This window comes from Megascapheus bottae, chromosome 11 (genome assembly GCF_031878675.1).
Source record: "Megascapheus bottae isolate mThoBot1 chromosome 11, mThoBot2.hap1, whole genome shotgun sequence".
Classification (NCBI taxonomy): domain Eukaryota; kingdom Metazoa; phylum Chordata; class Mammalia; order Rodentia; family Geomyidae; genus Megascapheus; species Megascapheus bottae.
In genome coordinates, this window is record NC_143519.1 from 58,450,194 (window position 1) to 58,594,372 (window position 144,179).

The following is a 144,179-nucleotide window of genomic DNA, read 5'->3' on the forward strand; positions in this document are numbered from 1 at the left end:
AGAAAGAATGGCATTGCCCCATTTGCAAGGAAATGGAAAGATTTGGAAAAAAATCATTCAGTGAAGTAAGCCAGACCCAAAGAAACATAGGCTCCATGGTTTCCCTCATTTGCATAAGTAAGGAGAACAAATCCAGGATTCTCCTTGCAAAGGACCACAATAGATCAATAGCTATGTCGATATGGCCATAGGATGAGAATAAGCAAAATGAACTCCAGGATATGGAAACAATAGTTTTGATTTTTGTGTTTGTTTCTCTCAGTCTACTGTGTGAGGTTATTTCTTTCTCTCTCTCTCCCCCCTTCTTTCTTTTTTACTTTTGTTTCTCTCCTTATGGTTTATCTCATGTTGTCACTGTATCTGACTTTGATGCCTGGTATATTATATATCAGTTTGTTTATTTGAAATAGGGAAGGGAAAGGAAAAGCAAGATAATTGGGAGGAGGAGGGTTAGGGTAACTGTACATTACTTCTTCTGATGTTTTTCTCCCAATGTACCCACTACATGAATATAACTATAACCCCTTTTTACACCACCCTAACAATAAAATATAATTGAACAAAAAAGGAAAATATTACAATGAACATTTGAAATATAATTAAATCAGTGTTTGGAAATTTTTATTTGTATTTTATAAAGGGGAAATAAAAAATGACTAACTTTACAAATAATTAGCACTGTTTAGAAAATTAGTCCTCTGTTTCCTCAAATTTAAATCAAGGTCATAGTGCCCTTCAGGACTGACAGAATATGAATTTCCCATGGAAACAGCATGACTGAGAAGCAGGCTTTCAGTCAGTGTTCCTTTAGACTTCATTTTCTTAATTTAAACTTGAAGTAAAGAAAGATGATTTACAAATTATGTTGGTTTCTCTTTTTCATATGCCATTTGGAAAATTCTAAATGGCACTGACATAGTCAACAAAAGTGTAGATAAATAGTGTGGTATTTTCTACATCTGAATAACCTATTTATTTAAAACTGTAAAACAAAATGAGCTTAGGACAGGAAATGGCTCTACAGACCCACATAAAAATAATCTCCTGATAAAATATGCTTTAGCCATTGCACAAGTGAGATTTTAAAATAATCATAGATGCTTATGTGTGGAGATTGCATTATATTATGCAATCAATAAATAGTACTTTAGAAACTTTAAATACAAAAAGAATGAGTGATCAACTTAAGTCCTTTCAAAAAGCTTCCTCCTAGTATTTGCTCTCTGAAATCTCAGTTAACAAATATAACAAAAGGGAGGTCATGTGTTTTTGTTTTTGTTGCCTTATGTTGTTTTTGTGGTACTGGTTCTGGGGCTTAAATTCAGGGACTGGGTACTGTCCCTTAGCTTTTTTGCTCAAGGCTGACATTGTACCACTTGAGCCATATAGTTCCAATGCAAATTTTTGCTGGTTAATGTGATAAGATCTCCTAGACTTTTCTAGCCCAAGCTGCTTTCAAACATCAGCCCTGAGATCTCAGCCTCCTGAATAGTTAGGATTATAGATGTAGGCCACTGGCACCAAGTCATATGTTGTAATTTTTAAGGAGACACCTAAGTTTAGTAAGCAAAGTAGAAAGTAGACTTCAGCTATCTTATTTCTTTTTTCCCCCCAAAGCCAACATAACATTTAAATACCCATTATTAAATGAGGAGTAATTTCTGTGTTTTAAAGGCTAATGAGAACCCAGACTGGTTTTAAGAAAAAAATTCGGTTAACACCATGATCCTCAAGTTGTTTGCATTTTTTTTCTTAATTGAGAATGGTTTCTACATTTGAGGAATTTAAGTTGAACAGCATGTAATGGAAAAAACAGCATGTAATTGAAAAAGTATTGGCACTGATAACTCTAAGTGAAATCAGTTCAAAGCAGGGGCTACTATGAGTAGATAACAAATCTTTTAGAAAAATGTGACCTAATATGCATGTTAAACAATTACTGTATGATCAACAGTCCCTGGTTCTGGGAGAACTTAAGATGCAAACAAAATGTAACTTAATTTCATGGGTATGTTGTTTAAAATAACATTTGACATCCAAATAGAAAGCTGCTCACTTGGGGCCTAGTGGTAGAGTGCTTGCCTAGCATGCATAAAGACACAGGTTTGATTTCTTGGTGCCACATAGAAAAAGCCAGAAGTGGCTCAAGTTATAGAGCTCTAGCTTGAGAAAGCCCAAGGATAATTTGCAGGCCCTGAGTTCAAGCCCCAGAACTGGCAAAAAAAAAAAAAAAAAAAAAAAAAAAAAGCTGCTCATTCATTTACTATGAATATGAACTATTATAAGGTCTTCTTTAGTTGCTAGAATTCTGTTAAAGGAATGCTACCCTACTGGAGTTGCTCTTCTAGTGGGGAAAATGTCCAGGTGTGCTTGTTACTACTACATGTTGCATGGGAAATCAGACATGGGGAAAGAGAATGTCCTTACATGAACACAAGAAATCATGGGCTATCACACTGACGGGAATTTCAGTGTGCTGCTGCTAAATGTTCAGTAGGTTACATGCATTCAAAGTATTTTCCACTTAATGATGGGCTTATCCTGATATAATCCTGTGTTGGTGTGGGGACTCCTAGGTAGTGCTGTAGGAGCCTGGCTGCTTGCCACCTGTGCTTCAGCATGTACACTCTCAGTGACTATCCGGAGCCAGAGGGCGCCTGGCCCCTCCTGCCTGGAGCAGGAGTTCCTGGATATTCCCAGTGAGTGGGGCGTGTCTCAGGACACCATTGGTTGACAGTGGCATTCAGGGAGGTCCTTATTTGCTGACGTGGTGGCCACCGCTCCATCTGTATTCAGCTAGCGTGTTTTCTAGAATAAAGTTAGATCTGCTCCAGAGAGTCTGGTCTCCGGAGACTGTGTTCCTGGGATTATTCGTGGGCTCCATCGCCATCTTAATCCCTTCTTAGACATCTGAGAAGGACCCGGACATGTTAGTACACATTTTTTTCCCCCCTTTGGCTCAAGGTCAGCATTCTACCACCTAAGCTATTGCTCCACTTTTGGTTTTACATAGTTTATTGGACATAAGTCTCCAAACCCAGTCCAGGCTGGCTTTAAACTATGATAATCAGATCTCAGCTTCCAGAATAAGTAGAATTATATCATGAACCACTGGTGCCTGACTTTGATCTTCCTCAGGCTATCCCAGCTGTATTTGGAGAAAAGATCCAAACCTGGAATTCCAAATTCAGTTTCTAATGAATGCTATGGCTTTCACATAATCATAAACTCAAATACTACAAGCCAGGTCCAAGTTTGTATTTTAAAGGAAGAGCAGCATATATGTGCATCTGAGGTACATGCAGAATGGATAAAAGATGATTATGTCAAGGTGCTGTGTGGCCTGGCCCTCTGGCAGGATGGGTGCTCAGAGATATCATAGCCTAGGGGAGGGTGGAATGGGCAGTGTGTACTGAGTATATAATGAGTCAGATATGATAAGGCAAGTCAGGATTGCAAATCTAGGAATCTCTAGCCTATCAAAATTATAAGCCTAGATGAGATCACCTAGGGAATAAATGTAGATAGAGGTGAGGAAGGTCTGAGAACTAGACCCATGCTCTCGGGAACTTCCATTCTCAGGGGAAGAAATAGAAGGCTGACAAAAGATGTCACTGGTTAGCTGTCAAGTGCTGTGCAGAACAAAATAAAGCTACAGAACAGGGTAAAGAATGCTGGTGGGCATAAACAAATAGGTATCATTTGTCACAGATGCAATTAAGAGGAAACTTGGAGCTCAAGGAGAAATAGGTTGCATTTATGGAAGTCTGATGACATAGATGGCAATGGTAATCATCAAGAAATCTCAGGGAGTGAGCGGTGGATAGTAAAGACATTTAGTTTCTATATCCTGTCCTTCATGTACTGTTACCTCTCATCTCTTTTGCTATCCCTTGGTTATCTCATATTGTTACACTATTTCACCTGCTTATCTGATAGATTGTATATATGCGTATTTGGTTATTTGAAGTGGGATAGGGAAGGGAGGAAAACAAGATGAGGGGCGAGTGTGGGAGGAGGGAAACGGGGACTAAGACATGAGAAAGGGTATCAATGTATGTGAAGTAATGCACCTTCTATCTGGTGAATATAATGTAACCCTTCTTTAATCACAATAAAAATATATGAAAAAAAAGACATTTAGTGAGGAAGGTACCATATATGGATTTTGGTTTGAGAAATTGAAGTTGGAAGAGAAGATGGACTGTCAGTATATTTATTGAAGTGCACAAGGAGACCAGCTTGGAGGTAAGTAGTCTTAAGGACTGTCTTTCTTACATACATTCTTCAGACTCATGCTTCAGAATCAACTGAGGGAGTTTTTTTTGTAAACAACCACCCCAGTCCCCCTAATCCCTGCCCCCAAAAGCCCCAAACCCCACCTCATTTCTATTCAATGAACTTTTAGGGCTAGATCCTATATGGGGAAAATATACCAGATGAAACTCATATTCACTGTGCTTGAAAAGCATTGCAGGAAGGCAGTGAGACCACGATAAACCAATTAATACAAGGGATATAAGAAGGCAAAAAGTAAGACTGAGAGGCCAATCTGTAGTTTTTATCCTATTTTGTGGTTATTTATTGAAAGCATCTGAAAGTTAAGTTGGGACACTCCATCATCAGATCTATGCAGTAAGTGAGTGAATTGGGATGGAAAGACATCAAATAAGAGCATATATTCAACACCTAACAATGATTTTTAATTTTTACATTTGGGCCTATCAGTATAGAGATTCTTCAGTTCTTCAAATGTTTTAAAATGCTTTTAGATGAATAAGATTCTGAGAAAACTGTTAGTTTAAAAAATTGTATTTTATACTAAAGGAAGAGAAAATTACTGGGACAAAAGCCAAATCTTCCCCAGAACTGGTTAGGTATTATTCCACACAGTGAATTTGAGGTTCCTGCCCTTTATATCTTCTATCACAGTCGGCATGAATAGAAAAGAATCCATATCAAAGACTCAGTAATTACTCCATTATACAGGCACAACATAATGATCAATGGAAGAGATTTATTCAGGCCAGTTTTTAAAACAAAAAATTCCTTGGTACATACAAAATACAGCTGACTCCATATTTTGATTTATGAAAAATAAATTTATTACATAACACCTTGTTTTTAACAATGTTCAATTATTTTTTATTCAGAATACTTGTGTCATTCATGTAAAATAGTTTGATACAGTACATTGTATGTTATAGGGTTTTTTTTTTCCTCAAAAATTCTAAGGCTCGCCTATTCCTCCTCCTTTGCTGAAGTAAGGGCATCCTACACAACGTGCGAACAAGTTTTTAAAAAGAAAATTAACTGAACAAAATTTTAATAGCACTACACCAACCGGCTTTAAAATCAGGACGAAGTATCTGAACTGGATGCCGCACCTTTTTTAAGGAAGTCATCATTCATGCTTTTCTCATTTTAAAGCATGCTCACAAATCAGCAACACCAACAGGAAAAATAAAACACTGTCTATGACAATCATTTTAGTTTGTTTGCTGAACCAAACAGATTTATATCAATGACAACATTTTTAATTACTATCAAATAGCAGCTTTAATACCAGTCAAGTCATAGATTGAAAATAAAAACAAACTTAAAAGTTGGAAATTAATCTTTGGAAATTTTGAAACATTTCTGGAAAACCTATGTGGCTTTCTGTACTTTCAAAAAAATCCAAGCAAGATTCTTGTCAATAAACACTGATTAAAAGTAGAAAATGAATCAACCCACTGATAAGACACTAATAAGAAAGGTGTACCAAAATAATCTTATTTTGAGTCTTGGTTATTTTGTTGAGTTAACATAAATTGTGTTTCAAGTACCAGTTAAACTTTGTGTCTGTGTACTATTGGTCAGATAATGTTACACTGAAAGAAGTCACCACATACAACAACAAATGCTTGCCCCTAGCACATTTCACAGCTTCAACTGCTACAGACTGTCACTGAAAAAAATGCATTGGTCAGTCTGAACCATGTCAAGTAAACTATGGAAGTAGCAAATCCACAACACAAACTGTGCTAGCACTTTCTGTTCAAGTCTAACTCCATTATAGGTACAACTTGGAAGCCACTACCCCAATCTGTGAAAAATGGTGGAACTTGGCTACTGGACATTTTGAAGATGTGGTTGTACAGTACATTCTCATGGCCCATACCAGGTTCCCTCGGAGAGCTGCACAGTCAGCCCTGCAGCATTAGCAACAGTGCATTGACAAGGTTCTGACGCAGCTCAGTACCGATGTGTCTGATGTGAGTACTGTGGAGGCTGCTGGGAGGTAGCTGAGTATCCCATGCTGCTCTGGGGCTGTGATGTGCTTGGTCCAGGGTTAGGATAGGCAGCATGTGGATTGGAACGCTGGAAAAGAGATGGGGTAAAATGTGACTCAGATACTTCAAGGAGCAGCCTGGTCCCAAGACAACCATGTTGAAGTAGGAGGGAATTTCCTATTTCAAGGAAGTAAGATTTAATAGTTTACATTAGATACTACCTTTATAATTAAAATGACAAGAAAAACAAAGTCTAACAACAGCTTGTTTTCTTTTCTTTTTTCTTTTTTTTGCCAATTCTGGGGCTTGAACTCAGTGCCTGAGCACTTTCCTTGGGCTTTCTCAAGGGTGGTTGGTGCTCTATCACTTGAGCCACAATATCACTTTCAGCTTTTTCTGTTTATGTAGTACCAAGGAATTGAACCCAGGGCTTCATGCTTGCTAGGCAGGCACTCTACCACTGGGTCACACTCCTGGTCTCCAAACAGCTTTTCTTTAAAGAGGTCAGAAGTACTTCATTCTCAAGTATATAAAGAAAAGAGTTTCTGCCTCCCACAAAAGAAATATTTCATTAAAAAGCTAAGGTATTAGACTGGTAGAGTGTTCACCTAGCATGCATGAAGACTGGGTTTGATTTCTTGGTACCACTACATAGAAAAAGCCAGAAGAGGTGCTGTGACTCAAGTGGTAGAGCTCTAACCTTGAAAAAGCCCAAGGACAGTGCCTAGGCACTGAGTTCAAGCTGTAGGACTGACAACAAAAAGCTAAGATATTATTACTGTGCTACACAAATAATTTTATTCTATAGCAGTAGCCACCCTTTTATGCCTATTTATTAAATAATTTGGATGTTTATACAATGTAGTCATTAAGAAAGTTTATTTAGAGATTCATTTAATAGAACCTTACCAGAACTCATATATGAATAAAGAATGAAAACAAATTTGATGTAAGAAGAGCTACCACAGCATCAATTTCTTTTTCATTTGTAAGAGTGTGTGTGCATGCATGTTTGTGTATGTTTGTATGTGCACCAGTCCTAGGGCTGGACCTCAGGGCCTGGGTACTTTCCTTGAGCTTTTTATTGCTCAAGACTAGTTTTTTGGTTTGGGTTTTGTTTGGTTTTGTTTCTTTTTGCTCAAGGCAAGCACTCTTACCACTTGAGCTACAGCCCCATTTCCAGCTTTTCAGTGGTTGACTGAAGGTTAAGAGTTTCATGGACTTTCTCGCCCAGACTGTCTCCTAAATAGGTAAATATCAAGGTGTGAGCCACTGGCCTTTGGCTTCAATTTCTTTTATATTAAAATATTTATAGGAACCAAAGGCATGGCTCAAATGATAGAATTCTGGTCTTGGGTAAAAAAATGGCAAGCAACAGTTAAGATCCAGAATTAAAGCCTCAGTATCAACACACAAAATTAATAGCCTGTAAGCTACTAATTATTATTTTATTCTTCAATGTTACATACAAAAGGAAAAATATCATCACTGAAATATAAGATGAATGATATTTTCAATTCTAAACCAGGCAAAAGGGAAATAGTGATATGGTATGCTTTAATTTTGATGGTATATGCTTTTTTTGATCCTCAAAGGCTACTAATACCAAAGCAAATACTCTAACAGATTAATCATAATTTATTGCTTCTCTTTTGATGCAAATTCATTAGATCATATAATTCTGCAAGTGTTTCTAAAATAATGTAGTAGGAAGAGTAGACTTGAGTCAGAAATCGCCACACTAAATCAACAACAGCCGTAACACCTATAAAGCAGCACTGCTTTCTAGGTCACAGAAGCACACGGGAGTGTGTTTAGTCTGTAAGTACACCCTTCAGCTAAGAGGGAAGGTTATCTCCCTCTGAAAAGAATGGGGAAAGGATGCTGAAACATCCCTTAAAGATGTCACTTTGCTTACATAATAAAGAATGAGCAGCAACTCAAGCAGACAAGGATGTCCATGTTCAAGAGGTTGGGTCTTTTATCCCAAGCATTCATAGGTAATGAACCTCACCAGTTTCATAAGATCTATATCTCTTTTTTGGTTGGTAAATAATTCCTAACTAGTCATACTTTCAGTATCTTTATTGCAGTGAAATAATTTCATTAGGAAATTAAGAATAAGCAGAGAAAGAGAAATAGTACCCAATTTTCCAAGCAAGTCTTTTGACAAAGGAACTGAATATGTCACTCAACAGGATCCATACACACTCCTGGAAGAGGCTTGTTTGATCAGATCTAAGCCCATAATTTCTATCTCACCAGTGATGGTAAAGAACTTATTAAACTCTGTAAGCCTCAATTCCATGAAATGGCAATAATATACTGACTTACATAACATGTGCACTTCATACTTAGTATAAGTGGCCAGCTGTTATTTTTACAGCATCACCAGCAACAGCACCAGTACCACCTAGATGCCTACAGTATACTATGAATACTGATAAGAACTTTAATGATGATAATGGTAATAAAAAAAATCATTGTTATCATCTATTAAGTGATATGTCAGGCTAGCCATTATATTGCAGCATTCATCATTCCATTTAATCCTCAGTCCAACTTATCTTTCTACAATGAGGACACAAAGAAGATCTGGATCAGTTATTCAGGCCTACACAGAAGTAAGGGACAAAGCTGGGATGTGAAAGCCTAAACTCTAAAGCACCAGTCTCATTTTTACAGATGAAAAGAAACTAAATGTTAGGAGATGATCTTTTACTTATTACAGATCACAGAGTTAATAAATGGCGTAAGTGGAATTTATCATTCCAATTCTGTTTTGGTTCAGAAGTCTTAGTCCCTTCCTACAATAAAACTGCCAAGAGCTCTTTGTTGTCAGTAACATTTTGTGTATTTTCCCCAAGTTCATTCACTGAGGTCAGTGTGTCTCAATTACATCCCATTTCCCAAAGGTCACAAGGCTTTCTGCAAACACCAACACAGCAGGTCAATTGGAAGCAAACCTGAGATACCTGATAGTCTGAGGTCATGATTAGTCCACCTGAGGTAGTGGTCGGAGGAACAACTCTCACTTTTTTCAACGGGGGTCCCTGTGTGTGGCTGCTGTCTTGGTTCCCTGGGTGGCCAGTTCCATTAGTGTGGTTATTGCCCTGCTGCTGCTGCTGGTTCTTCTCAATTTGTTAAAGAGAAAAACAAAGCTCAACTCAGAAGCAGAACAAAATGCAGCCACAACAGAAATGTCATTTGGTCAGTCTGGAAGAAGACTCTTCCAAATGTACTTTAATACTTACTTTGTCTCCTTTGTCATCAGGTTCTTCTTCTGTTAAAAATTCTCTTTTTGGGTAAGGGATTTGACAACCGGCAAAAACACTGATGCCAAGAAAAAAAAAAGGAAAGGTTACTTCTGGAATATTGATACTTCAATTATTTGTGTAGCCTAGTTTCAATATTTGCAAATATAAGTACCTTTAAGTGTTCTTTTTAGGCATTGACATTGTAGCAAACAACCTGAAGCCTTTTTTTTGTAGGAAGATAATTAATATTCATCTATTGTGACTCAAAACTTTTAGCATTTTTTCTTTTATTACCACTAAAATAGAGTCCAAGTGAAATGTGTGTCACCATTTAAAGATTATTTTTGTTTACCCTCAGTTTTATGTTTAAAACAAAAGCAGGTAAAAGAAACACATTTATTTGGGAATAGAATTTTAGAATATAAAACTGCAATTGCAGGTAGCAGGCAATCTCTGATTCTGAAGGAGCTACAGCATTCATAATCAACCTGGCACTGACTAACTGGATTACTGCTGAAATGAATGCAATCAAAAGCAAGAGATGAAAAGAATGTCTCGTAATTGTAAAGCCCCAAATGACACTTCAATCAGAGATCTTAATTTTTCTTGCCATAAAAATATCTATGGGTTACCATGTAAGAAGAGTGACAACTAAGAAAAGAACATTCCCAAATGCATCATGATGGTATATTTAAAAACCGATCTCTTACTCTGATGTAGGAAGTGGGTCTTCTAAGAAGTAGGGATCCTGCATAGCCTGTTCTGAGGTAATTCGCTTTATTGGGTCCATAGTAAGCAATTTCTGAAGCTGAAACCATAAATCAACAGCAATTCATATTATAGTAATTCCAGTATTATAACACTTCATTCTTATACAAATAGTAACTAGTAATATTTATATTTTCTAACTTTAAATTATCGTTCTCCCTTCATAAGTTTAAATAATAGGGTGGTACACCGTTTAAGTGTTCTTAAATTATTGAGTAGCTAGATTAAATACAGAATACCACCACACTAACCTGAAAATTGTGTGTTTTTAGTTGAAATAGCAACTAATTGAAGGCTCCATAAGCTAAAATGTTTGATTCTAATATGTGATGTTAACTGTGCTGCCCTGGTTTATATCCTTTGATTTAATGCAACATTTTCGAACTTCAGTGTCTAGCAAAATCACCTGGAAGACTTGTCCAACCCCCTAGGCCTAATCCCAGAGTTTGTGACAGTTCTAGTAAGGTGCTCAAAAACCTGCACTGGCAGCAAGTTCCTAGGTGACACCCATGCTGTTGAACCATACTTTGAAAACCAATGAACTAAGACTCAATGGGACGTGAAACATTGTAGAGAACAAAGAAACATAAAATGTTTAGATAAAATGCTGTGATGGTAAGATTCACATTTCATTTTATGAGACTGAAGAGCTACCTACGGCGCTAATGAGGCACCTTCACATTTCATTTCAATGATCTAATATTTCAGTAGGGGCATACTCTGTTCAGAGTTGAGAACAAAATCTTTGATTTTCTGCTTAAAATACTCAAGTTTTAATGGCGTTAACATAATAACTTTTAGGACTACTTGAGGTCACCAACAATTAAGAAAGGACATCCCAGTAAAAGAAAGTAGGTCTGGCTCAATGGTAGATTGATTGTATACACGCCCACGGTCCCAAGTGTACCAAAACAGAAACAGAACTACCAAAGAAAAGTGAAGGAAATCCAAACTAAACCAAATCAGATAAGCTAAAAGGAATGCATATCTCTCGAAGTTTCTAGAAGATGGTAAGTACAGCCATCTCAGATTATGAGTGGCAGGAAATTAGCAGAAATGAGTAATCCCCCTTAAATCATTACTTTTTGTAGTTTATCATTATTTTAAGAGAATAACTCTTTTTTCTGAAGACTTAATATAACTTTCCAATTTGAGTTTTGTTACATTAGAATAAATTGACAATTTGAACACTGGGTGGTAACATGATGGATTAAGCACTGCTTTTAACTGCTGACAAATTAGTAAATTTATAATACTAAGAGGGCAGAAGCAATAGAATAAAAAAAGAAAAAATTTTGCCAAATGATCTGGTTGTAATAAATGTAAGTTTAACCATTTTAAAGTTAAATATTAACTGAAAGTAAGGAATATAAGAATTTTAAGTGAAACAAAACATGTTTCCCAAACCCATTTTATGTCATAAATCTTTCTTAATATAAAGCTAAAAACTATCTTAAATTATTACATGTAGGAATAGGAATCATAAACAAATTGAATATAATCTCATTATTACCTTATTATTCGATCAATTCCTTCAGATTCAAATGCCTTGTATTCTAAGTTATTTCTCCATTACCTGTTTTTAAATATTCTGAAATAGTCTTCCAGAAAAAAGGAAACGTCTACCATCAATAAAGGACTTCTAATCAAGTTTAGAGTACTGTCCTGGGAGTAAAAGAACTTCTACCATAAACAGTTCTTTAAAAGTTGAAATTTAAGGGGGCCAGGAGCCTAGCCTAGTGGTGGAGTTCTTGCCTAGCATGCACAAAGACCCGGGTTTGATTCCTCAGTACCACATACACAGAAAAGGCCAAAAGTGGTACTGTGGCTCAAGTGGCAGAGTGCTAGTCTTAAGAGAGTCCAAGGACAGTGCCTAGGCCCTGAGTATAAGCTCCAGGACTGGCAAAAAAAAAAAGTTGAAATTCAGGGCTTAGGATATTAGTCAGTGTTGGTTATGCTTGTTTCGTATGCACAAAGTCCTGGGACCATCACCGACTAAAATGTAAAATAATCGGAATTATTTCTGATTTGTGGGACTGTTTGCTCTCGGTATTTTTCTGAATATTTTGAATTTTTTAAATGGCTTGTAAAAAAACGAATGAATGTAGTTAAAAGAATGTTTTTGACATTTGTTATGATTAGGACATTTAACAATCAAATGAATGAACAGTCTACTAAGCTATGATGTAAATCTGGAAAAACACATACCTTTATGCCTTTTTTAGTATGCAAAAGATCTCTATATCTTTAAAGTACTCTGAGAATGCTAAGAACATAAATGGACCAAAAAAGCCTTAAACTCATGGATTAGGGGAAATTCATATATTTTAGTATGCTTACCAAGTGGAATGCTTTACTATCTGGTTTAACTTTATGTTTTTCCATATACTTGATAAGGCTGCAGTTGGTATACCTGAAAGAGACATGAAATATCTATTATTAGATTTGATTTAATGTGTTACCAAAATAATTATTTTGATCATAACTGATACCACACATTCACAAATTGTATCAGCATAGAGTAGTATTAACTCTGTTTTATATTTCATCCAATATCCATATTAGTCTCTTTTGAACAGACATCAATGTTTACATAGAAAACAACTTCATGAATAGCCCATTTTTCCCTACATGAATTATATTTTAACAATGAAATGATATCTGGGTCTAGAATTTACCAGCCTTATTCTATGAGCTGGAAACTTTATTTATGACAGGTCAACTGGACTCTCCTAACTCTGGCCTTGCATTGTCAATAAGTGAAATATTTCTCTTATTAAAATTTGTTTAAAATCATCATATGACCTAGGTGGGTAGGCAAGTGGCTATTAGCAAAGTATGTTTAGTTTATTTCTTCACCTGGTATTTTTCATCATTGTCTAGCTTCAGAAATGAGTAAATATGGAAAGAAAAGAATTTTGATTTATTTTCCTCATTCAAAGCAGCTACTAGAATTAGTCACCTTCTTTCTCTATATCATCAATCAAGCAGCTTAAGGAATGACTGACATCATGGAAACTTTAATAAGTAAAAGTACTCTTATTACACAGAAGGTTCAATTCTATACTGAGTATTCTGGAAAATTTAAAATCAACTTAAAATTAATGAAGGTCCATTTTCTTTCCAACTTACGTATTTCTTCTGAAATCTTTCATTAATGTTGAATGTTCAGGCATCTTTTTTATATCTTCCCAATCTTTATCTGTGAAATACATTGATAAATTTTTATGTTGCCTAAGTTCCTGTTCTCAAGAATTTTAACAAAAGTTATTACCTTCATTTCATTATATTTCCTTCTTTCACATATTTATAAAAGCCCAGATTTCAAATAAATGCTCATCTACAAATTAAGAACTGTAAATATGATTCAATTGTCACTTTATATTTCTATTTGTCTTTAAATTTAAAATTGCTTACTTTTTTTTAGTAAAAGCTGCCTCAATTTTATCACTGAAAGGGAATAAATTATAAACATTTCTATCATTAAACAGTCCGATTTCCATAGTAAACTACCTATTTTCCCTTTTCAAGAAAATTTCTTGGCTAAATCAGCAACCAATATTTTCAGTAAGAAATGGAAAGCCTTTCCTGTTAGTGGCTTTAAGATACTTTTGCAGTACCACAATGTAAAATATAAGCAATTTGTTAATCACAAATTGAAATAAGAAATAAACTAATAACTGTTTCAGTCTGTTTCATTTGCATTAAAGTTGCTCCAATAGTACATGTTAGCTAATTCATTTTTTCCATCATCACTGTCATTGAGCTGTTACCAAGAATCTACTAGGTGCACAGCCTTAAACTAGCAACTTAACAGCAACTTTGGCTTTGCAATGACCTTAGAAGTCTGCTTGACTTTGAACTTACTAGTAAAGACATTTTCTGTAAGTCCTCCACAGATATCAAATAGTATAAACTTAGGCTCCCAACTAGAATTATTTTTCTGGAACTACATTTCTTTGCTTCAGCTTATCTACTTTGCCAATTTCACAAAGTAGAAATTGCAATCTGTCTTCCTTCAATTACACACTTCCCATAAAAAACTATATCTGTTCTGTATTCTCCATCATATTGGTACTTTATGGCTCACTAATATATTGAGCAGCTGTTTTTCTGGCTTCAGTTAGGTCTCATTAATTAATTTTTACATACCACAATGTCACAGTAATCTTTCTAAAGCAGAATATAAATCATTTCCTTTGTACTCAAGAATTTACTGTAGATTTACTTTCTGGGGCTTGCTGAAGTTTCTTGTAAAGTCAGCTTACCCAAACTGTTGAACCCACATTAAAAATCATTCAGCCCTCATCATTCCCAAGCTCTTTCTGTGTCATTTTCTCTGTGGGATTCAGAAATAGTAGACCCATTCAGAAGCAGGGGGAGAAAGGCTATTCCTCTAGCTACTCAAATAGCATATCTTTTTCAGATTCTACTTATTGTGTAAACTCTTAAGCAGGCAAGAATCATATCTATGTCATGTCAATACATTTTACTCAAGATGGGGTCTGTCTGGCACATGGTAGTTTCTCAGTAAACACAAATAAAATTTTTCTTTTTTCTTGTGGCTTGAACTCTAGGTCTGGACACTGTCTCTGAGTTCTTCAGTTAAAGGTCACCACTCTACCACTTGAGCCATAGGGCCACTTCTGGTTTTCTGGTGGTTAATTGGAGATGAGTCTCATGGACTTTCGTGCCTGGCTGGCTTTGAACAGCCATCCTCAGATCTCAGCCTCCTGAGTAGCTAGATTACAGGCTGTGCCACTGGCCCTGCTAAATGAAATTCTTGACACAACAAACTTTTTTCTTTCCCAAATTATTAACCAATTTTGGAGAAAGGTTAATATCTAGGTATTTATTTCCATTTACTGATAAAACTCAAAAGAATACAGAATCAGAACTCCAAGATATGAGACACCGGTGGCTCACATTTGTAATCCTAGGTACTCTGGAGACTGAGATCTGAGGATCACAGGTCAAAGCCAGCTTGAGCAGGAAAGTCTATGAGACTCTTATCTCTTTATGTAAAAACTAAAAAGCAGGAAGTGGAGCTGTAGCTCAAGTGGTAGAGTGCTAACTTTGAGCACAAAAGCTCAGGGACAGCACTCAGACCCAGAGTTCAAGCCCCAGGGCTGGCAAAAAATAAACCCAAAACTACCAAAAAAAAACCCCCAAACCCCAAAGATATTTCTGTATTAGTCCTGTACTATGATGGCTGAGAAATAATCCTAATAAGACACAATTACCACTGACTAGTTGGAATCAGTGTTTTACTAAAATTCATGATTGTGTGACAGTTTTCAGTGATCAATGAACTATCATTCTGAGGTAATAACTAGGGTTTATACATGGTTGGAGGGATGTAATACTAAATATTCAGTTTTAAAATAGGAAGCTAACTCCTCACTGGGCACTTTGACTTTCACCAGCACTCTGCTTGTTCTGCTAGAACACTTTGAAAATGTTCTTATTGACAGAGGTTATAGAGAAGAAGCTCTATTATTCAATATAATGAGATTCTGTACAGTGACTTACATAGACATAATGTTCAGAATTTGTATTCAAATGCCAAGTAATGGCAGAATGAAATATACTGACAGAAAAAAATTCTACTAATTTTAAAGTTTATACTATCAAGAGTTAAAGATACCTTTTTAAATTACAGATATTGCAAATATTTTACTTCAAATATCAAACAAGAAAACAACAACAACAAAAACAAACCAAAATGAAATAAAAGAACACTTCTTAAGTTCAGGAAACCAATAAATATTTTCATGTTAACATGTGACTCCTACAAATTTTTCTATGTCTACAAATCTTTGATAAATGCAAGTTATAAAAATCAAGAATTGTATAAAAGTACCTTTTATTGGCCAAAAGGATACACCTTTCCAATAAAAATATCTAAGTTCAAACAACAGTGATTTAAAAACAAAAACAAAACATAGTAATGTGTACCTGCAGGAAATCCCATTACATTGAATATTCTGTCCAGCTGGTCATGGTGATAAGGATTACTAGTTTTGATGTCCTCTTGTCGACAGTGAAATATTGGTTCTGACGTTAGTAGTTCTGCAAATATACACCCTATAGCCCAAATATCTTTAAAATAAAAAGAAAAAAAAAAGAAAAAAGGAAAGAAAAAATAAAATAAAAAAAGGAAAGGAAAAAAGAAAGGAGGAAAATAAAGTGGTTCTTTCCAAAAGAAAATGCATTTTTATTTTGATGGGGAGTGTTTTTTCTTTCTTTTCTTCCCTAATAAGTCATATTAATTCCTAAGCAAGTATAATCAATAATATCATGGAACATTGTTTTTTAACATATACTTCGACCTACTCACCCAAATTTTTCATTCCTTTCATATCTCAGTCCTACCCATTGGCTTTATTTTAAACCTGATCAAATTCATTAGCTGGACTTCTGGTGAGATTTAAAGAATATACATAAGACTGTACATGGAGCTTGGGAACCACAAATAAATAAAACTAAATAAAAAATAAACAGAAAACTCGAACAACTGCTGAAACTAGGCACCTGCCAGAAACAACCAGCACAATTCTTACTGCAAAACAATTTTTCTTCCCCTTTATATTTACTTGCTAATTTGTAAAATCTAGCAATTATCCTCTCATGGTGGCATTAAATAGTAAGGTGCCAATTCCAGCAAGAAAAACAATGCTTGACCTGAAATAACATTCTTTCTTCCACAGTTTTTGTCTAAGTGTTTTCTTATGGCTATTGAAGTATCTACTTTGCAGCTTTAAAGTATTTAATGATAGAATAAGAAAGGAAAAATACTACCTTTTTAAAATGGTATAAAGGCTTACAATAAATAGGTATTTCTCTGTCTATAATAAATTCCCTTTATTCACAAGATACAGATTTACTTTTATCTGTATCAAATTTGTATTAAAATAATTATTAACTGTGCCAATTGAGAACTTAAACACTAAAAACATTTCAACTTCTACTCTTAACAAATCCACAATGTCCCCTATACTCAATACAGTAATATGCACATAGCAGATACTCAATAAGCAATTTCTTACTGGTCTAAGTAATACCTGTGATAAAAAATAACCATGGAAACAAACTTTTATGTATTACTGTTATACTTAATATGACAGTAAGAAATGAGGGAAAAATGTCATTTTAAAATGAATTTTTAATGAAATGAAGTCTACACTAGAATATATATATTTCATTTAAAGCAAAATTATATGCACACTTTGAGTAACAAGTTAATTACATATTTACATAAAAGATTCACACTGAATCATTTTCCCACAGATAATCAATATCCAACATGAAAAAAGTCTATCAAGAAATGAAAAGGATGGACTAATTTTTAAAAATTATTCTTTGTCCTTGTCTACCTTATATAACTCTGACCCTTGGCAATCTTAATGGCCAGATAGGTGAGCTGAGCAAAATTTTACTAACATATTATAAACTGTTTTACATGTTTACAACTACTTATAGCACACCCAAGAAAGACTGCAATAATTCATCTGGTTGATTAAGAATTCCAAAGAAGAAAATGTACTATGTAAAGAAAATTGAAAGGGAAATAGTTTAATTATTATTATTAATAAACTCTGGTAAATACGAAAAGTTAGTTTATTGAATCTTGTTCAAGTCTACCTCACTAACCCTTTCCTTTTTATTTTCTATTAGGTTTTACATTTGTTAATTTTACCTCCCTTCTCCTTTTCAAATTTCTTTTTTGTTGTTGTTGATGTTGATTGTGGGGCTTGAACACTGGGCCTGGGAGTTGTCCCTGTGCATTTCAGCTCAAGGCTAGAGCTCTGCCACTTGAGCCATAACACTACTTCTTCAAATTTCTTATCCAGATATAAATAATGACTTTTATTAGCTGATCAAGCTGGTAAACCCCTAATTTTTAATAATCAGTTTCTCCTTCTTACATTGCTTATACTTTTCAAATTGTGCAAAATTCATGGAAAAGTCTTACCTACTTGTCTAAACTCCCTCTAGGTGTTAAAGCTAAACAACATACCCACACTGACAAGAGATTTGTTAAAATATTTTAATAAATAGGTATTATAATAGGAAGTTTTTATCTTGATAAGAGGGAATTCTCATTTTTACTATTTTACTGTGTAGTTTTTATTTAGCAGAGTCACTCATTCAGTGAGCATTTGACCTAATCTTAAAATTCCATACTTTAGGAAAACTTGAGACTACTTTGGGGACAATTCCAGACTAATTACATAGTTCTTCACACTTCTCAAAGTCAACTAAGCAAAAACAAATGATAAAACACTCAGAATTAAAATATAGCTATACCATTTATACTGCCTATTGTTTCCTTTCTGGTGTAATGATTCAGTTTCTACAACTGAATGCATGGCCTAAGCAATACAATCTGCAGTAGAGGGTAAAAACACCTTCAACTGATGTATCTAGACAGCTTTTTCTTTGTTTCAAACTACCAATTTAAGTAACAGATCAAACTCTTCTTAATAATGTTATCAGAAGTAATGCTTAGATGCACTTAACAAATTATACGTATGTGTATAAAAGTTCTATTAGCTGCTTATATCACATCAGAGAAGGAAAAAAATGCTAGAAAAATCTTTGCAGGAGGCTTTAACGGTAGTGTGGGAAATTTGCTAAATGCATTATTAAATAACTCTTTATATGACCCCGCGTAAGTACTGGGGGGAACAGGCTTGTGTGGTAGACATTGGAGGTAAGGAAGTTTAATTTTACACTACCTATTCTTACTTTTAAAACTTATATTAAAATGGTATGTTTATGATTTTTCTTAGAAATGTTCTGCAAAAGTGATCTTGGCCAAATCAGATGTACACAGTAAGCAGAGGTGAGCAGAGCAAGGATAGGGATCTTCATTGGTAAAGAAATAGCATTGATCTTGATTTCAATTTTTTGTAACCAAGTCAGTTTACTCTGCAAATTCCTTTGTGCAAAAGGCATATCTAAAACCATAGATTCTCAGTTAAAGAAGATCTAAGAGCTAACTGGCTAAATTCTCATTTTCCAAAAACAAAGCTAAAGAACTCTGAACACACTCTGCAGAGCAACAGAGCTGAGACAAACTCATACTAGGGCATTTGCTATGTCCATTTTTCAAAGACAAGTCATTTCATGCATAAATTCATACTACCATCTCAGGTGACATCTTACAGGTAAGATCTGTAAGTCTTTCCTGAAGATGGGTCTCAGAGCAAAGACTCTTGCTTTGAAGCATTTGAAATTTCCCCTGGAATGGTGGTTCCCTGTTGAAGAATTCTAAGGTATAGTCACCAATCTACATAACCTTTTTTTTTTTTTTTTTGCCAGTCCTGGGTTGGGGCTTGGGGCCTGGGCACTGTCCTTGGGCTTTCTCAAGGCTAGAGCTCTACCACTTGAGTTACAGCAACACTTCAGGCTTTTCTATATATGTGGTACTGAGGAATCGAACCCAGGTCTTTGTGCATGCTAGGCAAGCACTCTACCACTAGGTCAAACTCCCAGCCGTGCCCCACCCCCACTTCTTTTAAGGGAAAGTGTGAAGGAGAGGAAGTTATCTGATTCTTAAGTACAGAGACAGAGTCAACAGATAGTTAAAGAACATTTGCTACACTGAAAATGTGATCAAGGCATACAAATGAAATGAGAGTCTACAAAGAAAACATGTGCAATTATTCTTATACAGTGTAAATTATAAACAAGCATTGTTATCACTGTCCTCGCAGATATTTGAGATTTTTTCTTTCCATGAAACAAGATGCCATGAAATAGCAATAATCAAATAAGAAGGAGTTCCTAGAAAAGAGACAGAAAAATATGAGAAGAAAAACATGGTATAAGAACCAATCCAAGACTTCCAACATCTGACTATACTAAATTTAAGAAAAGAAGATCGAAAACATTGAGGAGGAAATCAAAGAAATACATGAGAGAAATTTCCAAAGACACAGAATATAAACTTTAGATTGAATATGTCCAACCAGTGATGGGCAAATCACTTGTGGAGATGGAAAATCCTACTTTTTTTTCAGAATGAAAATAAAAAAATCCATGTGAGCCATCAATGATTGAGAAGAAGACTGTCAGGAAACTTCATTATCAATACTGATGCTAGAAGACAGAAGAATTTCATTAAATTTCTGAGGAAATGTGACTTTATACCCACAGTTTATGAACTATTATGTACAATAAAGGCCATTTTTAGAAATGAAAGAATTAGAAAATTACCTCTAAGATACTCTTTCATAGAAAGTTACAGGAGAATAAATAATAGCAAAATAAGAGATGAAATCATGGGATCAGAAAGCAAGAGATCCAACCCAAATGAATAAAACGGAGAAATGTCGGAATGAGATGGTAGGCCTGTGGAACCAATCAGAACAGAAGACCCCATGATAGAATTAGACACTAAAGGGTAAGAGAGAGGCAAAGCCCTTCTAGGGAAGGGAGGGAAAAAAAAAACTAGTTAAAAATAAAGTTCAATCAAATCAAGTGAAGTACAATATAGATATCAATAGGGAAGCAGTAATAAAAAAAAAAGACTGTGGTAGTTATGTATTTCAATGAATTACTACTCACCTACCACAAGGATAGACAAGTATAAATTACTGAGAATAATGATTAGCAAACAGTAAAACAAAGTAAACATTAACAAAGTGATGATGATGACTGTAAATGGTATTACTAATATATCTTATAAACTGAGTGAATATGGTAGGGAGAAGCATAACAATATTAATTTCCTAATTCTTTGTAATAGGGAGATAATCAATACCAATGAAAATAGGAAATCATATTAAAATGTCCTGAACTCCTAAAAATTTTTCATCTTTCTCATGTAAATAGTTATAATGTCTTAGAAGTGAATACTTCTTTGGATGAAATAAACATTTGTTCAAGAATATGAAATCTTTGTTGTTTTATTCTCTTTTCAAGTAAAATTAAGTATAAACCTTTTTCTTAAAACAAAATGTATAGCATGATACTATATGTTACAAATATTTTTGGATTTTTTTTTGTAGGGATGTGTGAAATGTTTCTAATGCTAATGACAGGATTCATTTCTAGGTAGGGGAGTTTGGGGCTCACTTTTAATCTTTTATAATTTGTTAAATGACTTAAAAGCCCATGGAAATTAATTAGCTCTACTACTCACCAATTGCTTTGGTATAATGTCTTGCTCCAAGAAGCAGTTCTGGGGCTCGGTACCAGAATGTTACAACCACTGGATCCAAGTCTGCTAAAGGCTTCAAAGGTGAATTAAATAATCGAGCAAAGCCCATATCAGCTGTAAAATAGTAATAATTTTTTTAAAAGCTAAGTAAATAAACTTTTATAAATCAAAGTCTAATGTTACCACTGTTATTTAGTAAGATATGAAGAATGTGATAAAATTTTAAGGGTAAGTTCATCTTACCCTTTTTAGAACTCTAAATATACAACAGGCTTGAGATCTTCATTCCCTTTGAACTACAGTCATCTAGTTCAACTGGGCTGTAGATAAGATCTGCTACCAGAGTCAAGGATGACCCTATTTCTCTTGGTTTCTTTTCATGTGCTTGTATCACCATTGAGAAGAGGGTGGTAATGAGTTGCATTTCTATTCTGTATACTGGCCTCACACACTGTTTAGAGTAAGGCTTCACATTATTTGCATCAGGTACCTATTCACTGATATAATCACATGTTGACTAGACAGTACTTAAATACTATTTTTCCCATTTATTTGAATTGAATTTTACTAACTTAATTTTAAGAATCATAGTACTTTTAAAAAAAAGCTGGAAAAGACTTTAATGATTATTAAAACTGTAACCTTTTAACATGAGGAAATAGAGGTTCAATAAGTTAAGAACTTCAAACCTCAGAGGTTAGCTGAACATGTATGGTAGCTATTTACACATAGATTACTATTTTTTTTTTTTTTTTACCAGTCTTGGGGCCTGAACTCAGGGCCTTAGCACTGTCCTTGAGCTTTTTCAAGGCTAGCACTCTACCACTTGAGTCACAGCACCACTTCTGGCTTTTTCTGTATATGTGGTACCAAGGAATTGAACTCAGGGCTTTGTGCATGCTAAACAAGCACTCTACTACTAGGTCACACTCCCAGCCCCTTTGAACATTGATTTTTATTTGGCTAAACCAAAATCTCTTAAGGACAAAAATACAACAACAAAGATATATTTTTCAAGCTTGTGCCTAATACATGTTAATTACTCTTCACACTATCTATTTAGAAATGTCAAGATTCATTCATTGTTGGGTAAACTTAGCTTTATATTTTGAGTATTTTAATGAAGTAGACTCTACTGTAACCAACTTAATTACAAAGGGAAGAAAGTCCAAAGTTTAGCAGAAAATTAAACCATAGGTCAGATGAATAAATAATGGTTTATAGAAAAACTGGTATTTCTTCTTAAATGTGAACAGATGAAGACAATGAAACCTGCCAACAATATATGGCCTAACATAGAAGTATAATTCCAAGCTAAATTATTTTAAACATATAAACAAAATTTCCCCGAAGCATGTAGTAAGCAAATACTCTTGGACTTGGTCTTTCCTATTTTGTACGTCTTGAGCTTGTAACTGAATTATGCCACCTAAAAATAATGTTCAGATTCCTTTAAAAGCTCATCTATGGACTTAAGCATGCAATGTCAAAGATGAGTACTAACAAAAAAGTTGAATCGTGCCAGGCAAGGTGGTTCATGCCTGTAATCCTAGCTACTCAGGAGGCTGAGATCTGAGGATCACAGTTCACAGCCAGCCCAGGCATAAAAAGCCATGAGACGCTTATCTCCAATTAACCTCCAGAAAACGAGAAGTGGGGCTTGGTTCAAGGGTAGAGCAGTAGCCTTAAGCTGAAGAGCTTAAGGACAATGCCCAGGCCCAGAGGTAGGGGTGTAGCCTTGAGCAGAAGAGCTAAGGGAAAGCGCCCAAACCTAGTTCAAGCTCCACGACCCACCAAAAAAAAAACCAAATAAATAATAATAATAATAGTTCAATGGCATAAAGGCATAGAGTACCTTGAAGTACACCAAATGTTCTTATAACTAGAAACTTGCCAAGTTTATATCATTAGAGAGCATTTCAAAGCCTAATTAGAACTGAAAAGTGAGACTTTGGGGGGATTTATAAAGGATAGGGAGAAAAGGGTTAAGAACATCTAGGTTTTTCTGTGGTGTTGAAATAGTACGAATCGATTGGTATCAACCAGAAATTACTCTAAACTTTGTATATGCACACAATTCTGTTTTTAATTAACAGAATTAATTACATTTCTTCAACCCATACACAAAATTAAATATGTGACAACTATAAAAAATGGCAATAAAGCCAGGCACGGTGGCTCACGCCTGTAATCCTAGCTATTCAGGAGGCTGAGATCTGAGGATCAAGGCTCAAAGCCAACCCAGGCACAAATTAACCTCTAGAAAATGGGAAGTGGGGTTTGGCTCAAGGGTAGGGCAGTAGCCTTGAGCTGAAGAGCACGAGAACAGTGCCCAGGCCCAGGGGTAGGGCAGTAGCCTTGAACTGAAGTGCTCAGGGACAATGCCCAGGCCGAGTTCAAGCCCCATGACCCACCAAAAGAAAGAAAAAAAATGGCAATAAAATAAATTATTACTTAGGATAAATTTAGTGCTATCCTTATAGATTATCTGACCAGAAGTCATCAAAGAAAATGCTGCTTTGATATACAAGAAAAATGAACTATCTGAAAACATATCAAAGTACAAAACACCTATTAATATGTGAAAAGACTTTTACAAGATAGTCAGTCCTATAACTATAAATCTTGTTTCATGGTTTCCCCTAGAGTTTGTAACTTCTAATCTAGACAAGATTAAAGAGATATGTTCTCATCTGATCTAGATGAAGTGAACTGGACTGCTGGTAGAATAATCAGCATGCTATGTGGCCTTGTAACTCAAGGTGAGGCCGGCCCTTAACAAGGATAGAAGCCATTCAACTCCACAGACATTATTTAATAAAGGCAGAGGTCTGTAAGAAACTTGTACAGCTGTTAAAGAATTAGAACATTTTAGTCTCCAAGAAATGTCTGACACCTCTCAAGCGAGTGAAACATTTTTTACTTTTACCTATAGACTTTAAAATGGTTTGGATCATATGAAACTAAATGAATATATGCATATTATAAAACTAGAAGTGATATGGCTGCTGCAAAAATTTTAATAGTGCTACACTGTGACTTATCAAAGATATAACATACCAATTTTTACTCTTCCTCGCTCAGGACCTTCACCCATAACTAAAATATTAGCAGGTTTCTGTGGAAACAAAATAGTGTTTTTTTTCAGTAGACAGTAGTGGTTTCTTTTAAATAGACAATATGCCAATATAACATAAATCCATCTTTTAAAAAACCTCAAAAAATTAAAACCAAACACAAAAAGTCACCAAAAAGCTGTGCGTGTATTTGAAAAACAGTATGTAAATTTGATGAAGGCCTACATATGGTGGCACTTTTTTTCCCCAGAGTTAAAGCTTTCCTTGGCCCTCTCATCAGTCTGTTTTCTCAACTGTGAAAACACCTGATACAAGAGGTTCCGTTTACTTTTTCAACTTAGATGGTTCTGAGATTTTTAGTAAAAGTAAATCTGTGAACACCATTTAATACAAAGTACCAAATTACTAAAGCAAGGAGTCATCTCATAATCCTCTTTTGGAAACCATGAAGTATGCATATATTTAAATAAATACTAAGAAATTTAATACAATCTTTTTCTAAATAAGTTGGCAAGGTATAATAGGAGATTTTCCTGACAGGAAGCTCTAAGGCTTTTACTTTTAAGAAAGCTAAAATTTAATAAGAGATATTTACTGAAGTAGTATTTTAGTTTCAAAGGTTCTAAAAAAAAAAATACCAGATTAACTGTCACTCACAATCTGCTAAGAGCAGTACCTACAAGTAGAGCAGTACCTACAAGTATAGCATGTAACAATTGTCCTCTTCAAGGAGGAAAAAAGGGGAGGAGAGCAAGATCAAGGGGTACAGGAAAAAAAGGATAGGGAGAGAATCTGGCTTCCTCCTCAAACCTTATCCTATTATCCTGCTATTGATTTTAATTCTACCAGTCTCTTAAACAGATGAAACTACATTAGAATGCTTCTTCAAATATTGATCAAAACAACTTTGAAATCAAATTAAATGATTTTGATAAAGGTGCTTATGGTTGTAACTACTCCATAGGCTTCCCCACCAATATTTAGGTATGGCTCCTATATATTACTGTAGTCTACTAGTGTGCTAACTACCAAAGATCCAAATTATTATAACCAGATGAAACAAAGAGATATAGTTGGAAGGTGGGATATAGATTTTAGAGATTTAAAATTCTTACAACATTTAAGGTGAGAAAACTTAGCACCGGAGAGTTTAAATGACTTTCAGTAGGTATACTCATTAAGACTGGGGAAGTGGAACAATCTACCCTATCTCTGAATAGCTTAGTGCTCCCTTCCTAATATGGTTTTCTGAAAATAATTATATGTAGCAAGTTTTTGAGTTAATGTGCATTGCTACAATAAATGTTTTATTTAAAGAATAAATTCTAGAATCTCTGTCATTAATACACTAACCAATGGAATAGTTGGCTAAGGGTCAGAGAACAAACAGTATTCTCAGTGAACTATATGCAGGTTCTGCCTAGGACAGACTGAAATGCTTTTGCACACTGTGTTAATCAATCATCACAGGTTAGCCTCTGTTCTCTCTTAGGGTCCCGACTACTCCCAATCAAAGCTAGATATCTGAGATACCCTAATAATTTATAGATGGAAAAGGCCTTTCCAAGAAGAGTTAGGCAGCATTTCTATTTAGCTAAAGGAAAAGGCTTGCTTTCAACACATCATGCAAGTTCAAGAAGGGTCATTCATATTCATGCAAGAACCGTCTTTTCTTGGTACTTCAGACCAGACTCCCTTCTTACATGCTGTCTGCTTCTGTGTTGTTGCTTAGTACTGAAGAACGCTTCCAAAGATTTGATGAATAATCATTTAAGAACTTATTTAGACAATATTCTCTTAAAAAAAAAAACTTGCTCTCTTGGTACAGATTTCTTTCCTCTACAGTGGCAGAATTTATAAGACAAAATTTCCAAGTACTATATGAAACACCTATTTGTAACCATAACTTCTAGTAAATAATCCCTGATCTTCTACATGCTATCAACTCAAACGAACTTGGCTGGTGACCTTAAGAGGAGACATATACTCCGTTTAATTGTTATTTGTTGCTATGGAGAATCAGAAGTCTCATAGGACCCAAAAGTATTCTAACTCCATGGCAGGATCTTCAAATACAGTTATGTATACACAGAAGTGGTTACAGAACATGCATTACTTACTGCCTGCTGGACAACAGTATGAATCCATAATATATGAATGTTTGAAGCAATTGGTGTCTTCCTTTTATTGCTCACAAAGGGATACATAACTGACAGCAACAATAAGAATGAAAAGATCATGGTCTTTTCATTACTGTTTCCTTCTACTCCCTCCCCATAAAAAAAGTCCAAATAAACCCCAACAATAAAAAAGTCCAAATAAAACCATACTAAAACCTTCACTGATATTTTCTAAAGGCAATGTTTGTATTTTTTTGTATAAATTTTCTGTTCTCCAGGTTTGTCATGCTGGAAGACTTTATTGATTATCCTAGCATCTTTTTAGGAGACAGCTCTCATGCAAATATGACTGTAGAGGGAGCTGAGTGATTGAAGACTGAGATCAAGCTGATCATTAGCTTAGCTATCTAACATTGGTGCAGAAATAGAAACATGCCTGCCAAGTTAACTGGAAGAACTTTATTCTAGGGTGAAATGGGATCGATCTTCACATGTTTACTAATAGTGTAAAAACATTCAACAGAAAAGCTTGATTCGCTATAGATCTATGCAAAAAAAGAGGGATCCATAAAACCCTACTACCAGCACATTTCTTCAAGACTGTTTAGAATAGAATGAATTCTTAAACACTGTAAATAATACAATTCAATAGTGATCTTTCTAGATACTCAAAGATGAGATCATTTTGCCCAAGTTGGCTATCCTTTATCCTACTGCTTAGAATCATATTTGATTTTGAATTTCTACTTGTTATTGGAATGTGTGCATGACACATGTAAACAGGTATTCCGAGGGTGGGATTTGATTTTAACAGGAAATAGCATGCAAGTAATTTTATACAATATTTGTAAGAACTCTAAGTACAAAACAAGGTTTCATAATGTGAGCTTTTCCACTAGTGGTCATATGTGGGCACTCAAAAAGTTTTATAGTTAGTTGAGTTAGGCACTGGTGGCTCACACTTGTAGGCCTCAACTACTTGGAAATTAGAGATCAGAAGGATCAAATGAGATGGCAAGGTTAGAAGTCACCTCTGCGATGGACTGCTCTTCTAGGCCATGGTGGGTAATAAAATAGTTGGTGAGAGCTCATGGCAATAGAAAATGCTGGGGTGTGGTGGCATATACCTGTTATCCTAGATATGGTGGGAAGTATAAATAGGATGATTTTTATCCATGCTAGTCAAGGCAAAAAATGAGACCCTATCTCAAAAATGATCAGAGTAAAAAGGGCTGGAGGAATGGCTCAAGCTGTAAAGTGCTTGCCTAACAAGCCAAAGTTCTTAGTTCAAACTCTAGTATGGCAACACACATACACAAAAATGTTTGAGGATTTTGTGTATTTCATTTTTCAGATCTTTAGAGTAATAAGACTTCATCAGGAATAAAATACATACTGAAAACTAATTATGACATATATTTTATGTATCAAAAGTTCTACGAACTTCAACAGGAACCTTTAAATAAACTACTTCGGTAATTAATAAAAATTGTTTTAATGAAATCTTTTTAAAGAGTTAGAAAACCAGAGAATGTGAACAGGATACACTTTTTTAACAGGCTGGGGTTTTTTTTGTTTTGTTTTGTCTTCTTTTCTTTTTCTCCAAGGCTGTCAAATTCTACTTATTGTACTAAACACTTTATTGGTATAGCTGGAGACCTTTAAGCCAAAACAGAAATTATTAGCCTCCAATTGTTTCTTATCTCTCTTTCATTTCAATCTGAAAATAACTACTAGAAAATTCTGTCTGCTTTTAGCCAAACCGTATTAGCCAATTCTGTCTTCTTCATGGTAACAGGAAATGTGACTGATAATTCAATAGTTTCCATAAATTATTTGCTTAAAATTGAAATTTTAGGGCCAGGAGTTTGGCCTAGTGGTAGAGTACTTGCCTAGCATGCACGAAGACCCGGTACTACATACAAAGAAAAAAAAAAGCCAGAAGAGGTGCTGAGGCTCAAGTGGTAGAGCTCTAGCCTTGAGAAAGTCCAAGGACAGTGAGTTCAGGCTCTGAGATGAAGCTCAAGACTGGCAATAAACAAACAAACAAACAAACAAATAAATAAATAAATGAAATTGAAATTTGAAAAAATTCAAAACTGTCTTATTTCAGGCAACTGAAGTATGGCACATTTGTATCAGCGCTAAGAGACTGGTATGAAATTCACTTCTTATTGTCTCTGATGCAAAAATCATTAATTTACTTTTGTAGAGATAAGCACCGTCATTAACCAGTGAACATGAATACGTACAACAGAAGTTGCACAATAGTTATAAAATACTTTTAAAATGTTTAGGCAAAGACATACTAATTTGTTCCTAATAATGTGAAGACAAAATCTTTTTTTCAAAACAAATTCAGTCTTTTATAAAGCTATAAAATTTTAGAATACAAAAATCTACTAAATCTACTAAAGAGTTTAGTTAGAAATAAGCAATACACTGGGAATGTGAAAATTAAGAAGACCCACATATATCTTTGCCTACATTTTAGGCTGTAAGGATATTCTTCTAGTATATTTAGCTATATCCTATTTATTGTACCTTTAGTGATAGTTACCAATTCTTTCTTTTTTTTTTTTGCCAGTCTTGGGATTGGGCTTCGGGCTCAGGGCCTGAGCACTGTCCTTGGACTTTCTCAAGGCTCTACCACTTGAGCCTCAGCACCACTTCCAGCTTTTTTTCTATGTATATGGTACCGAGAATCGAACCCGGGTATTCGTGCATGCTAGGCAAGCACTCTACCACTAGGCCAAACTCCCAGCCCCAATATAGTTACCAATTCTTAAACTAGAACTAGCTGCAGTAAAATGCTAACTTTTTTTTTTTTTTTTTTTGCCAGTCCTGGGCTTGGGCTCAGGGCTTGAGGACTGTCCTTCGATTTGCTCAAGGCTAGCACTCTACCACTTGAGCCTCAGCTCACCTTCCGGCTTTTTGCTATCTATGTGTTACCGAGGAATCAAACCAGGGTCTTCATGCATGCTAGGCAAGCACTCTACCACTAGGCCAAACTCCCGGCCCCAAACCCTAACTTTCTTGTATACCTTTTATATATTGTGACTCATGCAAGACTTAGTATAATTTAAGATGTAAATAACTGAAATCTCAGCTACTAGAAAACAGAGATTAGGAGGAGTTAGCAAGAAGTTTATAATACCCCACATATCTCAACCAATAGCTAGGTGTAGTCGATGGGCCTGTCATCCCAGCTCAAGGTTAATGTACTATCACCTGAGCCACAGTGCCACTTCATGTTTTCTGTTAGATAACTGGAGATAAGAGTCTCATGGCTTTTTGTGCTTGGGCTGGCTGTGAACTGTGAACCTCAGATCTCAGCCTCCTGAGTAGCTAGGATTACAGATCTCAGTCACTGGCATCCAGCTCTGTTTTTCATGTTTGTAATGAGCCTTTCAACAAATGAGTAGTGATCTATTTTATATTGCATTTGTCCTGTTTTGTTGCTATAAGTATACTAGTCTTAAAAAGTAATTTTTATACTATAGGAATTGTTTGTTCCTTGAAGATTGGTAAAAGACATTTGTGCCACTTAACATGGTGCATATATGCAATGCTAGCTCTTAAGAAATTCTGGATCTTCACATGGAGGCCAGCCTGGAACACAGTGAATTCTAGTGGGTTCCAGGTTAGCCTGGCTAATACCAAGACTCCATCTCAAAAAAATAAAACACATACACACATATACAAAAAAAAAAAAAAAAAAACTGGAAGAATCTTACCTTTGATATACCGAAGCAAGAATTGATAATGATTTGATTTCCTAAGTATTTGTTACCTTGGATTAAATAAGCATTTTAAAAATGAATACAATTATCCTAACTGGCTTTAGGAGATAGAAAAACTAAATGGGATCAGTAACTGTTGGAGAAATGAACATATTTGTCATAAAAATGAAACAAGTTCAAATGGTTTGGGTTCAAACAGATAATCTTACATTACTGAAGCTTCTAGAAGTTTAAAAGAAAATTCCCTTCATAACTTTTCAAGAAGAAAGAGTAACATATAAATCCTAATAATGATAATGTGTTCAACAACCAGTCCAAGAAGTTTATCTACATAAAATACAAGGTCATGTATTCTTAGTTAGATAAATGAGCAGCATAAAGAAATGAACAAGGTGAGTGTGCATTAATTGAAATGTTAATTCCTGACCATTGGAGAAACTAAAAAAAAAAAAAAAAAAAATTTCTGGCCACCAAGAATTTTGGAATCTCCCTGCTAATTGGCACTGTTATTTATGAACAAGACCTATGGAAACAGGATTAGGTCAATTCCAAAATCCTTCCAAAGCCTGTTCTCTCTAAAAATAATTATTATAGTTTATCACCAATGGCAAGTCTTTTCCATTTAAATATGAGATACAGAAAGGTTTAACTGTACCTAAGATATTTAAAGGTAGTATTTACAAGAATCCATTTACTGATACCATGAGCTTTGTATATTTTTTTTTTTGATGGCACTGGATTTTAAACGCTGGACCTTGAGATTGTTCAGTGAGGACTCCTCACCTAAACCAACCTTTTCCTGTTTTTACTTTTTCCAAGAGGATCAAGTTTTTGCCCAGTCTGGCCTTGGACCTTGATTCTTCTACCTCATGGCCTCTAGAGTAGCTGTCATTACAGTTATAAGAAACTGATCTGGCTTATTTTGTTGAGAGAAGGGTCTTGCTAACATGTTCTCGGCTGGCTTTGAACCATAATCCTCCTAATCTCTGTAGAATTACAGGTGTGAACCACTTATTCCAAAATGTATTTATATTGGACCCAATATGCAATATGTGATATTCTAAATAGTGATGATAAAGTAGAAAATAAAATGGATAAAGTTTCTGCCCTTGTGGTACTTATATCCCTAAGGGTAATATGATAGAGAAAAAGTGAAATGTACTTATTGAACATTATGTGTTATGAAAATGAATCATAAATTACAATATATAGGCCAGATTCATTTTATAGATGTATAAGATTATACAGAAGTTAAACCCCTCAGGTGTATAGTTCAGTGGCAGACTACTTGCCTAGAATGTCTAAGGCCCTGGGTTTAATCATTAGCAAATCAACTACGACTACCACTACCACCCCCTCCCTACTATACTACAAGGGTTATGGTTAGTGATAAGAGTGCCTGTCAATACACAATCAGCAACACACACACACTCGGAAATTCTTGAAAGGTTAACCAAAGGTCACATAATAAAGTGGTGAAGTTGCCCAAAAGAGTTCAGGCCACCTATAAGTTCTCTATTGCTCCCTACCATATGCAATCTTTTCTTCTCCTTCAAATTTGTTATTTAGTACATCTCCCTAGTTTTCACTTACATTTCCTTATATTTAGATTACTCCTGTCTTTAAAATGAAAACTCACCTGATAACTGATTTTACCAGCCAGCATTAATCAGATGAGAAAATATGAAAGGGGAGATCAATAAAAAAAAGGTTCAAATGATGAGTGTTACAGATTACAAAATTTAACTCTATCTTCTAAAAAACTACAGCTGTGTAACAGTATGTCTGCTCTCACAAGTTAGAAGACTAGCAGTAGCGGAAATATTTAGTCTTACTTGATGGTAGTTCTTAGACTGTCTTCAGCAAATAATGCCTAGATTGGTCACATCTAATTAAGATGCCTTTAAGTTCTATTAGTATAGGAAATCAAGGGACATAAAACTAGCCTTCACTGCAAATAATGTAAGATGTTTATATAATGATAAAGATTTTTAGGTTGGATTAAGGCAAATTAAGCCTTTTCTTCTGCCTTCTATATTTCTACTTATTTGGCATCTTAAACTGTACTTGAAATACATGTGCATTTGTGTTCCAAGAAGACTTATCAATTAAAAATTACAATACTCTTAAGATATTTGAGATGGGTACTAGTAGCTCCAACCTGTAATCCTAATTACTCATGAGGCTTACATATGAGACTTATGGTTCAAAGTCAGTCTTGGCAAAGATCAGGGACAGTACTCAGGTTCAGAGTTCAAGCCCTAGTACTAGGACGTGTGTGTGTGTGTGTGTGTGCATAAAGAAATATATTTATATTAGGACATTAGGAGTACTTGGATTATATATATGCCTATTTTTTTTTTACACTATAAAAATACAGAGGCTAGCTGGTGCCGTGGCTCAAGCTTGTAGTCCTAGCTACTCAGGAGGCTGAGATCTGAGGATCAAGGTTCAAAGCCAGCCCGGGCACAAAAGGACCTGAAACTCTTATATCCAATTAACCTCTAGAAAATGGGAAGTGGGGCTTGGCTCAAGGGAAGGGCAGTAGGTAGCCTCGAGCTGAAGAACTCAGGGACAGTACCCAGTCCTAGTTCAAGCCCCATGACTGACGAAAAAGAACAAACACAACACATAGAGGCTAGCTAGAAATAAATTAAATAAAAAATGGACCCAGGTTATTGTAACAAAGTGATCACTGTATAAAAAGGAAAATAAAAGTAGGAAACTTTAATAATCATTTTGGGCAATAGTTAATTTACTGTCGTGAATTTTACATTTATATTTGAGGAGCTTTTAGTTTTATTAAATATAAAAATTATATATCTTAATTCAAATATTTATAAAAATTTTCAATTTCTTTAATTTTTGGATCAAAGTGACTTTGTAGATAACTGTTTGTACATATTTCTATGCCTAAGGAAGAATACTTTTGCCCTCTAGTTAATCATTTCTCATTTGCTGTATCCAGTAGAGACAACATTGTCAAAGTGAAAAAAAAGAGTTAATAGAATATTTACATAGCCCTATACTTATATAGTCAAAAATGACTTAAAATAAGGTTAGATAGCAATTTTTGGGGGGGAAGGGTAGTTCTGGGGCTTCAACTCAGGGCCTGAGCACTGTCCTTGGGCTTTCTTAAGTCTAGAGTTCTACCACTTGAGCCATACCACTTACGGCTTTTTTTTTTTTTAAATGTATATGGTACCAAGGAATAAAACCCAGGTCTTCCTGCATGCTAGGCAAGCACTCTACCACTAGGCCAAACTCCCAACCCCTAGATAATAATTTTAACTGAGATAAGAGAAAGGTTTCCTAAAAATATTCTATGTTTTGAAGATTACATAACTTTTGCAAATCTCAGAAATCTGGATAATACAAAGATTTGCCTCTATTATTAGAAATTAGGCAGTATTATTAATGTTCTAATGTCTTTCTATCAGTCTTTAAATATCTCAGAATATGGAAGGTATCATGAATTTGTGTGTTATCCTTGCATAGGGGCCAAATTAATCTATATACTATTATAATTGTAGTGTATGTGCTGCCAAAGCAAGAACTTCCAATGCTTTTTCACAGTATAATTTGAAGAATTTTAAAACTCTCTTTAGAGAAATCATTTCATGATATTCAGACTACAATGTATTTTTCTTCCACTAAGAAAAAGTTGGGGCATGTACTTTTACATTATAATGACTAAAATATAGTTGGTATCAAATGGAGACTGAAAGCCAATGAATTCTTGACACTAATAATATGACTTAATTATCTGTTAAACCTTCTCAAATGCCTCTTCATTTTGGAAATACTACTGTGGATAATAAATCTTATTTATAAGCACAAACCAATTATATATATTATATAATATCACATAGTAAAAATGGAGAATAGCTGAGTACCAGTGGCTCATGCTTGCCTTGTAACTTTAAGCTACTCAAGCAAGAAGCTCAGATTTGGAGACTGGTTCAAAGGCAGCCAGGGAGAATCCATGAGAATTCTATCTCTAATTAACCACCAAAAAACAAAACAAAACTAAAACAAATGGGAGTGGAAATGTGGCTCAAGTGATAAGAATACTAGCCTTGAGCAAAAAAGCTCTGGGACAGAGCACAGGTCCCATGACTGGTGCACTCACACATAAACACTCACAGCGGCATGTACACACACACATCAAAAATATCTTAAATTCTCGTTGAAGAAAACCTTAATGGAGTATTTAGAACAAGCCATTTTTAATTAGAAACAAGTTTGATTAGATTCAAACTGTGCTGACAAAAAAAGCTCATTAAGAATTAAAATAGTTAATGAATATGAAAACAAAAGTGAGTTTTTATTCTCAATTTTTAGTCAGCTCATATAAACATATACATGTACAACATATATGTACACCATTGGTACTGTAACATTTAGTAAAATGAACAGGTCCATATATTTGTGATTTATAAATAATGAAAGGCAGTCTTTCGTATATGTTCGGTATCAGAGTTAAGGAAATATATAAAAATCATTTATCAAGAAACCCAAAGACTTCTTTAAAATCAAGTTTATATTTATATGGAAAAAAATCTGCCAATGAGTCATTTAAACACATATACTTTAGCACAAATAATACCCATATTTAAAATTAATGCAAGCATTGGTTTGTTTTAATTAGTTATTACTAAGACCATGATTTATCCTCAAGCCTGAATTTCATGGACACAATCTTATGGTTTACATGATACCCAATTAAACATATTAGAAAATCAGAGTAAATCCTTGGAGTTTCCAATATAAGAAGCAAGCCTCAAGTAATAATCAATGATTAAAACTGACAATTACAAAGCATCTTTCTTCCAAAAAGCTGTTTTAAAAAGCATGTTTAACACACTCCTGACCATCACTTTCAGGAGGAGCCACAAGATAGAAGAGATCTAACATACTTCTTCCAGGACATGGATAATCTTAAGGATCCTTTCTTTTGTCAAAGGGTTTACATGCTCTCCTTTTAGACCAAAAATGTAATTACTTGATTTTGTTTTAAGTAGTAATATTTTTTTGTTGTTGTTCCTCTTGATGGTACATGAATTTCAATTCTAGACCTCATGATTGCTGGACTACCACTCTACCACTTGATCCATGGCTCTAGCCCTGTTTTTTGTTAGTTATTCTGAAAATGGAATCTAGAGAACTTTTCTGCCTGGGCTGTTTTCAAACCTTTATCCTCCAGATCTCAGTAGTTAGGATGACAGGTGTGAGCCACTAATGTCTAGCAAAACAATTTTTCTTTTCCAACCTAATGTACACTAAACTACACTGAATATTTTATGTGCAAAGGTTAACAAACTACATGAACATTTTCCTCAGTTTTCTGGTCTAGATGGAAAGAATTTTTCCCCTAATTGCAACAATAAAGATGCATATCAAGTATAAAACTATTCATAAAATACCATCCATATTTAATATACCCTGTTTAGAAAAAAAGTACTCTCTAAAAACTTGTTAGCATTCTAACTGACTTTACTGCTAAAGTCAAAGCAATTGCATAAGTGGTTGGGAGCTTGGCCTAGTAGTAGAGTGCTTGCCTAGCATGCATGAAGACCCAGGTTCGATTCCTCAGTACCATATACATAGAAAAAGCTAGAAGTGATGATGTGGCCCAAGTGATAGAGTGCTAACCTTGAGAAAGCCCAAGAACAGTGCCCAGGCCCTGAGTTCAAGCCCCATGACTGGCAAATAATAATAATAATTGCATAAGTTGTTAAAGTACTAATATTTCAAATATTAGTATTTTCAGAGATTTGACTGTTTTCTCATTGATTTTCCTTTTTTCTAATTCTCAAATATCTGCTAGACATTATTCTCTAGTACAGAGGCTTTCAAATCCTTTTAAACCTATAGGAAAACATTTTATCACATGACAATATATACAATTAAGACAAAATTTCATGAAACAATAACTGATACTGCACTGAACCATGATACCAGCTTTCCTGTTTCTCTAGGATTCAAGTGTTATATGGTGGCACTTCTCAGCCTCCATAATTGTATTAATCCCTTACAACTCCATCCATCCATCCATCCATCCATCCATCCATCCATCCATCCATCCATCCACCCACCCATCTTTTGGCTCTATTACGCTGGAGAATCTTGGCTAATACTGATAGCAAAATTTAGTAACTAATGAGCTAATCATGTAACCACTATTATAAATAACTTCCTTAGAAAACAAATCAAAATCCCACAGCTCTAATATTTAGACTTAAAAAAATACCCTGGGAAATTAGCAACTCTGAGCTAAAAATTAAAGTATATTATGACCAGTAATGAACTTGGTCAGAAATATATACTATAAGAATTAAATAACGGAGCTGAAAATTCAGAGCAGCTCCTATGCTTGTTTGCTTTAAAAAAAAAAAAAACCACTACAATTAAAGAACAATTTACACAAAAAGGACCTTAAGGTTCTTTTGTTTCAAGTAAAGGATGTATGTTAACCATGATGGCAATGTTCCAATTCTTAAGATTAAATTTTTTAAAATGGGAAAAATAAAGGACATGAAGAGAATAACAATACAAATGGAAAAAGGCAACGCAAATAAGTTTTACCTGGTGGAACAATAATACTAGGTAGAGTGACAAAAGAGATAAGTAGATGGATATTATAAACATCCATCTGAATTATTTTAGGTAGTAAGAACATATTTACTGATTTAAAGGATTTAAATGCAGTATAAGTGGAAAAGAAAAGAAGTGACTTTTTACACCAAATCACTATGGTAAGTCATATCTAAGATAAAAGGGTTATAAAAAGAAATGCAATTATACACACGTGCACACACACACACACACACACACACACACGTACATACGTATGTCTGCAGATACAAAACAAGACTAGAAGATACAAAAAAAAACTTTGAAAGTCACATTCTCTTCTGTTACAAATGATCTACTTCATTTACTCAGCAACAACCAAAATTGAATGTTCAGACTGGGCATTAATGCAAGGTACTGGAGTGGATTCAAATATATAGTAAACCACTGTCCTTCCCTCCTAGAACTTATAATGAAGTACAGAACAAATTATCAAAGGAAGTTAAATTTCCTAAGGGGAGCTCAAAGTGTTTTGTCAGATTTTGGCTGAAAACATTCTTACTTCCAGTAAGTGTAACTAAGGGAGGGTTTACTTGAAAGATGAAGACCTGAGTGCTTGTGGCTCATGTCTATAATCCTAGCTACTCAAGAGGTTGAGATCGAAGGATCATGATTCAAAACCAAAAAGATAAAATATGGAGGTGAAGGGAAGAGGAGGCAAGGCAAACTCAATAGGTAGTTGAAAAGTAAGTTTAAAGAATGACAAAGGGCAAAAAAAAGAAATCTAAAGCAGACTACAGAAAGTTTTCACTGGAATTCATAACTATTGTCATACTTGACAGAATGTTTCAAAATTTTAACTTACCATAGAATTTTTACTTTAAAAATTATCTGGTTTTAAAACACACACTTACATGAGAAAATCACTCCCAAATTTAAAAAGATTTTAATAAGTCATTTCCATTAAAGAGGCCCAATCAGTCAGTTGCTGAGACTGAAATGAACTGGTCTGGTTGCTCGCAAAATCCATCAATATTAATGAAAATCCTTTCATGCCCTTGCCATGTTTCAACTCTACCTAAGAAAACCATGTTTTCTAGGTAACAAGAGATCACTGCTAAATTAAACCTGGACTGCTTCACAGAAAGCATAATATACAACTTCAGTCCTGTCTTTTTTGGTAATCCAGGGGCTTAGGCACTGTCTGAGCTTTCTTTGCACAAGGTCAATATGCTCTATTGAGTGAGCCAAAGCTCCACTTCTAGCTTTTAGGTGATTTATTTCAGATAAATATCTCAGGGATGTTCCTGCCCAACCTGGCTTCAAAGAAGATCCTCAGATCTCAGCCTCCTAAATGGCTACAATTACAGGTATAAGCCAAGCCACTGGTGCCTACTAGGGCCTGTCTTTTTATTTAATTATGCTCAGAAAAACCATCACAGGCTAACAGACTTCAAATCTTACTTTGTATCGCTTAAAACATATTTTGCCCCAAAATAATGAGAAAAAAATATGCATGATATAAATTTACTGTCTTAGCTATTTTATTTTATTTTGTTTGCTAGTTCTGAGGCTTGAACTCAGGGCCCAAGCACTGTTCTTGGGCTTTTCCTAAAGGCTAGAGCTCTACCACTTGAGCCACAATACTACTTCTAGCTTTTTCTGAGGAATTGAACCCAGGTCTTTGTGGATGCAAAAGAGATGAGAAATAACATAGTACATTAAGAACTACAGTCACACCTTATATGGTTCCTGTTTATATATCTTGGAGGTCCTTTCATTTAACCTCATCCTATATGGCCTTATGTATCTAGGTTTTGCCCTATTCCAAGGTTTATACTAATTATGACAAATGAGGGAAACCACTGAGCCTATGTTCTTTTGAGTCTGGCTTACTTCACTTAATATCATTATTTTCCAAGTCTTTCCATTTCCTTACAAATAAGGCGATGTCATTCTTTCTGATGGCAGCATAGATACCTCATCTTCTTGATCCAGTCATCTACTGAGGTTGGTTCCATATCTTTGCTGTGGTAAATACTACTGCAATGAACATCGTTGTGCTAATGGACTTAGTATGTCCTTGTTTTTGGATGATTGACTAAATGCCAAGTAGTAGAATTGCTGGGTCATAGGGGAGCTCTATGTTTAGTCTTTTGAGGAACCACCATACTGTTTTCCATAGTGGACAACCAATCTTTCTGTCTCCATGATGACTATTTCAAGTATCTCATCCAATTAAATCAATCAATATTTGTCTTCTCATTATATAGACTTATTATTTCAGTTAGCTTAATGTTTCCAAGGTTCACTGATACTGTAGGTACATCAGTATTTTCTTCCTTTAAGGTTAATATACACAAAACATTTTATTCATTCACCAGTCAATGGACATTATAATTGCTTTTACCTCTTTGCTGAATCATGATTCCATTAATTAGAAATCCTGCCTTGAATTCTTTCATATGTATTCTTTTGTGCTGTATCTTAGTCATTCTATTTAATTTTCTGAGGAAATGTAATAATCTTTCTAGAAAATCTGTACCATTTTACATCCCATTAAAAGTACAAAGGGAGAAACAATATTTTTAGTTGGTATTTTCACAAATGATGTCGACTGAATTTCTCTTTATAATAAAGACTACTGGGTTAAAGCATACTAAGAACTTTTACCTAACTATTGCTATTAATAAGCAGGTAACCAGGAGGGGAGAGACACTGAAATAATTTACTTAGCTATTTCAATTTATGCCTCATAAGCATTAGAAATCTATGAAAATCAGTTAAGGTCTCTCATCTTTGTCACAATTTATACTTAAACCTGCAGATAACATAATGAAGTATTAATTTGTGTCTGATTAGGTAACTTTCATCTCAAATAATATTTGAGAAGATAAATATCTTATTTCCACAAGCATTAGTATTATATATAGGTTTTTTTTTCCCCCAGTCTTGGGCTTGAGCTCAGGGCTTGGGCACGATCCTTGGCCTTTCTCAAGGCTAGAGTTCTACCACTTGAGCCTCAGCACCAATTCCGGCTTTTTTCTATGTATGTGGTACCAAGGAATCGAACCCGGGCCTTCGTGCACGCTAGGCAAGCACTCTACCAACGAGGCCAAACTCCCGGCCCTATATATAGTTTTTAGAAACTATGTAACAGCCAGGTGTCATTGGCTCATGCCCTTAATCCTAGCTACTCAGGAGGCTAAGACTTGAGGATCAAGGTTCAAAGCCAATCCGGGCACAAGAAGTCCATGAGACTTATCTCCAATTAACCACCAGAAAACCATAAGAGGCTCTGTGGCTCAAGTGGGAGAGCACTAGCCTTGAGCTGAAGAGCTCAGGGACAACGCCCAGACCCAGAGTTCAAGCCCCACAACCCACAAAGGGAGGGGGGGAAAAAAAAGCTATGTAATATAAAAATCCAAAGTGCAAATTTAGCTGGCAGAAAGACATTCACATTTACAAAAAAAAAAATCGAGTCTTTCCTTTAGTGACAAACTCCTGACATTTGTAGCTTACACCGTAATTCTAGCTACTCAGAAGACTGAGATCTAAAAATCACAGTTTAAAGCTAGCCCAGGCAGGAAACTGAGAACTTTTATCTCTATGTAACTATCAAAAAGCAGAATTGTAGCTTTGACTCAAGTGGTAAAACACCAGCCCTGAACAATAAATCTAAAGGATAGTGGCCGAGACTCTTTTTGAGTTCAGGTTCCAAAACTCGCATCAAAAAAAAAAAAAAAAAAAAAAAAAAAAAAAAAAAAACCAAGCCAGGTTAAGGTGGCTGGTTCATGGCTGTAATCCTAGCTACGCAGGAGACTGAGATTTATCCAATCCTAGGCAGGAAAGTCCATGAGATTCTTATCACATATAACTATCAAAAAGCAGGAAGTGTAACTGTGGCTCAAATCACTGAATGCCTTGAGTAAAAAAAGCTCAAGATCAGCTGAGTACCTGAGTTCAAGTCATGGGACCAGCACTAAAATCAAACCCAACAAAAAGAAACAGGATTTGAGAGGAGGGCAACCAAAATCAGCAACAATATTATAAGCAGAGTCTATCATTCTAATGAAATAATGACTGAGAAACAGAAAGGTTAGATGCTCAGAAATAGCACTAAGAAAGCATACATAAAAATATAGGACAACTGATGTCAACTAGGTAAATCAAAAGGATAGACACTACATTACTATTTAGAAAATGTTTCAAGTAGAAAATTAGCCAGATTGCATGTCACATGAAGAGAAACAGTAGCATGGTCTTTCACTAAAGACACATCTTCTAGAATGGCTAACATACAGTAATGACTAAAAGTAGTAAATTTTAGTATCCTTTATTATTTTTCAAAATCATCCAAAGACAATGGATTTTGTTGCCTATACTTAAGGTGCACTATGGTCCAGGAGGACCATAAAATTATGTAATGATCTATTCTCCATTTTTATCCCAATGTCAAAGAAAATATGAGCTGTACCAACATAAAGGGCTTCATCTAAAGAGAAAATATACCTGTTTTTACTGAGTTTTTATGATCTTTTAAATAAAAAGGAATTATATAAAAAGAAAATGCAGAATTATCTTAGTACAACTGAATGTATGGGGGCGTGGGGAAGATGTCTTATATTAGCTACAAAGCTTTAATTCATTTTTTCCAATGCTGAATTTTTTATTTTTATTTTTCACTTACTTTTCCCTTTGTTATTGTAGAGTAGTTATACAGAGGGGTTATAGTTACATGAATCAAGTAATAAGTAATGAGTATAATTCATTTTGAACCATGTCTTCCCTTCCATTGCTGTCTTCCAGTTTTTCCCTGCCATCCCCACCCACAACATATCCAGTTCATTTTTCAAATGGTATCCAGTGTTTGTCTGTTTGGTTGTTTTTAAGCTGTATTTTTTTTATCTTTTCTTTTTTTGGTACCTGAGGGTCAAACCCAGGATATTGTGCTTCCTAGACAAGAGCTTTGCCACTGAGCTACATCCTAGTCCTTTTAATTCTTGATCATGATGATGATGATAATAATAATAATAATAATAATAATAATAAGATGATGATGATGATGATGATGATGATGTAGTTCTAACAAAGGGGTTATAATTCCATAAGGACAATGCTTCTTTGTTGAATGTCACCCCTTCCTTATCCTCAATTTTCTATCCTTTGGTTTTTATTCTTTTAGAAATCATTAAAAAAAAAAAAAAGCTGCTAGCTCAAAAGGAAAAATGCTTTACTTAACATGACTCAAAAATATTTATATTTCTGTTTTGTAAATCTACTGTTTGTAGGGGAAAATATTCATCAAATGTATGCTGTTACATTAGTCCTAACTTATATGATTTATAGTATGAAAACTAGATATAAAATAAATACTATTTCATTTCAAAAAGACTCACTGAAACTAGAGTACAGGTAGAAGAACCTGTATAACTGAAACAACTTATGTGAAAGTTAGATACTAAACATTAAATATAAAGCAACTTAGAAAGAATATGATGTGTGATAGCTCAGATCAGTTTCCCCCTCCAGTCTATGGGATTTTTCTATGAGCATATGTGGTTAAAGACATATGTGGTTATAGGCAAGACTGTTGTTATTCCTAGCATAATGTATCTAATTTTTTAAAGCACAAATGATGTTATAAACTCCACTGCACTTACTAGACCTTTGTAAAGCAGACTATAAAAGCACAGCATAATTATGAAACAAGAAAGCTTGTCTTACTATTTGGTAATTTAAAAATAAACACAATTTCTCAAGTCTCTAAATTTTCAAAAATTGATATACCTGAACATGGCAAAATTCCTAATAGAACATTAGTAAAGGTTTAATTGGCTAACAGGGCATAACTAATACAACTGAGTTTAGAAAATAAGCAGATTAAATTAATATTTTCCGTTTCTACCTTGTTAGTATGCAGTAGGCACCAAATTATTTTCAATGGTTATAAACATTAATTCCTAGTGTTCTTCTACCACATAACAGCCAATTTTAAATAAGACAATGTTTCTTTTATGAATTAGAAAGAAAAACAAAGTTTAGGAAAACAAATGTGTCATCTTTCACCTTGTAGAAGAGAAACAGGGTACCTTATATAAACGGCATAATGACATACCATGTTTAGGATTATAGAATTCAAAACTCCCTGTGTAGGGTCTAGACCTACTTATGGCACTGTTGCCTACAGACAAGGAAATGTACAAAAATACATTTTTTCTCATTTGAACAAAAGTAAAGGTCAACTTACCAAATCCCTGTGCAACACCCAGTTAGCATGCAGGTAGTGAATCCCATCCAGGATCTGATACAATAGTGACTTCACCATTCCCCGAGGTAACTGAACTGGCTTTTTGTTTGCTTTAGAGGCTCTGTGAAACTTGATGATATGCTGAAAGGGAAAATATTACCAGAATCTTAACAAAGAAAAGAAAGATAATCTGAATATTCTCCTGACAGGACATAGGCATGCTCATGCACACGCAAACACACACACACAAGCCAAATTCCCCAAAGGTAGCATGTTATTTCATTATTCTGAATAACCTAATTTTAAAATTGTATAATAACTGAAGCTATAGATCTCAGAAAATAAAAGGTGAAAATAAAGATGCAAGGAAATAAAGATACAGGAAATAGGGTTTTTATTTTAAGTTTAATTACTTTCAGAAATACTAGACCTGTTTTTTAGATAAGAATTTTCAGAAATCATATTAAGTGAAGTAAGCCAGACTCAAAGGAACATAGGCTCAATGGTTTCCCTTATTTGTCATAATCAGTAGAAACCTTGTTCTCTCCTAGCAGAGATTTACAATAGAACAAAACCTAGATACATAAGGCCATAAAGTATGGCTAAATGTAAGGACCTCCAGGATATGGAAACAAAAGCCATATAATGAGTGACTGTTGTCCTTAATGTACTATGCTATCTCTCATCTCTTTTGCTGTCCCTTGATTATCTCATATTGTTACAGTAATTCACCTTGTTATCTAATATATTGTATATATGCATATTTGGTTATTTGAAATTGGATAGGGAAGGGGGAAAACAAGATGAGGGGTGGGGGGTGAGGGAGGGAAATGGAGACCAAGATATGAGAAAGGGTATCAATATTTGTGAAGTAATGTACCTTCTATCTGGTGAATATAATGTGACCCTTCTATTAATTACAATAAAATATATGGAAAAAAATTTTTAAGAATTTTCAGGAACAGTCATTTTTTATTCTCTAATGGTTGAATGGAAAGCCGTGGGGGCAGGGGGAACAAAGTTAAAGAGATACTTCTGACTGGATGACAGACAGCATAGTTGTGGTACATACAATGGTACAAGAAATATTTCCATAAAATACAAATACACACAAAAAACACAAACACAAAAAGAAATGATAACAACTAAAATGACCAGTTCACAAATAGAACTCAGGCCCTGAGTTCAAGCCCCAGTACAAGCAACAACAACAACAACAAAATACAAATAAATGTATATAAAAATGTTGAAAGTTTCAAACCCTGACAGGCATCTGCATTTTATTTATTTTTAGTCATTCATTTATTTATTTATTATATGTTATGGGGTTTAAACTTGACCTGGGTGCTGTCCCTGAGCTCTTCAGCTCTAGGCTACCCCCCTACCTGAGCTCACGCCCAGGACTGGCAAAAAAAAAAAAAATAAATAAGTTATACTGGTATCTGCACTAATTTATTTTAAGACTGTCATATTTGTACTTTCAACTACAGCTAAACAACAAATATTGTCTTGAAAACTTTTGAAAAATTAATAATGCCGTTATGATCACTTGTAATTTTTCTCTTTGAACTAATAAAAGTTTATCTGTGCTAATATATATAAGCTGTAGATCAGTGTGTAAAACGCTGAAATAAGATGGTTTACATGAGCAAAATAATTACAGATTTAATGCATAGTAGATTTGTATTTCAGCTATTTGGACAAGATAAATTATAATCTTTGCCAGGCATCAGAAGCACACCCCTATAATCCTAGCTACTCAGGAGGCTAAAATCTGAGAATCACAGTTCAAAGCCAGCCTGGATACTAAAGTCTGTGAGACTCTTATCTCCAATTAACCACCAGAAAATGGGAAGTGGTCCTGTGGCTAAGTGGTCGGTCGAGTGCTAGTCTTAAACTGAAGAGCTGAAGGACAGCACCCAGATCCAGAGTTCAAGCCCCACAACAACTCCCCCTCCAAAAGAAACATCTTTTACACTAATAATTTGTAATCATTGTGTTAGCTAAACGAAATAGTTGCTAGCATTTGATTTTGAGAAATCTTTAGTATGTAGATTTGAATTCCTAAAAATATTCTTATCATAGGCCAGACCAAAAACTAACTAAAAACCACAGGAAACATTAGAATCTATTTGCACATTAATTTCATTTGTGGAAGGGCATTTATCCATAAAAAAATGTTTTCTTTGCAAGAGTAAACCAAAACAAATAATGAAACATACAATTACTGTTGCTGATACATTAGGAATTGAAAAGTACATTAGAACATGAAATATCACTTGTGAGTGATACTTAGATTAGAAACTATCTTACATTTGCATTATATCATTTGTCTACAAAACTTTTCAACTACAAAATTATTACTCAGAAAAGTTCTACATAGGGCCAGGAGAGTGTAGCCTAGTGGTAGGTAGTATGCTTGCCTAGCATGCACAAAGCCCTAGGTTTGATTCCTCGGTACCACATGCACAGGAAAAGTTGGAAGTGGCACAGTGGTTCAAGTGGCAGAGCACTACCCTTGCAAAAAAACATGTCCACAGACAGTGCCCAGGCCCTGAGTTCAAAGCCCCAGGTCCTATTTAAAAAGACAAAGTACTATTCTTTACAAATGGAAAGCCCAAAGTTTCATCATCATTAAGAGACTTGTCTGACATCAGGACAAGAGATAAAATTATTACATCACAGTCTACTTTTGTAACACATTCATCTTCCTATATAAGTATACTGCCTTCTCATTTCAAATCCCATTATATTACAAAATAAAAACAAATGTTACATATGGTTACTTTCCTTAATTACAAAAAAAAAATCTCTATGAATGCAGGGTGCGGTGGCTCACACCTGTAATCCTAGCTACTCAGGAGGCTGAGATCTGAGAATCAAGGATCAAAGCCAGCCTGGGTACAAAAGGACCTGAGACTTTAACCTCTAGAAAATGGGAAGTGAGGCTTGACTCAAGGGTAGGGTAGTAGCCTAGAGCTGAAGAGCTCAGGGACAATGCCCCAGCTGAGTTCAAGCCCTATGACCCACCAAAAAAAACCCAAAAAACAAAAAACTCTATGCAACTGGATTTTATAGTTGACATTCTCCAGAGTCTTGTTTCTTTTATATAAAAGATCAAACTGTCAGGATCAAAAAGTAATACTAGGAAGGAACAAGATGGCAGGTTTAAAAGCAGCTACTACCATTTTTACTTTGTAAATGTGAAAAATGCACTGACACACAAGTGACCAAATTCAGAAGAGGAAGAGAGGAGGAAAAGATAAACGACAAAGTGTTCAAGGAAACCGACAAATTTATAGAAAGCAAACACAACAGAAGCAACAAGGGGTCCTAGACCAGTATCCAGATCTCGTGGCTGGGTAGAGGAATCTTTGCAATAACAGTTAAAAAAATATGTTCCTGTATCTGACTTTATTACCTGGTATATTGTATATACATTTATTTGTTTATTTGAAATAGGAAAGGGAAGGGGGGAAAACAGATGATTGGGAGGGAGTGGGGGAAAGGAAATGGGGACAAAAACATGAGAAGGGGTATCAATGTGTGAGAAGTAATGCACCTATTACCTGAAGAATGTAACTGTAACACCTCTATACATTACTGGACAATTACAAAAAAAAACAACAACAGATGTTCCCACTAAGGGATTACCATATTCAGCTAAAGAAAAAGTAAATACAACCTGAAATACTTACTGGCAGCTCAGGGAGTTAAAAGTTGGGACTAATCTGATGTAAGAAACTAGACTGTGGGGAAACTAAGAAATTCTGTATTTCCTTCTTATTCCTGACTGACACAATTATCCTTTACTTTGAGGAAGTTTCTCTGGAAGTCCAAGGTCAAGAAAAAAATCACAGCTTAACAAAATCACAGGACACAATGAATAATTAAAATTTGGATATAAAGCAGTCATAAGAGATGTCAAGGAAGGTCAGAATGGGAGGCAGGAAATAGCAACAAACAAACAACAAACCAATTAAGCTGCAGGAGGGGAAGGCACATTGGAGTCCTGAAACCTGAGTATGTAGAAGCCAGTGGGCTGCTGTACTGAGAAATAGAAGACTGGAAATTCCCACTGAACCCCTGAGCAGAGGGACCTAGGAGAACTGTTAGGTACCAAACTGTAAAAAGCTTAAGTTTCTCAAAAATATGGCACACACATGGACCACATCACTAGGCTACAGAAGCTCGAAATGTCTGGCACAGCCCACTATTAAATAAAGCTTGGCACTCTAAGTAGCTTAGCAGCCTTGGGACTCTCCGCTGTGTCATAGCAATCAGCTTCAAGTCCAAAGATCCATTTCACACCTGAGATTTGGGAGAAGCAAATCCCTTAAACCCAAACCCAAAGTAGACTTTTACATTCTTAGGTAAATCTACATAAAATATACATGTACAGCCAAAGAATAATTTAAAAATCTATTATCTGTTGTATATAAGACTATCTTCTGATTTTGGTTCAACTGTTTTGAGGGTTGTAATCTATTTAACAATTTTATCTGTTCTGTGTATAAGATCAAGCCAATTTAACTTTTAACTTTTCTAGCATCACCTTCCCAACTAAACTCACATCTTGTTTTGGAATTTCATTACTTGTCTTTTTATATTCATTCCTTTTTAAAGTACAGCTTCATCTCCATTCATATCCCTTTCCACATTTATACCTCCTCTACATTTTACTCATATTCTTTCCTATTTCTGTTCCCTGAATTCTTTCTAATTACCCAACTCATGCCTAGCAACTAAATTACCTGCAAGTCATTTGTTTATTTCATCTGTTTGCTTTTCTTTCTTTTTTTATTCTCTTTTCTCCTTCTTAAGCACTGGTGTTGTCTAGTTTGTTTAGAAATTATGTGAACTTATCTGATTTTCTCATGTAAAAGAAAAATACCTTTCATTTCTATAAATAGGTTCTATGTTACATGGAGAGCCAGACATAATTTAGGAACAAGGGAAGCCATAGAATAACCATTACCTCCACATGGATAGCCACTTGGAAAACACAACTTTGTAGCTTTTTTTTTTTTGCCAGTCCTGGGCTTGGGCTCAGGGCCTGAGCACTGTCCTTGGACTTTCTCAGGGCTAGAGCTCTACCACTTGAGCCTCAGCACCACTTCTGGTTTTTTTTTCTATGTATGTGATTCCGAGGAATCCAACCCAGGTCTTCGTGCATGCTAGGCAAGCACTCTACCTCTAGGCCAAACTCCCGGCCCCAACTTTGTAGCTTTTAAAGATGATACTTTTTTTGTGTGTGGGGGGAATAATGTATAGAGGGGTTACAGTTACATTTGCCAGATAGTAGGTACATTACTTCTCACACATTGATACACCTTCTCATGTTTTTGTCCCCATTTCCCTTCCCTCACCCCCTTCCAATCATCTTTCATCCCCTTCCCTTTCCTATTTCAAATAAACAAATAAATGTATATACAATATACCAGGTAACAAAGTCAGACACAGTAACAATAGGAGATTAACCAAAGGGCAACAAAGGAGAAGAGAAACATAGTACATTAAGAACAACAATCATACAAGATAAAGCTCTGGTTTCCATATTCTTTAAAATCCTTTCATTTAGTCTCATCCTATATGACTTTACCTGTACCTAGGTTTTGAGCTATTGTAATCTTACTCTGCTAGGAGTATCCTAGATGTGTACTAATTATGACAAATGAGGGAAACCATTGAGCCTATGTTCCTTTGGGTCTGGCTTACTTCACTTAATATGTTTTTTCCCAAGTCTTTTCATTTCCTTACAAATGGGGTGAAGTCATTCTTTCTAATGGCAGCATAGAATTCCATTGTGTAGAAGTACCACATCTTCTTGTTATTAATAAAGCTCAGCCTGAATTATCAATTTGAGTAAGATTTGTTTATGATTGTAGTTATTTTTAAATACTGGCCAGTGGTCACCAGTGGCTTACAACTGTGATTCTAGCTACTCAGGAAGGATGAGATCTAAGGATCTTGGCTCAAACAGTCCAGGAAGAAGTAGAGCACTATCCTCTAAGCACGAAATCTCAGGCACCCTGGGTCTAAGTTCAAACTCCAGGACCCAAATACCCAAATACATACATACACACATGAGGGGAGGGGAAAATAGATAGAAGAGGGAGATAAAAACATCTCTGGGGAGTAATGAAGATAAAAATACTTCCCTCTAGAACCTCTGGGAAACATCAAAGACCATACTGAGAGGAAAATTCACAGCCCTGAGTTCCTATGGGGCTCGGAGTTTGGCCTAGTGATAAAGTGCTTGCCTAGCATGCATAGAGAAGAGGTTCAATTCCTCAGTACCACATACATAGAAAAAAGCTGGAAGTGGTGTTGTGGCTCAAGTGGTAGTGTACTAGCCTTGAGGAAGCCCAAGAACAGTGCCCAGGCCCTGAGTTCAAGCCCCAGGGTAGCAAAAAAAAAAAAAAAAAAAAATTCACAGCCCTGAGTGCCTATATCTAAAACTTAGAAAGCATTCAAACAAATGGCCTTGTGATACAACAAACTTCTAGAAAATCAGGAACAAACCAAACTCCAAACTACTAAAAAAAAAAAATGGTAAAGACAAGGGCAGATAATAATAATTGGAAAACAAAAAACATATAAAAAATAAAACAAAGTTGATTCTTTTAAGAATAAGACTGACATGTAACTAGGTAATTTTACCAAAAGAGGGGAAGAAGAGATTCAAATGAATAAAATTAGAGATGAAAAAGGGAATATCACAACAATACCAAAGAAATCCAAAGACCTTGAGTGAATGCTTCTAAAATCTCCACTAAATAAGCTGGAAAATCCAGAAGAAATGGATAAATTTTTAGTTACAGATGACTCATCAAAACTAAATGAAGAAGGCCGGGAGTTTGGCTTAGTGGTTAAAGTGCTTGCCTAGCATGCACGAAGACCCAAGTTCAATTCCTTAGTACCACATACATAGAAAAAAAAAAAAAAAAAAAAGCCGGAAGTGGTGCTGAGGCTCAGGCGGTAGAGCCCAAGCCTTGAGAAATTCCAAGGACAGTGCTCAGGCCCTGAGCTCAAGCACAGGACTGGCAAAAAAAAAAAAAAAAAAGGCAATTTATGAAACTGAGGCCCAAGGCAAAATAGATTCATGGCAGCATTTCAACAGACCTTCAAAGAATTAACACCAACAGTCCCTATAAGTTCTTTCATGAAACAGAAGAAGGAATGTTACTGAAATCATTCTATGAAACAAATATTATACTCATTTAAAACTAGCCAGAGATGTTGCAATAAAAAAGAGAAGTTAGTCGAAAGTGTGGCCTAGTGGTAGAGTGCTTGCCTAGCATGCATGAAGTCCTGGTTTGATTTCTCAGTACCACATATACAGAAAAAGTCGGAAATGGTCCTGTGTCTCAAGTGGTAGAGCACTAGCCTTGAGAAAGCCCAAGGCCAGTACCCAGGCCCTGAATTCAAGCCCCAGGACTGGGGGGAGAGGGGTGAATTATAGAGCAAAAATTCTCAAATACAATTAGTAAAAACATAATCCAACATTAAAAAGAGAATACACCATGATCAAGTTGCTTTCATCCAAAATATGCAAGCATGGCTCAACATATATAAATCAACAAATATATCACATAAACAGGACTACAAAATCCACATGATCTCAAGAAAAAAAAACTGAGAAAATTAAACATACTTTTATCACAAAATCTCTGAAGAAACTGAACACAGAATATACCTATATTTCATAAAAGATATATAAGACAAACCTATAGCTAACATTATATTAAATGGGGAAAAACTAAAATCATTTCCCTTAAAGTCAGAAACAAATAAAAGATATCTACTCCTCCCACTTTTATTTAATGTAGTACACGAATTACTGAACAGAGTAACAAGGTGTCTAGAACTGAAAACTAAAATGATAGTGGAATACAAAAAAAAAATTCCATACTCAAAAGCCAATACCGGTTCTGTATTAAAACAATGAACAAGATGGGAATGAAATCAAAAAAACAATTATACTCATAATAGTCCCCATTCAACCAACCAAATAAACCTACGTTATTTGTATTTCTAAGAACATATAAGACCAGTGATAACCAATATTAAACACAAAGCACATACCCACTTGAGATAGTTATCTCCATGCTTCAGTAACAAATGAAAAAGATACGATGAGAGAAAGATGAATAATCAAGTAAATCTATCAGTTTGTGGTTATTTTGCTGACTGCTTTAAAAAAAAGTGTAGTAACATAAAAATTCCATTCAACAATTTTTTTTGAGGGGGGAGGTTGTTGTTCATGGGGCTTGAAAGGGCCTGGATATTGTCCTTGGATCTTTTTTTGCTCAATGCCATTATTCTACTATGTAAACCACAGCTTCATTTCTGGTTTATTGGTGGTTAATTGGAGATAAGAGTCTATCTGCCTGGTCTGGCTTTGAATTACAATTCTCAAATCTCAGCCTCCCAAGCAGCCAGGATTACAGTATGAGCCACCAACGCCCAATATCATTTTAATGATTTTTAAGTAAACAAATTCATTTGATGCCATTCAGCCATCACAACCATTTTTAAAAAACAAAACCATATCGCTTTTAGGAAAATGGATGCAATTCAAGGACAAGTCAAGCTAAAAACTTCCCCAAAATATATGAGTTTTCACTCATAAGAAGCTAAAACTATAATATATATACATTCATATGCATGTATATACATACACACATACAGTTACATAAGTATGTGGATAACAGAACAGGAATCTAAGGTACTACTACTTCAGAGGAGATAGAAAAAGGGGAAATGAAAAAGGCAATAATTTTAAAATGTACTTTGAAAAAATATAAATATGATTGAAATGGATTGTTTGCAACTATAAAAATAGAAAAAGGAAACCTGCTGAAATTACTTTGGAAAGGGACTTAGGGACAGTCACAGAGGAAGTGAGATTGATTAGAATATAATGTAAATATGTCGAACTATAACAATAATATACCCTCCTCTGTATAACTAATGTAAGTTAATAAAAAACAAAAACGAGACTATTAAAAACATGGAATTTAAACTTTTGGGGCTAACATCATGTCACAACTGGCAAATTCCCCAACATAAATCTTTGTTTTATATATAAAATTATTTCATATGTCACACAGAATTAACTTTGAGTTGTGTGGTTGAGATATATATGAAATGTAAGCAAATCAATTTCCTATTTAAATTTGAGTCTAGGTCCCATCTTCAGGATTCAGGGAGTTGTATTTTCATTATAAAATGAAATACCTTTATGTTTGTTTGTTGTATGGCAGGTTACTTTGCTTTTTATTGTCAATATATATGGATATACACATTATACCACAGTTGTTAAATTGTTTTAATAATTTTATACAAACAAGTTATTGGCATTAAACTAATTGTGTGTTGCATTTCAATCACTTTTATCCACTTTAGGTCATATTCATCAAACGAAACATCTCCAAATATATTTCACCAACCTAAGTATCTCCAAACCTCTCCAAATATATTTCACCAACCTAAGTATCTCCAAACCTAACAAAAATACAAAATTGGAAACTCTCTGGTCCCAATCAATGTGGCTAAAGGATACTCAACCTGCCACAGCAAGGAAAATATTCTAGCACCAGTAATTCATCAACCACAGTCAATGAGGTGACTTTCATAAATGTAAATCTCATAGGATAAACTCTGTATTGTTTTTAGTAATTCTTGTATCTACCTAACTGTAACCAATGTCTAGAAGCAATTCACCTTACCCAGAGATCATGTTCAGCATAATCAAATAGAAGCCATACTTTCCGGTCAGCATGAGACAGAAATACTTTCTGAAGAGAGATGACGTTTGGATGCTTAAGCTCTCGAAGTAACTACAAAATAAAGGAGATTCATTGAATATTTTTTTTATCACAAGTAAAACAAACAAACAAAAACTATCCAGGTAAGCATGCTACTCAGCTACTAAGGAGGCTGAGGCAGAAAGACTACTTCAAGCTAGGAGTTTGAGGGCACCATGGGCAATAAAAGACAGATTTCATTTCAGCCACCCTAGGCAATAAAGACAGATTTCATTTCAGCCAGTTTTTATTCTAAAAATGGACAAAATCAGTGATAACCAATATTAAACACTTACTAAATATGCATATTATTGAAATACCTATTCTTGTGCTACAGTGGCAAGTGAAAAAGATGTAGGACTGAAAATGAATGGCCAAGTAAATCTATCTGGTTGTATGGCTGGCTGCTTTGCTTTACTTTCTTTTTGAGATAATTGTGGTAATATAACAAAAAATTATATTTTAATCATTTTTGAATGAACAAGTTCATGATTTTAAACATATTCAGCTTTGAGCAACCATCACTACTATTTAAATATTTTTCCACCAACCCAAACAGAAATTCTGCACCCATTAAACCACAATCTGGTTACTCTCTTACTCTGGCCCTTAGCTAGCTCTATTGTACTTCCTACCTCTAAGAATTCTTCTATTCTAAAAAAAATAATACTGTTCTTGATGTCCATTTACCTGAATGTACACACAGAATAATTATTATAACCTTTTGATTATTGTGAATAATGCTTCTAAAAATAATGTTGCTTGAGGCTCTGCTGGATCATGATTGTTCCATGTTTAACTTTGAGGGAAATCACCAAACTGGGTTTTTAGCAGCTGTATTATTTAACTTTCCCATCTCTATCATATTTCTGGTTTATCCACATCCCTGCCAATATTTATTTGCCCTTTTTTCTTGTGGCTGTTTTTGAGACAATCTCATAGCACAGTGTAGCCTCCTAAACCCCCCAAATGCTAAAATTACAGGCATGTATCACCAGGCCCAACTCTTCATGATTCCTGTCTTTTTAAAAAGTCACTCTAAAGCTGAGCACTAAAGGTTCATTCCTATAATCCTAGATACTCAGGAGGCTGATATCTGAGGATCAGTAAACTGAAGCCAGCCAGGGCAGGAAAGTCTGTGAGATTCTAATCTCTAATTAGCCACTAAAAAAAATAACTGGAAGTGGAGCTTTATCCATTTTTAAATCACATTTTGTTTTGTCGTTGACTGGAAGGCTTTTATGATCTAGATATTATTAGATATCTAGAAATATTTTTTCATATTCTGAGTAATTATTTTGAGACCACAAAACAAATATAAGACAAATGTGAGCTTACAGTCATTTAAAAATTATTAAAGGGCTAATTAACTGCAATCACTATATTATCTGAAATGAAGTAAGGTTTTAACTCAGACATATTACTAAATTTCAGGCATTTAAATTACATGACAAAGTTGAATAAATTTTTGTAACCTAATAGATAAAAAAAACTTATATAGATAAAAATATCTAAATAGAATATTCTGGTGGGCTACACAATTCATCTCCTAAAAGGACATTCTTTTCTCTAAAATCTTTTATCTCCTAATGATAACCAGCTTAGCCATAAAATAAACCATCTCATTAAAAAACACCTTACTACTGTTGAAAAGAACCAAAAATAGTAACTGTTAAGGAAAGGCTTATAAGGAAGAATAATAGTATGTACTGATCAGTCTAAAACAGACAGGCTGTCTTCCAATTGTGCTACAAATTCAGGGCAGCCATGTGTGGAAAGCCAAGAACTTAAAATTTTTAGAATTTAAAATTTCAGTATCACTTGTAAGAATTCCACCATCAAAACAAGAATTTATATAATTGTAATGTGGACATTATATTGGGGGCTTTGAAATAGACTTGAATAACTATAGACTAAACATTAAATGATCCAATATTATATAAATTATTACATGCTGGAGAGAGTGATTATTATTATCTCCAAGAACATAACTAAATTCAGGTTATATATTTCTACTTTAAATAAACATATGAAACTTTGGAACTTAAATGCCTATCCTCAAGAACCTAAAGTCCAATATTTAAAACTGATCATTTATTATTTAATAAACCAGGAAAATAATCCTGAGTGACCCTAAGTTCAGAATTTGGGATCACTCACAATCTTCTAGATGACTGGGAAAGAGAAAACAAACGTTAAGGTGGTCTTAATTATAGCTCAGTGTTTCTACCACATCAAAATTGAAACATATTCCAAAGTTAGACAGCTATGTCAAATCCTTTCTGGAAAATGTCAGGGTATAAATTATAACACACACAAAAACTTTAATGAAGGATGCAATTTTAGAAACCTACACATTTTACTTTAAGATATCTCTCAAATTTCAGATCCAATAAGAAATTTTGTTTCTATATTTATGATAAAGATCAGCATGGCTAGAAGTACCAAGCTATGCATTTTACTTTAAGATGTTTCCTGAATTGCAGATCCAATATGAAGTCTTGTTTCCATATTTAAAATAAATATCAGCAGGACAGGGGGTACAGCTTAAGTAGTAGAGGGCTTGCCAAGCAAGCACGAGGCCTTGATTCCAATTCCTAGTACTGCCAAGTAAAGTACTAAACATATACCAAGTATTATCTCATTTAATCATGAATTATCTTCATGAAATATTTATATAACCCATTTTTAAAATGAAGGCCCAATGATTTTAGAGGGTATAATTTGCTCAAATTACATTCCTAAGAAGATTACTTCCACCACCACCATCACCCTTTTGGTACAAGTACTGGTGCTGGAAACTCAGGGTCTGGGCACTGTCCTTGAGTTTTTTCACTCAAGGCTGACATTCTACCAGCTCTACTTCCAGTGTTTTCCTAGTTAACTGGAGATAAAAGCCTCATAGACTTTACTGCTTAGGTTGGTGTTGACTTTGATTCATTCTCCTATGTATCTAGGATTACATGTGTGAGTCATCTTCTTTAAAAAACAGTCGCCTTGCAATTTGTTCTAAGTATTACTAAAGAACCAAATGGGTTATGATCATGAGAATGAAAGAGGTAAGTGGTAGACATGTGAAAGGGTATCAATGTATGTGAATTAATGCACCTGCTATCTGGCAAATATCATGTAACCCTTTTATTAAGTACAATTAAAAAAATAAAAAAAATACACACACAAGAAAGATGTAAGTGGTGGGGGACATAGGCTTCTCTAAGGAAGACTTAATATAAATAAAAAGCATGACGTCTAATAAAATTTGCTAGAAATGGGAATTACTCTAGCTTTTTGCAATACAAAATCCCCAGAAGTACCATTATTTACTCAAATTTATTTATCTATATTAATACCTACTCCTCCCCTTCTGAATTTGTTTAAAGTAAATAACTGTATAACTTTATTAATACTGTATCATTCTATCACTATTTCAGAGTATTTCCTAAAATATAGTCTCTTTTCTCTTATCATAATAAAAATACATTAATACTAAATAGTAACTTACCTAAAGAAGCCTCGGGTATTTAAAATTTTAGCAATACATCTGTAAATAATGGATTAAGAGAAAATGGAACACTTCGTACTAAATGATAATTGGAAATACAATGTAAGGTCTGTAGAATGTAGGTGAAACACAGAGTAAAGGGAAATTTACAGATGCATATATTGGGGGGAAAAAATCTAAAATCAAATGCACTAAGATTCTACTCTGTGTGTGTGTGTGTGCGCGCGTGCGTGCGTGCGTGCATCCTGGAACTTGAACTCAGGGCCTGGGCACTGTTCTTGAGCTCTTTTTAATTCAAGACTAGCACTCTATCTCTTGAGTCACAGGTTCAATTCCAGATTTTTGTGGTTTATTGGTGGTTAAGAGTCCCATAGACTTTCCTGACCCTTTGTACCACATTCATCAGACTTCAGCTTCCAAAGTAACTAGGATTACAGATGTGAACCACTGATGTCCAACTAATTTTCCACTTTATAAAGACAAATAAGCCCAACGTAAGAAAAAAAGAACAGAATGAAAATTAATGAAATAAACACAAATTACCAAAATTAGCAAGCAAAGAAAAATATCAGTACAGAATGTACACATAAGATAGTAAAGGAATATTACAAACAACTTTGTGTTAAAAAATTAAGTTAACAAAGTGAGATACTGTAACAATATGAGATAACCAAGGGACAGCAAAAGAGATGAGAGATAACATAGTACCTTAAGAACAACAATCATTCATTATATGGCTTATGTTTCTATATCCTAGAGATCCTTTCATTTAGCGTCCTACTATATGGCCTTTTGTATCAAGGTTTTGCTCTATTGCAAATCTCTGCTAGGAGAGCCCAAGGTTTCTACTGATAATGACAAATGAGGGAAACCATTGAGCCTAAGTTCCTTTGAGTCTGGCTTACTTCACTTAATATGATCTTTTTTTCCTGATATATCGGATATATTTGTATTTGGTTATTTGAACTTGGATAGGGAACAGGGGAAAACAAGATGAGGGGTGGGGGGGAGGGAAATGGGGACCAAGGCATGTGAAAGGGTATCAATGTATGGGAATTAATGCACCATCTATCTGGCAAATATCATGTAACCCTTCTATTAATTACAATAAAAAATATATGAAAAAACAAACAAACAAAAAATCTACATATGCAAGGCACTTTAAAAAAATTAAGTTAAAAGATATGGGCAAACCACATGAATTTAACTTGGGGAGGGTACTAGTGTCTAAACTCAGGGCCTTGCTCTTACTAGACAGATACTCTATCATAATCTAAAGCACTCCCTTATCTATTTTTGCTTTATTTTTCAAGTATGGTCTCATTTCTATGCGTAGGCTGGCATAACCTTTGATCCTCCTATTTATTCTTCCTGTCTACCTGGGATGCCGGGTGCACAGCTACCATGCCTAGCTTTTATTAGTTGAAATAAAACTTTCTTAAAATTTTTACCCAGGTTAGCCTTTTAAAAAAATATTTATTTTTTATTGTAATGTATAGAGGGGTTATAGTTACATTCGCCAGATGGTAGGTGCTTTATTTCTCACACATTGATACCCCTTTCCAGGCTAACCTTTAAATACAATCCTCTTCATCTCTGTTTCCCTAGTGGCTACAGGAGATTCACCTCAAACAACTCCAAATATGGAATCTTTTAGGGATGCAAAATTTAATAAACATTAAAAATGAATACAATTTACTGATTTAAGGAAATTATATAGAAAAATATATGATGCAATATATATAGAAAAGTGAAAAATCAACAAAATAAGAAATATAAAATACTGTTGAGAAAACTGTATCTTCTAATGAACAAGTAAAAATGAAATCAAATAATAGGACCTCTTTTTTTTTTTTTTTTGGTCAGTCTTGGGGCTCTGGGTCTGGGCACTCTCCCTGAGCTCAAGGCTCATGCTCTCCCACTTTGAGCCACAGCAAGACTTCCGGTTTTCTGGTGGTTAACTGAAGACAAGTCTCACAGACTTTTGTGCCCAGGCAGGCTTTGAACAGTGATCCTCACATCTCAGTCTCCTGAGTAGCTAGGATTACAGGCGTGAGCCACCAATGCCTGGCTTAGGACCTCAATCCCATTCTATTGAAAAGTAAATATTCATTTTATCTAACCATTTTTACATTAAAAACTGGAAACATAACTATTAGTGACATTTATTGGAAATTATACATATATATTCATATAAACAACTAAAATTAATTTTGCCAAAATAAATGAATTTATACTTTGATAGAATTGTCACCTTGCTTCTAAATATATTTTCTATAAATATCTGAAATTATTCATCAATATGAATTAATATGGTAAACTAACATTCATAAGGCAGTTGGTAATAATTATAATATAAAGTGTTTTACTTACTGCTATCTCTCTACATGCCGACATAGAGATCCCAGTTCCTTCTATTTGTTTCAAAGCATAATCTTTATCATCCTTCCTGTAAAATAAGTAATAGCCATATAAATCTATGTTTATGTTCACTTTAATAGAAAAATAAAATAAATCATGTTTTGGGGCTGGGAGTTTGGCCTAGTAGTAGAGTGCTTGCCTAGCATGCACAAAGACCCAAGTTCGATTCCTTGGTACCACATACATAGAAAAAAGCTGGAAGTGGTGCTGAGGCTCAAGTGGTAGAGCATTAACCTTGAGAAAGTCCAAGGACAGTGCTCAGGCCCTGACCTCAAGCCTAGGACTGGCAAAAAAAAAGAAAAAAAAAAGTTTTTAAAAAGTCACCAAATCATATTTTCTAACTTTTTCATATAATCACAAAATGTCATAGATATGTTTCTTTCAGATACTCTAAATCAGTGCTATTATTTGATGAAAGAAGCTAGTCTCAAAAGAGACTAGCTCAGAGACAGAAGAGTCTCAAAAGATTTATCTAATATTCCACATTACCGATAGAGCTCAACTTCTGTAATCTTTCTAAGAGCAATACAGGAGAAAAATTTAATCAAAATATAATGCATGGATGTATGGAAATACTACAATGAAACTTCTTTGTACAATTATACAAAAAAGAAATTGCACACACCTAGTATTTACAGGGACATGGAAATAATATGCTATGATCAGAGAACATCAAAGTGGCCACAAATGGTTTAACATCATTGAAACAAGGACAAAAGAAATGGCTACTGGAGAAAAGACTAGGAACAAATGAATTTAGGAATAGCAGATTATAAAATGTCTTTTTAACTGCTTATCTCCAAAGAGGAGTGAATTATGTGAATGTGAGTGTGTATATGTATGTGTGTGTGTGTTCATGTGCTTGTGCATGTCTGTGTCTATGTCTACTTCAAAGTCTGTTTAAAACAAACAAGTATGACAAATAATATGATGCTACAATTTGGAGCTTAAGTATGGGTCATGAGTCTTGGTCCTCAGCATGTAGAGCTATTGGGATGGGATGTAGTGGAACCTTTAAGAAGTAAGGTCAAGGCCGGGGGTTTGGCCTAGTGGTAGAGTGCTTGCCTAGCATGCACCAAGGCCTGGGTTCAATTCCTCAGTACCACATACATAGAAAAAAGCCAGAAATGCTCAAGTGGTAGAACTCTAGCCTTGAGAAAACCCAAGAACAGTGGTCAGGCCCTGAGCCCAAGCCCAGGACTGACAAAAAAAAAAGAAAGAAAAAGTAAGGTCAAATGAAAGATTTCCAGTCAATGAAGATCATGTGCCCTGGTAACATTAACCTCTTCTTACCACTTTTCTTTTGTTTAGGGTGAGTGTGATCCCACAATAACATGAAGCCACAGACTCAAAGCACTGTTGCCAATCAGTCATTGACCATAACTTCAAAAACTGTGAATCAAAGTAAGTCTTTTCTAAGTTGACTTAACTCAGCTATCTATTTCAGAAACAGAAAGCTGCCTAACACATCACATTTAAAAAAAATAGTATATACAATTTGAAGGCAAGTGTGTTTGATTAGAAAACCAAAAAGGAATGGGTGAATGATATCTTCCCTTTAACAGACTATAGTAACAATGTAAAAATATAAAATAGCTATCTGAAAGTAGCTAAAATTTTGAATAAAACAGTACTGAACACTCCACATTCCTTTGAAACCTCAGTCTTCAAAAATTCTATTAAAATTATGGTAGAACAAACTTTTGAGAGACTTAAATGGTTTTATAAGTTCATTATATTCAAACACTATATTAATGAATATGTTTAGCAATTGAAAAAGTAGACTCAGTTCTTACAAAAAAAAATGGTACAAAAATGTTTTACATTAATTTGTTTGCAGGTTTGCAGGTTTCAAATTCCAGGTCAAGCAAGGACAATCAGCACAGGACAGAAAAGCCAAGGCTGTTCTTGTTTACTGTTCAAACTGTATTCCAACTTGCTGGATAATCAGTGACTGAATTTTCATAAATCAATTGTGTATTATTATAGGTCAACAGAGGATCCATTCTTTTCCATTTTAATAATTCTAATTAACATTCATTTTTCCAGAATTCAAGACAGCACAGATGGAAGAAGCAATCTCTTGCTAGTTACTTAAACATATGTTCTGAAGAGAAGAGACTAGCTATTATAAAGCATCATTAGAAAGACTGAATTTGAACTATGTAGAATTAACTTTTCCATATGCTGTTTTAAGCTATACAACAGTAAACCTCCTCAGAAGGCAATGGCTCCTAATTATACCAGTACAGCACACTGTCAAATATCCTGGAAGACCATCCCAGTCTGAAACCTCAAGCCAATTCTTATGAATCTTTCAGATAATCTTAGAGAAAGATACTTCTTAACGCAAAGGTCTTAGGTACAAACAGTATCAGAGACAGTTTCCACCTACAACCCATGGAACAAGCTCTAAATAGCAGAGTCAAAGATTATGTTTTGATTTGCATGTTATTATTTTTTTTAATTCTAAGCTATTTTCTTTATTTTTTCCTATTTTAAATTTAGGAAATGTTGAGACATTTGCTACCTTTCATGATATTTTAATACAATACTCATAATTGTTTTATGGTTCTCTAATCATTCCCTGTATAAATTTAACATATCTAGATACAGTTTGCTCACTGGATGGTTGAGATTGTAGGCACTTTCATTTGACTTGAATTCATTGTTCTCTAAGTTCCTTAACTACTAAGTAATTTTTTTATATATTTTTATTGTAATTAATAAAAGGATTACATGATATTTGCCAGATAGAAGGTGCATTAATTCACATACATTGATACCCTTTCACATGTCTTGGTACCCATTACCTCCCCCGACCCACCACCCACTCCCCGTATTGGTTTTCCCCCCTTCCCTATCAAGTTGCAGATAACCAAATACAAATAAATTCAATATATCAGATAACAAAGTGAGATACTGTAACAATATGAGATACCCAAGGGACAGCAAAGGAGATGAGGGATAACATAGTACATTAAGGACAACAATCATTCGTTTTATGGCTTTTAAATAGTAATATACAAGTAATAAAGAGGGCAGATAGCCCCATAATGTCATATCTGGAAAAGTTTCTGTATCTGATACCAAAACCAATCAAAGTACTATTTCTTGGCTTAGAAGCAGACTATAAACTCGGTTAGCTGCCTCTTAGCATTTGCCAGTGCTATGATGTTCAAATTAATCTCATCTTAGATATGCAATCATTTTTACCTCATTAGTTAACCCTATAATGGTCCTATGAATAACCTCCTGACCAATGAATTCTAAGGAAAAGATTGCAATTTTAAAAGACAGTGATCTAAACGGCTGAATATGACCCCCAAAAAGGACTGAGAAAGTGAATATGAGCCCAACTAATAACCAGAGTATGATATCTCTAACAGACTGATAGAAAGGCCAGTAGGCAGGAACAATAGAAAATAAAGCTTTACCGAAGGCTATATCAGAAAACCAAAGTGTCAGGTCTGCTTTGAATCTCCTGCTCCTGAAATGAATATTGAGGATCTTCAGTTTTATCAAACCGAACTCACTTCTTGTTAGCATCCAATCCAGAGATGCTCTAATTCCCTTAGTCCCTCTATAATTATTCAAAGCCCATACCTTCCCAAGTACTTGCTCTTCTCCAAGTGGGATACCTCACAGTAATCTGAATATGAACTCTCCCTAATAAAATTCTAGAGAATGTATTGTAGTGAAAGGATAATTAATGCCAAAGCTGAGTAAAAGGTATCCAACTTTCAATTTAAGAACAAGGATGTTTAATAGTATAAGACACAATTAAGACTCCAGCTTCAGACTATTTAGGAAGCTATTGTCAATAGCTAGTCAAGTAATAAAATTCACTATAAATGACCCTACTTTCAAAATAAAAATAAAGAAGGACTAACTCACATGGGCTGACTACTAATAGCTCCAGATACAGAAGGAGAATTTCATGTGAGTGAAAAACTATCAAGAAAGAAGGATTACCTGCTGTTTCCTTCCACTTATTACACTCCATCAATAGAGTTTGAGTAAGGTCTTTAGAAAAACTTATAATATTGTAATCAAAACTGATGTGGCCTCACAGAATAGGAAATGATGCGTATAATTTCCAGCAGTGGTTAGTAGCTTAATCAGAGCCGCTGCCAACAACTTTTCAGAAGACAGGATCATGTCAGATTAAAGCAGTTATGCTAGTAATATTAGCTTTTATATTTGAGAATTTCATATCATTCTGTAAAATATAGACTTGTGTAAGACAATTCAATGTTATCGCTCCAAGTCAGAATACCAAAAGGCCCATTTGTCTGTAAAGTGAATATTCAATTGCTGGGGTATCTTAGCAGAAAATAAGAAGTGAATTTCCAGATGTTAATAACATTTACTGAGAATGTTCATTTGATGACTGCTGTGACTATGTGAAGTCAGGAAACATTTTACATTAATTTCAGGATAAGCTTTTCTATTTCTGAAAAAAAAGCATGCTGTTTGAATATTGATATTGCATTGAGTTTGTAAGTTACTTTGGAAAGTATAAAATTTTAACAATATCAAAACTCCAACAAATGGACACAGAATGTGTTCCTATCAACTTACATTTTCTACAGTTTCTTTAAATACTGTTTTGTAGTTTGTAGTGAACAATCTTTTGCCTCCAGTTAATACTTCAATATTTTATTCCTTTTGCAAATGGTACTATTTTCACAAGAATGCAACTAATTTTTGAGAATTGATCCTGATGAACTGATTAGTTTGAACCAATTTTCAAATGTGTGTAGAATCTTTAGTTTTCTACATGTAAGACCAAAACACAGACAATTTCTTCTTTCTCTTGCTAAACGGCTTTGGATATGACTTTTAAAATTAAAACAAACTGAAGTTTTGAGAGGAGGCATCTTTATTTTGTTTCTGCTACTAGCTTTTAGTGTTCATTTTTTTTTGGGGGGGGGGCCAGTCCTGGGGCTTAAACTTAGGGCCTGGGCACTGTCCTTGGACACTTTTTTGCGCAAGGCTAGAGCTCCACCACTTGAGCCACAGCACCATTTCCAGCTTTTTCTATGAATGTGGTACGGAGGAATCGAACCCAGGGCTTTGTGCATGTGAGGTGAGTACTCTACCACTAGGCTATGCTTCTAGCCTGGGTGTTCATCTTTGAGTATATTTAACATGCATTTTTTTGAACAGCCTGTATAATACTGAGATTTTTTTTATTCCAATTTGTAGCGAGTTGAAGATTTTTGTCAAACAGTGATCAATTTTGTCAAAGAAATTTTTCTGCTTCCATTGAGCTCGGTTATTTTATGCATTCAGTTAATGTAGTGCTGACCCATTTTCATACATTGAATCATCCTAATAATCTATGACTAAATGGTAAGAAACTTGCTAAAATAGTGATTTAATAATGAAATACTGTATTATCCTGCTAATATGATGCTGAATTTTATTATTATTTTGGGAAAGATTTTCAAACAATGATCATGACAGATATTGGTTTATATTTTCTTATACTATTACTATATATCTGACTTTGGTATCAGGTAATGTGGGATTCATAAAATGCCTTAAAAGTTTTAAAAGGTTTTTTAAGACCCACTGCAAGATGGGGCCAAAACAATAGGGACCCAGCTTAGCTCTCTCCCACAAAAACAGAGAATCAGGGAATCCCACAAGACAACTATCTTAAGAAATCCACAACTACAAATTCAAGAAGCAATGGAGAAGTATACAAATCAGAAAAGAAACCCTGATAAAGCTTAAACACTCTCAAAGAATCCAAAGTGAAGACCCCTCCCCCACCTCTCCCGCAAAAGTGGCAGCAGTGGGAACCAGGGCCCTGGTTCAGGGAAGCCCGGAACTCCAGCAAGCAGCAGAATCCAGACACAGGAACCCCACACAGACCAGACCCAAAAATAGTGACCGGCGCTGGGGCCAGGAAGCCCAGAACTCCAGCAAGCAGCGGAATCCAGACACAGGAATCCCACACAGACCCGGCGGGGACAACACAGACAGCTGTGGAGAACGAATGACTCTCCAACACCTCGGAGTAGCTCACAGCCAAACCCAAACCAAAAGTAGTCCAGCGGGTTCCCCAAAACCCATCAGGAAGGCAGAGCTGGTGGCAAGCTACAGAACTTAACCTGGACCCCTCCCACCCCGCCCAAGAAAGACTGGCAAGTGGGGGGGGGGAAGGAATTCAGAATCCTGTCCCTTCCCCCCCTCCCCCAGACCATTGATTGGAGACTGACAGGCAGCTGGGCGCTAAGACCCAGCACCCCAACAAAGGGTTGTAGAGGTGTTCCTCCTCCCAACAGCTTCCCAACAGCTTCCTCTCCCAGGCTACTAAAACTGTAGACTGAGGGGCGCTAAGACCCTGCCTTCCAACAGCAGGAGGGGGTGAGTCTGTGTGCCAGCAGCTGACTGCACCAAAACTAAGTGGGGCGCCCCTGACGGAAGCCTCTGGGAAGCAAGCACCAGGAAGGCCCCCAGGAGTCACAGAAAGACTCTCAGCCAAAGTGGCCCAGTACTCCCTTGAAACACATCAAGGAACTGAAGGGCTGAGCTCAACCTATGAGAGCCAGAAATGCACAGCTCCCTTGGAGCCCACTTCCTCTGCTGGGCCCCCCCCCTGGGAAAAGGGCCGCAAGCTAGCCAACTCCTGGAAGCTCTCAAACCTCTCAAACCACAGTCCCTCAGCTACAGGGCAGACATACTAGCCGCTGGGCGAAGCTCCCAAACTGCAGGCCTTCTTCAGTTGGGCCACTGGTTGGGCTAGCTGAGAGCTAGCTATGAAGTAGCACACAGCCTTTGGGAACGGGCTGACACACCTGTAAAAGCTATAATCTCCAACCCAGTCAGCAGGGGAACTAATTTGGATGAGAACCACATATACACAGTGAAGGGACCCCTTTCTAAACTTCCCCCAAAATCCATCCCTTATCGGCATTGCCCATCTTCATGACAAAGGAGTACTTGACTCAAGGCAGGGGCTGTAAAATTCCTGATAACAGCTCAGATTACAAGAGTAGTTAAACCAGGTGGAGTTACCAGAATTCCTCCCCCACCCAACTCCTTTGGCCTGCCAGAAAACTCCCTCCATTTCCTTTGTTAGCAGAGCAGTGCACCAGAAGCCCACCAAGATGATAGGTCAGTTCAAACATCAAAGGTGTAGGTGGTTGCCCCAGCCATCACTCAAGTATGTTGAGATTCCATTGGCCACCTGTGTATGGCCAAGCCCAACCACATGGCTGGTGGCCTATAAAAGTAGCCTGTAAGATTAGGCGGGGTCACTCTCTCACTCACATCTTAGAGACAGTCCTGACCAGTCAGTATGATTCTCGATGCCAGGCGCAGAATAAAACTCTATTTAACTTCCACTTCTGGGTCAGACTCGTTCCTTTGATCACGGATCCTAATGTTGGGGGACTGGGCGCTAACACACAGATTCCCAGAACCACCAGCCCCAAACCAAGTAAAGACTGCCACCTACCAACCACAGAGTGAACCTACAACAGTCTCCATTGCATTGGAAATCGCAACGACAAATCACAAAATATATAAATAATCAAAGTCCCACATAAAGCCCAAAAGGAAACAAGAGAGAAGGGATGAGAGAGATATCAACATCCAAAGAAATGATACCTGAAAAGACAGGAAACATGACCCTGTTCAAGGAGATGATTGCGGACATGACTAAAGAGATCAAAGCAGAATTCCAAAAATAATTTCAGGAATATAAGCAGGAAATCAACAAGGAGCTCTTCGATCTCCAAAGAAAAATAGAGAAAAATTAGAATAACTGCAGACCTCTCCATGCAAACCCTAAATGCAACAAAATTGACAGACCCCTGGCAAGATTAATCAAAAAAAGGAAAGGGGAGACTCAAACAAGATTAGAGACCCTATGGGAACAATCACGACCTATATCCAAGAAATTAAATCCATTATGAATAAGTACTACCAGGGCTTATATTCAAAGAAACAAGAAAATCCTGGAGAAATGGATGACTTCTTAAATAAATGTAGACTACCCACATTGAACCATGAAGAGGTAAACAAATTGAACCAACCAATTTCATACAATGAAATAGTGGAAACAAAAAGGGAAATGCCAATGAAAAAGAGCCCAAGAAGTAGTGGTACCTATACTCTTGAAACTCTTCTGAGAAACAAAAGCAGAAGGAGCAATACTAACCTCATTTGATGAAGCTAATATTACACTCATCTCCAAACCAGAGAAAGACCCAACAAAAAAAGAGAACTACAGACCTATCTCTCTAATGAACACAGAAGCAAAACTCCTCAATAAAATACTAGCCAACAGAATCCAGAAACAAATTTAAAAAATTATACACAAGTAGGCTTCATCCCACAGATACAAGGCTATTTTAACATTTGCAAATCAATGTAATACATATCAATAGAGCTAAGGATAAGAATCATATGACAATTTCTCTGGATACGGAGAAGGCATTCGACAAAATACAATATCCATTCATGTTGAAAGCACTAGAAAAAATAGGAACAAGAGGTACATTCCTTAAAACCTACAGCCTATATTATACTAAATGGAGAAAGACTGGAACCATTTACCTTAAAAATCAGAAACTAGACAAGGATGCCCACTCTCTCCACTTCTCTTCAATATAGTGCTGGAACCCTTAGCCAGAGCAAAAAGGCAAGAGAAGGACATCAAAGGGATCCACATAGGGAAAGAAGAAATTAAACTATCCATATTCACAGATGACATGATCTTCTAACTGACTGACCCAATAAGCTCCACTACCAAATTCCAAGAATTAATAAACCACTTTAGCAAAGTGCAGGATACAAAATTAACCTGCAAAAATCAGTACCCTTCTTGTACTTCAACACTACACAAATAGAAGGCCAAATCAAGAAAATGATCCCATTCACAATTGCCCTGAAAGAATAAAATACTTAGGAATTAACTTAACCAAAGATGTAAAGGAATTATTTAATGAAAACTATAAAAGCCTAACGAAAGAAATTAAAGAGTATACCAGGAAATGTAAAGACATCCCATGCTCATGGGTAGGGAGATCTAATATAGTGAAAATGGCCATACTGCCATAATTGATATATAAATTCAATGCAATCCCCATCAAAATCCCAAGGACATTCTTTACTGAAATAGAAGATACAATCCAAAGGTTCATATGGAACAAGAAAAGATCTAGAATAGCCAAAACAATTCTAGGCAAAAAGAGCAATGCAGGTGGTATTACAATCCCAGGCTTCAAACTCTACTATAGAGCCATAATAAATAACAAAAACAGAATGGTATTGGTACAAAAATATACCAGAAGATCAATGGAATAGAATAGAAGATCCCGAAATAGAACAACATACTTATAGTCAACTTGTATTTGACAAAGGAGCCAAAGATATACAGTGGAACAAACACAGCCTATTCAATTATTGGTGCTGGCAAAACTGGGCAGCCACATACAGAAAAATAAAAATTGACCCTCCCCTTTCACCATGCACAAGCATTAACTCAAAATGGATCAAAGACCTCAATTTCAGACCGGAAACCTTGAAACTGCTACATGACAGAGGTGGAGAGAAACTGGAACTCATAGGCACAGGCAAAAGATTCCTGAACAGAATCCTAGGGTCACAACAGATTAGAGACTCGATAAATGGGACTACCTAAAAATAAAAAGTTTCTGCACAGAAAAAGCATAGCCATTAAAGTAGAAAGACAGCCAACCAACTGGGAAATGATATTTACCAATAATACATGAGACAAATGCTTAATATCCAGTATCTACAGGAAACTCAAACTAATCCCCCCCAAACCCAACAACCAATCAGTAAATGGGCAAGGGAACTAAAGAGAGACTTATTAAAAGAAGAGGTTAAAATGGCAGAAAAGCATGTGAGAAAATGCTCATCATCCATGATCATAAAGGAAATGCAAATAAAAACAACCTTAAGATACCACCTTACCCCAACAAGAATGGCCAAGATTTTGAACTCAGACAATGACAGATGCTGGCAGGGTTGTGGAGAAAAAGGAATCCTACTGTCCTACTGGTGGGATTGTAATCAAGTTCGGCCACTCTGGAAAGCAGTGTGGAGGTTTCTTAAAAGAACTCAAAATTGACCTTCCCTATGATCCTGCCATACCGCTTCTGGGCATCTACCCTGAACATCATAATCCAGGATATGATAAGGACATCTGCTTAGCTATGTTCACCTCTGCACTATTCACAATAGCCAGGCAATGGAAACAACCCAGATGTCCTGCTGCAGATGAATGAATACAAAAAATGTGGTGTATATATATACAATGGAATTCTACATAGCCAACAGACAAGATAAAATAATGGCATTCACAGGGAAGTGGATGAATCTAGAGTGAATCATGTTGAATGAGACAAGTCAAGGCCAAAGGAACAAAAGGCACATGGTGGGCCGGGAGTTTGGCCTAGTGGTTAAAGTGCTTGCCTAGCATGCATGGAGACCCGGGTTCGATTCCTCGGTACCACATACATAGAAAAAAAAAACCCAGAAGTGGTGCTGAGGCTCAAGTGGTAGAGCTCTAGCCTTGAGAAAATCCAAGGACAGTGCTCAGACCCTGAGCTCAAGCCCAGGACTGGCAAAAAAAAAAAAAAAAAAAAAAAAAAAAAAGCCCAAGGAGAGTACCCAGGTCCTGAGTTCAAGCCCCAGGAATGGCAAAAAAAAAAAAAAAGGCACATGGTATCCTTAATATGTGGCTATTAGATCCAAACAGTACAAGAGCGAGGACTCAATATTTGAGTACCCAATGCTATGGACATAAAAGTCCATGACTCTATACACATAATGTTTTATTACACAGATTAATATGTCTATGACATACAAACCCTCAGCCTAATTTTAATTATGTTCTAAAATCTAAGTGCCAGTGATTGTATATAGAGATTCACTTTTTGAATACTTGTTTGTTAAACATATCATTTGAAATGATGTAAAAATCAATATTAATAAATTCTTTAATAAAAAATACTGAAAGCACAACAGACAAGCAGGTACACGATATGCTACAATTTATTGCTTTAAAAAGGTTGTAGAAAAATGTGCAAAATTCAAAAATATACATATGTGCACACAAAAAAGAAATACAATATACATGCAGACATAAAGTATATTTGCATAAAATCAAAAAGAAATAAGGAAAATACCTGCACACTAATGTTTATAGCAACATTATTTACAATAGCAAACATAGACCAGTTGAGATGCCCAACAACCAATGACTAGATAAAGACAATGGAGGACACATACATGATGGAGTACTATCCAGCCATAAAGAGTGAAATTACAGCCAGTTGCCCGTGGGTCATCCTGTAATTCTAGCTACCAAGGAGATTAGTATGATAATGATGGCTGGTAGCCAAGTGAGGCCGAAAAGTTTATGATACTCTATCTCCAATTAACCAGCATAATAATGCTGGTTAGAGGTGTGGTTCAAGTGATAAAATGCCAGCTGCGAACAAAACAAGCCACAAACTCAGAGAGTCTGAGGCCCTGTGTTTAAACCATATCACTAGCACCAAAAAAATAAGGGAAAGAAATGCCAATTTTATGTATGATTTTGGGTATGTTTATACACAGAAAAACATATGTTAAAGAACTAAATGTACAACGGAAAGAACGCAAATTTAGGTGTTTATTTATGGTAGTGATTTGTTCAGGGCCAATAATAGACCCTCTACCTCTGCTGCCTAAAACACCAAACACAAGCATTTTATCTTCCCTGCCTCTGGTGCTATTAGTAAATGTATGTCTTTCTTCAGTGTTTGTTTGGCTCAAAATAGTCAATATTTAATTCCCTTTGGGAAATTCAACAATTCATCAAGACACATGCCCCAGGAGTTTACTGAAGCACATTCCAAGTTTTCTACTTCAAGAACCTAATTCCCTTTAATTCTACTCAAATGTAGTATGAATGACCTTTGGCTATGTTTGAAAGAGGGGTAATAAGTAAGCTTTATGGCTGATTCAATTTTGTTTTATTTTAACTCAGAAATAAACTTCCAAAGTAACATTAAAAAACGTGGAAAGTACACTGCCCAGAAACTCATGATTAATTCTAAATATTTTTTACTCTGAACAGACTAATAAATAATTAAGGGATTTAACCATATCCTCAATAACCAAGCCTTTAACTCAAGCATCTAAAAAGAAATAGACCTTTCTATAATTTTAAATGAGCACTTCAGCAACTTTCTTTACTGAGCTCATCTAATTATCAGTTTTATTTATTTATTTATTTTGGTGCCAGTCCTAGGGCTTGAACTCAGGGCCCGATCACTGTCCTAGAGCTGTCACAAGGCCAGTGCTCTACCACTTGGGCCATAGCACCACTTCCAGCTTTTTCTGTGTATGTGGTACCAAGGAACCAAATCCAGGGTTTCATACATGGTAGGCTAGCACTCTACCACTATGCCACACTCCAGCCCCTCTCATAAACTTTTATACCTCTTTATCCATAAGAGAATTGAGCAAGCCCGAAGTGTTCTGGCTTAACTTCATGGGAATTGGGCATCAAACACTTACTATAGCATTCTTGACTCAGTGACAAAAGATTACCTAACGTTTCCTAAGAGAATCACAATAGCCAAACTAATGAAGACTTGTTTCAATTGGTTTGGTCAAATGGTCTTCTTTAATCTCCAAATTCATTCAAGCTGTACAATCATTGTTGATCAATGAAAAAAAAATGATCAGCAAAGATCAGGTTTACTTCATCCCTAACATTTCTTCTTACTGGTAGAATACTTCATATATCAGCTAAATTCAACCCATGGAACTGCCCAAAAGTTAAGAATTTTTAAAATATTTTTAAAGATTGTTTTTAAAGAAAGATATTACTCAAAAAAAAGAAAGATATTACTACATGGACAACTTTATTTATATAAAGTATACAAAAAGATACATACTACAAGTGGTTTACCTGTCCCAAAACATTTAGTATACAGCCCTTTACAGGTAACTTTGCTCACCTCTGATACACCTCTATTATCTGAAAAGGTAGAAACCCATGAAGTATGCCCTTAAGACTCCTCTTGAAAATTCAGATTTTCTTGGTTAACTGACCATATTTTTTAAATGAAACCAGAAAATATGATCCTGGATATGCTCAAATAGGTCTCAACTCATACATAAAATGAGACCCCCTGCAAGAGCTAATGGTGATATACTCAACTAAGATGAAGTCGGTTTGTTCACCAGAACTAGCCAGTTAACTAGTTAGCTAAAGATGAGAAGGTTAAGTATTTGGCACTTAGAAATAAACAAGAAATATGGATGTAAACAACCATTGTTAACCTCTACTATCTCTATAGTCTCTTTGTGGCATCAGTGGCCCTGAAATAAAATCTAAAACAGCTGCATGAAATTATAATATTCTGGTAAGGACAAATAGGTTGGTAATGTATATAAACATTAATATATCAGAAAAAAAACAACTAAAATTCCTTAGGTGTGATGGTCTATTTCTCATTGCAAGAATAATCCTTTTCTGAGACAGTAAAAATTGGAGCACCAACCAGAATCTTAAACCCCAAGATCTCTTTGAAGACCACTTAATGGTTTTCATTCAATTGCTCACCTGCATTGTGTTTCAAACACATCCTGGATGCTGTGTGCTAATTCTCAAGTCAGACTTAAGGTTTTCCTTGTTGGAAATAAATATCCTAAACAGTAAAAACCTTACTCACTAGGAGTGGCACTGAATGCTTGTAATCCCAACACTTGGAGCTGAGGCAGGAGGATCATAAGGCCAGTCACAGCAACATAGCAAGACACTTTCAAAGGGAAAAGAAAACAAAAATAAGTACTCAATTTATGTTTACCAACCTCTTTCCAAGGAGCACTCATTTTGCTCAATTATTAAGAGCTATGCAAACCCTTAGTGCTTACTCACAAACTTAAGTCCTTATCACTCCCAATAATTAAGAAAATTAAGAGTGAAGAGAATTCTGAATCCTATTATTAAAAGTATTCAAAGTATTTTGAACTTCTGTGATCTAAGATAAGCTCAGTCATTTCACACTTATGAGCTAGTAGGCCAGGCCATATACCTAGTAATATTGTTTTATAGATTTGACAAAATGTGAGAAGACATGGCCAATATTGTCTTCAAGGATGTATGCTATTAAACTGAATGTGTGTATACCCTATTTCATTGAGTCTGTTCTGTGTTCAGGTAACTTTTGTAAAGAAGAGAACTTTATTTAGCACACAGTTCTGGAAATTCAAGTTTATTTAGTCCAAAGTTCTAGAGGTTCAAGGATGTATATGTGGTAATCTACTGGTGCGGCCAGTCTCAAAGCAGTGCAGGAAATCAAAGCAAAAGACAACTGTGTGTCTTCTAGTCTCTCTTTCTCTTCTTATAAAACCATTAGTATTCAGTCATAATGGTTCTACCCCTTAAATTTTTTGGAATTCTAACCACCTCCCAAAGTCCCAACTCTAAATATCATAGCTAGCTAAATTTCCACCTTTGAAAAGCCTCACAATGGGGAATGAATTTAAACATAAGGAGCTTTGATGAACATATTCAAATCATATATAAATCACAGAATTATTGTAGTTATAATGCCCAATGTGATATGTTGTGGAGACTTAGGACAATCATGAATGAAATTAGTACCCTAGAGTAAAAAGACTCCCCCTACCATATGCTCTTTTGCCTTTTCTACCATGGGAAGATACAGAATGCAGGAGGAGTCTGCAACCCCAAGAAGGAATTCACTAGAATTCAACCAGGTTGGCACCCTGATCTCAGAATTACAGCATTCAAAACTGTCAGAAAGAAGGTTATATTGTTTATAAGCCACCCTGTCGAGAGCAATCCAAACAAAGAAAATATACAACATAAAAAGCAGGTAAAAGTAGTCTTCATGAACATCCTAACAGATCCTTTGAGCCTAACAGCTGGAGACGTGTTCTTTTGGAAAACACCAAGACAGTCTTTGAACCTGATAAGAAATTTTCCTACCCATGGTCTTGGAGATAGAAACATAACTACATATACATAAGAATCTATGATGGGCTATATATTCTCTATGTTTTGTTACATAGATTAATGCTTAATTTTAATTGTTCTAAAACCTAAGTGCCAGTGATTGTATACAGAGATTCCCTTCTTCAATATTTGTTTGTTAAACAGGACATTTGAAATATGATGTAAAAATCAATGTTGCTAAATTCTTTAATAAAAAAAGGAAAAAAAGAATATTATCACAGACACTGTTAAAAAAAAATTTACCTACCACTGTTAACAAAGAATATTGCAGTGAAATTCTTTGGAGTTACATCTCTCAACTTAAAAGGTCTTGAAACAGAAAGAACAGAAAGATTGTCCCAACCAGAGATCTCAGCTGAGGATTCTATGGAATATTTTAGAAGCATGATTTTGGAAAGAGAGAGCTTCTACTACAGAACTTAGACCAAAGTTAGTGATGATCATGCTTTAATCTCTTTAATATTTTTTTTCTTAGTTCTTTTTTTCCTTTGTTTCTATGGTCATCTTTTCAACTATGTTACTTCAAAAGCTTCTTAATGCAGACTTTTTTCACTTTTGGCCACTCTGTGGTATGAGCCTAATACCTGATTAAAATTCACTTATGAGCTGACTAAAGCATACAGTCAGTCTGACCTGACAGCTTCATTTACATTTTCCTTTGGGAGTTCTCAAGCTTCTCTTGGTTCTTCTGGTTCCTTGCTATTAGTTAATGTTTCCTTAGTCACTGGACCCAATTGTTAAGTATCTTTTTAATTGACAAATCTGTCTTTCATAGTAAAGATGGGTCTTATCTTCACCAAAACAATACATGTGGCTCTTTCATGGGAACTAGCTTTTGTAACCTAAGTGCCATAAAAATAGACCTCAAGAGCCAGGAGTGTGGCCTAGTGGTAAGAGTGCTTATATAGCATGCATGAAGCTCTGGGTGCTAGTACTCAGTACTAAATATACAGAAAAAGTCAGAAGTGGCACTATAGCTCCAGTGGTAGAGCTCTAGCCTCAAGAAAGCCCAAGAACAGTGCTCAGGCCCCACGTTCATGATTCAGGAATGGCCAAAAAAATAAAAACAAAAAACCTCAAAAGAGGAATAGAGTAAGAGTTATATATTTGCAAGCTGTCTTGGACCTCAAACAGCAAAAACAAACCACTTGAATTCAAACCTATGCACTTCAGATTTAATGACACCTAATGACTAATACTAAAATTTCATTACGTGGTACCAGATGACTCTTAGTAAGTGACAGCATCATGTTACAATACGCTTGGACAAACCTAATATAGGTACTTACTCTTAACAGATCACAAGATGGTTCCTAATATTAAATCTGTGGCATAAAAGTTATTAAATCTGTGGCACAAAAAGTCTATTGGCAAACTGATTGAGGATTTTTTTAATCCTGATAAACCAATAACTCCCTTCACAACAGCTCCTGAAAATCACCAAGAGAGCTTTCTGACTCATCAGTTTTCCAGCCAGCTCGGAAACAATTTGAGAATCAAATTTCCTAACCACTAAATAGGCTCTGAATTGCTTCCGTCTCAAAGCAAGCTTCTTCACTTATAGCTTTACAAGAGGCCAAGAAATTAAGGAGAATTCTATGTGATAAACTTTAGAGAACAGCAAGAAACTAGATAATGCAAACAAATACAAAAAGGCCAGGCAGGTGCAGTGGCTCACACCTGTAATTCTAGCTACAAAGGAGGCTGAGACCTGAGGATCAAAGTTCAAAGCCAGCCACAGCACAAAAGGACCTTAGACACTTATCTCCAATTAACCTCTAGAAAATGGGAAGTGGGGCTTGACTCAAGGGTAGGGTAGGGCAGTAGTCTTGAACTGAAGAGCTCAGGGGCAACACCCAGGCCCAGGAGTAGGGTGGTAGCCTTGAGATGAAGAGCTCAGGGACAGCACCCAGGCCACGTTCATGCCCCATGACCGCCCCACACAAAGAAAGGTCTAGCCAGGAGTTTGGCTTAGTAGTAGAATGTTTGCCTAGCATTCACAAAGACCTAGGTTCAATTCCTTGGTACAACATACATAGAAAAGCTGGAAGTGGTGCTCTGGCTCTAGTGGTAGAGAGCTAGCCTTGAGAAAAAGCTTAAGGACATTGCTCAGGCCGAGTTCAAGCCCTAGAAATGGCAAAAAAAAAAAAAACACAAAAACGTGCTTGCCTAGCATACAAAAAGACCAAGGTTCAATTCCACAGTACCACATACATACATAGAAAAAGACGGAAGTGGTACTGTGGCTCAAGTAGTAGAGTTTTAGCCTTAAGAGAGCCCAAGAACATTGCTCAGGCTCTGAGTTCAAAGCCAGGAATGGCCAAAAAGGGAACAAAAAAAAAAGAAAAAAGGTCCAAAAGGTTCATTAAGCCTGATAGGTAGGGAGGTAGGAGGTAGGTAGGTAGTAGTTCAGAATGTGCTACTTTAGATAGAATGGGAAGGGAAAGATATACTTAAAACCTTTTAAACTGATATCTAATATATTTCTGATATTTTTAATAAAGATTATAGACAAAAATCTAAAATTATCTATAGAACTGGGTAATTTTGCCAATAACAATACATTTTATTTTATTGGCTCTTTGGGTGAGGTGCTTAATTTTGTGACTCCTGACTTAGGAGTGGAGTACAGGCTCTAAACATACCTTTTCTTAGTTATTTGTATGGGATGTAGTACCCAGGTGTATACACAAGAGCACTGAATGCTGCTGTGTAGCTGCTGTCCAGTAAAATAGCCCATGCAACAAAAGGTAAGAAACCACAATGCTTACAAAAGCTAGAATGATCACCTCCTTTTCTCCTTCCTTTGCTTGTTATCTATAATGAAACTTGACAATGATAAAACACTAGTATGGGTCATATTCTCAGATGTTAATATTTGGAGGGGGTAGTGGATGGTAAACCAAAACCATAAGCCACCACCCAATATCTATATTAATATTTAATATTTAGGCTTTACTATTCAGCTTAACATTACTACTTTTCCAGGAACCCTTGCCCAGCAAGAGAAGGTTGCAAATAAGTTTATTTGATTCAGGAAACTTCCAAAATATACCTACCTGGAAAAGATTACTCACCACCCCCTATACAACACAATATCTAAATAAGCTATCTAAGATTCGTTACTAAAACTCATTTCATGATTCTGCCTATCTCAATCAAGCCACTACATGAAAAGAAGTACATGAAATTCAGCCCTCAAACCTCATTAATATCCATCTTCTGTCTTTCTCTCTCCGAGAAATTACTAAGATTCTGTGAAGGCACAATGTCCCCTTATAGTAAGCAATAAGCTAGGTTTTGCTTTGATCCATAACATGTATTAGTCATCTTTTGGGAAAACCCAAAAATTAAAAAAAAAACTACAGCTAACAAAATCTAAGAGATTTACTCTCTAGGAGATTTCCACCTCGTTTCCTACTTAATCTCCGAATAAAAAAGATCTGCCGATAAGGTTAAATCATTCTGTCAATAAAACTAGTGTTTTATTCTTAAGTATTAATGCACTGTTGAGAATTATCACATTTAAGGGAAGCTTCCAACAAGGAAAATAACTTAGAAGAAACAGAGACAGTCCTCCAAGATAGAGTGAGCATTTAAAACAACTATACTGTAGGCAAATGCCCTAAATATACATCTCTCAAATTATACAGAAATGATCAATACATTTTTAAAACGCTGCATACTGCCAAGTGTGGTGGCATATACCTGTAATCCCAGCAATGGAGATGGTGAGGCAGGAGCACTATCAATTTGAAGTCAGTCTGGATTTCACAGTGAAACCATGTCTCAGTGATAATAATAATGTGTACAGTATCACTAATCATCAGAAGAGTACAAATTAAAGCACATTAAGATATCATCATCCTAGTCACACTAGCTATTATAGAAATGAGAAAAGGTAACAAATACTGTTAAAGATGCAGAAAAAGAAACCCATACATTGAGGAGAGGAATCTAAATTACAACAGCTATTGTGGAACTGTTGTGAATGGCCCTCAAAAAAACCACAACTAGATCCTCAAATGACCCAATAATACCAGTACTACGTATATATCCAAACGAAATGAAACCAATATGTCAAAGAGATTTATAAATGTACTTCATGTTGACAAGCATTATTTATGAGAGCCAAGATAAGAATCAAACTGTCTACACCAAGGAATAAAGTGATAAAATATATTTTAAAATCACACACACGCACGCACACACACACACACACACAAATATTTGGCCTTTAGAAAGAAAAAAAAATCCAACCTGGCACCAGTGACTCTCACCTGTAATTCTAGCTACTAGGAGTCTAAGCATTGAATACTATAGTTCAAATCCAAACTGGGTAGTCTATAAGACTCCTATCTCCAATTAACCAGCAGAAGCCAGAAATGGAGCTGTGACTCTAGTAGAGCACTTGCTTTGAGCAAAACCAGCTTAGGAACAGTATCTAGACCTGAATTGAAGCCCTGGGAGTGATGACATGTGTGTGAGCACATATACACAAAAGAAATCTTATCATATGCAATAACATGAATAAACATTGAGGAAACTGTTAGGTAAAATACACCAGGCACAGAAATAAATGCCACAGATCTAATGTAGTAAATTTAAAAGTGTCAAGCTGATCTAAGTAGAAAATAGAATGGTGGTTTATTAGGGTGGGGTCAATGGATACCAAATTGCAGTTAGAAAATAGCAGTGTACTCAGGAAATTTAATGTGTAATAATGCAACTGTAGTTAATCATCATGTATACCATACTTGAAATTCAAAGACTAGATTTATTCTTACTACAGAAATGCAGATTAGCTTGATTTAGCCATTCCACAATGTAAACACATTTCAAAAGATGTCATATATCATAAATATATTTTTGTCAATTAAATGCATCATAGCAGGAGATGTTATATTCATCAATAAATAGCCATAAAGTTATAAAAAAGAATATTTAAGGGGCCGGGAGTTTGGCCTAGTGGTTAAAGTGCTTGCCTAGCATGCACAAAGACCTGGGTTCGATTCCTTGGTACCACATACATACAAAAAAGCTGGAAGTGGTGCTGAGGCTCAAGTGGTAGAGCTCTAGCCTTGAGAAAGTCCAAGGATAGTGCTCAGGCCCTGAGCTCAAGCCCAGGACTGGCCAAAAAAAAAAAAAAGAATATTTAAATAACAAGCAAATATATTCCAAAGCAGGAATAAAAAATTAAAAAGAACAGAACAAGTCAAGAAAAGATAAACAAAATGTAAAAAAGAAATCAAATAAGGATATTCCCTAGAAATGAAGGACTGTGTTTTCAAATTTAAAGTCCGACCCTTATAGAACTCAGAATAATAAATAAAACCCAAAAATGTTCAGAATAATTAAAATTCAAAAAATGAAAATTTATAAAGGAGACAAGTATCTCAAAAGCTTTCAGGAAGAAAAAACAAGTGAGCAGGAATACAGCCTAGAATCACAGTTTTCAACAACACTGAAATTAAAAGCCAACCTTTAGAAAATTAACCTTTTCTGCCAGGCACCCATGGGTGGCTTAGCTATTTAGGAGGCTGAGATCTGAGTATCATGCCTCAAAGCCAATAAATAACCTGAGCAAGAATGTCTGTAAGACTCTCATTCCCAATTAGGTACTAAAAAAAGAAGCCAGAAGTGGAACTATGGCTCAAGTGACAGAGCACCAGCACCGAACCAAAAAAAAAAACCAAACAACAAAAAAAGGTGAGCACACAGACCCTGAGTTCAAGCCCCAGTACTGGAACCAGGAAAAAATGAGGAGGGGGAGCTGTCCAACCTAGAATTGCATACGCTTCCAAAGCAGCATCAATGCTAGTTTTTCAATATGTCCGTTCTTTTTCTCTTCCTTTTATAGTAAGAGAACTTCTCTCAAGTAAAGCTGAGCACCTCACCACCTAATGAAATAGAATTCCACTTCAGTATCTACAGATTTGTTCCAAGGCCCAAGACTTGTTCCAAGATATCAAAATACAGATGTTCTAGCCTTTTATATAAAATAAGACAATATTTGCAAAAAGCATTTGCACATTCTCCTGCATACTTTAAATCACCTCAGGACCACCTGAAATAGCTAATACACTGTAAATGCTATGCAAATAGTTAATTGTGCTATGTTCTATAGGGAACAAGAAAAAATCTTTTACCAAATATATTAAATCAACAGACATGAAAGACTAAATGTGCTACATTTTTCTGCTTCTTTCGTAACTCAATGTATGCAGCTCTATGACAAACTCCTGACCAGTGAGTTAGGAAAAAAGTGATGTGAGCACTTTCTAGTTCATGCCCTTAAATCTTCACCCTCCCTTCCTTTCTTCTTGGCTAGAGATTAGGATCACAGAGTAATATGAGAGTGTTAGGCACAGAGCTAACTGGCCAACTCTTGAGTCCTTAACACACCCATGAATGACTGCATGTTAAATGCAGATTCTGATTCAGTAGGTTTGGGCTGAGATTTTACTTTTCTGAGATGCTCCCAAGTGATGCTGCAGTTGTTTCTGGAATAAAGCTTTACAAAGGCAATGAGGCCCAAGAGTAGAATGTTCATGGTAGGAATCACTTAGGTTTCTAGTGACTCCACGTACAATCAAGAGGTACTTCCTTCAACTGCTTAGATTCAAGAGACATAAATGCCTTCAATGTTTCAGTCATTCATGTACCTTCATGTACCTACACAAATTTTACTTTTCAAATTGACTTTTTTTTTTTTTTTTTTTTTTTTTTTTGCCAGTCGTGGGCTTGAGCTCAGGGCTTGAGCACTGTCCTTGGACTTTCTCAAGGCTAGCACTCTAACACTTGAGCCTCAGCACCAATTCCAGCTTTTTGCTATGTATGTGGGGTACCGAGGAATCGAACCCAGGTCTTTGTGCATGCTAGGCAAGCACTCTACCACTAGGCCAAACTCCCGGCCCCTCAAATTGACTTTTTAAAGTTTATAGAGGGCCAGGAGTTTGGCCTAGTGGTAGAGTGCTTGCCTAGCGTACACGAAGAACCAGGTTCGATTCCTCAGTACTACTTACATAGAAAAAAGCCGGAAGTAGTGCTGTGGCTCAAGTGGTAGAGCTCTAGCCTTGAGAAAGCTCAAGGACAGGGATCAGGCCCTCAGTTCAAGCTCTAGGACTGGCAAAATAAATAAAAAAAAAAAATTAAAAAAAATAAAAACACATGGAAGATGGGCACCTGTGGCTCACGCTTGTAATTCTAATTACTACTCAGGAGGCTAAGACTGTGGTTAAAAGCCAGCCTGGGCACAAAAGGTCATGAGACTCTTATTTCCAACTAACCACCAGAAAACTGGAAATGACTCAAGTGGTAGAGCAATAGCCTTGAACTGAAGAGCTCACAGACAGCACCTAGGCCCACAACTGACAAAAAAACAAAAACAAAAACAAGAAAAACATGGAATAATTACCCCCCCAACTTCCTTCTTTTATTGTCTGTTTATAAAAACAATAAAGACCTAATGAATCTATGATGACAACAAAGTTTCTGAAGTTAAATTGTAACACATTTTTTCTCAGAAAGTTAATCCACAAAAATGATAGAGATCTAGAAATCAAATTATATTACAGGATAATATAAAGAGAAGATATTCTATGAGTATAGGGGAGGAAGCCTGCACATATGAGTATGATACAAAGTGTAAACTAAATCCCTCATATTCTTTTCTTTGGAACCAACAGATAATTCTGAAAATTAAAAATATTTAAGATTTAAGGTGCTTGCCCCTTAGTCAAGTACAAGCAAAAAAAATGCTGAGTTTTAAAATTATTACTATAAACTCTACAGCAATATTCTAATTTTTACTTTTTCACTGCGGGTCCTAGGCCTTGAAATCAGGGCCTGGGCATTATCCCTGAGTTTTACTGCTCCTAACTTGAGCTTCATTACTCATAGCTAGCACTCTATCGCTTGAGCCACAGCTCTACTTCCAGGTTTGTTTGGGTTTTTTTTTTGGGGGGGGGTTGGGGGAGTTGGTGCTTAATTAGGTATCAGTTTCTTGGCTTTCTTGCCCAGGCTGACTTGGTACTATGATCCTCAGATCTTAGCCCCCTGAGTAACTAGGATTACAGGCTTGAACTTTTTTTAAATTCTGAAGATACAATTTTATTTTTGCTACTCTGATTGATATGGCCAGGCTTAACAGTAAATCTTGTTAAATCTTGTTCGTGCATGCATGCATGCGCGTGCTTGGGGGGGGAGAAAGAGCGGGAAGGAAGGAGGGAGGGAGCAGGAGACATTTAGATTCCAATCCCCAAATCTAAGTGTTCCACATATCAGATCTAGCCACTCACTCCTATACACCAAATATAGAGGCATGGTGAAGGAAAAGTAAAAGGTGATTTATTACATGGCAGCCACAGCGAGGTCCACTTCAGCACATTTTCAACCATCTTCAGAATACATACATGAGCTATATGTTTAAACAGATGAAGAACTTGGACAAGAAGTGAGAAGGTAAGCATAATTAAAATACTCATAAGTCACAGAATTGACCAGACATGGTCTGGATTGGTTCAGCCAATCCATTGTCTAGTATTGGCCAGGTGGCCTTGTTACAATGAGTCATTGCTGCCTGGCAGGTAGTTATTCCCTTCAGGCTTCCAAGATGGCTGTAAACTACAGTAGAGAACAGCTCAAAGCAAAGGACACAGGTTAAAAAAATGGAGGACACAGAATGCTTAGCTATTATTCTGCTTCCAGTCAACTCATGGGCCAAAGAAATCCCTGTGCATCAGCAAAAAGCAGCCTTTAAGCACTTCTTACACGTGAGCATGGATATTTAAGTATAAACATATGTAATATATCAAACATCATCTATATATGCTATGTTTAACTTCAGTGTAACCAAACTAAATTATTTTACACATCTCCTAAGGCTGAGCATTGTAGCTTCAAGACATTTCGTTCATTTTGTCATGAATTGTGGAGTTTAGGTATCAAGTGCAACAAAGTTTGACCTCTGTCTAATATGCAGAAATAAATCCTGGAACTAGAGGTGTCATTCAGTGGCACAGCTCTTGTCTAGTATGCACAATGACCCAAGTTCATTCCCTCCACTATAGGCGGGAAAAAAAATTAAAAAATGAACTATAAATCTATACAAAAAAAAACAACAGAAAAAGCCAGAAGTGGAGCTGTGACTCAAGTGGTAGAGCTCTAGCCTTGAGAAAGCCCAAGGACAGTACCCAGGCCCTGAGATCAAACCCCAGGACTAGAAAAATGAAAAAAAAAAAAAAAGAAGAAGTATTTATGAAGCTGGGCATTGGTGGCTCTTGCCTATAATCTTCATTTCTCACGAGGCTGAGATATCAGGATCATAGTACAAAGCCAGCTGAGGCAGGAAAGTCCATAAGACTCTTACCTCCAATTATCTACCAGAAAACAAGAAGTGGCACTGTGGCTCAAAGTAGTCAAGTGCCAACCTTGAGCAGAAGAGCTCAGAGACAATACTGAAGCCCTAAATTCAAGCCCACCATCACTAACAGCAGCAAATAAGAATTTACAAGTATTTACAAGGCTATTTAAGGGTTCTGAATTACCATTTATATAATAATTCCCAAGTATTTTCAACATAAAGCTTATTGAGTAAATCATCTATAGCCATATGGTTTTATTATGCAGGCATTATGAGCCAGTTGCCTGTGGCTCACACATATAATCCCATCTACTAGGAGGCTGCTATCTGGGGGAATCTTAATCTGAAGACAGCCCCAAAAGGTCAAGAGAGTCCTTCTCCAATTACCCAGCAAAAAAATTGGGTAAGAGGTGTGGTTCAGGTAGCAGTACCTGAGCAAGAAATCCCAGAGGGCATTAGGTCCTAAGTTCAAACCCCAGTACAGCCAAAAGAAAGAATAAAAAAGAAACTCACGCTTACAAAAGTTGTAATATTTGTAATGAAAATCTGAAAGATGTATAAGCATCTATATACTTTATATCTATTCTAACTTGTTAACATTTTACCACATCTTTTTATATTTTTTCTGAACCACCTGAACATTTCAGCATACATCTTGTGAAAATAATTTTTATAAGCAAAATGTCACTGACATACTCTTCAAAAAGAATAATCTCATAAATTTATTTCATGGGTAGCTCATACTGTAATATCCCCTACTGCTACAAAAATGTCTTGTTTTTATTGTTAAACCCAAGATCCATGCATTGGATCTAAATATGCCTCTTTGATTTGGGAGGATTTCTTTAGGAATAGCACACATATTGTAGATGTGTCTGACTCTTCCTTGATCATTAGATTTACATTAAACTTTTTTTTTCAAGAATCCTATTCTAGGAACTCTTTTTCTTACTGTCCCACATTACAAAACAAAAATGATTAATTACTCAATTATTTGTGATGCTAAGATTGACCATTTAGTTAAGCTGCATCTCTCTAATATAAAGGCACATTTTTCCCCTTTTAGACCACAGATTCAAAGCCCAGGAAGTTTCAAGTTAGGTCAGGCCACTCACTCTCATATACCAAATAAAGAAACAAGGTGAAGGGCAGAGAAAGGGATATTTATTACTTGGCAGCCATGGGAAAACAGTATTCCAGTACACTATCAGTCATCTTCCCATATACACTCTTATCACTAACTTCAGGTTCAACAGGAAGAGTTGAGGCAGGGGCTGAGAAAGATATGCAGAGTTAAAATGTTCTCAGTAACTGTGGCCTGGATGATCAATAGCTTGGTCAGTCTCTAGAAGAACTTGGAGAAGTTATCATTTTACCCTGGGGACAGGGTAGAACAAGTTATTGAGTTAGGGCTGCTTTAGGATGATAAAAAGAAATCACTGTCTACCTTAGCGGTGGTTTACCTTTCACAGAGATATTTATCAAGGAATCTTTCCTAGAGCCAAAAATGATTGCTAACTATTCTAAAACAGTATGTAGTTCAGATCAAAGAGCAGATACAACTTCTAGTTAATTCACAGGGCACAATAAAAGCATCTTTTAGGTTGCCTCTTTCACTGTACAATTAAATAATTCATGAAGTGATACATTTAACACCACATGTTTTGTTTTTGTTTTGTTTCGCCAGTCCTGGGGCTTGAACTCAGGGCCTGAGTACTGTCCTTGGGTTTTCTCAAGGCCAGAGCTGTACCACTTGAGCCACAGCACCACTTCAAGCTTTTTCTATGTAAGTGGTACCAAGGAATGGAACCTGGGTCTTCGTGCATGCTAGCAAGCACTCTATCACTAGGCCAAACTCCCAGTCCCTCATGAATGTTTTTATTTGTCAAGGACAATTTGCCCAGTGGATTTAATATCCACTGATGATTCTGGCCTGAATTACACAGGGAGTTATAAAACAGATTTTCTGATTCTCATTCTTTTTTATATTAATCAACTATCATGAAGAGCATAGCCACTGTTTTTCCTATTAAACTGTATGTATTCACAGATTCTTTAAATGACATTTACCTATACATGCATATGTATAAACACATACACACATACACACACACACACACACACACACACATATACATTTTGGCAATATGAAGTATGAACTCAGGGCTTCATTCTTGATAAGCTGGCACTCTACCATTACAATCATGTTCACAACCCCTAACTTTTGTGACTTTGAAGATGGAGTCTGGCAAACTTTTCTGCCCAGGCTGACCTCAAAATACAATCCTCGGCCCTGAGCCCAAGTCCAGGACTGAGCAAAAAAAAAAAAAAAAATACAATCCTCTACCTCTGAGTCTCTTGAGTAGCTAATATTAGGTTATGAGCCATTAGGATTCAGCAATATTCTCACATATTGGAGCTTGAACTCTGTATCTCATGCTTACTAGGTTAGAACAAAATTGCTGGTTTATATCCTGGGCCCTTATATTTGTTGCTCATGGGGCTTGAACTCAGAGCTTGGGTGCTATCCCTGCGTTTTTGTTTTTTTGTTGTTGTTTGAGCCTAGTACTACCACTTGGAGTCACATCACCACTTCTGGTTTTCTGATGGTTAATTGGAGATAAAAGCACAAAGGAAACAAGAAAAGGAGAGGAGGGAGGGAATGAATTCTGGAGCCAAGCTGAAGCCCTCTCTAGCCTAAATTGCAATATCCTTTTAGTTATTAAACATTCATTTGTGTTACTTCTAATTATATTTCAAGTCAAAATTGAAATATTCTCGAGATCCCAAAAGTTTAAGAAACTTCATGATAATCTATAACTTTCTGCAACCTTTATCCTACTATATTCTCACTACCTGTTTATTTACACATGTGTGAAAGTGTGTGAATTCCCTAAACAGATAGAGGACAGCCTATTCAACAATGCATCATCTATACTACATTCTAATTACCTGTTTATTTATACACCCACGAAAGTGTGTAAGTTCCCTAAAGACACAGAGGATGGTCTATTCAAACATGCTTTGCCTATATCAGGCACATATACAAAACTGCATACAACAGACATCTGGTAAACAAGTATCAAATAAACTGTAAGAACACAAATTTACAAAAGAAACTAGAGCTAAAGAAAACCCAAACTGAAAAACAAAATATTTAAATGATCTAAATTTACATTTAAAAGAATCATCATAAGTCTGCATTACAAAACAAATTAGAAGTATAATTGTTCTGTGTTTGACATTTTCTTGGAAATTATAGTTTTGCAAACTGAGTCACATGATTAAGCACTAGGAGAGTTTGCTTAAAGAGATTTTTTTCATAAAGCTCTGTATGAACTTAACTTTTCATATAATTTATTTTTCTTACAACACAGCTTATAATTATAATGCTTCAGTACTTACTCCATATCTTCCCCAAAATATACCTTATTTAATGGAAACAATAACATTGCTTGACAAGTTCTTTTCATTAAACCTTTTAGTTTTCTATAAATTAAGATGCATAGTATCCAGTGATGATCCTGTACCATGATTAAAGACTCACTTTTCATAGGATGATGAGGTGTTAGAATTAATTAGCTACAATAAAGTTAACCCATTTTTAAGAACTTGTCTAAAGGGATGAATAACTAAGCTGTGTACCAGTAGCTGGCTCATGCTTGTAATCCTAGGTACTCAGGAGACTGAGATCTGAGGATTGTGGTTCAAAGCCAGACAGAGCATGAAAATCTATGAGACTCTTATCTTCAGTTAGCCATCCCAAATTCAGAAGTGGTGCTGAGGCTCAAATGGTAGAGTGATAGCCTTGAGCTGAAGAATTCAGGGATAGCACCCAGGCGGGGGGTGAGGGGGGGTGGGGGGGGAGGGAGAGACAGAGAGATGGGGGGGAGAGGGGCAAAAGGGAGAAACAGAGGGAGAGGGGGGAAGGAGGGAAGGAAGGAGGGAAGGAGGGAGGGAGGGAGGGAGGGAGGGAGAGAGAGAGAGAGAGGGAGAGAGAGAGAGAGAGAGAGAGAGAGAGAGAGAGAGAGAGAGAGAGAGAGAGAGAGAGAGAGAGAGAAGAGGGAAAAAGGGAGGAAGAGAAGGAGAGGGGGAGGGAGAGAGAGTGATAGATAACTTAGTTATGATGAGTATGTACCTAACCTAAATAGTCCTTTATTCATATTACAAATATGAAGCAATCACAATACATAAACCAAGGAGATTAAACCAATTAATTGCCAAATACGGTTCAGAGATTTTATTCTCATTAATTTTAGAAATACAAGCTTGACACAATGGGAGGACCACTGTATTTCAGAAAAAGGAAGATCAGTATCATCTGTTTTTTTTAAGTGTTTACAGTCAACTTTTCCAGAAGTGAAAAATTATATTGGAGTGTATTCCACTATGCACACTTAAAACTTTGCTAAAAGCTTTCTAGATAACTTAAAACTTTTTCAACATTTTTAAAGATATATAATTTCCATTATATGGAAATACTTTAGAAGTAATAAAAATAGTTTTGCATGTTAAAGAAAATATGTTGTAATAAGGCTGCTATACAGATATTTTAATATCTTTTTTAAACATATATATTGTGGTGAGTGAGTTCATCACATTATAAATGCTTAAGCATTGAGTGATAAATCTGTTGGTGAAAACTGGAAGATTTGTGAAATCCTGCGGAATTCATTTTTCTATTTCCAGTATTTGTGGAAGTTAAACAAAAAATTTCAAGCCAAAAAAAAAAAAATACAAACTTGAGACCAATTTAGGTACATTTATAAAGTATATTTCAAAAATATGTTATACTTTATAGAGACTCAATTCTCTGAAGCTTAGACTCAGCAATTAATGAAAAAAATATTTTTAAAATTGGGCTCAGCAGGGCCGGGAGTTTGGCCTAGTGGTAGAGTGCTTGCCTAGCATGCACAAAGACCCAGGTTCGATTCCTTGGTACCACATGCATAGAAAAAAGCTGGAAGTGGTGCTGAGGCTCAAGTGGTAGAGCTCTAACCTTGAAAAAGTCCAAGGACAGGGCTCAGGCCCTGAGCTCAAGCCCAGGACTGGAAAAAAAAAAAAAAAAAAGGGGGCTCAGCAACTAAAGATTGCTGTTGAGAGTACTGATACACTAGACTATCAAATTTTGCTCCCGTGGTATATTTTTATTTCTATTCTCCTAAATATGTTTCAAGTTCTTAATTTTAGCAAGATTAGAAGAGACTTTTCAAATATGACTTTTAGGTACATCTATCACCATTTGGAACTAGGGGAATACTATCATTGTCCAAAAGAAAATCTATAATCTATAATCCATAAACATCTACCAGAAAGACTCAAAACACATACAAATATTAACCACATGTACATGAAGGTAACTACATACTATATCAATGAAGGCCAAAGTATGTTTGGTGATGTAATGAATGAAAAGGAATATTGACTTGCATGTTAAGACAAAGTAGTTAAGATATAAGAGGCTTAAATAGTAGAGCCTATTTCAGCTGAGGGAAAAAAAAATGTTCCCCAACTAGGTTCTGCCTGAGATAATGGTCACAGAGTCACCACAGAGTGGTCTGATTTGATGAAGAAGGTATAATTATATAAATCTGTATTTCTCAATCACTGAGATATATTATATGAGCATTTCCTAGCATAAGAGAGGCTACTGAAGTTTTGTACACGAAGAACAAAAGGATTGTGGTCTAAAACCACACTCAGTATAGTCAGTATAAAATGGTTCTATCTGCTTTGGATATGACCCAGAAATAATACTCTCAGGTATATACTAAGACAACTGAAAACATGTACCTGAAGTAACTTACCCATGAATATTTGTAACTTATTCATAATAGCTCAAAGGTAGAAACAACTCTAATGTCTAACAGATGCAAGCAATGCACTATAAAAGTGTATGAAATAATGAGTATGATAAAAAGATAAGTCTTGGAAACATTACATTAAGGAAATGAGACACAAAAGGCTACATACATATTAAAGGGTCACACTGATGAAGATGCTTTGTTAAATGGCAACTCCTTTGTACAACTACTTTAAAGATAATTTTTAAGGGTTACATACTGTATGGTCCCATTTATATGAAATATCCAAAACAGGCAAATTAATTAATAGTTATTAGTGGCTGGATAGTGTCTGTAAGTGGATTCATAGGTGGTTTTTTGGTTTGTTTGCTTGTTTTGTTTCTGGGAGATGATAAAAACATCTAGAATTAAACAGTGGTAAGCATTAAATAACCTTGAGAATATGCTAAAAACCAACTTAAATGTTTAGGTTGACAGGATTTTATAATAAAATATAGCTTAATCATTTTCATCTTCTTTTAAATTGGCAATACTAGGGGGGGTGAACTCAAAGCCTTATAGTTGCTCTACTTACAGGTGCTCTACTGCCAAGTTATGCTTCCAACCCATAATTCAATTTTAGTAAGGGAATTTTCAGCACTTTACACTTTAATGTATTTGATGAACACATAACAGGACTGATTTTTGGACTTTCGATAATTAATACTGAAAATCATGATACCAAAAGGTCTTCAAATATTAAGGTAGAATAACAAGTGACAAAAGATATATAAGGAGATAAAAGATACAATAACTTTTAAGTAACAAGAAGCAAATAACTATGGCTTCCTATTCAGGTATAAAGGAAACAATGTATAAACTCTTCTGAAGGAGAAAAGAACAGTAGGATACTTATTTTCTAGCAACAGGTAAGAACAGAAGTTAAGAAACAATAAGAACTGAATTAAATGGTAAAAGGCATAAGAAAAATGACACCACCCATAGGAATGTTTATCAATAATGATTTGGCATATATAGTTCCCCACTAAGTATCATGTTTCAAATGTTTGAAAATCTCAACTCATTTTTTTTCATAGTGGCCATGTCTGTGAAGGATCTATAAAGTATTACAATCTTTCATTATTTCTAGTTTCCTCAGTGGAATGGAGTATCCAGAAGCCTTGTCTCTCTCATCTCTCCATATACTAAGAAGTCCAACAATGTGAGAAATTTCAGTATTTCCTAAACTTCTAATTGTGGGAGAATTGCTTTCCCTCTCCAATTTGTTACCACCATCACTTAAGTGACATAGGAAATTCTGGTTTCCTATTCCCTATGGAGGTGGGGGCAAAGTAGAATCAGTTGCTATCCAGAGCCACAAGCAAAAGTTGTGCCATGACAGTTTTACTATGAGAAGAGTTCTTAAATCCTAAGCCTGAATTTCAGAGTCTATTTGCATCAGTTTGATAAAGATGAATGCACATGCACACATAGCAACCAACTATGGTGTTCGGTATATGCTGATAGATGTATTCTCATTATTAAGTTACAACAAACCTCATATCCAGGTGAGTGCTATGGAACATTTATAGTGCATGCACATACCTACCACATACATGCAACAAGAGCTCAAAAGACAATGCCAAGAGAAAATAAGGGAGGTGAAAAGACACAGGAAGAAAATGTTCAAGTCCACATAATTCACTGGGGTCTACATTAAACAATAAAAAGTATCTCTTTTTTGCTTATTCATTTGGAATGCCTTTTCCGATAACAACTTCCATCTTCTAAAATAGATCAAGTTACCAAGTTTGAATGGATTTTCCTCAAAACCATAGAATCTGAGGCTTTCTTTTCTGAGTTCCAATATTATCTTACATTATTATAGGGCTTATGGAATTGCTACCACCTTAATAAGTTTGCTTCCCCAGATATTTTCTCTCAAATATTGGAATAGCTTATTAATTTTTACCTTCCCAATACCTTGGACAGTACTCAGTACACAGAAAGGTCTAGTAAATATTTGCTGAGTGAATTTCTTCAATGTTGTTACAGTAAAAGTAATAACTTACATGAACAAATATCAAAGGAAATCACTTGCCAAATCTTGCTGCAAAAAAATAAGATCAAAATGGTCTGAGTGAGTGGCCAGGAGTTTGGCCTAGCAGTAGAGTGCTTGCCTAGCATGCGTGAACACCCGGGTTCAATTCCTCAGTACCACAGACATAGAAAAATCCAGATGGTGCTGTGGCTCAAGTGGTACAGTGCTCAGGCACTGAGCTAAAGCCCAGGACTGGAAAAAAAAGAGCTGTGGCCCTGTGTCAAATATAAACAATTAAGACAGGCAAAGTAAGTAAATACCTATTTCTTTCAGTTATTCTGCTAATCCTTTCCCTTCACATTCCTGAAGTTTAATATCCCTTTACTGCACATACAAATTATCCAGTAACAGAAAGTAATGTATTATACATTACACCTTTGGCATTTCTGATATGTAAAGAAATATTTTTTAATGAACTTAGATAGAAGATTCAGCACAGAGGGACAAAAGAGTTATAGGATCCTGACTTATTAATCCTATTCTCCTATTATAAAGATTCTGAAAGTTCTGATCATAAAGAATTAGGATTGAATCAAACTTCCAATGCAGACAGGATCCAAAAGAGCCTGTGAAACTAAATGAATGGTTCACATCACTGTCAGTAGTAAACCAATGTCAAAGTAGCATAAGACATACTAAGTAGCTGATGATGCGTTTCTTGAGTTACCAAATTTCCTGGCAGTTGATGATAATCAGTGTTAAAGAATATGGAAGTATGCTTCTGTCTAAAGTAAAACTTTTGTTTTAGTGGTTTGCCTAATCTTGCAAATTAATACATTTTATGTTTATAATTTTTACTTCCTCAAATCATAACTAAAGACCGACTCTTATTTCCAATTAACCACCAGAAAAATGGAAGTGATGCTGTGGCTCAAGGAGTAAGGTGTCTTGAGCTGAAAAGTTCAAGGACGGTGCCCAGACCTAGAGTTCAAGCCCCACAACCAAAAAAACCAAAAAGTCTAGTGAAACCCTTTGCCTTTAAAATAGAGAAACTAGGGTTTATAAAAGGCAAATGATTTGTCCAAGATCATACGGCTACATCAGAAACAGAGTCCAAATTGAAACCTAGGTTTCCAGATCTCTAATTTAGCTTTCTGTTTGTCAGTCCTGAGGCTTGAACTTTGGGCCTGGATGCTGTCCCTGAGCTTCTCTTGCTCAAGAAGAACCATCTACCATTTGAGCCACAGTTCCACTTCCAACTTTTTTTCTTAGTTTATGGGAGATGAAAGTCACAAAGATTCCTGCACAGGGTTGGCTTGGAACCACAATCCTCAAATCTCAGCCTCTCAAGCAGCTTCCCAAATAGCTAGGATGGCAGCAATGAGCCCACAGCACCTGGCTTGAGAATTCTGTTTTTCTTTTTTCTTTTGTGTTGGTTGTGGGGCTTGACTTCTGGGTCTGGGCATTGTCCCTCAGCTCTTCAGCTCAAGGCTACCACCCGACCACTTGAACCACAGCGCCACTTCCTGCTTTCTGGTGGTTGATTGAAGATAAGAGTCTCATGGACTTTCCTACCTGAGCTGGCTTTGAACTGTGATCCTCAGACCTCAGTCTCCTGAGTAGCTAGGATCACAGGCATGAGCTACCATCCCCCCACCTAGAATTCTTTTAAGTAGATAACTTTAACATACCTAACATGCCTTTCACTGTGAGGTTCTATATACACAAACACTAATACAAATGTATGTGCAAGTAAATATGTTTGCGGAGATACATTTAAAAACATTTATGTAACACCTTGGTTTTTTGTGCTGATCTGAGGCCCTACTTCTGGGTTTTTTGAGTGCTTAATTGACCATAAGAATCTCATAAACTGTCTTGCCTGGGCTGGCTTTGGAACCCTGAGCCTCAGATCTCAGACTTCTGAACAGCTAAGCTCAAAGTGGTAGTATACACTACCCTGTGCACAAAAGCTCTGGGACAGTGCCCAGACCCGGAGTTTAAGTCCCAAGAAGGAGGATGGATGGACAGGTGCACACGCACACATGCGTACATACACACACATACACACATGGCTAATCAGAAATGGACAGAAAAACTACACCAATTGACTGAAAATACGAGTTGCATGCTTTATGTTTACAGGTTTCCTGGTTAAGAGCATGGGCTGGAGTAAAATATCTCCAGATAGCCCTGAAATCCTAGCTGGCATGGGTAAAACTGCCATCAAGACAAAGTTACTTAACCATTTCTAAGCCTCAGTTTCCTCATTTATAAACACAAATAAGAAAACTTGGTTATTCTTGTAAGAATTAAATAGCTGGTAAACATTAAGTGCTTTGCACATAGTATCTAAATATTCAATAATTCAATTACTATCATTATCATTGTAAACTAATCTCTGGGTTTTCTATAAAAATATCTCAAAGAAAGTTTTGTTTCTAACCCCTTCCTGCTAACCCTCTCAAACACACTCAATCTCTCTCTTTCTCTCTCTCTCCTAATTATTTAATACTGAGTCTTTTGAACAAATAGTATAACATAGTTAGAAATCATTTACTTTTCTTTTTTAAAAGATAAAACTATTCTAATTTTTTTAGTTTGGTTTTGTTCATTTCTGAGTCAGAGTCTTTGTATAATATGCCACAGCTGGTCTATAACTCCTAATCTTCCTGTCTCAGCTTCCTAAATTCTGGTATCACAGATTTTATATATATTATATATGACTATTTATATATATTACATAGCATGTGATATGTGATACATAGCATGCATTTATATATTATTATACATTAACATATTTTCATGTAAATATATATGTGTACATTAATATATTTACATACAAATATATTATTTATATTATATATTTATTTACAGCACTATGTCCAGCCAAATTCACTTTTTTTGTTAGTAACAACTAGTTGAAGGCAAATTAACTTTTTAAATTCTACAAATGTGCAGTGTTTATACTGACTCTAGAATTTAAAGACAAATTTTATGTATTCTTATACTTTTCCATTTGTTTGGTATCCTAAATTCTGCAAAAAGGAGGTATAAGTGACTTAGGAAAATGAAACTCCCCTGCCTCTATTTCCACATTGAGACACAAAGAACACTATTTGTGGTAACAGTGAGAATAAATTAATTCCAAAATGCACAGTACATTTATTTTAATTCTATTAAAATCTGAAATTATGAAATACAAAAAGCTAAAAAAAGCTTTTTATGTAAATAATAATGCCTCACATAAGGTAATTCAACCTGGTTGTGCTAATTTTATTCTGAATGTTGTGTGCTAGCAGGGTAATAGTACTAATTTATTAAGTGAAAGAAATTATCTATAAAGCTATTTTATTTCCTAAAACAATGATTTAAGAAGCCAATTCCTCTGATCTAGTCTTTTGCCAATTATTCATGGTATATGCTCACCAAACAACTGAACGGACACATCATTTACATAATAGTCAAATATGTCCAAACAAAACGTACTTATATTTCATTCCTTTGTAAATCTTAGGATTCTCTTTGAAAGTATACTGCCAAAGTTCCTAAAGTACTATGAAATTTCAAATGCAGAATATGTAATTTAATTTGAAAGTAAATCAATAAGTAAATTATTTGATCATCTTATTATAAAAGATTAAACTGCCACAAATTTTATTTTACCAGGATTACAATGCATTAAATTACATTTCACTGACATAAAATCAAAAGAACCTCACAAATACAATTCAGTATTTTACCAGAGTGAGGTTATGAAAAAGCCAAACTAAAAAAAAATTTCCCTGTGGAAAACAAAAACTGTTTTAAGTAATGTTAAAACTCTCTTGACATTTCATCCATTACAAAAAAAAAGTTCATCATATAAACAGAATCATTAAAGGTTCCTGGAAAATAAGCCCAAAGGATTACAAATAAAAAAATTTTCCAAAATGCAGTATTAATTCATGACACATAAAACATACAACTATTTTTAAACTGAACAGTTCTTCTGAAATTATTGTTTAAATTAAAACCCGATGATCAAGACACAGAATGTATTTTAGGCTATCTCCTGTGAATACACATTATAAATTACGAAAACATGAAATTAAAGTTAAATTTGCACATCTCATTAGCTTAAACTGGTAATTTATGGAAAATCTGCCTCTTTCAAAGAGATTAAATATAAAGTTATTGAATTTTCAAAAGAGATGACAGATTGGTCAAACATATTACAAGGCCTGATCTCATGGGATATTTTTATAAATATGTTCAAAATTACTTAATACTGAAGATAGGCAGATGGTTTAAGCCTTTTGAAAAATATTATGTAGTAAGTTAGTGAGGACAATTTTTAAACCCATGTCATTAAAGAGTAAAACTTCAATAAGAAATCAAATTAAACAACAGAATCAGCAATAGTTCCAGACACTCATTTCTCACATATCACCAGACTATCCTTTCTGCTAAAAGTACTCTTAAATACATGCCGCACCCAAAGTATCAAGTTTTCAAATCCCTACCTTTTGCTCGTATTGGTACAGCTTTACATTTGCATAAACACATTCAAATACATTCTAAATTATTTTCTCCTAAAGCCATTTTAAGTCCTTCAGAAATATATTTCAATAAACCTAAGAAAAACTGTTGAATAAACATACTTTCTTCCAATATCCAGAATAGTAAAGTATTTATAAATATGACTTCCCCCCCTCACAAGGAACTTACTTTTCGGCTTTCATTTTTTTAGTACTAATATAGTCCTGAACATATGTAATGTGAAAAGAACAGTAATTATTTTAAACATCAAAACAGTAGCCAACCAAAGGAATAGAACACTCAAGTAAAGCTACTTTGTTTCTAATAAAATGCAAAGGTTATATAATAAGCTATGACCTTATCTTTCCAATAATTTTTATGTGTTAATGACGACAGATAATATCCATTTGGACAACAGGAAAGCAAGAAGTTAATAAAATATATTTCCTCCCCAACTAAGAATTGCCTTGTCTTTTGTCAATATTACAATACATTCATCTACTGACAAAGGAAAAATGAACACTTCGCTTGACTGCTTGCTAAGAAACTAAATCGGGATCCTCACCAGTAACAGATTTAATAATTTGCAGGGGAGAATATTTAACAAAAAAGATTTAAAGTTCATTGGCAGCTACTAACATTTGTGGAAACAGTCTGATAGCCCCTATTTTGTCACTTGCTTTTTTTCTCACCGTTCACCCTGCACCAAACCCCCATTGTTCTATGTAAAAAACTCACTGCTAATGGTATCTAAATAGCCACTGCTACGTTTAATGTTACAGATGATGACTATGAGGAACTCTCCAGAACCACATTTCCTTGCTTCTTTCTTTCCTGGTTTAAAAAAAAAAAATCCCAATCTGATAATAAATTAATCAAAAACTGGTGAGGGAAAAAGATCACAGCTTCCATCCCAGACTGATAAATGTCACGCCAGGAGTCGAGGTAAGGAAATCCCCACCCCCCCCAAAGGTTACTATAATACTAAAAAATTTTTTTTGAATCTTCTTTTAGAGCCAATTTTTTTTTTTAATACAGTGGTGAAATTTTCGGAAGAGTCTAGAGACCAGAGAGGGTAAGAGTAGAGGCTCCTCTGCCCTCCCTCCGGCCGTCACTGCAGAGCAAGCCGCAGCACGCAGGATCTCGGACGGGTTGGGGTCCCCTGGGCCCCCACTTCCTCCCCGGACCTGGCCGGTTGGCGGGGACGGATGCGGGGTTGGAGGAAGTGGGAGCCCTGGCACCCCGGCGGCGCGCTCTCCCGGCCGGGCTACCTGCCCTCGCGGCCCCGCCGCAGCGCCGCCCGGCCGCGGACAGCCGGCCCGGACCCACACACTCACCCATCTTTCCTCTTGGCTTTGTAGACGTGACCGTAAGTGCCACGGCCAACTTTGCAGCCCTCGTATTCAAACAGGTCCTCGACCCGCTCCCGCTCGCTGCTCAGCTTCACTTTAAAGTCATAGTCCATTGTCACAGCCTCCGAGGCCGGAGAGCTGGGGCCGGGGGCCGGGGGGCCCGGGTGGGGACCGGGGAAGCACGGGCAGCCGCAGCCCCCGGGAAGCCGCCCGCTCTACACCCGCCGGCCGCAGCACCGGCCCGATTGTGGCGGCAGGCGCAGGAGGAGGCCCCAGGAGAGCGCCGGGGACATCCAGGGGGGCGGCGGGGCAGACGCCGGCCGGAGGAGCGCGGAGAGGCTCCCCGGGCGGCCGCGGGCGAGCCGGGAGGCGAGGGCTGGGGGTGGGGAGCGGTGTCTCGGCCCAGGTCCCCGCCGGCTCCCGGGGCGCCGGCTCTGCTGCTGCCTCCGGCCGCGCGTCCGGCTCCCACGGCGGCGGGAGCGGCCACGGCGGGCTTTCCTCCTCCCGCGGGCTCACTCTCGCCTCACACTCCTCACACGCATGCACACTCACACTCACTCACTCGCTCGCTCGCTCTCCCATACACTCCACAGTAAGGCAGCGCAGCACAACAGCCGGTGTGCCTCCTCACGGAGAGGAGGAGGGAAGACGCTCGCGGAACACGGCCGCGGCTGTCGCAAAAACGTCGCGAAGCCTCGGGCTCGCCTCTGGCCCTCCCTCCAAACCAGCCCCTGAAGTGGCTGGCTGACCACCGCCGCTTGCGTCCGCACCCCGAAGGCCGCGCCAAGGCAGCCGGGGAGCCACTGCCCGAAGCTGCCGCCAAACACACCACGTGGACCCGCCCCATCGATGTCGGGACCTCAAACTACAATGCCCAGAATGCCCCGGCTCTCGCCATGGCCGTCTCGCCACGCTCCACCCCACGCGTTGGGTATGTGGAGCGTTGCATCATGGGATGAGTAGTCCACGCTGCGCTGTTTCAGTTCCTTAGGGACTTTTTTCCTCCCTGGCAGTGGTGTAGCTAGCTAGTCTGATGTGCTTGGGTCCTGTAAACTTGATCAAAACTATTGACACGTGAGGGAGATCAGTTTGTGTTAGAATCACATTTCTCAGGCAAATTTGTAGTAGAAAACATTTTGCACCACTTCCAAACCCTGGACTTCAAAAGGCGTTATTATTGAGAAAGAATGTGTATTTGTAAGTAGCTCTTGGGATATCCATTGGTGTACTTTTGGGGTGCACACTCTGATAAGGTCTGTACAGTGATGTCGGTATACCGGCCATACATTACATATACCAGTAAAAGTGCATCATTTCTAAACATCCTTACTCTTGAGCTCCCTGCTCAGTAGAAGGGATATTACTTTTTAATACAGCCTGCTGCACTTCTGCCTAGAAGGATACTAATTTTTACCTAAAATTATAGTAATGGATCTAAGTCCATAGCAATTAATAAATTGAAGATACTTTATTGGAGAAAGAACAGGCGCATTCTGTTTTACCTCTTTTATTTGTGTCTAGTTTTAATTTTGGGTTTCTACCTGTTAATAGTTCCATCAGAACTTCCCATCTAAAGGGAATAGAGCTTTTCTTACTTAAAACTCCCCCTGATATTTCACACACACTTATATTGTAATACTTATTAACTTACTCGTTTTTCCCCTTGCAACATTATCAACTCTCACAGGATTCACTTTTGCATCTTTCACAAGATCCATCCTAACTTGATTATGATGCATAGTAAACATCTGTGAAATTAATAAATGAGCATATTACAACAAAAGCTCCATGTAGTGATAACATAACTATAATGATAACTTGATGGCGATGATGATGACAATGTACTGATTGTTCTCACCTAGTATATTATTTAGTATTATTCAGTATAATAGTATTCTGTTTAGATAGGCTTTAGTTTGAAATCTTACTTTACATTTATTAGCAGTGTATCCTGGAAATGTGAGGAATTTTTCTTAGCAAAATGAAGTTAGGGAAGGCCTTAGAGTAGAGTAAGTACAAAATGGGATATTATGTGTTTATATCCAGTAAATTAGGCAACTCAAGAGCTGAACTTCCCCTTTGTGTAGTAAAAAATAACAGTTTAGGCTGGATGCACTATGATTTTTGTTTTTTGTGCCATGCCCTGGGGCTTGTCCTTAGGGCCTGTGCATGCTGTCGCTGAGCTTTTTTACTCAAAGCTAGTGCTCTGCCACTTGAACTAACACTCCACATCTCGCATTTTGGGGAGTTAGTTGGAGATAAGTCTTGGAGACACTCCTGCCTGGGCTGAATAGGGAGGAGGATAGGCTCAAGCCACTGGCACCTGGCTGAGAGCAATCGTATTTGCTGACCTCCCACTAGGTCAGTTCCTTAACATTTGCACTACTCAGAGTAAAAGCCTACTCATTTTGCTAACGAATTCATTTGCTACATGAGGTCCAATGATGTTAGCTTTCTAGTAAGCAGGAATGACAACCCAAACCTCTTTCCCCAACAGTCACACACCTGCTAGATTCAAGGAGAGACTGACTACTTGTTACCTTAAAAAAAGAAAGGCTTTGGTTATGTGGTTATGTTCCTGTTTCCTTCCATTCCGAATGAAAGAAATAAATCCATAAATCCTCCCATCCTCATCTCAGCCTCCTTCCTTCCCTGTTACCATTTCTCTTACCTGCTTGGTCTCTTCTTCCTAGACTCCACAAGTCTTTCTCCATCAATATTTGGGTCTGAAAAAGGGAGGAGAGGCAAGGTGGTGTAACAATATGAGTTAGTGGGGATCAAAGTGGCTTCATCCAGGTAGTGTCGCATGTGCTGTCTGTGGAACTGGTCATCCCTGACCAGTTCCTCAGAATAATGAGCAGGGTTGGAGTTGCTCATGGAGTGTGTATATCTTAGTGTATCTCAAAAGCTGCCATGTTGAAGCCTTGGTCTTCAGCTAAAGGTACTCTTCAAAGATGGTAGAACCCATAATAGGTAGGGTATAGTAGGAGAAGTAAGTCTACTTGGACATGCTTTTGAAGGAAAACAAACATATGGAAAAAAATTTAATTACATCTTTCTTTCTTTCTTCCTTTCTTTCTTTCTTTCTTTCTTTCTTTTTTTCTTTCTTTCTTTCTTTTTTTCTTTTTATGAGTCATGGAGCTTGAACTTGGCCTGGGTGCGGTCCTTGAGCTCTTCAGCTCAAGGCTACTGCCCTACCCTTGAGCCAAGCCCCACTTCCTGTTTTCTAGAGGTTAATTGGAGATAAGAGTCTTAGGGCCTTTTTGTACATGGGCTGGATTTGAACCTTGATCCTCAGGTCTCAGCCTCCTGAGTAACTAGGATTACAGGCATGAGCCACCACGCCCAGCTAATTACATCTTTCTAAACATAGATTTTGACAATGAATTTCCTGAAAAAATATTTACTTATGTATGTATATATTTTTTGTATGCTGGTCCTGAAACTTGATCTCAAGGTCTCATGTTCTCCCTTGGCTTTTTTGCTTAAGGCTGATATTGTGCCATTTGAGCCATACTTCCACTTGTAGTTTTAAAAAAAAAATTATTTAAAGTCAGACACCAATGATTCATGCCTATAATCCTAGCTACACAGGACTCTGAGATCTGCAGATCACAGTCCAATGCCAGCCCAGGCAGGAAAATCTGTGAGACTTTTCTCTTCAATGAGCTACTCCAAAAGCTGCCAGCAGCACTGTGGCCCATGTGATAAAGCAAAAGAAGCTCAAGGACAATGTCCAGGCCCAAAGTTCAAACCCCAGTACTAGCAGAAACAAACAACAACAACAACAACAAAAATAACATTTCAATGTTTGTTGAGAGATGTATCTTTTTATCCAAGTATTTATTTATAAATCTAAAAATCACCCCTCCACCTGGAGAAAGTGTTGTAAAGAGGTATGGGACTCACCTTGGCCCATGGTTTCTATTCCCTACCTACTATACCATCTACACATGACTAAAGATCTAACGTTTTTTTAAAAAAATGTTTGAGACTTAAAGAGAGACTTATCTGAAGAAGAAATAAGAATGGCCTATAAACACATGAAGAAATGCTCCACATCTCCACATCTCTGGCCATAAAAGAAATGCAAATCAAAACAACTCTAAGATTTCACCTCACTCCAGTTAGAATGGCCAGGATCAAGAAATCTAATAACAACAGGTGCTGGAGGGGATGTGGCCAGGAGGGATCACTACTACACTGTTGGTGGGAGTGCAAACTCGCTCAACCACTATGGAAAGCAGTATGGCAGTGCCTCAAAAGAGTAAAAATAGAGCTCCCTTGTGACCCAGCAATTCCACTACTTGGCATTTACCAAAATGTCCAGAAACAAGGATATACTAAAGCCACTAGCTCAACAATGTTATTGCAGCACTATTTACCATAGTTAAGATATGGAACCAATCCAGATGCCCCTCAGTAGATGACTGGATCAAGAAGATGTGGTATTTATACACAGTGGAATTCTATGCTACCATCAGAAACAGTGACATCACCCAATTTGTAAGGAAATGGAAAGACTTAAAAAAATCATATTAAGTGAAGTAAGCCAGACCCAAAAGAACATAGGCTCAATGGTTTCCCTCTTTTGTAATAATTAGTACACATCTAGGACTCTCCTAGCAGAGGATTATAATAGTATAAAACCTAGGTATATAATGTCATATAGGATGAGACTAAATGAAAGGATCTCTAGGATATGGAAACAAGAGCTTTATCTTGTGTGATTGTTGTTCTTAATGTACTATGTTATTTCTCTTCTCCTTTGTTGCCCTTTGGTTAATCTCATATTGTTACTGTACCTGACTTTGTTCCTGATATATTGCAATACATTTATTTGTTTATTTGAAATAGGAAAGGGAAGGAGGGAAACAAGATGATTGGGAGGGGGTGGGGTAGGAAATGGGGACAAAAACATGAAAAGGGGTATCAATGTGTAAGAAGTAATGCACCTACTATCTGGCAAATGTAACTGTAACCCCTCTATACATTACCCCAACAATAAAAAAAATTTAAAAGAAAAAGAAAAAAACGTTTGATGGCATTGGAGGCTAATTCTGTTCTGTGGATGAAAACAGTACATTTTTCTTGAGGCAACCGAGTATCAGCTCCAATCAGAAGACTGGGAACACTCATGAGAAGGAAAGAAAATTGCCCCTAAGTAAGAAAGAGAAAAGCCTGTTTTTCTCTCTGAAGCTTGTTGAAAGTTGAGACACCAGGTTGGATCAATATGGTGGGATTAGCCAGACTTAAAGAATGGATAGTCTCAAGTTTCCTTTCAAAGGATCAGATGCTTTAGGAGAAGTAATATCTAATATTCACTTTAAAATATTTATTTTCCATAATGGAAATTTCCAGCTGTGATCCTCTGGCTATCAACCTGATCTTATTGCCAGAGCCTGTGTATTTGCTTGGAGAGAAGGGGAAAACACAAACCAGAAAACACAAATCCATGAAAAGTAGTGGCCTGCTGACAGAAAGCAATGATCTAGAATGGGCTTGTGGCATATATTTGTGTTTAAAAATTGGAGTAGAATTTATATTTAAATGGACCTCTTATAACTCTGGGGATGGAATTGGGATTTGTTGGGCCCTGACCTCCATCTCTGAGGCCTGATTCCGGCTCAGCTGCCATTAAAGGGCTTTGGCCAAGCATTTGCTCCTTGCATACCTCTCTTAAGGCATCTCTGTGTACGTGACTCGACTGAGCGCCTCCCCCCCACCCCCCAGCTTCATGGGTCTCGCAGCAGCACAGGTCTCTCCCGATTTCCTGCACTTGTCCCGCCCAGTACCTGAAAGATCCCTCCCCCCCCCACCCTTAATGGTAGCACGGCGGCCCTCTTCCTATTGGCTAGCTTCCCAGTTCCCACCTTCTCCTACCCCAACAGTATATAACTAACTGCCTGACGCAATAAGGAGAGATCTGATGCGCTTTCATGGTTAACACTGCTCCTGACTCAGTGTGGTTTTTCCTTCCCCAGTAATTGGAGGAGGGCTGGGTCACCAATACTTACCATCTCGCTCGGCTCGGGGGACTAAAGGCTGGCCCTGTGTGTCCCTCCCCGTTCCTGAGTTGCTCCCCAGAGAAGCAACAGGGATTAATTATTTTGAACATATCAGAATCATGGAGTTGTCATTTTAACTTCATTAGCAACCCCAGCTCATACTAGTGTCTCTGTCTCTTTGCTCCATAATGTTTTCCCACCATATTGTAGAATTTATAAACTTCCCTGATCCATGTTCCAAATAATGCCCAAATAATGCTTATGACTTCTTTATATGGGATTTTACTTAAATTCTAAATCTAACATCCCCTGTGTTAACATGTTTTTTCCAAATGAGCTCTATATATTAATTTGTTAATGTACTATATGAAGGGGTTATTTTGTTATTTCAAGTAAAATTTCTGAAAATGAGCATATAATTCTGCCTCTTAGACCAAATTTGTATGCTTAGAGGTGTCACTTCACTGCAACCCCCACTCATTGAAGCCTTTCCACTTATCCAAAATTAGCCTTTTTCTGTCTTGTTCTTGAGGAATGAAAGGCTTCCACCTATCCTTTCTGGCCTTTGCCATCTTTCCCATCCTCCATGGTATAGGTCAAATGCTTAACTTGATAGTGAAACTTTTCCTGGTTCTTGCAAACTTTTTTGACCATGAACCTCTGGAGAAGAACTTTACCATTTCATCAGACAGGCCAATGAGTACATTTCTTTTTTCTTTTCTTTTCTTTTATTTTTATTGTCAGGATAATGTATAGAGGGGTTACAGTTATATTTGTCAGGTAGTAGATGCGTTACTTCTCACACAATCATACCCCTTCTCATGTTTGTGTCCCCGTTTCCTTCTCCCCATCCCCTCCCAATCATCTTGTTTTCCCCTTTCCCTTTCCAATTTCAAATAAACAAATAAATGTATATGAAATATACCAGGTAACAAAGTCAGATACAATAACAATATGAGATTAACCAAAGGGCAACAAAAGAGAAGTAACATAGTACATTAAGAACAACAATCACACAAGATAAAGCTCTTGTTTCCATATCCTAGATCTCTAGGGCATGAGTATATTTCTTTTTGGCAATGTTACACCTTCTTTTATTCTCTCCCAGTTTCTCCCTCTCTCCTTGCTCACAGGTTGTACACTTGATATCCAACATAGTGTCAAGTGGGTACCACTGCTGCATTTGTTTAACCCTGTCGCGCCATTTCTGTGCCCCACTCACTCCCCTGAAATGATAACTGAACAAACAAGACAAAAAGACAGTAATTTTAAAACACTTTCCATCCCTCCTCTGAATGTGTAAATTTACAGCAGGACTTAGTGCTTCGAGATAATGTTAATGTAGAAGCTCAAGTAGGTCTTCTCTTAGTTGATGGCTTCCTGTTTCTATATCACTGAATTCTGCTGTCCTACTCAGTATCAAAGCAAGTTCTCAATATAGGATATCTAATTTCCACTCTTCAGGTGTCATGTTCAGCTTCTTTTTTTAAAATCAAAAAGCATATACATCTACATGTGAGCACATTAGATACAAGCAAGGGCAAGTTCAATGAACACTCAAACCTTTTTAATTTTTCAGAGAAAATACTGGTGTCAAAAGTTTCTCAATGAAATGTCTGGATATCTTAGAGTAAAAGACCTTAAACCTATAAGAACTATAGGCTATAGACCTCAGAAACTGGGACCCCCCCCAAAAAAAAAAACCCTTCTTAAAACTTTTCTTTCAATTTTTATGTAAACATCATTGTTGTGAATTCATTTCCTCCACCTGAAATAAGACTGCTTCCCTTTGCTGAACTTTGTATTGTATGAGAATTGACTTCAGTTCTTCATTTTACTTCTGAAAATCCTAAAAAGATACCGCTGGGTCACACTCATATTGTCCCAAGTGTAGCCATAGAGACAAAGAAATAAACAAATATGGGATCTCCTTTTCGGAAAGATGAGGGAAATGAAGAAAGCAGATTTCAGGAAAAGGGACAGCTCTAAGTTTTATAAAGGAAATAAAACTGAGCAATGTGATGGAAGTGGGATCAGTAGATAATTATTTCAGATAGACACATGGATAAAGGCTATCTAAGGAATTATGCATATGCTGAAATTTCAGTGTTGAGGAACAAAACCTGCTAAGAGGAAGGAACAGAGTGATCCAAGCAAATAGGACATGTAGTGAATACAAAAGCCTTCAACTGAGAATGAAAGAATAGAAAAGGTGTCACACACACTTGTGTAACAACAATGTTATGACTAAGGGGTGAGACGTTATGTGAAAAGAAAATTAGCAATGTGAAAAGAAAATTAGCAAATAGACTGGATCGTACAAGACCCTTTGTACTTAGATTTTATTGTCAGGACATAAGAAACTTCAGAAAGGAAAACCCATACACAACTTAAGCTTTTAAAGGGATACACTTGATGATAGAGGAAGGTCAGGTAACGGGTCCCAGCATGTAGTTATATAGAAGCAATACATTCTAGTTTTCTATGGCACTGGAAATAACTTTAGCATTATCATATGTTTTATAAAGCAGAGAAGCCAGGCACTGGTGGCTCACACCTTCAATCCCAGCTACTCAGGAGGCTGAGATCTGAAGAGTGCGATTTAAAGCCAGCTGGAACAGGTAAGTCCATGAGACCCTTATCTCCAATAAATAACTCAGAAAAAGCCAGAAGTAGTGCTGTAGCTCATGTTGTAGAGAGATAGCCTGGAGCAAAAAAAGCTCACGGACAGTGCTCAGGCCCTACATTCAAGCTCCAGAACCGGCACAAAAAACACAAAATAAAAAACTAAGATAGGATTCTGAAAGTTCTTGACACAATGAAGTGATAAATGTTCAAGAAGATGGGAATGCTAAATTACTCTAATTTAATGGTTACACCTCTTATAAATATACCAAATTGTCACATGGTAGCCCCATAAATATCTGAATGATTATACATTAGTTAAAGGTTTTGTAAGAAGGGTTTTGATGCGGAGGTCTGCGACAAAGTGGTTATGCTGGTGCAGGTTTCTTCGCTAATCAAGTTGGGTCGCTACTCGGCCCTGGTACTCAACTACTAAAACCTCAGGTGGAGGAGGAGAGGAGGATAGCAGTAGAGGAGAAGAGGCAGGATGAGCTGAAACAGATTGAGAGAGAGCTGGCTGAAGCCCAGGAAGACAGCATATTTAAGTGAGAGGCACCAGCTTCTGCCTACTTCCAGTCCCACTGGATGAATAAAAATTTGGCTTCTGGAAAAAAAAAAAGTTTTGTAAAAAGAAAAAAGGAAATAATATTCTGGGTGCTATGTGAAAGACAGATTGATAGATTGATAATGAATGCACGAATGAATGTAGAGATACAGATAGGACTTGTTGATAGATAGGCAATAAAGGGAAAGAAAATAAAACAACTTTTGAGAATGGTACCGCTTCCTGGATTGGTTAAGATGGCAATTGATGGGAATTACTCGGAGAGGAACTTGCTTAAGAGAAACTGTAAGAATTCCATTTTGAAAATGTCAAATGAGATATATCTAAGCAATCTCAAAGAACATATTTAAGTGATCAATTGGGTATGAGATAAGGATATGGATATGAGGATATGAGCTTCTTTGAAGCTCCAAGGAAAGCTTGTAGCTGGCATTAAGTGTTTAAAAATAAGCAGCAACGAAATTAATGAGATCACCTGTCAAGGGTATTACAGTGAGAAAAGAACAGGTCTTCATTCAACTCCAGCATTCATGAGTTTATTAGAAAAAACCTGAAGAGAAAATTGAGAGGAGTAGGCCAGGCCACAATTTGGTAAAGCTATAGAATAGAAAGCTATAGAATGTTATAGAATATCAAAGCTATAGAATATCAAAAGGCCAAGGGAAGAACATGTTTTTGAAAAGAAGAATGGTCCCTAATACTGAATGCCACAAAAAGTCAATCAAGATAAAGACAAAAATGTTAATTTATCACAGTGCTTTGCAATACCTTTCAGAATCATTTTCTTCTAGCCAGGCACCAATTCACTCCTATAATCCTGACTAGTCAGGAGGTTGAGGTCTAAGGATCATTGAAGCCAGCCTGGGTAGAAAAGTCTGAACTTCCAGAAAGTCTATGGCTCAAGTGGTAGCTCAGGGATTGAGTCCAAGCCCTGAGTTTGAGCTCCTGCCGAGTGAGGTAGCTCATGAATGTCTCCTTAGCTTTGGGGGATGCTGAGATCAGAAAAGTACATTGGTGTGAGGCCAGCACACTAAGGAACTGAGCTGAAGGCTTAGTGCATGCTACGTAAGCACTCTACCACTAGGCCATGTTCCCAGTTCTTCCTAAGCTTCTTTGCTTAAAACTAGCATTCTTCCACTTGAGCCACAGCTTCACTAATGGCTGTGTGTGTGTGTGTGTGTGTGTGTGTATGTGTGTATGTGTGAAAGAGAGAGAGAGTCTCACAGACTCTCTTGCCTAGGATGACTTTAAACTATGATCTTCAGATCTTGGCCTCCTGAGTAGATAGGAATACAAGTGTAAAGCCACTGACGCCAGGCCCATATTTTTAAATATAGCAAAATAAAAGCACCAGAGCATAGTGGAAAGATCAACTTGAACAGAAGACACTTCTCATCTAACCTTAACAGACAGGAAGAGGAAAAACATAGCAATTGTTTCACATTAATTGCTGTCATTACAAACATCCCCAAAACATGGAAGTATGAAGCAACTATGGTTTATTCTTTCCTATGATTTCAAAGATTGGTTATGTTCCAGTAAGTGGTCCTGCTGGCATCTCTGGACATTATTCATGACCCCATGAGAAATGGTTAGACTAAATCTAGAGGGTCTAAAATGACCTATTTACAAGTCTGTGGCGTTAGTGCTGGGTGTGTCTTTGCACATGGTCTTTCTTCATTCAGCAATTAAACACACTTCCTCATTATGATATGAGCATGATATAAAAGGCCAAAGGTGACTGTGGAAAGGTCTCTTAAGTGTGAATGTGGGACTCATAGCACTTCCACCACATCCTGTTGGTTAAAGTAAGTCACAAGATCAACTCAGATTCAAGGAATTGGGCAACTACTTCTTGATAGTAAGAAGTACAAGATACCCTAGTTGCGGTTTTCAGTCTATCTCAGTATTTGTTACACATAATCTGTAGAACTGATCCAAATTGAAGCAGTTCTTTTCAGGTAGTTATTCATTTCTTTGCAAAGTAAAAGAAATGTTCACTTGCCATGAATGAAGTGAAGTAATGGGAAGAGAAAATGGTGATGGCATATCTGAAAACACTACATAGAGGTTTCAGATAATTCTTGGGTATAATGAGAGAGATAACTGGCAGTAAATCATTTCAAGACTTCTAGACAAAGTGTAGGGCCCATTTGCAGGTGCAGCCATGCATTTCTGTCAATATCCATCTGTCCCATTGTGTGATTTTCATCACTAGCACTCAACAGTCCAGGTGGAGGCTGGGAAAAGACAGATGTTGGATTCACCCAGGGTTGAGGCCCTGCCAGCTGGATATGATGAAAGGGAAAATCGAGCAAGGGAGGTTAGGATTATTGGCAGGAGAGTAGTAAAAATGACAGACCGTGACATTTAAGTTGGATAAGAAGTGAAATGAGGACAGGATTTCCCCTTTGCATTATAACATGTTTGATTTTTTTCATTTAATATTTTTCAAGAGAATAATAACGATAAATGTCTGCACTCCTTAACATCCTTATTGTCCACAGCGACACATTCATCAAACAAATCCTAAGTAAGCCTTGTTGAAATAATACAAGCAATGAATTAAAAGGAATTTCTCTTTTTCTTCACCAAGACATTCTAATTGTTATATCTGCAAAAGACATCCCCATCTGAGATCTCTCAAGTGTGTTAATGATGAATTCTGTTCTCATGGTCTACAAGTATTAAGAAATTACCTCTTGTTTTAGTCCTCTAATTAAATAGCTGCTTAAAATAATTACATTACTTTCTATATTTTTCATTCAAAGTGTATTTTGCTTCAGAGCATGGAAAATATTTTATAGGAACACAGTTTATTCAAGATTTTATAAATTTCTCTGACTTATTTTGGTTTGTTCAACTTTCTATCTAGTTGGACTATACTGGTCAGGCCTGCCACTAAAAAAGTGTAGTCTTTGCTGGCTGGTTCCTGTGCAAATACAATCTCTCCTGCAAACACATAGCTTTCTTCCTATCACACATAAACATGCTTAGATCACCTCTGCGACAACATATTCGATAACTTAAGCTATTCATTTCTATGCCATCTCATGCCCAGAACCTCTGGAACTTACACTATTAGTAGCCCTTCCCCCACCCAGCTAAGATCAATTTCTATCAGATATACATTCTTCTTGATCTGAAATCCTGCATCCTGTGCAAATTTTAAAATGTTTTACTTACATCATTTCTCTGCTCAAAACTCTTCAGTGATCCTACAGCATAAAACTCAAACTCCTTTGACTAGTAAACCAGGTCCTGTATTTACTTAATTCTAAAATGAAAATACTCTAAGGTAATTTGAATAGAAATGTTTAACGAGATTAAAATAAGCTCAAATAGCTAAGTGTTTCATAATATGAGTTCTTCTACAACTCAATACAGTTCCTAACCAGTTTCTCATAAGCAGACTTCCTATTCAACAAAATAGTGTTTCTCTTTATACAGAACTCTAGGCATTCGTATATAGTTAGACTAAAGGAGGATACTCTGAACGTTAAAAATACTATTTAAAAATACCTTGTTTCCATATCTAGATGTTCATTTTGATTAGCATCATTTTATATGGTCATCTTCTTTTTTTTTTTTTTTTTTTTTTTTTTTTGCCAGTCCTGGGCTTGAGCTCAGGGCCTGAGCACTGTCCTTGGACTTTTTTCAAGGCTAGATCTCTACCACTTGAGCCTCAACACCACTTCCAGCTTTTTTGTATGTATGTGGTAAGGAAGAATAGAACCCAGGTATTCATGCATACTAGGCAAGCACTCTACACTAGGCCAAACTCCCGGCCCCTATGGTCATCTTCTTTTTTTTTTTTTTTTTTTTTTTTGCCAGTCCTGGGCTTGAGCTCAGGGCCTGAGCACTGTCCTTGGACTTTCTCAAGGCTAGAGCTCTACCACTTGAGCCTCAGCACCACTTCTGGCTTTTTTCTATGTATGTGGTACCGAGGAATCGAACCCGGGTCTTCATGCATGCTAGGCAAGCACTTTAACCACTAGGTCAAACTCCCGGCCCCCCTATGGTCATCTTCTAATAGGACTATCCTAGACATACACTAATTATGACAAATGAGGAAAAACCATGGAACCTATGTTTCCTTGGGTCTGGATTATTTTATTTAATATGATTTTTTTCAAGTTTTTCCATTTGCTTTTAATGTACTGTGTGAAGATATTTCTCTTTTGTTGTTTTTTTTTTCTTTTTTCTTTGGTTTATCCCCTGATGTCACTCTTTTTTTTTTTTTTTTTTTTTGGTACCGTGTCTTATGTATACATTTATCTGATTTGGGAAGGGAAGGAGAATAACAAAATGGCAAAAATGGTAAGAGAAAGGACAAAGGGTGAACTAATGCAACAGTGATACAAGACTCTATGTTGGAAATGAACTTTACAACTTTGGGGGTGGGGTGAAAGGGAAAGTGGGAGAAAAATGAGAGAAGTAACAATGTTCAACACAAAATGTACCCCTTGCCCTGTGCATGTAACTGTAACCCCTCTGTACAACACCTTTACCAAAGTTAAAACAAAAAAAGAATACCATAAAAATATAATTTATTGAAATTAATCCCAGGAAATGGAAACATGGGTGTTTTTTGTTTTTGTTTTCTTTTTTTTTAAAATTTTTTAATTGTAATTAGTAAAAGGGTTACATGATATTTGCCAGATAGAAGGTGCATTAATTCACATACATTGATACCCTTTCACATGTCTTGGTACCCATTTCCCCCCCCCCCCACATTCCCCCACCCATCTTGGTTGTTTTTGTTTTCTTTTTTGTCCTTTTAGAGAAAGTAAAAGGAGGAGTCCAGAACTGCAGGGAGGGTGTCACCCTGTGCAAATTTGTCTACCTGGGTGAGGACAGAAGAGATCAGAAGATAATTTTTCCTTACAGACATCTACTATTGCCTTTCTGCCACAAGCATTGCCTGTATATCTTCTTCGCCTTTCTAATATTCCTGCTTCAGATTGAATTTTTTTTCTATACTAGTTCTTTAATTTTTTTTTCTTCTGCTATTTTCTATTTCTCTGACAGCTGGTTGTGCATTGCCTCCTTGGATTAAGGAATAAACATTCTTTCTACATTTTAATCCATGTTGGTCTCACCTACCAAAACCACAATTCTTATATATAATATTAAGCATTCTTTTTGTTCTATTGAGCTGACAGTCTTTAGGTCTGCAGGCTTTATCTTTCATTGAATATCAGTAACTTTGGCTTCAAGCTCTTTGAAGGCCTTTTTCAATTCTTGATCTTCAGTGCTTCCCACCTGGATGCCTGGTCTGTGCTTTTTTATTTGCATTTCCTTGAGGAGTGATGTTAAGCAAGTTTCATACACCTGTAAGGTCTTCTTTGAAAAAAGAAAAACCCACAAAATAACAATAACAATTAAAAACTCTATTCAGGCCCTTTGTCCATTTAAAAAATAAGAGTTATTTTATCTTTAGTTTGCTTTCTTGCTTTGTTTTTGAGTTGTGAGAAGTCTCTTTGTATATTTTGGATATTAACTTTTGTCTGCATACAAGTTTTTGGATGAATGAAATTGCATTTACCTATTTTGGCTTTTGTTACCTATGCCAGAAACAAGGAACATTTTCCCCTCTGTTTTCTTACTTTCAACAAACTCAACATATCAAATGAGTTGTGTTTTTATATACTAGCTGAAAAGAAAATTTCACTTAAAGTACATACCTGAAAATTGCTACCCAAATGATAAATCCAGGAGGATGGAGAATTTGAGGTGTTCCTGAGCACAGTTAGTGAGATCCTATCACATGCACAAAATTAAAAGTGTTTTAAAGGTTGAGGGCACAGCTTGAGTGGTAGAGCATCTGCCTAGCATGTGCAAGGCCCTGCATTCAATCCTTAATACAATATTAAAAAATAAAATAAAAATATCATTTATAATAGCATCAAACCCTTAGTAATAAATTTAACCCCAGTGGTGAAAGATCATTGAAAACTATAAAATATAAATGCAAACAAATACGTTAATACTGAGAAGTGTACCATATTTGTTATGTTGTTTTTGTGTTACTTGTCTTTTCCCATTTTCTGCTTTGCTAATCTACTCTTCTAGTAGAATTAATTCTTTCTGGTATTTTCTGCTGTTGATTTTCTTCCTCTGTAGGTAGGATTTCCTGGATTTTCTTTTTACAGTGCTTGTTCAGTAGTAATACGTTCTTTTAGCTTTTGTTTAATCATAGGGTGTGTGTGTGTGTGTGTGTGTGTGTGTGTGTGTGTGTTTATTAGCTAATTAACTGGAAAAGCCAGTCTAGACTGGCAATTATTGTCATTCAGAGCTTGAAAGAAAATTCATTCAACACTGTCTTGAAAAAAAATTGGAAAGACATTGTCTTTGCCTGCCTTCCTTGCATTGAGTTGAGAAATTTGTTGAGAAATCTGCTGTTACTTTAATGGGCTTGACATCGAAAGCTACTTAGTTGCTTTTTGGGTCAGCATTCAATATTTTTTCTTTATTGTGTGGATTTATATAATTCTATCTATTCTTTATTATGTGGATACACACACATATTGTACTTGTATGGATTTCACTCTTTTTTTGAGGAAGATTTCTGCCATTACTTTTTTGTTGAATAGGTTCTCAGGGCCTTTATTTAATTTGTTTCCTTTCTTATTCATCCTAATAACGTGTAAATTTGATCTCTTAAATTCAGAAAGATTCTTCTTGGTATCTTCTAAGTATTTGTTTTCAGTGACTTTGGTTCTTTGATTAAACACCTCTGCATTATCTTCAAACTTTGCAACCATTTTTCCACTTCTATTAACCAGATTTTCAATTGAGTTTCTAGTTGAGCAATTGAGTGATAAACCACTGCTTTGTTTTATGGTAAGTTCTTACGCAGACCCAATGAAATCTTAATGAAGAATAAATCTGAAGGTATTAGAATAAAGCTGACCTTAGCAAAGCTACAGCAATAAAGTCAGACATAGACTTATGAAACACAATAGAGAAATTAGAAATAACCCACACATAGGTCAACTAATTGATAATGGCACCTTGTGCACAGGGAAAGAAAAGTCTCTTCATCATATGGTGCATAGAAAGTGCATATACACATATGCAAAGAAGAAAATTAGGAACCTTGTTTAATGTTATATACAATTACTAACTTAAATTGGATTAAATAGTTAAATATCAGATCTGAAACCAGCAATCCTGATGTAAGTATTCTGGCTAGAAGTAAGGAATGAGATGCTTAAAGTCCCCAGATAGTTCTAATGTGCATTCAGAATTGAGAACCTCTCTTAGTAGAACAACTATTACTTTCCCTGCAACATGTATTATTCTATTGCATTTCCCACCAACAGCCCCCCTTTTCTTCTGTACGTGTCTACACTTTACGTACTCTTTAAAATCCAACAAAGGTATTTGCAGGATCTTTTCTTTATACACCCTTATGGCATGTGCTTTGTTTGCACATATTTGATACTTAACATATATCTTTTATATTTATGTGTTTATCCTGCCTTTTTAGTAGAATTCTAAGGTGCAAAAGGGCAGGAGCTAAATTTTACAACTGTTTTTCCTATAGAATTTACCAAAATGCCTATGATGTAACATTCCATTTGTGCATTTTATGGTTGTTGTTGGTGATGATAATAATGTAGCAGACATCATTAATACTGACTTACCCAATCAGATTTTTTTTTTTGCCAGTCCTGGGCTTGGGCTCAGGGCTTGAGCACTGTCTTTGGACTTTCTCAAGGCTAGCACTCTACCACTTGAGCCTCAGCACCACTTCCGGCTTTTTGCTATGTATGTGGTACCGAGGAATCGAACCCCGGTCTTCGTGCATGCTAGAAAGCACTCTACCACTAGGCCAAACTCCTGGCCCCAGATTTATTTTTTTTTTAATGAGACTGCCCTGGAACTCACTTTACTTCTAGAGAGGTGGGGGTGGGGGGCTGGGAATTAAGCCTGTCCCATCTTAACTAAATGTCTACAGGCAAAATATTCTTTAGATCACATAACCTCTGACTGGGACAACTCTGTCTGCTGTATCCCTTCTGAGTCTGAAATAAAGTTAAAAGATGCGCTTGTTTCCTTCTTTGGTCCATCCAACCACTCCCTTATTGGTTTTCCCAAGGAATGCATCCTAAATAATTTCAAGGTTAATTGTTCTCAGAAGTTCTGCAGGGTAGGGGGACTGTTATCCCACTAGATTAGCTATGATTTGAATATAGTCTGAGTGTGTTTCCCAAAGAGTCACATTCTAGGCAAAGGAAGGATATCATTGTCCAAAAGTATACTCATTACCTGACTTATAAAGTCAAATATACCTTGTGTACATCACCTTCATAATAACAATTAAAAAGAAAAAAAGCTAACCACAAAAACTAAAATAAAATTGGACTTAAAAACACTTTTAAAAAGTTTTATGTTCTGGAAGTTAGTCCCCAGTAGAGGAAAATTTAAGAGGTAGAAGTAATTAGGTCACAGAGGCACTGTCCTTTCTGAGAAAGTATTATTGCTGGTCTAGTAGAGTACACTAATTTCTCAGAACAGATTGTTATAAAATAAAGCTAACTTATATGGGTAGACTTTTCTGCTTATGGCTATTTTTTTTCTGTTTCAGTGTTAGCTTTGTATCACTATAATGAAAGACACAAAATACTCGACTTACAAAGAATAAAATGTTATGTATGCTCACAGATTTAAAGGCCCTAGCCTATGATTGGCTGGCCTGATAGTTTGCTATGGCAAAGCAACATATCATGATGAGTATATGTGGCAAACAAAACTACTCTGTTTCATGATCAGGAAATAAAAGCATTTTATAAAAGGATGAAAGTCTTTCAATCTCCTTTGAGGGCATGCCTCCAATGACCTAGGAGCTCCTGCAAGACCCTAAATCTCAAGAGGCTTCTACTCCCCAATAGTAGTACCCTGGAACCAAGCCTTTAGCGCATGTCTCTCTAGAGGATATTCAAGATTCATACTATCACATCCTGTCAAGATGGGTCAACTCAAGATGGGCAAAGTGTGCACTTTGCCTCCAAAAACGTGAACTCAGAAAATGACTTTGCTTTTAAATACTCAGCTAGTATACTGGACAACACAAAACAGATGAACGTACCAACCTGTGACATAATTATGATGTGAAAATAACAGTAATAGCTTTTAGTTATTGTGTTTTGATGTGTATGTCAATAACTCATTTTGTTCACAGGATTATGTACATAGGTACTATGATTATGCTCAATTTATAGGTAAGAAAACTGAGGTATAGGGGCGTAAGTAACTTGCTCAGAGTCATACATATGACAAAGGAAAAACCAAAGAAATGAAGAGTAAAACAAAATACCGACAAGGAAATCACAGTTAGGGGGTCAACTGACATAAAAGGTAAATGTCAACCAAACTGTAGGCTAGAATGAAAAACCACAAAACTAACATGTATACTGTCTCTTTTCAGCAAAATGATTTCTGAGTTGCAATAAGCAATTTATAGACCTTGATTATACAGCCAATTTGTAGTTAGATCACTGTTTCCAGCTGACTCTCAAAAAATCTATTCTTTGCTTAATGTATTATTAGCATATAACAGTTATATAAGGGTGTTTCATTGTGACATTTCTGTACATTTATACAATGTACCTGATCAAACTTACCAGCTGATCACTCTGCCATAACTTTTCTCCACTTCCAAAGGAATTTTGCCAGGCTTTATTGTTCACTCTTCATCTACATAGATCATATTCGTCCTTATTTACCCTCTCCATTCCCTCTACCCTTTCAATTAATATTGCAACCCTGTTTTTCTTTCCTGTCATTCTCATTCTCTTTGTCTGTCTGTCTGTCTCTGTCTCCGTCTCTGTCTCTCTCATAGTCTATAGAAGAAAGAAAATGCAAATCAGAACTTACCTATTTTCTAAGCTCTTTGACCCTGAAACCCAAAATTGAGTAATGTATCAGGCTTCCCATTGATTTGTAGAATCCTGTGCAAGTTACACAAGTTAATTTGGCTTTAGTTTTCATATTTGCTAAATAGGAATTTTCCAAGATGATAGGACTGTTCTAAGGGTTGAAAGGTTACATTGAAAGGGTTTAGTGCTAAACACTGAATATTTAGGCAATTATGGCTAATAGTAATGATAATGGTAATAATTCCTTGAAGGAGTTTTGTCAAGTCTACCCTAGAACAATTAGAACCAGTGATTTTTTCCTGAAGTAAGCAATGAGGATTCATAAAAAACAGTAACACATCAGATAGCATTTATTTACAGACCTACCTTAGTATTTCTTGATAGTATAATGGTTTAAACATAGGACTTTAGTTCCAGGAAGATGCTCTACCACTTGAGCCATGCCTTCAGCCCTAGAGGTAACTTTCTGAATTGCACATTATTTTTGTTCTTTTTGTCTTGAATTTCCCACTTGCCAATTGTGTGTTTCCAGCTTTATGTTTTTGTCCCCTATTTTTCCTCTTTCTAGCCCAGTTCACTCTAGTCACTTCCAAATACTATCTTTCATGTTTAAGACTGGGCCATTGTGGAGCTTGTAGACTGCCTGCAGAGGAGACATCCATTCTCCTTTGTCCTTTGCTTCATGACTACTTTGTGAGCAACTGATAATACTTTCTGAACTCATGTGATATGGCCATGCCCCACTTGCTTCTCTGAATCTGCTATTATCTGCCACGTGGTAGGTTCTTATAAACATTTGCTTTCCCTTTTCAACTGACATTGACCTTCATGTGAACTTATCCAACCCTGTTGTGACATCTTTAGTGAAATGGACATGTTTTAATCGTTAACTCCTTTTCCAAGGCAGTACAACCTGATAACGCTTCTCTATTTAATGTACACAGGACAGAGAGAACTACTTTTGGTGAGTGAAAGCCAGGGAAGGTGAGCAGTTTCTGGGATATTACCAAAGTTACTTGAGACTGGATTCTCTGTGCATCATGCTTCTAGAGAAAACTTTAATTATGAAAATGGAAAACTAACTCAGGTTGAATGTTAGGAATGTGATTTAATAATGCTAAATGTCAGATCATGCCATCAACAGAGATAAATTACACTGGACAGGTTACCTCTTTAAATCATGTAGTCAATATTCATTTTATGCCTACTGCAGATACTGAGGCAGGCCCTGGAAATACTTCTAGAGGAATAACATTAGAGGTTTGTCATACGGACATCATAGCCTACCTACTATAGAGTTTTTCAGTCCCAATTGCACATTAGAATGATTCAATTGTTTCTAAATCTCCAATTAAATCTGGATGCATATATTTATAGGTGCTTAGAATTATAATATGTACAATTGAATACCGTTAGGCTATTGAGGATATTGGAGTAGGGCTGTGAATATATAATAATCATTTAGAGTTTATGTGTGTATGTGCATATACATATGTGCCATATTTGGTTTTGGACTTTCTTTTTTTCTTTCCTCTTCTCAAGTAAAAAGTAGAAAGGCTATTTTAATTCCAGCTATTATAAGATCATACAGAAAGAAAATGTAGCCAAGGCCAATGTCAGTGAATCATCTGAAAGAGACTGATGACTCTGAAAAGTATTAATCAGGCCAAGGTTAGTAGAGTAGATTTTCCAAATGAAAGGCCCAAATTCAGGCTGGAATTTACCAAACTCTTGTTGTGTCTTTTCCCTTCCATGTCCTTCCTTCACACTGTAATATTTTCCTGTCATTCAATCACTGATCAGATTCTCTGTGTCGAGGGAGTTTAACTCCAAGACTGTTGGTATACAGAGAAATTCAGGAGACAAGGAGCTGGACCATATTCTGGAGAACTGATCATGAGGATCATAATGGCATTGCAATGGACCCTGGTAGCAGTCGGAGTAGATGCAGTATTTGAACCTACATGTTCCCCTAAACCAATAGGACTTCAGAAACTGTCCTTTTCCCTGTCTAGGAGGCACAGCTTTGCTTTCATTGTGCTCTCTCTCAGACATGGCTTATTCCTCAAGGGTTTATGTGTTAGAAGCAATATGGGAAGTGATGAGCTCTTTAAGACATGAGGCCAGTCATCATCATGGGCGGGTGGGTGGTGGTGCTATTTTATGAAGAGAACAATGATTTCCTGAAGTGAGTTCTTGAGTGATTTAAAAAAATAAAAACCTAAGCTTGACCCCCAAATCTGTCAGTTTCCAGATATCTTTCACCCATATGCATCTCTGTTGGCATGGTGCTAACCTTCACCAGAGATAAAATAAATAAGACACAGTCTAACTCTTGGGTTTTCAGTCTGTGATAGAAATAAATCTCTTTTATAAAGTTAGAGTATTTTAGCTATCTTGTTAAAGAAAAATGGGATAATATGTTTTGGTATGCAAAAATCTCAAATGCAGAAGACTTAAAAAATTTATTATAATGATGATGGAAGAAGACTTTTATAAGACATCTTCATCCCTCCCATTTCCAAATTTAGGATAGCAAACAAAGGTTGAGGTCACACTTCACTATGACTCAGTTGAGTTGCACTTGCCGTGCTGAGTGGAATAGGATTATAAGTGCATTATTGAACCTAGATAACTTACATCAGCAAAAAGAGAGAAACAGTCTAGGATGGAACTATGACAGTGCTGAACCAAGGTGGGCAGAACATAAGGCTGGGTTAGGGACCAACTGAAAGATGAAACCATGCTTTAATGGTACTGGAATTAATCCTCTGTAAAGCACCCCCAAGAATGCTTACATTGCGTTATGGAGGTTGGGAGAAACAGAATTACTATGGCAGCCTGTGAGGAAAGGCTCAGTTATAGGTTGGATTTTAAATGACCCTAAAGGGCCATGTATTATAAGTTTAGCCATCAGTTTGTGGGGCACTATTGGGATGTGAAGGAATCTTTAGGGGGAGGGATGAGACACAGCAGGAGGTCATTGGGGTATGGCCATGGAGGGAATATTGCTGCCCTGGCTCCTTTCTTTCTCTTTCTTCACTTTCCAGCAGGCATGAAGTTAGCGGCTTCCTCTGCCATGTGCTCTCCACCATCTCTGCTGTCTCACCACAGGCTCAAAGGCAAGAAACAAGTCCAAGTTATCAGGGGGATGAAACATAGAAAACTGAGCCAAACTTAGTCTTTCCTTCTTGTAAGTTGAATACCTCAGGTATTTTGTTATACAAACAAAGGAGATGTGACTAACACAGGATGAAAATTCTCTGCAAAGATGGGTACCAGTGGCTCACATTCTTTAATTCTAGTTACTCAAGGGTGATATCTAAGGATCATAGTTCAAAGCCAGGCAGGAAAGTTCATGAGACTCTTATTTCCAATTACACACCAAAAATCAAGAAGTGTATATCTTGTAAAATTAAGAAGAGAGAGGGAAGGGATGAGTAAGGGAGGGATGGGAGAGAACGTTGATCAAGATGTATTTTATTCATAAACTGCTTCAATAAATGGTAACTCCTGGGGCCGGGAGTTTGGCCTAGTGGTAGAGTGCTTGCCTAGCATGCATGAAGACCCAGGTTCGATTCCTCGGTACCACAAACATAAAAAAAAAAGCCAGAAGTGGTGCTGAGGCTCAAGTGGTAGAGCTCTAGCCTTGAGAAAGTCCAAGGACAGTGCTCAGGCCCTGAGCTCAAACCCAGGACTGGCAAAAAAAAAAAAAAGTGGAGCTGAGGCATAACTGATAGAACATTAGCCTTGATCAAAATGGTATAGGGGCAGTACTCTGGTCCTGGGTTCAAGAGTTCAAACCCTAAAACTGGCACAAAACAAAAACAAACAACAAACAAACAAAAATTCAACAGGGGGATGTGGGGGGGGGGGAGGGAAATGGGTACCAAGACATGTGAAAGGGTATCAATGTACGTGAATTAATGCACCTTCTATCTGGCAAATATCATGTAACCCTTTTACTAATTACAATTAAAAAAATGCAAAAAAAAATTCAACACACAGGGGTCACAGGGGTTGGGAATGTGGTTTAGTGATAGAGTACTTGCCTAGCATGCATGAAGCCCTAGGTTTGATTCCTCAGTACCACATAAACAGAAAAGGCCAGAAGTGGTACAGTGGCTCTAGTGGTAGAGCATTAGCCTACCACTTAGGGTTAGTGGCTAGGCCCTGAGTTCAAGCCCCAGGACTGGCAAAAAACAAAACAAAACCAAAAAAACCCCAAAACACACAGTTCAGATGATTTCTAGATATGATCAGAAAATACACCAGGGATTATATTCTCAAGAGGTCTTAAGGAAACTAAGGCAGCAAGAAATTCACAGGTCAAAGTGATTCTAGCAACACCAAGAAGTTGTCCTCTGTGGCTAAGGCTGATTATCATCAAATATGATTATTATTAGAAATGCTGTCATAGATCCAAACTTCCTGGTAGTAAAGGGAACTAGAGAATTCTAGAATAGCAGGAACTAGGTAAGAGCAATTATTTATCAGAAGCACTTAACTATTAGTACCACTTAATTACTGTAATGGGAAATCAGGTAATAATGTTAGCTGTGAGACCCAACCTTTTGGAAGAGGGCTAATAGGATTCAGGCTTTTAGGAATCTGACATATGGGTAACCAGAAAGAACTGTGCCTAACGTAAATGCAGGGTAAACTGTTCATTAAAAATCATGATTTAGCAGAAAGCTAAATGGAAATTTATGACCCCTTGTCCAGTTTCCAGATCTGGAGTCATTTCCCAGACTCAGAAGCAATGTATTAAAAATGAAGCTTAATTTTTATGAGCAAAGACTGAACAAGAGCCAGGTAATAACTGGAGTTCTGGCCCAGATTCATCTAAAGAAGATCCACTGAGTCTGTGCACCCAATGGATGATTATTTTCCCCACAGAATGGAGATACTTAGCAGTGGAAAGACTCATCAAACTTTAAATGTGAAAGTCAAAGTTTAATTCCTCAAACTTCTCTCCCAGCAAAACTGTAGATCAAGAACAGTCTTGATCTTTCAGGGCCGGGAGCATGGCCTAGTGGTAGAGTGCTCGCCTAGCATGCACGAAGCCCTCAGTTCAATTCCTTGGTACCACATACACAGAAAAAAAACAGAAGTAGCTCTGGTGCTGTGACTCAAGTGGTAGAGTGCTAGCCTTAAGCCAAAAGTGTCCAAGGACAGTGCCTGGGCCCTGAGTTCAAGCCCCAGGGCTGGCAAAAAAAGAAAAAAAAGGAACAGTATTTCAGGCTAGAGTAGAAGATCAAGACCACTCTCAAAGATATGAAGAATATAGGCCTAGTTGTCCTTATCATAACCTATTTATCAGTATGTCCCCTGCAGAAGCTAGGTGAATTTAGATGTGTGACTACCACAAACATAGCCAAATATTAGGCCACTTGAAGTTGCCTTGATTGATTCTGTACCTGTTACAATAGAGCCTTGGTAGATGTCTGTAGCTACTGATTTGCAAATGTGCTCTTGTTCCTTTTTCTAACCTTTAAACCACATTTTTTGAGATGTTTAGTTTATAAACAATAGCTCCAAACAGAAAACACCCAAATAGCCATCACAGTATAACTACTAATTAGGGACTACAATGAAATTTTATATGATGAAAAACAAAATGAAAATTAATCAATGAAGATAAAACAGATATAATGTTGAATGAAATAATCTAGACATACAAAAATATATTGTGTACCCTGTAAGTACATCTTTATGATGTGCAAAATCAGATAAAAATAAGCTATAATGACATCTCATAGCAGTGTTTAACACCAGAGGGTATTGACTGGGTAATAGCAGGGCTTGAAGTGTCCTACAATGCTGTAAATGTTCTATGTCCTTATTGATGGTAGTGTCACTTAAAAAAACTGACAAATGATTTGCTTAAAAGTTAGACAAATTTGGATCTATATCCATTAAGAAGTTAAAAAGAAAAAAGTTAAAAATTGCAAATTTCTCAAACGTATGCATTTGTAGGAGTGGAATTTCAGTGTGCTCTTTTCTACATTCACCAGGAAGAAGGTAAGAAGCAGTTTTACCCAATATCATGGGCATGGCGTTCCATTCCCACAGGGCCTTAAATCACCCAGCAATCCAGCAGAATCTTGCATTGGTGTGCTATAATGATATCATGTTAGTTAGACCTCAGCACCCAGAGCTGTCAAGTACTCTAAATACTGTAGAAAGCAGGAAATAAAGCTTCCAAAATCTAGAAGACTAACACATTAATGAAGTTTTCTAAGGGTTTTTAAGAGCCTAAGAATTCTGAAACATCCTCTTCAAAGTATAAGACAATTTCTTTTACCTTGCATCCCACCACCAAGAAGAAAAGAAGAATGCTTGGAAACTATTGGCTTTTAGTAAATTATTGGCTTTAATAACTTGGAATGCAGTTGGCTTTTAGTAAAGCCTGGGATAATATTCTGTGGTAGGCAGATCTTTGGATACAAGTATTTCTTCCACTTTGACTTTATGAAACCCAAGTTACCAGAGGAAGTACAATGGTATATTCACATCATATTGAAAAGCTGTAACTGGTGAGTCACAGTACAGACTACAGGGCTCTGGAATAAATGCATCATCTGCTACAGAGAGTAACCAGATTGTGTCATAGTATTAGGCCTTGTTAAGAAGTCAACATCTGAAGCCAGGGGCTAGGGGCTCATACTTGTAATCCTAGCTTACTTAGAAGGCTGAGATCTAGGGATTATGGTTCAAAGCCAGCCTTTGCAGGAGAGTCCATGAGGTAGCTAACTCTAATCAACTACCACCACCACCACCAAAAAACTGGAAGTGGAGCTGTGGCTGAAGGTGGTAGGGCACTAGGGACAGTGCCCAGGCCCTGAGTTCAAGCTCTATGACTGACAAAAACAACTGGTTGGAGGTGTGGCTCACTTGTTAGAGCATTAGCCAATGAGTGAAAATGTTAGGTGCCAAAGTTGAGTCCTAGTCTTGGATGCTCCCCCCCCCACCGCCAAAAGAAAAGGAGAGAGAAGTAAATATCTAACCATAGGTAACTATGAAGCACCACGTGATCACAAGTTGGGTTCTTTAAGTTTTATTGCAACATAAAGTCAGAGCAGGCATAGACAAAATCCACTGGAAGGAGGCCAACTACAACCAAATTTAATCATATCCAGATAGCACAAGTGTGCTAGGCATACAAATAAGGTGACTGAGATTCCCATTTCACCTACCATTATTGCAGCAGTGCCTCAGATCATAACTGTTGCCTCAGCGTTGGCTCCCTATTACCAGAAAATAATATTCATGCTTCAGTTCGGGATGGCTCACCTTAGGATGGCGAAGTAAAAATACTTGTTACTGAAATCCTCTCAGCTGGCAGAGCTGCAGGCAGTGAAATTAGTCATCAACTGTATTTGCAGACAGAAGTGGCTTATGTAAGTAGACACGGGGGCTCACACCTGTCATCCTAGCTACTCAAGAGGCTGAGATCTGAGGATCGCCATTCAAAGTCAGCCCAGGCACACAAGATCATGAGACTCTTATCTCCAATGAACCACAAAAAACAGGAAGTAGCACCATGGCTCAAGGAGTAGAATACTAGCCTTGAGCTGAAGAGCTCAGGGACAGTGCCCAGGTCCAGAGTTCAAGCCCCATGACCAACAGCAACAATAAAAAAGTGGCCCATGTAAAAGAATTCATGGGCCAGGTGCTGATGGCTTGTTCTTATAATCTTAGTTACTCAGGAGGCTGTGATCTAAGGATCACAGTTCAAAGCCAGCCTAGGCAGGAAAGTCTGTGAGACTCATAACTACCAAAACTTCTAGAAGCAGACCTGTGACTCAAGTAGTAGATCACTATCTTGAGAAAAAGAAGCTGAGGGACAGTATCCAGGCCCTGAGTTCAAGCCCCAGACTAGAAGAGGAGGAGGGGAGGAAAAGACGGAGGAGGAGAAAAAAGTAGTAGTATTCATTGATGGTCAATGACAAATAAATGTGAGCCGAGCTTGTTGGTCAGGGGTTTTGAAAAAGACATATATGGGCAAGACTAGTGAATAGGCAGATGAGTTTAACCTATGGTAGGGGTACAAGGACTGTCTACTGTAGCAGCAGCATTAACCAATCAGTAGATAGAAGTAGTAGTTTACTACACAGCAGGCATCAGGCATCCCTGTCGATGCTACACTAATTTATATACACTGGGCTTGTGGATAGAATATCCAGGGCAGAACTATGCACAAATCCAATAGCTTGAACTCACACAAAAGCTGTTACAGCTGCTATTGCTATTGAACATCTGATCCATCAAAAGCAGTGTTAATGGACTGTCAAGAGGCCAAATAGCTGTTGGGTGGCATATCAGTTGTGCTAGGCAGCTTCAAACCTGCAAAGAGTAACAGTTCACATGACTGGGTTTGACATGCTTTCCAAGTATATGGTTGTCATCCTGGTCTTCATTTCTTCAGCCAGTATTGTTTCCAAAGGACTCAAAGATTGCCTGATATATTGACACAGGACTTCATACAGTCCTGCCTCAGACCAAGAGAATTTCCAGCAAGAAGTTATTGTGGGAGGCACTTAACCAAAGGATCCTCTAGATACACCATACCACTTGGAGACTATCAAATTGATCATGTGGAACAATTGTCTGTTAAAAGTATAGCTGAGACTTCACCTTGGAAATGATACCTTATGGTTAACTCTGTTGGCCATCAGTCACTGTACAGTGTTATGTTTCCCTTAAAAGAATAAGTGAATCCAGAGACTAAGGAATAAGCAGGAGTGTCTCGCTCACATGACTCTCAGTGATATATTTAGAGAACTTGTGGTTTGTTCCTGCAGCTTCAGGCTATCAGCCTAATGCTTAGAGGTAGAATGCCTCAGAGGACACAGTGAGTCCAACTGTGGGCTTGAAGCTATATGACTGTTCTGTGATGTCTGTGGGCTCCTATTCCAGAAGCCCAGAAAGCAAACTATTAAGAAGACATGGGGATGCTGCTACCTAATCAGAGCAAAGAGAAAAACAGTGAGGATCCACTGAGAACATTTACTGATATTTCAATGCTCAGTAGTAACTGTAAACAAGAAAGGAAAGCAAACATAGGTTGGTAAAAGCATGGTAATGGGGTCTTAAAACCAGTGAGTCTGGCCTATAATTCTAGCTAATCTACTCAGAAGGCTAAAATATAGGGAATTCAAAGCCAGTCTTGGAAGAAGTCCATGAGAATTTTTATCTCTAATAAACCCCCAAAAAGCTGGAAGTGGAGCTCTGGCTCAAATGGTAGAGGGGCAGCATGCAGGCCCTAAGTTGTCTTCTTCTCTTGAGACTTTCTAAAACAGAAGATGCCTTACCTGTGGTGCTCTCTCTCTCCTGTACATCTTACTTCATGACAGATGGTATGGAGACACAAAAAGATAGGCTTCATGGGCAGTACATGACAGTGTATTCTGTAAGACCAAGTTTCTTTATCTTGTCTTTCTACTCCCTCCATCCCATTTTCTACAGTCCTCCCTAAACACACAGCAAGCAACAATCCTTATCTCTGGCCCAAGGTAATTGTTGCCCTAATTGAGCCTAGTTATTAGGAGTGTCCTTGAGGGCGGTTTTGTGCACAAAAAGAACTACTCAGAAGTTTCCTTTGGGAAATGAAATATTGAGACATGCTATAACATGATGATCCTTACAAAACTTGTGCTATGTTAAAAAGGCCGGGAGTTTGGCCTAATGGTAGAGTGCTTGCCTAGCATGCATGAAGACCCAGGTTTGATTCCTTGGTACCACATACATAGAAAAAAAAGCCGGAAGTGGTACTGAGGCCCAGGTGGTAGAGCCCTAGAACAGTGCTCAGGCCCTGAGCACAAGCCCAGAACTGGCAAGAACAAAAACACAAAAAAGGCCCTATACAAAAGACAACACAGTACATAGTTTTGACTGTTTGAAATGTGTAGAATAGGCAAACCATACCTGTAGAAAGTAGATTAGTAAATCCCAGGGTAGAAAGACTGATGATGGAAGAACAAAGGGCAAACAAATGCAGCAGTGGCATTCCATAGACACCATGTTGAAAATCAACTATACAACTTGTGAGTAGGGAAAACTGAGAGACAGAGAGCAAAGGAAGGGATGACATTATTCAAAAAGAAATATACTCATTACCTGACTTATGTCACAGCGCCCCCTCTGTACATCACTTTTATAATAACAATAAAAAATGTTTAAAGAGAAAATGATGATGACTAATATGGGCATTAGAAATATAGATTCCAAATTCAACATCCTACTTAACATTTTTGGCTTTTATATTTGATATTCTTACTACAGTGATACATAAATACAGTAAACTTTAATGGTTATTGGGAAAAAAATCTCAATTTTATTCTTTATGCTTATTTAAATAATCACCTTTAAATCAACATCTTTAACTCTAAATTTGGCTGTAAATTTGTTTCTGCTGTATTTAGCTCTTTCCCAAATCTTTAAGTAGTATCTTTTAAAATTAACAATAAAGGGCTGGAAGTTTGGCCTAGTGGAAAAGTACTTGCCTAGCATGCACGAAGACCTGGGTTCGATTCCTCGGTACCACAAACATAAAAAAAAAAGCCAGAAGTGGTGCTGAGGCTCAAGTGGTAGAGCTCTAGCCTTGAGAAAGTCCAAGGACAGTGCTTAGGCCCTGAGCTCAAGGCCAAGACTGGCAAAAATAAAATTAAAAAAAAAAAATGAAATTTCCAATGAGCCTACAGCCTAAAAAAAAATGTCCATAAATTTCTCTTTATTCTTCTGCTGCCTTTCATATTCTTCATAAAATTTCAACTTAAACTTAGAAGTCTAAATTAACTACTCATTTTCATATAATAAATTTTAATTAAGGCTGACAGTCTACGAAGTCAAATCTTTTATATTGTACAAAAATATATAGAGAATCTTTTCAGTATTATGGATTTAATTATTTTATACCCCTTAAGTATGAAAAGTACTGGAGTTAAAAGATACATCCACATGAAAAACTTAGATGCTAATTTGAAAACCGAAATTGTTTAGACAAGAAATTTCAGCTTTTTGTTAAACTTGGAAATAGGCGCTCAGAATTTCTCGTTTTCTTCCAGCTATTACATCTACTTCCCTTTACTGGATTCATGTTACCGTCATCCTGACTCTACTTCGATTAACTTGCAGCTTCCTACAAAAAACTTGATCATATTTTTGCATTTTAACTCTTAGAACATATACATTATTCTTTAACATTTAAAAAGTATTACTTCAGGCCAGGAGTTTGGCCTAGAGGCAGAGTGCCTGCCTAGCATGCACAAAGATCCGGGTTTGATTCCTCAGTACCACATAAGTAGAAAAAATAAAGCCGGAAGTGGTGCTGAGGCTCAAATGGTAGAGCTCTAGCCTTGAGAAAGTCCAAGGACAGTGCTCAGGCCCTGAGCTCAAGCCCAGGACTGGGAAAATAAATAAATACATACATACATACATACATACATACATACATACTTCCAAAACACATCAATATTTAAATGATTTCTGCTCAAAAGTGTATGTATAACATGTTTTCTCTCTGACTTGCACTCATCGTATTAACATGTATTATCTTATTTGCTACAGAACTGTAATTTTCTCTGCTCATCCATGCAGTAGGCAAAGAACAACATAATGCCTAGTGCTACGCTATGTCCTAAGACAAAATAAAAAGAATAAAATGATTTGATCACATTTAAGTGACTTAGACTCTGTGTGAGGGAAGACTGAAAAATGAACAGAAAACCACTAAGAATACTTGCTTAATGGTCTTTTTGCCCTGAAAAGTAAAGTAAGTCTAGCTACTTAGGATGCCAAGTCTGAAGGTCATGGCTTGAAGCTATCCCAGACAGAAAAGTTTGTGAGAAAAGTTGTGAGTAATTAACTTACTGAAAGTCAGAAGTATGCCGGGTGCGGAGGCTCACGCCTGTAATCCTAGCTACTCAGGAGGCTGAGATCTGAGGATCGCAGTTCAAAGCCTGCCTGGGCATTAAAGACCATGAGGCTCTTCAATTAACCACTAGAAAACTCGAAGTGGTGCTGTGGCTCAAAGGGTAGTAGTCTTAAGCTGAAGCCCTAGGAACAGCGCCTAGGCCCAGTGTCCAAGCCCCATGATCGACCAAAAAAAAAGTTATAAGTGGAGTTGTGGCTCAGGTAGTACAGCATACAGCAATAGCCTTGTAAGAAAAAGCTAAGTGAGTGCTAGAGACCCCGAGTCCAAATTTCAGTACTTGTGCATACACCCCCCTCTCCACACACACACACACACACACATACAAGCTGGGTATTGATGGCTCATGCCTGTAATCTTACCTTCTTAGGAGGCTGAGATCTAAGTATTGGGATTTTGCAGTAAGTCTGGGCAGGAAAGTATGTAGAATTGTTATCTCCAATTAGTTACCCAGGGAGAGTAACTGTGGCTCAAGTTGTAGAGTGTTAGCCTTAAGCACAGAAGCTGAGGGACAGGCCCTGATTTAAAGCTCCAGGACCAGCACTTAAAAAAAAAAAAAGAAAAGAAAAGAAAAAAGAGGTGGGCATGGTGACACCTGTAATCCTAGCTACTCTGGAGGCTGAGATCTGAAGAACTCGGCTCAAAGCCAGCCCGGGCACTAAAGACTATGAGACTCTTATCTCCAATTAACTACTAGAAAACCGAAGTGGTGCTGTGGCTCAAGGGGTAGGGCTAGGTAGCCTTGAGCTGAAGAGCTCAGGGACAACGCCCAGGTCTAGAGTCCTGGCCCCAGGACCAACCCCCCTTCTGCCCCCCAAAAAAGTATACAGCAAGGACCTTGTTCACTAGGGCATTTCACAGTCACACTCTATTAAAGAGAGGAATACATGCTAAAATAGTTTTACACAGCCTAATCAGAGTGCTTGAATGAGTGACACCTTCAGTTTGATCCCTAGTACTGAAAATATAAAAAAGGAGAGAAACTGAATTATACAAGAGTTATAGGAGCACTTAGAATGGATATCTCTTATGTGTAGATATTAGATGAGGTTACAGTGATTACCTCAGGTATATCAGAAAAATTTCCTTAAAGATATTTGAAGTTGGGCACCTGGGGCTCACACCAATACTCTTAGCTATTTGAGAGGCTGAGGTTGGTAGGATCATGGTTCCAGGCCATGATGGAAAAGTCTGAGAAACTATATCTCAACAAGAAAGAGATGTGATGTTTTGTGCCTGTTATCCTATTTCCTGTGGGAAGTGAATAAAAAATAGGAGGATCATAGTACAGGTGTATGCCTGGGCAAGAAGGCAAGATCCCATTTCTAAAACAACCAGTGCAGAAAAAGGTTAAAGATATAGCTAATAACTCGTGGCAGAATGCCTACCTAACAAGAATTGATTTCACACTCAAGTATTGCTTTAAACAAAAAACAAAATACAAAACAAAACAAAAACAGCTAAGATTTGAGCTGAGTCTTGAGAGAGGAAATTTTAAAGTCAGATTGGTGACTTCAATTACTTTAAATTGATATGAACCATCAACTATTTCCAGAGTGCCAAAAAAGTGTACAGCAGATTAATCTTGAGGTCATTGCAATCTGCTCTACATGCATATTTCCTTTTTTATTAACACAAATATGCTCATTAAAAATTTGAACATTGGCTGGGAGCATGGCCTAGTGCTAGTGTGTTCTCCTAGCATGCACGAAGCCCTGGGTTCGATTCTCTGGAACTACATACTCAGAAAAAGCCAGAAGTGGTGTTGTGGCTAAAGTGGCAGAGTGTTAGCCCTGAACAAAAAGTGTCCAAGGACAGTGCCCAGGCCCTGAGTTCAAATCCCAGGACTAGCACTACCACTGCTGGTGCATCTTTTTTGGCCATTCCTAAGGCTTGAACTTGGGGCCTGGGCACTGTCTTTGGGCTTTCTTTTCAAGTGGTAGTGCTCTACCACTTGAACCACGGTACCACTTCTAGTCTTTTCTGTGTATGTGGTATGGAGGAATGGAACCCAGGGCTTCAGTATGTTCGTGGTAGAGTGCTTACTCTACCACTAGGCCATGCTCCTGACCCCAAAGAAGTGCATCTTCCAAGATGAACATAGCTCCTCAAAAGTCAATCCAATGAAAAGAAGGAAGGAATGTGCTAACATTAGGAGCACTGTACTGATGATTTAAGGCATTTGGATCTTGAAGGTGTCAGGAAACAGATCTATGTTAGGATAGGGCCTGATGAGGACTACTGAAGAACTTCACTACAAAGTTAAGGTTGGTGTTAGATCTCAGAAAGCAAAGAACTCAAATGACAGATGGTTGGAAGTTTTAAGCTGCTTTCTCAGTAATAAATCAGGGTTGGAAAGAAAAGGGAGGGGTAGGAGAGAGAGTGAGTTCTCCTCCCAAACCCCACCAATCTAATGGATAATGCTTAAGCCTCTAATCCTAGCTACTTGGGAATCACAGTAAAAAGACAGCCTGGGCAAAGCTCATGAGATTCCATGGCAAATAACGGCTGGACTCAGCGGCATGTGCCTATCATCCTAGCTACAAAGCACAAATAGGAGGATTGCATTCCAGGCTAGCTTGGGCATAAACCAAGACCCTATCTCCAAAAGAAAACAAAAACAAAAAAACAAACCACCCTCCCCAACAAAACAAAAAACAAGAGAGGTTCAAATGGTAGAAAACTCTCAACTGTAGCAGTGCCAAAGAAAAAGAAAAAGCACTTAGTCGCAGTTATTGTAACTTCCAAGTCTTGGCTAGCTAAAAAAGAAAAGGCCCAGGCTGATTCACACACTACACCTGGACAGTTACGTGACAGGAATCGACTGTTGCAGTGCCCTGGGTAGAACAGCAAAGCCCCAAGCAGGTGCTGGCACTCGGCAGGCAGGGCCTCTGGGAGACGGCGGGCCGCCCGCCCCGCCCGCGCACCCCCCCCCCCCCCCCCCCCCCGCGACGAGCGGCCAGGCTGCCTGGACTTGACAAGGAGGCCCCGTGACCGCGGCGTGGCGGGGGCGGAACGCAGGCGTGCGCTCCCGCCGGAGGCAGTTTCCAGACGCACCGCCGGAGCGCTACACACCCGCAGCCCAGCGGCCTCCCTCCGCGCGGCCTGGTGGTGGTGGTGGCGGCTTACGACCCGGGGCCTCGTTCTTCTCTTTCGCTTCCTCTGGGCCGCGGCGACCCCACAGTGCAGCAGGGCCCGATTCAAGGACACCACGGCCTCTCAAGGTGCGGCGGCCATCCCGTCTGGCCGCCTCACCACAGTCTCCGGCACCGGAGAGGACAGCCGCTCACCATCTTTTGTTTTTTTCCGGGCCGGAGGCGGGTCGGACGGTTCCAGTTGAGGTGGGCCGGGGGGTGGGGGGAGGGCGAGGGGGCGGGGAACGCGGGTAACTCCGGGCCCCAACCACCACTACTTCCTGGACACGCCGCTGAAAGCAGGCCGTCCTTGGGACCACCCACCTCTTCTCTGATTGGCTAACTTCTCTCTCAATGAGCTTCCGTCGCTGGGGATTGGCTCGGACGCACCGTCTGTCACCTGCTTCCCTGTGGGAATCTTAGTCGCTAAGGGAAGCGTTACTAGAGACCCGGTTAGGGGAGAGAGGTTGGTTGGGCCCCGGATCCCGGTTTGTTTGTTGTAGTGGGGACGGTCCCCGGGGCGCGAGCTTCTGTCGCAACGGCCGGGGAAAAGAACCAGTAGCGGGACGGAGGGCGGAGGTGGCGAGAAAGTAAAGGTTTTAGAAGTGGAATCACCTAACCCAGGCAGCATCCGAATGGGTACGCGGTAGGGAAGGAAGGCCGTTGAGAGGGAGGCGGCCTAATCCCAGGAGCAGTGGCGGTGTAGGTGGCAAGGCCTAAACTGGTTGTGCGAGAAGAGAAAAAAAATAAACGTCTTGGTGGTGGTGGTGGTGGGGGTGATTTTCGTGATCGGATTGGGTGGGGGACTCTAAATTTCCCAGGTGAGCATATAACAAAAATGCACTGGAGAATATTCGTTGGCTTTGCTTTAGAGTTGGGAGACTCTGGCCTTCAAAGAAGCAACTTCTTGAATAATTCAGCACCTTTTTTTTTTTTTATTGCTTCAGATGGGCAGCTCTCAAAAAAGGCACAAACAACTGAAGGATGGATACAATTTCATATGTTAAAGACATGTTGAAAGGAAAATAAGGTATTCACATGGATTTAATTGTGGATAATCGTACAAAAATTATATCTCGGAGGAGACAGTCTTAGGTTTTTAGTATTAGGCTATCCTTATTTCTTTTTTAAGTTTTCAGCTTTGTAAGTTTGCTTAAAATCTTCGTATAATTGCCAAATAATATTGTTTGCTGATTTATAGACCTGACAGTTCTGGAAATGAGAAATCTTGAATCTAAAAGCATGTTAACTAGCATTTTAGTGGACATTGCGGCTAAATCTTTCATTCAGAGCGACCACTGTAAAAACATATTGAATTTGTGATTTAAAATACACAGAAATTGGATAGTTGCCTCCTCCTACAGTGTTTTACACTTTCAGGCTAATTTCTCTGTAAAGGAGCTTCCTTATTAAACACCTGGCATATTTTGAGAGGTAGAGTTGCAACATTAGCTTCCCTGGCAGCCTAGCCATTTGTGCTCAAACTGCTTTCAGTCAGGTGCTTGATGTGTTGCTACACATACCTCTTAGCACACCAAAAGATTGTCAAAGAATAGTTTATTTCCTCAGCAGAGCACCTCCACGCTATTAATGATAGACCTGAACCCTACCCTGGGAAATTTTGTGAATGAGATCTGGCCAACTGGATTTTAAAAGAATTCCTTTATAGAAGTTTGATAAACTTCCTTTACAATTTGAAAATAAGCTTCTAGACAACGACATTCAAATATAATCCAAAAATAGCGTCTGCTTAGGCAAAGCCAGGAAGTTTCACTGGCTGTCAGATATCCCTGGACCTAAGCATTCCAGTCTGAGGGATAAGTGCAGTATGGGGAAGCACAGTGTTTTGATATACTCCCACAATCTTCAGAGCTGCACAGTCCTTTTGTTTCCTATTGGATTTCATAGCCTTCCTGTTGGGCTTTAAGAGAAGTTCAACTGCAACTGTTCAGAAGATAGAATAGGTAAATTATTTTTAGTTCAAGAAAGTTCAGTGAGATTATGAGAATACTACTTTTATTTTGGAAGAAATTCATTTTTGGAAATACAAATTATACTTCACCCTCATTTCTGAAGTAGCCCTTTGCTTATTAAGAAAATAAATAATTGAAGCCGAAAAATTTGTTTTAAAATGAAGTGCCCATATATTTGAAACCAGAGTGTCAAAGAAGGAGGAGGATGAGGGGAAAGAAGAAATAATCAATTTGGTGTTCAGATATGAAGTATTTGTGCCAAATTCTGCTTGACTAAATAATGGTTTGAGGCATAAGACAAAGTAGTAAGTTCAAATGTGTTGTATCCTCTAGAAGCTATTTTTAAAAAATTTCATGTTAAGTTATCCCACTGCAAGATTTGACACATGAAATATCTGAGTAAGGCACAAAAATTTAAAAATACTATTTATGCAAAGTCATGCAATCCACAATTAACACCTTGGATTATATACATATATATGTATATGTCTGTGTATGTATTTATATATGTATATTTATTTGAACAGGAATCCCAGAGCCTCAGTATGAATCAGTCTAGACCTAGATCTGATGGTGGTGGTGAAGAAACTTCATCTCAAGACCAAAATCATCGTGAAAATGAGAGAAGATGGCAGCAAGAGCGTCTCCACAGAGAAGAAGCTTATTATCAGTTTATTAATGAACTGAATGATGAAGATTATCGGCTAATGAGAGACCATAATCTTTTAGGCACCCCTGGTAAGATGTGAACGAAAAAGAGTATGTCTTTAATTTTCCATTATTGGAAAGAAGCATTTCAAATAAGGATAGCTTCACCCCTCCTTTCCCCTCCCCGATCTTTCTTTTTTTTTTTTCTGTTCTGTTTTTGTAAACATTACAAAATAACAGTAGAAAAATCACTAGCTCGCTTCTGTATTTTATGAGAGTACTATATATGTGAACCAACACAAATTTCAAACTAATAGGTTAATGTGTGTTAAGTTTTTGAACATATATTCAAGCATATGCTTTCTTTTGCTTGCCACTATCCTCCTCCCCCCACTCTCTTTCAATTTTACATTGATGAGGATTGAACCTAGGGAATGTTGAGCAAGTGTTCTACTATTGAGTTACATCCTGAACTCCCTATTTCTCTAAAGTTAAAATATTTATAGAATATTTTAAACTCAAGTCTGACTCATTTGAGGTGTTAACAATTATTAACCTATAAAGTCGTAATCCTCAAAAGATCAATGTACTTCATAATGTTCTTAGAAATTTACTTTTACAAATAACATGAAATTTCTGTTTTTAAATATTGTTGATTATAATAAAGTAAATTTTAAGTAAAGGAAGATCGGAAGTTTTGTCAAAAATATTTATTTTTAAATTTTTATAATGGTCCCAGAACTTGAACTCAGGGCCTGGGAGCTGTCTCTGAGCTTCTGTGCTAAGGATTAGCATTCTGTTATTTGATCTACAACTCTACTTCTAGCTTTTTGATGGTTAATTGAAGATGTAAATCTCATAGACTTTCCTCCTCAGGTTGGCTTCAAACCATGGTTCTCAGATCTCAAATCTCTTGAGTAGTTAGGGTTATAGGCATAAACCACTGGGGCCTGGCTTCCCTTGTTAATTTCTTCTGGTTTATTTATTTATTCTTTTTTTTTTTTTAAATAGGCTCCAGCCTTGCTAGGCAGCTGTTCTGTCCCCTAAGGTATATATCAACCCTTTCATTTTAGCCTTTTTTTGCCCTGGGCTGTCTTAGAACAAGATCCTTTTACAGATACACACAGCTGTGTACCTCTTGCATAGTGGCTAATTTTTGTGCAGTGTGGGAAGGCCTTGCTAACTTTTTGCCTAGGCTGGCCTTGAGCCATGAACCTCCTGGTTTCTGTTTCCCAAGTATCTGGAATTCCAAGTGTGAGTTCATTATACCCTGACAAAAAAATGCACATAATTATTCTTTATATGTTCTTAAATGTATCAGGTAGCAATGTTTTACCAATTACTCAAATCATATTTTAATTAGTTTTAATAAAATAGCATTAGATGCCACCAAATTGATGTATATGTATGTCAGTTAAATATTTTAATTGTTCAGTTTACACACACAAAAATACCGTACTTGTTTGATATAATTTACTAAAAACTAGTTTTAGCCTTCATGAGGTCTCATAAAACTTGATAATTTAAAAATTGTTGAATTATTTTTCTTTGTTTCAGGAGAAATAACTTCAGAAGAACTACAACAACGGCTAGATACAGTGAAGGAACAACTAGCATCTCAGCCTGACTTGAGAAATGGGACAGATAATAGAGGTACTATGGAGTCCTTTCCGTAAAGAATATGCTTGATTGGAGCTGTGATATGTAAAAAAAAATGCCTTATCTTGTGTAGTGTATTTAGTTTTGATGTTTTCAGGTACTATTTAGGTGTCATTGGCAACATAGAACAAAAACATGAAGATTGTGTTACATGAAGTTGTATAGAATTAAGGTAATTATAAACAGTTGTATTTAATCTTAGAATGTGTATCCTACTTTTATGCAGTGTTCTAACTAGGCTTAGCTTCTAAAAATGTATATACAGAAAGACTGAGTCAGGATACCTGTTTTTAATTTCTTTTAAAAACTTATTAAACAATGTATAGCCATAATGTAAGAAGGTTTTATTAAAATTTTGAACTAAAGATTTGGAACATGGGGATTTAGCTTATTAGAAGGGCACTGTCCCTGACTTTAGTCCTCAGCTCTGAAAAAAAAATTAAACTAAAGGAAGTCATTAAAGCTAAAACTAAAACCTAATTCTGGCATTCCTTTTATCAGTTCTATCTCTATCCCCAGATCCCCAGATATGTTTATCTGTAATTTCACCTCTTTTTTTTTTTTTTTTTGTGGGTCATGGAGCTTGAACTCGGCCTGGGCGCTGTCCTTGAGCTCTTCAGCTCAAGGCTATCACCCTACCCTTGAGCCTAGCCCCATCTCCCAGTTTTCTGGAGGTTAATTGGAGATAAGAGTCGTAGATCCTTTTGTGCCAGGACTGGCTTTGAACCTTGATCCTCAGATCTCAGTCTCCTGAATAGCTAGATTACAAGCATAAGCTATCACGCCTGGCTTCACCTCTTATATTAAAATGATTATATCAATTATAGTGAATTCAGTAAATTTTCAAAATGCAATAGCTCAATGATATTGAATATTTTTTTCTATGCTAACAGCTCAGAGAAGGCAGACCAGTTTGTTTCACAAATCCTAGGTTTTGCCTAACTAATAGAGTGAGTCTGTAATTGTGCCATCTGGTGAAGTAACTTAATGTGACTTCTTAATTTAATAAATTTATAAGGAAGTTCCTCAGTTATACTAGCTATAGTTTCTCAACAGTCACATGTAATTGGACTGCACAAATATGGAACATCTCTCCTGTTGCAGAGAGGCTTATGGGATACTTTGGTTCAAGAGTATCACTTGCATGATCATACTTAGTTACATCTACAGCCAGGTACTTGCTGGCACCTAGTCCAGATTGTCTCCATGTCCATTTGCCATGCTTGTAATTTATAATAGAAGATTAGGAGGGAATTGAGTTAACTTGTCTGTATTCACTGTTACCATTACATTCTAGTTAGCCAAAGATACAGTGGCATTGTTTACCTGTCTTTTACTCATAATTTTTTCAAACTAAAATGGAAATTAGGTATTAACCTTTTTTTTTTCCCCCCAGTGATGGGGTTTGAACTCTGGGTCTGGCGCTCACTTGCTGTCACTGAGCTCTTCAGCTCAAGGCTACCGCTCTACCTCTTGAACCACAGCACCACTTCTGGGTTTTCTGGTAGTTGATTGGAGATAAGAATCTCACTAACTTTAGTGCCCAAGCTGGCTTTGAACTTTGATCCTCAGATCTCAGCCTCCTGAGTAGCTAGGATTACTGGCATGAGCCATTTGGCCCAGCTTAACCTATTTTAAATGTGTTTATTACATTGGTCTTTTTTTTTTTTTGCCAGTCCTGGGCTTGAGCTCAGGGCCTGAGCCCTGTCCTTGGACTTTCTCAAGGCTAGCACTCTACCACTTGACCCTCAGCACCACTTCCAGCTTTTTTCTATGTATGTGGTACCGAGGAATTGAACCTGGGTCTTCATGCATGCTAGGCAAGCACTCTACCACTAGGCCAAACTCCCGGCCTGACATTGGTCTTTTTAAGTATGTTTTACTGGAGAATATACTCATCAAATAGCTTATTATCTTTAAAATCTAGCTAAGGTCACTATTTTATTGCACTATCAGGGATTAATAGATTTAACTTCAGCATTAAAAGAAAAAAAACAAGTTTAAACATTTATGAAAAAAACAAAAATTGTTTACAAGCTACTTTGGAATATTTTAATGAAATAAAAAATGTTTTATCTAATAGGTATTTCTGATTAGAACATATTTTGAAGTTAAAGTCTGTTTCAAAATACTTTTCATTGAGTTTTAGACTCAGTGAAATATATTAAATGTATTTAAAAACCCAAATTATTTTTATTGAGGTTTATACTTCAAACTGACTGATTACAAATATAATTGTATAGTAGTTCTATCATAATGAAAAATTTAATTGGGACACATTGATTTATAAAGGGGCTCATTTAATAATATTGTGAGTCTCATTAGTCTTGCAGCTATTGAAGAAGCTTGGAATTGTGAATATGTATGAGTGTATGTATATGTGTGTACAACAGAACTAGAGCTTCAACTCAGGACCTGCGCTCTTGCTTTTTTTCCTCAAGTTTTTTTCCCTCAAGTTTGATACTTTACCATTTGAGCCACACCTCTACTTCTAGCTCTTTGCTGGTTAATTGGAGATGAGTCTCTTGGATTTGGCTGCCCAAGCTGGCTTTGAACTTCACTCCTCAGATCTCAGCCTTCTGAGTAGCTAGGATTACAAATGTGAGCAGTTGGTGCCGACCTTGAGGCTAGAGATTTATCAGTGATTAAAATGAGACAAATACCTTTGTCTTCATCGAGTTTACATTCTAAATGAATGTACAAAATAAGTTGAGAATGTTTATTGAATGCTTCTACCAATGTCAGGTATTACTCATTTTATATTCAGTGCCTTATTTTATATTCATGATCACCCTATGAGATTGGCATTATTGTTACCTTTTATTTAAAGACAGGATATAGAACTCTCACTTCACATACAGGCAGCTAACATAGTTCTCACATTTTATCTAGAAAGCTAGGTTTCTTTAGATGTAGAGTTTCGGTCAGGTCTTGAGAAATAAGATGAAATTCCTAAGGAATGTTTCCAGATGTAGAATGATTTTGCATGAATTTTGAAGTATCTTATTGCTTCTAATGTAAAATTTTGGTATTGGATATATTTTTCATTTGTCTTAACATTTTGTTAATAACAAGCAGATATAAAGCAAGAAAGTACATTTCTCCACAATTTTGCAGAATATTAATGTTTCATAATTGCACAGATAGTACTTTAATTTTTAAGTATGTTTATTTATAATATATACTTTTAGAATGTTCAGGTTTTTTGCTCCTTTTGTAGTACTGAGGCTTTAAATTTGTAGCCTTGTGCTTTTTAGGGAGGTATTTTTCCACTTGAAGCCTCCAGCCTTCTTTGCTTTGGATTTTGTTTCTTTTTTAATAGTGTCCTAGGGCCAGTCTCAGACCTCAGTCTTCTACCCAGTAGATAGGACCCCAGGAAAAAAAATCACCATCCCTGGCTTGTTGATTGAGATGTAGGGGGAAGAGGGTGTCTTGCTAATTTTTGCCTAGGTTAGCCTCTGACTGCAATTTTCCCTAGATTTGTCTCCTGGATAATTAGGATTACAAGTACACCCCCAGCCCTTTTAACCTTTTTACTCATTAAAAATATAGTCATTCTTTAATATAAATTCTGCTGTTGTTGTTGTTTTACAAGCTTTCAATAAGGATCTAAGGATAGATTTTAGAAATAGATCTATAGTTGGTTTAATTTTCCTTTCAGATTCAGAAATTCTGAGTGAAAGTTCAAATGAAGATTCTCTGATGGAATGGCTAAATACCTTTCGTCGCACAGGAAATGCTACACGAAGTGGACAAAATGGGAACCAAACTTGGAGAGCTGTGAGTCGGGCAAACCCAAATAGTGGAGAGTTTCGGTTTAGTCTGGAAATCCACATAAATCATGAGAATCGAGGATTTGAAGTTCCTAGAGAAGATTATATGGACATTCCATTGTCAGATATTAGCAGAGATCATACTAGGAATAGACAACAAAGATCAACTAGTCCTGTGGCTAGGCGAACAAGAAGCCAAACCTCAATGAATTCCAGTGGTAGTCGTCCTAATCGTCCAAGGACTAGGCTTGGTTCAAGGGGTCAGAATTTGGTTGAAGGATCATCTTCAACACTGGGAAGGTCAAGAAATGGCCTTGGGGGAGCAGTTAACATTCCTAGAACTAGTTCTCCTGGCACTAATTTTAGTACTCACACAAACCAATCAGGTAGTGAACTCAGGCAGAGGGAGGGGCAGCGATTTGGAGCAGCACATGTTTGGGAAAATGGGGCTAGAAGTAATGTTACAGTGAGGAATACAAACCAAAGATTAGAGCCAATAAGATTGCGGTCTACTTTCAGTAGTCGAAGCCGTTCACCAATTCATAGGCAGAGTGGCACTGTTTATTACAATTCCCAAAGGGAAAGCAGACCTTTGCCGCAAACCATCAGAAGGTCTATTAGGAGGAGAGGTATAACTCAGGTTTTTTTAGAACAGGATAGGGGACGCCGAGGTACTACACACACCCCATTCTCTAATTCAAGACTTGTGTCAAGGATAACAGTAGAAGAAGGAGAAGAATCTAGCAGATCGTCAACTGCTGTACGACGACATCCAACAATCACACTGGACCTTCAAGTGAGAAGGATTCGTCCTGGAGAAAATAGAGATCGGGATAGTATTGCAAATAGAACCCGATCTAGAGTAGGGCTAGCAGAAAATACTGTCACTGTTGAAAGCAATAGTGGTGGTTTTCGCCGAACCATTTCTCGTTTAGAACGGTCAGGTATTCGAACCTATGTTAGCACTATAACAGTTCCCCTTCGGAGGGTTTCTGAGAATGAGCTTGTTGAGCCATCCTCAGTGGCTCTTCGGTCAATTTTAAGGCAGATCATGACTGGCTTTGGAGAACTAAGTTCTCTAATGGAGGCAGAGTCTGAGTCAGAGATTCAGAGAAATGGTCAGTATTTGCCAGAGATGCACTCAGAACTGAATAACTTAGGTTCAGGTCATGACAGCAGCCAGCGCAGTGTAGGTTCATCACGAGATAGGCGAAGCCAAGTAGGCAGCACTGAAATGTCAGGTGACAATGGGACCACTCAGCCCCAGGCTCGAAACAGAGACAACAGAGGTAGCAGGCAGTTGGAAAATTCAAACAATTTAGTTGAAACTGGAACCTTACCTATTCTTCGCCTTGCTCACTTCTTTTTACTAAATGAGGGTGATGATGAACCAATACGTGGTTTAACCAAAGAGCAGATTGACAATCTTTCGACCCGGAACTATGAGCACAATGGTATTGATAGCGAGTTAGGTAAAATCTGTAGTGTTTGTATCAGTGACTATGTAACTGGAAACAAGCTCAGGCAATTACCTTGTATGCATGAATTTCACATCCATTGTATTGATCGATGGCTCTCAGAGAATTGCACTTGTCCAGTCTGTCGGCAGCCTGTTTTAGGATCTGGGGTAGCAAACAATGGGTGAAGTAATGTGATCTATTCAAATACTGTATTTTAATACAGCTGAGTATTCAAGCATTCTTTTGTTGAGTTATCTGTGATTGAGTTAACCAGGATGAAAAATAACAGATTATAGTTTGAACTATTTTTTGTGTGCTTTTTTAACTTGTTAAGAAGAGGACATTTATATAAAATTTAAAAATGCAAATGTTCGATTATCCAAAAGTACAGAGTAGTTAATATTGCTAGAACCAAATAACTTTCAAAGTGTTTTTATTTTGGTAGTTTTGTCATGCTAAGCACTTTTGTATCTGCACAATTCTGTAAGTTCAAAACTCAGTCTTTTTTTTTTTCTTAATATTACTGCAGACTTTACTTGGATTTTCAAGTTTCATAGGCTTAGTAATGTCTAAGTCTGAAAGAATGTTTGGCTGAATGTTTGCTAAATATATTCAAGTTACTTGAAGTGATAACATGCAGCATACTATATGTGTATATATAGATGTATAATTTTAAGGTTAAATGTACAGTCTAGAAAGTACAAGTTTGATTCTTATTTAAGCTTTTGGGAAAATGCGGCATATGGCACAGCACTTAATGTTGACAAGGTCCTTTCTGAGAGAAAGAGGAATAAGATATAATCTTAAGCTAGAGATAATTTACTGAAGCGTCTCTGACAATCTGAGTTTTTAGGTAGCAAGCATACATAATACTGAATAAGTATGTCTTTATTCAGAAATGGAACATGGAAAATTTAGGACATAAAGGTTAAGTTCAGCCTCTTTGTGACTTTTTGGAAATGCAAGCAATTCTTTGGATAAAGTAAGATATATAATGCATGGTGTCTCAAAGTTAATTTTTAAACCTAAAAAACAAAGTCTTATAAAGAACCAAATACATAGATAATGTGTTAAGTTCACTTGGAGGCCAAAAAAAAAAAATCTCCAAAGAAAACAAAAGAAAAAGCTTTAAGAGAATGTAGAATTTATATAAACACAAAGTATGCATTAAAGATCCATTTCTAACAATAAATATTAAAACAAAGATTGTATTGTGAATTGTTTTTTTCCCCCTTTTGGTTCACTTTGCCTATTCACTGTCAAAATACCTATTCAATAACAGTTTTGCCCCTGAGGTCCTGTGAAACACCAAGAAATTCATAACAAGGAGCTTCCTAACCCTTGATGTTTGAGGCTACTAAAAAATTATACCCTCTGGGCCAAAGATTGCATGTTATATTTGAAAAAAGAGGAACTCAATAAATTATTACTAATGACTTTTCAACTTAGCATCATGAAGCCTTACTCATTTACATTTCAAAAGAAACTATAAAATTTGGTTTAATGAAGGAATCCATGGAACATTTCACAAAATGTGTTTTGTTTTCTTTATCCATACTAGGTATTACCAACACAGCAATATTTTTATTAAGAATAAATAGACTCCTTTGTTAAAAATAACTGCTTACTAGGTGGTAAGAAATATTGTAGATATTGGGGACTCCTTGAGTGACAGATGAAGGCCATCTTCATGGAGAAATTATTTGCTTTTGAAAATTAAAAATAACTTTCCTGTTTGCTAATGAAAATATGGCAATTGTGTGTGTGTGTGTGAGAGAGAGAGAGAGAGACAGACAGACAGACAGACAGACAGAGAGGATATTGCTTTAGAAAAACTTTGAAAATACCACAGGGCTAGAGTGAGAGATTTAGAACTATCTACACATTTAGTTTTTCTTTCCAATTACTGTTCGAGAGTACATTTAACACTTGAAAGATTTTGTAGAACTTATAACTTTGGAGTTAATTTATATAGGCTATTAAGGAAGAATACACTGAGAAGATTTAGACCTGATTCAAAGGCTTTACTTAGCAAACTAAGAAACTTTTACCATACAGATGTTAAGGTAAAATAAAAATCATTTTTTAGTGGCAAGTATTAAGATTTTTCATATTTGAGGAAGATTGGGCTGGTACAGCATAGAATATGATGGAATGGAAAGAAATTGAAAAGTAAAGAAATGTGTAAAGGAACTATTATAGTAAAACAATGGATTTGATTATTATTGTCCTTACCAATCCTTACTGGTTTTAGGATGCTAATAACAAAACTGGAAGAAAAAAAAAGGTATACTTTTATTTTTTTCCTTTTTTTTTTTTTTTTGCTTTTCCATTAGTTTATTTCTAACATTTAGCACAGAGTAGAAAATAAGTGACAACTGGCAACAGTTGAGTGCCAGTCACTGTTCTAAGTACTTTGCATGGGTACTATTTTTAATCACCCATCCAAATGGAATCCAGGGAATGAAAAAGATTGAGTCATTGGCCTGAGGCATAGAAAGTTGGTTGTGGAACTGGCATTGTAACCCAGTCATCTACCATGGAAGTTTCATAGGGAATGAACCATTACCACAGAATTTTATATACAAACTTTGTTTTCTTCTTTCCAAACAGATCAAACAGTAGTAATATTTTACCTTGTTTATTTTTGTCTCTTTTTTTAATTTAGCAGCATTTTTGTTAAAGTAGCTGTAAGAAGCTTATAGATACAATGCATCTTTATTGATAATCACCACTTTCATCATTCTTACCCATTCTTCCCAATCCCACCACTTCCCCAAACAAGTGATTGTTTTTGAAGACTTGAGATAGATTTTTCTCTCTTTAACTCATCATAATTTTCTTTAGGAACTGAAATACTCTACAACATCTGTGACCTGTAAACTTTTCCCAACCCTTTTTAGATGTAAAAATACAATAAAAATTAGTCCTATTTGAAGGACAATTTATATGAAATAACCTTTAATGTATTTCATTTTCTCAAGTCTTTTATTTTTTTCTTATGACATTTTTTGGTCTCTAGTTTTCTGTGAGGAGGGAGAGCCACCTAGTGGAGAAGGATGTATTGACACATCTTAGTTGCAAGGTATCTCAATGTCCTCATCTTAACACAGCCTCCTTCATAGATCTTATATATGCATTCAGTGTTACCGTTTGTCTCCAGTGTAATGAGACTTGAATCCATCATTTATTTTTAAAATTTTCTTATTAGCAAGCATTAGTTATTGTAACAGATACAATTCAACCTCAACCACTTCACTTCATGAAACTTTCAACTGGTGGTGGTTTCATTCTTCATGCCTTCATATAAAGTATTTTGACCATATTAATTCTCACTTATCCTCTCCATTCACCCTCTTCTCCCCCTACCAGTACTCTTAACTCTTAACAGAGCCTATTTTGTTCTGTTGTAGTTCTTTTCTGAGTATATTAACCAAGGGGTTTCACCAAAG

The 144,179-nt window shown here is 36.7% G+C and overlaps 2 protein-coding genes, 1 non-coding gene and 1 pseudogene across 10 annotated transcripts; 2 read left to right on the top strand and 2 right to left on the bottom strand.

Moving 5' to 3' along the window:
* Positions 1–5,031: 5,031 nt before the first annotated feature.
* Positions 5,032–97,794, bottom strand: Cdk8 (cyclin dependent kinase 8). 4 transcript variants are annotated; one of them, XM_090342356.1, is made up of 14 exons: positions 97,046–97,134; positions 72,690–72,776; positions 58,924–58,999; positions 52,971–53,081; positions 43,237–43,377; positions 24,531–24,588; positions 21,453–21,584; positions 16,259–16,402; positions 13,433–13,502; positions 12,641–12,713; positions 10,243–10,340; positions 9,530–9,608; positions 9,251–9,409; positions 5,032–6,363 (listed from the first exon to the last, which is right to left on the bottom strand). In XM_090342356.1, exons 3-14 carry the CDS (start codon positions 58,945–58,947, stop codon positions 6,238–6,240), a joined length of 1,215 nt encoding a protein of 404 aa, XP_090198482.1. In that variant the 5' UTR covers positions 58,948–58,999; positions 72,690–72,776; positions 97,046–97,134; the 3' UTR covers positions 5,032–6,237. The 4 variants fall into 4 exon arrangements, with proteins under 4 accessions (XP_090198482.1, XP_090198480.1, XP_090198479.1 ...); XM_090342354.1 differs by lacking the exon at positions 72,690–72,776 and having other exon boundaries at positions 9,251–9,406; positions 97,046–97,794; XM_090342353.1 differs by lacking the exon at positions 72,690–72,776 and having other exon boundaries at positions 97,046–97,791.
* Positions 33,864–33,967, bottom strand: LOC150057160 (U6 spliceosomal RNA). Its single transcript, XR_016537215.1, has one exon. It is a non-coding gene; the product is annotated as a U6 spliceosomal RNA (small nuclear RNA).
* An 8,269-nt stretch (positions 97,795–106,063) lies between the features above and the next one.
* On the top strand, positions 106,064–106,334 carry LOC150057161 (ATP synthase F(0) complex subunit e, mitochondrial pseudogene; annotated as a pseudogene).
* Positions 106,335–131,162: 24,828 nt separating this feature from the next.
* Rnf6 (ring finger protein 6) lies at positions 131,163–141,923 on the top strand. 5 transcript variants are annotated; one of them, XM_090342361.1, is made up of 5 exons: positions 131,163–131,304; positions 132,162–132,244; positions 133,715–133,925; positions 135,393–135,488; positions 139,156–141,923. In XM_090342361.1, exons 3-5 carry the CDS (start codon positions 133,733–133,735, stop codon positions 140,910–140,912), a joined length of 2,046 nt encoding a protein of 681 aa, XP_090198487.1. In that variant the 5' UTR covers positions 131,163–131,304; positions 132,162–132,244; positions 133,715–133,732; the 3' UTR covers positions 140,913–141,923. The 5 variants fall into 5 exon arrangements, with proteins under 5 accessions (XP_090198487.1, XP_090198485.1, XP_090198486.1 ...); XM_090342359.1 differs by lacking the exon at positions 131,163–131,304 and adding an exon at positions 131,312–131,421; XM_090342360.1 differs by lacking the exon at positions 131,163–131,304 and adding an exon at positions 131,594–131,680.
* Positions 141,924–144,179: the final 2,256 nt, after the last annotated feature.

Excerpts from the sequence above, each read along its gene's own strand:
- Cdk8 (XM_090342353.1), bottom strand. The coding sequence starts at position 97,173 with ATGGACTATGACTTTAAAGTGAAGCTGAGCAGCGAGCGGGAGCGGGTC. Across the intron at positions 53,082-58,923 it reads CGGCATGTAGAGAGATAGCA|TTACTTCGAGAGCTTAAGCA; the intron begins GTAAGTAAAACA and ends TTTATTTTGTAG. Across the intron at positions 24,589-43,236 it reads GGGTGTTGCACAGGGATTTG|AAACCTGCTAATATTTTAGT; the intron begins GTAAGTTGACCT and ends TTGTTTCCACAG.
- Rnf6 (XM_090342357.1), top strand. The coding sequence starts at position 133,673 with ATGTCTGTGTATGTATTTATATATGTATATTTATTTGAACAGGAATCC. Across the intron at positions 133,926-135,392 it reads TAATCTTTTAGGCACCCCTG|GAGAAATAACTTCAGAAGAA; the intron begins GTAAGATGTGAA and ends TCTTTGTTTCAG. Across the intron at positions 135,489-139,155 it reads AAATGGGACAGATAATAGAG|ATTCAGAAATTCTGAGTGAA; the intron begins GTACTATGGAGT and ends TTTTCCTTTCAG.